At 38.1% G+C, this 110,647-nt stretch overlaps 1 protein-coding gene across 16 annotated transcripts; it reads left to right on the forward strand.

Moving 5' to 3' along the window:
- The first annotated feature begins 18,138 nt into the window (after nucleotides 1-18,138).
- Nucleotides 18,139-101,769, forward strand: LOC136845062 (longitudinals lacking protein, isoforms H/M/V-like). Of its 16 annotated transcripts, XM_067114880.1 has the most exons (7): nucleotides 18,431-18,797; nucleotides 20,819-21,110; nucleotides 22,490-22,599; nucleotides 23,352-24,035; nucleotides 29,502-29,750; nucleotides 30,028-30,111; nucleotides 78,010-78,687. In XM_067114880.1, the coding sequence occupies exons 3-7, from the start codon at nucleotides 22,519-22,521 to the stop codon at nucleotides 78,259-78,261; spliced, it is 1,350 nt and encodes a 449-aa protein (XP_066970981.1). In that variant the 5' UTR covers nucleotides 18,431-18,797; nucleotides 20,819-21,110; nucleotides 22,490-22,518; the 3' UTR covers nucleotides 78,262-78,687. The 16 variants fall into 16 exon arrangements, with proteins under 16 accessions (XP_066970975.1, XP_066970973.1, XP_066970970.1 ...); XM_067114874.1 differs by lacking the exons at nucleotides 20,819-21,110; nucleotides 78,010-78,687 and adding an exon at nucleotides 97,282-97,856 and having other exon boundaries at nucleotides 18,139-18,456; XM_067114872.1 differs by lacking the exons at nucleotides 20,819-21,110; nucleotides 78,010-78,687 and adding an exon at nucleotides 63,867-65,915 and having other exon boundaries at nucleotides 18,151-18,456.
- Nucleotides 101,770-110,647: the final 8,878 nt, after the last annotated feature.

Below are 110,647 nucleotides of genomic sequence, written 5' to 3' on the forward strand. Positions count from 1 at the left end.
ACTGGTTGGAGGCGACTGGGGATGCTCCTGTTTGCAACTTGCTAACCCATCAGTTGTGGATGGGTGCTGGCATCTGCTGGGGTCAGGACATGGTGGGTGTCTTGGCCCTGGGGGATGCTGGTGCCTGTTTGCAGCTGGGGTTACTGGTTGGAGGCGACTGGGGGATGCTCCCTGTTTGCAACTTGCTAACCCATCAGTTGTGGATGGGTGCTGGCATCTGCTGGGGTCAGGACATGGTGGGTGTCTTGGCCTGGGGATGCTGGTGCCTGTTTGCAGCTGGGGTTACTGGTTGGAGGCGACTGGGGGATGCTCCCTGTTTGCAACTTGCTAACCCATCAGTTGTGGATGGGTGCTGGCATCTGCTGGGGTCAGGACATGGTGGGTGTCTTGGCCCTGGGGGATGCTGGTGCCTGTTTGCAGCTGGGGTTACTGGTTGGAGGCGACTGGGGGTTGCTCCCTGTTTGCAACTTGCTGACCCATCAGTTGTGGATGGGTGCTGGCATCTACTGGGGTCAGGACATGGTGGGTGTCATGGCCCTGGGGGATGCTGGTGCCTGTTTGCAGCTGGGTTTACTGGTTGGTGTCATGGCGACTGGGGTTCCCTGACCCAATAGGCCAGCACCCTCCACAACCGATGGGTCTGTTTGCAACTTGCTGACCCATCAGTTGTGGATGGGTGCTGGCATCTACTGGGGTCAGGACATGGTGGGTGTCATGGCCCTGGGGATGCTGGTAAACCCAGCTGTGGATCCCCAGGGTGCATGACACCCACCTGTCCTGACCCCAGGATGCCAGCACATCCACAACTGGGTGTCAAGGCCCTGGGGATGACCCCAGTCGCCTGTTTGCAGCTCCCCAGACCATGACACCCGTTTACTGGTTGGAGGCGCCAGCATCCCCAGGGCCAAGACACCCACCATGTCTTGACCCTGCAAAGATGCCAGAACCCATCCACAAAACCGATGGGTCACCAAGGGCAAACAGCTGCAAACAGGCAACCCCCAGTCGCGCCTCCAACCAGTAAACCCAGCTGCAAACAGGCACCAGCATCCCCAGGACCATGACACCCACCATGTCCTGACCCCAGTAGATGCCAGCACCCATCCACAACTGATGGGTCAGGACATGGTGGGTGTCATGACCCAGGGGATGCTGGTGGCAAACAGGGCAAACCCCTGGGGATGCAGTCGCCTCCAACCAGTAAACCAGTTGTGGAGCTGGCAAACAGGCACCAGCATCCCTGTTTGCAGCTGGGTCTACCATGACACCCACCAAGACACCCACCATGTCCCGACCCCAGTAGATGCCAGCACCCATCCACAACTGATGGGTCAACAAGTGGCAAACAGCATCCCCAGGAGCATCCCCAGTCGCCCCAGGAGATGCCAACCAGTAAATAGGTCAACAAGTGGCAAACAGCAGCCCCAGTGCAAACAGGCACTGCAGCAGGCCCCAGGACCATGACACCCACCTGTCCTGACCCCAGTAGATGCCAGCACCCATCCACAACTGATGGGTCAACAAGTGACAAACAGGGATCGACCCCCAGTCGCCTCCAACCAGTAACCCCAGCTGCAAACAGGCACCAGCATCCCCCAGGACCATGACACCCACCATGTCCTGACCCCAGCAGATGCCAGCACCCATCCACAACTGATGGGTCAACAAGTGGCAAACAGGGAGCAACCCCCAGTCGCCTCCAACCAGTAAACCCAGCTGCAAACAGGCACCAGCATCCCCCAGGCTCCCAGTCGCCTCCAACCAGTAAACCCAGCTACAAACAGGCACCAGCATCCCCCAGGGAGTAAACCCAGCTGCAAACAGGCACCAGCATCCCCCAGGCCTGGTGCCTGTTTGCAGCTGGGTTTACCTGGTCAACAAGTGGCAAACAGGCAACTGGGGATGCTCCAACCAGTTTGCTACTTGTTGACCCATCAGTAAACCCAGCTGGATGGGTGCTGGCATCCCCTGGGGTCAGGACAGGTGGGTGTCATGGTCCTGGGGATGCTGCATCCCCAGCCTGGTTTTTGCAGCTGGGTTTACTGGTTGGAGGCGACTGGGGGTTGCTCCCTGTTTGCCACTTGTTGACCCATCAGTTGTGGATGGGTGCTGGCATCTACTGGGGTCAGGACATGGTGGGTGTCATGGTCCTGGGGGATGCTGGTGCCTGTTTGCAGCTGGGTTTACTGGTTGGAGGCGACTGGGGGTTGATCCCTGTTTGCCACTTGTTGACCCATCAGTTGTGGATGGGTGCTGGCATCTCCTGGGGTCAGGACATGGTGGGTGTCATGACCCGGGGGGATGCTGGTGCCTGTTTGCAGCTGGGTTTACTGGTTGGAGGCGACTGCATTGCCCTGTTTGCAAGACACCCACCATGACCCATCAGTTGTGGATGGGTGCTGGCATCTCCTGGGGTCAACATGGTGGCTGTCATGGCAACCCCAGGGATGCTGCCTGCCTGTTTGCAGCTGGGTCTACTGGTTGGAGGCACCAGCATCCCCCAGGGCCAAGACACCCACCATGTCCTGACCCCAGTAGATGCCAGCACCCATCCACAACTGATGGGTCAACAAGTGGCAAACAGGGATCAACCCCCAGTCGCCTCCAACCAGTAAACCCTTGCTAACCCATCAGTTGTGGATGGGTGCTGGCATCTACTGGGGTCAGGACATGGTGGGTGTCTTGGCCCTGGGGGATGCTGGTGCCTGTTTGCAGCTGGGTGCAAATGCCATTACCCACCCACAGCTGGCGGGTCAGCAAACGGGAAGCAATCCCCAGTCGCCTCCAACCAGTAAACCCAGCTGCAGACAGGCACCAACATCCCTTATGGCCAAACACTTAGTATTATCTGACTCCAGCAGACGCCAGCACCCACCCCATAAGCGTCAATGACATGGAGTGGCAATCCCCATGCCGAGAGTGTGAACTCTGGCGGCCATGTTGAAAGGTCTCGGCCCAGCTCATAGTACTATACTTCATTATTATTACTATTATTGCTTGACACAATTTCACAGAGAAAAAATAGCTTACAAAAACAAGTTGACCTAAGCACTCCAGCCATTGTGGTCAAGGCCTAAGCATCTGCTCTTGGATCTAAGCAATGTCTTGTGTAAATGATTCCTGTAAGTTACAGAACTTTCTTTAAGTGCTCATTATACACTAAACACTCACTAAACATTCACTAAGCATTCACTATACCCTAAACATTCACGAAGTGTTCACTATACACTAAAAACTCACAAGACATTCACTAAGTACTCACTGTACACTAAGCATTCACTAAAAATGCACTATTCACTAAACAATCCTTAAGCACTCACATTACACTAAACATTCACCAAGTACTCAGTATATACTAAATGCTAAACATTCACTAAGCACTCACTATACACTAAACACTATGTACTCACTATACACTAAACATTCACTAAGCACTCACCATACACTCACTCAATCCTAAACATTCATTAAACACTAAACACTCACTAAACATTCATTAAGCACTCACTATACACTAAACACTCACTAAACCCTAAAAACTCACCAAACATTCACAGAATATTTACCCACTAAACATTTTCTAAACCCTAAACATTCGATAATCACCCATAAAACATTCAGGATGGAAAAAGTTCACAATCGCGCCAAGCCCCTGTTCAATTTGCGCAGTTACCTAAGGTGAATTTAGCTTTTGTTTAAGAGGAATTTATTTCTGGTGATAAAAATTCATTTCTCGCTATAATGTGGTTCGGATTCCACAATAAGCTGCAGGTCCCGTTGCTAGGTAACCAATTGGTTCTTAGCCACGTAAAGCAAGTCTAATCCTTCGGGCCAGCCCTAGGAGAGCTGTTAATCAGCTCAGTGGTCTGGTTAAACTAAGATATACTTAACTTTACGTATTATCTTTGACGTGGATTAAGTAAGTCAATATGGTGACACTGCCCGAGAAAAAAGTATGAAGGCTGTGACTGAGGGTAGGAGAAAAGGCTACAGGCTTATGTCTTGATTGTATATAAGTAAATTACTGTGTTTTAACAATCATTACATTAACACGAATGTACGTAGGCTTGCAAGATGGGTTGCTGCTACTCGAGAACGTGGGAAAATCAAAAGTGCTTTTGCTAATCTGTGGTTATGTACAATTTACGTGCAAGGTTGATAAGGGCTACTGACTCCATTACTTAGCAAAATGAAGTGACCTCATCCTTTTCGTGTTTCGTAAGAATTCTGCCCTATTGATTTCAGTTACAGGGAATACTCCATAATTCGAATTCTAACTGGAATATTAAAACACAACGCTAGGTGCTGACGCCAGATGCCATTTGCTCATGCTAATTCTGAATGCGTAAACTCGTGTTTTGGGTATCATAAATGTGCCTCGCTGTCGAACTTCTCAGTTTCGGAGGTCCTTTGTTCCTCACACCATTGGACTGTGGAACAGTCTCCCTACTGAGGATGTCGTGCAGTTGGAACCTATTCAAAAGTTCAAAGGTACAATGCATTACTATCCTAAAGCAGTTCTCCTGTCATTTTAATAATTTACTGACATTTGTATCTATTTATTTTTATTAATTTGTTAAATTATTTTTATATTTCTTTTCTAGTAACAGACCCCTTCTTTCTGTATTTCCATTTACCTTCTGTTACTTCTTTCAAATGAACACCGTAATATTCTTTGGAAGCTTGAATTTCAAGCCAATGGCTCCTGTGGAGTTGTTCCGTATGAATAGGCTTTATCTTCTGGATAACAATAATTGTTTTTCTCATGGGAACTGGATTTAATGTACGTAACTTGGATGAAGTTATGTACGGGTGCACGAACCTGTATCACGTACCAATAGGCTTCACTGTACTGGTCAAAATCCCTTGTATATTGTGTTGCTTTTGTGGCATAGAATCCAGTGGGTATATTAGCCTTTGGATGGCTGCTTGTGCTGCCTTGGTTCTGCAATTGTTTGTGCACAGATAACCTGTCAATTTAATAATTTTCGATGCAGGCTCGATTTCTTGACAGTCAAAATTGGAAGTAATATACTGTACTGTATATGGGCCTCAATCGGAAGGTCAAAAATTTTATAGTGTGAGGTCAGTATATTTTTTATTGACGGAGTGGTCTGGAAACTTGTTGATATATTTATAAATAGATTATTATTATTATTATTATTATTATTATTATTATTATTATTATTATTAAAAAGTCCAGTGAATAAGACAGGAGTGGGATTTTGTCTTATGTGTGAAATTTTATTCACTGAATAACATTGGTTACTTGAAGGAGATTATATACACACACACAAAATGTCTGACAGCGGAGAATGTACCTTCTTCAACGGGAACATGTATGGAACTCTGCGGAGAACGCCCTCCACATTTCACTTACTAGCCCGCGTTCATTAACGCGCTGAGGCTTGGAGAGAACATGACCAGATTTAAAGTTAATTAATGTGAAAGCGATTGGCCATAAACAGCCAGTTCTAGTGGATTGGGTAAATTAAAAGTATATGAAAAAATCTACTCAAGAGAACAGTTAATACCAGAACTGAAGAACTAAAATAGAATAAAGGGGAAACGGTATTCGATTTGACAGCCTCCATTCATATGTATGACTTTACCTTCTGCAGATCGGAAGCTTCGTCGCCACTTACGAGGTTATTTTTTTATCCCACATTGTATTTAAACACTAAGAGCCATAAAGAGGTTGAATCCAAGGGGGCATGTTTAAAAATTTATTGACTTATTCCCTCATTAAGCGGGAAATTCCGAGGCTTTCATTTTCCGAGTCTCAAACGCATTGCCACAAAAACATTTATAAATACATACACTCAATGCATTTGTTCCCCACGGTAAGGCTGTTGCCCTGTTAATATTAATGCCATGTCTAATAATAATAATAATAATAATAATAATAATAATAATAATAATAATAAATACATAAATAAACTTTGGAAGGTGAAAGGGACACTTGATGATCCTAGGTCAACTTACAGAAGAAACTTTAATCTTCTCCTCTCAACTTCGACAGAGAGAGAGAGAGAGAGAATTACTCCACGAAAACATAGAGAGAAAGAATTTTGAATAAGAATTAGCATCTCAGCAAACGAGAGAGAGAGAGAGAGAGAGCAATGAAAACTTCGAATATGAAAGGCCTTTTCAATAATTCAAAACTTGGTCCTCTTCGAGAAGAGAGAGAGAGAGAGCAATGAAAATTTCGAATATGAATGGCCTTTTGAGTAATTAAAAACTTGGTCCTTTTTGAGAAGAGAGAGAGAGAGAGAGAACTTGACATGTAAACATCAACATTGCAAGACCCACGAGGAGAAACCCCGTGTGAGTAAGTGGCCTCATTGGATTTCCAACGTGGAGACTAAGCTCTCAAGGTTTTTGTTTGTGTGGGGGGCGGGGGGAGATGTAGAAAATATTTGAAAGAACTGATGGAATGAACTGGAATATAGAATCTAGGCCAATGATGAGGTCATTCGGCGCTGAAAGGGAAATTGAGAGAAGAGGAGGTTTGAAAGGTGTAACAGGAGGAAAACCTCTCAGCTGCACTTTGAAACGATTAATAGGAGAGGTTTGAGGGAACCTAAGACGGAAGAAAGAGAATATGAACGGAGGTTCAGTTAAAGGAATGGAAGGAATTGCAGCCAGGTGCCGAAGGTACACTACAAAGAACCTTAAATAATGCCTACAGTGCACCGCGTAAGGTGCACTGACGGCGCTACCCCCCTGCGGGTAATCGCTTTTTTTTTTTTTAACTACAACAACCAGGTAAATCGCAACTAGCCCTTTCGTTCATAAGATCTTCTCTCTCTCTCTCTCTCTCTCTCTCTCTCTCTCTCTCTCTCTCTCTCTCTCTCTCTCTCTAAGGCAGTACAAGCTGCAGCGGGTGGTTTTCTTTGTACTTTCTGTTGACCTGCCTGTTTCCGAGAAATAAAAAAAAAAAACAAGTAAAAAATGCGCCGAAATTTCTTCGGAGCAATCGAGTTTCCTGTACAGCGTATAATCAAGGTCATCGAAAATAGATCCATCTTTCGGTGGCCTCGGTATAGTGCTGTATGAGTCGCGGCCCTTGAAACTTCAGCCACGGCCCGGTGTTGGCCTGTCCCATATCGTTGCCAGGAGCACGAATATGGCTAATTTTAACCTTAAATAAAAATAAAAACTACTGGGGCTAGAGGGCTGCAATTTGGTATCTTTGATGACTGGAGGTGAATGATCAACATACCAATTTGCAGCCCTCTAGCCTCAGTAGTTTTTAAGATCTGAGGGCGAACAGAATAAAGTGCGGACGGACAGACAAAGCCTGCACAACAGTTTTCTTTCACAGAAAACTGAAAAATAATTTGGCTGAGTAAAATAATACATTTTGTAAAGACTGTCCCAAAAAAAAGGCTTTCCAACAGATATTTATGTCATATACTTTTTTTATTTATATCAAACCTGAAGGTCGGGGAAAACAAGTATTGAAATTGTCTGCAAAGTCAGGCAAAAATTTTTTAAAAATATCCTCTTAATAATAATAATAATAATAATAATAATAATAATAATAATAATAATAATAATAATAATAATAATAATAATAAATCTACAGAATGACGAGAAATCTATCAGGCTTCATTACAGTTTTCTAGAAGAAGAAGAAGAAGAAGAAGGCGGCTAGCAAGGCTTTACTAGGACCTCACGATTGAATGACCTGCTCGAAAATAATAGAGAGATAAAAAAAATACGAAATGCACAGTTAAAATATTTATTTAGTGAACCTGGAGCAACGTGATTAACACTAGCAGCAAGGTAAAATCCTATCTTGAACTAAGGCACATTCCCCGGAAGACAACGATGCCGCCCAGATGTTTGGTAACCTAGGCACTGACTACCAATCCCCTATTCGTCGAGTACCTCAAATCTTAAAAATAAAAGGAAACGAGACCAAGATATCGGTTAAATGATAGCTCTGTGGAATCAAGCTATAAAAGTTTTGACTGAGTGAATATCGCAGTTAATTAAAGGATCTCGCTGATGAAAGGGCACTAAAATAATAGGGCAACTTCAAAGTCTTGTTCGATGTGCCAAACAGAACGAGACTTGCCTCAAAGAATGCCTTGCGCTGGTTTGTTCAGCCGAGGGATCCATCAATGTTCAATAACGCATCACCATTGATACCAACTTGATCGGTAGTTTCCTTGGACGTAGCGAGGGATCCCATTTCCAGCCCATCAGTAATTACGACAAAAGGGACGATTAAACGTGAAATCTCACAGGAATCTCATGGTCAAAAAAATCAGTAGGCCTACTGTAACACAGCAGACTACATGGAGTACTGAAAGTAAGATTCACGTTAGAAAAATGAGGCCCAGTGTGTTGTGCTCGCCGTCAAGAGTAGTTTTAAGCGAAGGTGGCGATGAAACGCAACTAGCGCCGAGTTACCGTAGTTACGCTCAAAAACGTATACACAGGGAATCTCGAACTATTTAAGCACACAGCAAGGCATAATTAAGAGATTTAATAATAAGATCCTTTGATTTTTGTGTACGTAGAACAATCGAATAAACTGGAATTTTAAGATTAAAACTAAAATAGAAAAATGTATTATAAATACAGTTTTTCGTACATGACGCCATAAGAAGGGAATATGTTTTTCTGCCCAATTAATTCCCAGAGCAATTGGAGAAGAGTGGCCACGGAAAGAATATATAAATCTTCTCTCACTAAGAACTGGAAAGAACTTATTGGCGGGATAAAAAAAAAGTTGTTTGAAATTTTTAAAAAAGTCTTGGTAGATATAATTAAATTGATCCCCCCCAAAACAATGTTAAATTCACAATAAATATTTGGTAGTTGTAAAAAGTTGATCCCTCCAAAAATATTAAATTCACAATACAGTATCAATTAAAATACACAAACATATTTGGTAAATGTAATTAAATTGATCCCCAATTTTAAAATTCACAATAAATTTTTGGTAGTTGTAATTAAATTGACCCCCAAAAAATTTAAAATTCACAATAAACATTTGGTAGATATAACTAATTACTCCCCACCCCAAATTTTTTTAAATCACAATAAGTTTTTGGTAGATAGAATTAAATTTTGACCCCCCCTTTTTTTTTAAATTCACACTTAAACTTTGGTAGATATAATTTCTAAGTCCCTCTTGTAACTAAATTATTGTTTTATGGGGTATAGCAAAAAGCTGTGATCGAAACTGGACACCTTCCTTTAACAAGAAGGACTTAGAAATTCTGAAAAAACTTGGTAAACAGGAAAACCTTATTATTATTATTAGAAAGGACAAAAGAGAGGCGTTGTTTTACTCAGATGACTACGTAACAGCAAGTTGAAAATATCCTAAATGACGCGACTCATTTTCAGCGTTTGGGTAGTCCTGACTTGGCCACTATGTTTCTTTTTGAGGATAGAAAAATAGGTTTCTGAAACCTCTTTTGGATCAGGGAATTATTAACAACAGTAAGGAGGGCGTGCCTTCAAGACCGATTCTAATTACATTGTATGACGCCCCCGGTTACAAGTTGGTCAAATAGTACCTTTATTAAGAGATTTTTCTCAAAATAGTTACTATACCATTAAAAACGCTGAACAATTTAAAGAAAACGTATTGTCTCAAGATTTGGATCTTTTCATGATTAGCCTTGCTGTAGAAGAGGCTCTGCTCGCGAATGTACTCGTGGAAGAAACAATTCAAATGATTTGAAACAAGATTTCTACCTGTAATGATGTTCTGTTTCATGGTTTTAATTATGATAATTTTGAGAAGCTTTTAACATTGGCAGTGCAAGGACACTGCCTTTATCTTTGATGGAAAATTTTACGTACAACGTGATGGTATGGCTATGGGCAGTTCTTAGGCCCCGTCTTTGCCAATATTTTTATGTGTGAACTGGGAGAGCTGTTGCTGGACAATTGCCTTGTAGCTAATCATCCTCTTTTTTCACTGTCGTTACGTTGATAGTAAGTGTCTTCTTTTTAGAGACAGAGACAGGGCTGAGTCCTTCTTACAGTTTGCCAGTTCAGCCCACCCTTAAATCAAGTTTACAATCGATTGTGAAAAAGATAATAGGCTCTCTCTCTTAGATATAGAAGTGTCACGTAACATAGGTGGTTTTTACACATCAGTAAAACCCTTTACTGGATTAGGTACACAATTTTAAAGCTTTTGTAGTTTTAACTTTAGACTGAACGCTTTCTATATCCCTCTTCCACAGAGCCTGTTCTCTCTCCCCTGGCTGGTCCGAATTTCACCATGAGATTACTTTTTTACGACAATACTTCACGGAAAACTGCCACCCGGCTAAGGTTTTCTTTAAACACCTTTACAAGTTTCTAGATAATAAATTAAGAGGGGAAAATGACAGAGCAACTGTACCAAGAATACCATTCTTTGCTAGTCTCCCGTTTATCAGTGATACAACGTTTTATACGCAAGGTACACGGTTAATGCGTAAACATTGTCCATTGGGTCCTTATTCAGATATAAAGAAAAATCGAGCCCTCTTTTGACATCCACTGCGGTCTATTTATTTTCCTGACCCAGATGTAGTTTGGGAAATTATGTCGGGACCTCCCGTAAACTTATATTGATAGCCACAGGGGGGTGAATTATTTCCAGAATTCTCGAACATACAGAGAAATGCAAATTTAATATTGAATATAATCATTTTAAAATCATTACGCGAGCTTCTTCTCCTCAACAGCTTGCTGCCTCCGAGTCGCTTTTCATAGAAACAAGAGTTCCAAAACTAAACAAGCAAACTGCCGCTCCCCCTCTTTACCTGACGTAACCGTATTTACTTGGGACCTTTCGCTTCTTCTTCTTCTTCTTCTTCTTCTTCTTCTTCTTCTTCTTCTTCTTCTTCTTCTTCTTCTTCTTCTTCTTCTTCTTCTTCCCTTCAATTGAGATGGTAATTCTCATAGCACTTCGCGTTTGTTTTGTTGTGAATTTTATTATAAATGTATGTTGGTTATTAGGATGAGTCCTTTTATTATGCTTTATGTGTATTCGTCCCTTTGGAGCTGTGATGATTGGGGCTGGACCCGGAACGTCGCTTAATAATATATATATATATATATATATATATATATATATATATATATATATATATATATATATATATAATCTTGCCCATGTAACTAACAAACACTTAAGAGTATTACATCTTTTGTATTTTACAAAGATTAATTGAATATACTGTAGTAGGCTGATTTGGTTTTCTCTCTCTCTCTCTCTCTCTCTCTCTCTCTCTCTCTCTCTCTCTCTCTCTCTCTCTCTCTGTTTTGTAATGAAGGAGGAGATATTTGGTGAAAAAGGGGTATTGGCCAAGGAAGCTGAACAGATAATCTCTCTTAATTGCCTCTCAGAATTTCGATGAAGTCCTTCGACTATCTTACACAGAGCTATTTAAGTCGAATAACTCGTCCTCCCTTTACAGCACATACCTGTAGCCAAGTGTACCTGGAACAGGTAACTTCTACGTTTGGAGTACAGACCTGTAGCCAGGTGCCTGCAATCAAGTGTACCTGGTGCAGGTAACTTCTGCATTTGGAGTACAGACCTGTAGTCAGGTGCCTGCAATCAAGTGTACCTGGAACAGGTAACTTCTGCATTTGGAGTACAGACCTGTAGTCAGGTGCCTGCAATCAAGTGTACCTGGTGCAGGTAACATGTACCTTTGGAGTGCAGACCTGTAGCCAGGTGCCTGCAATCAAGTGTACCTGGTAGTTGTAACTTGTACGTTTGGAGTACAGACCTGTAGCCAGGCACCTGCAATCATGTGTACCTGGCACAGGTACTGCCTGCCATCAAGTGTACCTGGTGCAGGTAACTTGTCCGTTTGGAGTACAGACCTGTAGCCAGGTGCCTGCAATCAAGTGTACCTGGTACAGGTAACTTGTGCATTTGGAGAACAGACCTGTAGCCAGGTGCCTGCAATCAAGTGTACCTGGTACAGGTAACTTGTGCATTTGGAGAACAGACCTGTAGCCAGGTGCCTACAATCAAGTGTACCTGGTACAGGTACTGCCTGCAATCAAGTGTACCTGGTACAGGTACTGCCTGCAATCAAGTGTACCTGGTACAGGTACTGCCTGCAATCAAGTGTACCTGGTACAGGTACTGCCTGCAATCAAGTGTACCTGGTACAGGTACTGCCTACAATCAAGTGTACCTGGTACAGGTACTGCCTGCAATCAAGTGTACCTGGTACAGGTAACTTGTGCATTTGGAGAACAGACCTGTAGCTGGCTTGCAATCAAGTGTACCTGGTAAGGTAACTTGTGCGTTGGAGAACAGACCTGTAGCTAGGCGCTTGCAATCAAGTGTACCTGGTACAGGTACTGCCTGCAATCAAGTGTACCTGGTACAGGTAACTTGTGCGTTTGGAGAACAGACCTGTAGCTAGGCAGGTGCCTGGTACAATCAAGTGTACCTGGTACAGGTAACTTGTGCGTTTGGAGAACAGACCTGTAGCTAGGCGCTTGCAATCAAGTGTACCTGGTACAGGTACTGCCTACAATCAAGTGTACCTGGTACAGGTACTGCCTGCAATCAAGTGTACCTGGTACAGGTAACTTGTGCGTTTGGAGAACAGACCTGTAGCTAGGCGCTTGCAATCAAGTGTACCTGGTACAGGTAACTTATGCGTTTGGAGAACAGACCTGTAGCCAGGTGCCTGCAATCAAGTGTACCTGGTACAGGTACTGCCTACAATCAAGTGTACCTGGTACAGGTAACTTATGCGTTTGGAGAACAGACCTGTAGCTAGGCGCTTGCAATCAAGTGTACCTGGTACAGGTAACTTATGCGTTTGGAGAACAGACCTGTAGCCAGGTGCCTGCAATCAAGTGTACCTGGTACAGGTAACTTATGCGTTTGGAGAACAGACCTGTAGCTAGGCGCTTGCAATCAAGTCAGAACAGACCTGTAGCTAGGCTGCAATCAAGTGTACCTGGTACAGGTACTGCCTGCAATCAAGTGTACCTGGTACAGGTAACTTGTGCGTTGGGAGAACAGACCTGTAGCTGGCGCTTGCAATCAAGTGTACCTGGTAGGTACTGCCTGCAATCAAGTGTACCTGGTACAGGTAACTTGTGCGTTTGGAGAACAGACCTGTAGCTAGGCTTGCAATCAAGTGTACCTGGTACAGGTACTGCCTACAATCAAGTGTACCTGGTACAGGTACTGCCTGCAATCAAGTGTTGCCTGGTACAGGTAACTTGTGCGTTTGGAGAACAGACCTGTAACCTGGTACAGGTACTGCCTGCAATCAAGTGTACCTGGTACAGGTAACTTGTGCGTTTGGAGAACAGACCTGTAGCTAGGCTTGCAATCAAGTGTACCTGGTAATCAAGTGTACCTGGTACAGGTACTGCCTTGTACCTGGTACAGGTACTTTGGTACCTGGTACAGGTACTGCCTGCAATCAAGTGTACCTGGTACAGGTACTGCCTGCAATCAAGTGTACCTGGTACAGGTACTGCCTGCAATCAAGTGTACCTGGTACAGGTACTGCCTACAATCAAGTGTACCTGGTACAGGTACTGCCTACAATCAAGTGTACCTGGTAGAACAGGTACTGCCTAATCAATCAAGTGTACCTGGTACAGGTACAAGTGTTGCCTGGTACAGGTGCTGCAATCAAGTGTACCTGGTACAGGTACTGCCTGCAAATCAAGTGTACCTGGTACAGGTACTGCCTGCAATCAAGTGTACCTGGTACAGGTACTGCCTGCAATCAAGTGTAACAGGTACTGCCTGCAATCAAGTGTACCTGGTACAGGTACTGCCTTGTAGGTACAGGTACCTGCCTGCAATCAAGTGTACCTGGTACAGGTAACTTAGACCTGTAGCTGGCGCTTTCAAGTGTACCTGGTACAGGTAACTTATGCGTTTGGAGAACAGACCTGTAGCCAGGTGCCTGCAATCAAGTGTACCTGGTACAGGTACTGCCTACAATCAAGTGTACCTGGTACAGGTAACTTATGCGTTTGGAGAACAGACCTGTAGCTAGCTAGGCGCTTGCAATCAAGTGTACCTGGTACAGGTAACTTATGCGTTTGGAGAACAGACCTGTAGCTAGGCGCTTGCAATCAAGTGTACCTGGTACAGGTAACTTGTGCGTTTGGAGAACAGACCTGTAGCTAGGCGCTTGCAATCAAGTGTACCTGGTACAGGTACTGCCTGCAATCAAGTGTACCTGGTACAGGTAACTTGTGCGTTTGGAGAACAGACCTGTAGCTAGGCGCTTGCAATCAAGTGTACCTGGTACAGGTACTGCCTACAATCAAGTGTACCTGGTACAGGTACTGCCTGCAATCAAGTGTACCTGGTACAGGTAACTTGTGCGTTTGGAGAACAGACCTGTAGCTAGGCGCTTGCAATCAAGTGTACCTGGTACAGGTAACTTATCTTTGGAGAACAGACCTGCAAAGGTGCCTGCAATCAATGTACCTGGTGCAGGTAACTTGCGCTTGTAATCAAGTTTGGAGAACAGACCTGTAGCCAGGTACCTGCAATCAATGTACCTGGTACAGGTAACTTAGTAGAGACCTGTAGTGAGGTACCTGCAATCAAGTGTACCTGGTACAGGTAACTTGCACATTTGGAGTAGAGACCTGTAGTCAGGTGCCTGCAATCAAGTGTACCTGGTACAGGTAACTTGTGCATTTGGAGAACAGACCTGTAGCCAGGTACCTGCAATCAAGTGTACCTGGTACAGGTAACTTGCACATTTGGAGTAGAGACCTGTAGTCAGGTACCTGCAATCAAGTGTACCTGGTACAGGTAACTTGCACATTTGGAGTAGAGACCTGTAGTCAGGTGCCTGCAATCAAGTGTACCTGGTACAGGTAACTTGTACGTTTGGAAAACAGACCTGTAGTCAGGTGCCTGCAATCAAGTGTACCTGGTACAGGTAACTTGTACGTTTGGAGAACAGACCTATAGCAAGGTGCCTGCAATCAAGTGTACCTGGTACAGGCAACTTCTAGGAAACTGTTTGAACATCTTAAGGCACAAGCAGAGATCCACTTTTCAGTCCAAAGTTTAATTCCTTCCATCCGATTAATCCTAACACTTACGTGATGAGAACATGACTTGATATTTTTCCGTCTCAGGAAAATATTCTTGAATTTTCCCGTCTCAGGAAAATAATCATCTTTGAGCACGATTTGATTTATTCCCATTCTGTAAGCTTTGACCAGTGACCTTTCACTCACAGATTTCAAGGAACTACATCAGAAAGCTGTAGCAATTTCACTGTAACTACCAAATATTTATTGTGAATTTAACCATTTTTGGGGAGGAAGTATTTTAATTATATCTACCAATTTTTTATTTTTATTTTATAAAGCTCTTTTTATTCTATCTCACCAATAAGTTCTCTCATATTCATGCTGCAATCAAGCGTACCTGGTGCAGGTAACTTCTACATTTGGAGTACAGACCTGTAGTCAGGTGCCTGCAGTCAAGTGTACCTGGAACAGGTAACTATTCTATCCCCAAACCATTCTCTGTTCTCTTCAGCAAGTTCTTTCCAGTTCTTAGTGAGAGAAGATTTACAATATATATATATATATATATATATATATATATATATATATATATATATATATATATATATATATATATATATATATATATATATATATATATATATATATATATATATATATTCTTTTCGTTGTCACTCTTCTGTAATTGCCCTGGGAGTTAATTGGGCAAAAAATATATTTCCTTTTTTATGGCGTCATTCAATCGTGAGGTCCTAATGAAACCTTGATAGATTTATTATTATTATTATTATTATTATTATTATTATTATTATTATTATTATTATTATTATTATTAGCTCTTTCTTCTCTAGATCGAGAACGGGATATGCTGTATATCAGGTCCACAATAATATTCAATGGTATTCTTGTTGATTTTATAAAAAAGTTACAAAAAAGTTCCTTTCGAACCCTGTCCTGGGTTCATCTTCAGTCGAACTAAAAATTATAGACATAAAATAAGTAAATATGTTAGCTCCGGTTTCAAGTGTGGAACCAGTGGACGACCTCAACGATGTGTTTTTCCAACGGACGAGGCGACAAGCAGGAAGGTCAAATATCCAACTAGGTGATTGCTTCTCCTCTTCCTATATTCCGCGTGGCTATTCTTCTAGATCTCCTCGCCTGTTGTTGTTCTGCATGTAATTCCTTGTTAGCGGCGACATCCTCGGAATCCCGGCTGTTACAAGGTGTCTGCGGGGTGATGTCGGCGATAACGGCAGCATCAGACGAAGGAAAGTAGGAGCCTGTCCTAACATTAAAACCTTTAATAAATGTTTTGATTACATGAAAGTTGACTAGCGGGTCCTCGTTAACGAACGACTTGTTTCCCTTAAATGATTCTCCTATATTTATGGCGGCGCCCTCGACTAATCTTCTTATGTTGACGTTGATTTTGTGAATGATGTTGGCTCTATTCCAGTCCGGTAAATGATCGTTATTGAATGCGTGTGTAACTATTGCACTATTTTAAGGATGTAATGAGAAAGCCCGTCTATGTTCCACTAAACGTGTTTCTAACCCTCTTCCGCTTTCTCCGAAATATTGACCTTTGCAGTCTTCAGATCGTATTTCGTATACTTCTGCAGGTACTATGGGGTTATTATGGTTGTTGTTGATTTTTATTAGGTTATTTCTTATCGTGTTGGTATATTTGAAAACAATTCTAGTATTATCCTGGCTATTATTTACATATTTACTTATAATATCTATGTTAGGGTTAAAAGGTAAGGTTAAAAATCTATTCGTTTTTCTTCTAATGTTATTATCTCTATGGCAATAATAAGTCTTCCGAGCACGTGAGATAGCCTTTTCAATGAAGTGTGGGGGGAAGGGGGGTACCTAAGGCTTTTGAAAGTTGCCGTAATGTGATGTATTTCGTCATTAATATATTCTAGATCACAAATCTTGAAGGCTCGTAATGCAAAGTTCATTATTACATTACTTTTGATATTATTATTATTATGAGAAGAATAAAAATGTATATAACTTTCAGAGTTGGGTGTCTTCCCATATACTGTGAATTTAAACTTTTGTCTACTCGAATCTCTAAAGATTAATACGTCTAAGAAAGGCAACTTGGAGTCAGTTTCTATTTCCACGGTAAATTTTATTGATGGTAGTATGTCATTTGCTATTTCTACTAATTTAGTTAGGTTTCTTTCTGTCCCTCTGATGATTGCAAAAGGGAAATTGTAATGAAGCCTAGATAGCTTTCTCATCATTCTGTAGATTTATTATTATTATTATTATTATTATTATTATTATTATTATTATTATTATTATTATTATTGAGAGAAATCTTTTTTTAATTTCTTGCCTGACTTTGCAAAAATTTCAATGGCTGTGTTTTCCCCGACCTTCAGGTTTGATGTAAATAAAAAAAATTCGTATATGATAAAAAAATCTGTTGGGAAAGCCTCTTTGGAAAAATCTTTACAAAATCTATTAATCCCCTTAGCCAATTTTTTTTATTTTTATTTTTCTGTAAAAGAAAACTATTATGCCTCTGTCTGTCCGCCCTCAGAACTTAAAAACTGCTGAGGCTAGAGGGCTGCAAATTGATATGTTGATCATCCACCCTCCAATCATCAAAGATACCAAATTGCAGCCCTTAGCCTCCTCAGTAGTTTTGATTTTATTCAAGGTTACAGTTAACCATAATCGTGCTCCTGGCAACGATATAAGATAGGCCACCACCGGGCCGTGGTTCAGGTTTCAATGGGCGCGGCTCATGCAGCATTAGACCGAGACCACCGAAAGATAGATCTATTTTCAGTGGCCTTGATTAAATGCTGTAGCGGCTGTACAGAAAACCTGATTGCGTCGAAAAAACTTCGGCGCATTTTTTGCTTGTATTTTTTTATTTGAAAAAGACTTTAAGCGGCTGTTTAAAATCACGGCTTTCACTTTCCCGGATAAGAGTTCGTTTGTACGATTGAAGGAACTTCAATAATGCTTAAATAGCAATTTTTTGTGGAAATGATTGCAACGGCTGTTTAAAAGGACCATTTCCACCTTCCCGATTAGGAGTTAAAGCCCAGCCAGAGTCCATTTTCTAATTCTGGACGGTGGAATGTCCGGAGGCTTGAAGAGTATCGGAATCGATCGTTCGAAGAAGATGGCTGAATAACGAGAGATAAATACGCCATCCGTGAAATGTAACTCGCCTTCATGTGCAAGATAAAAATACTAATTGGAATTTTAGAGTGAATTATGTCAAATTTTATATAAACATTAATTGAAATGGAAAAAAAATGAACGTCAAAATCGAAGTCTAAGCCGATGTCAAGGATGCGTGTGGGTGAGTTTCGGACACAGCCGTTTAAACGGTGAACGGGTGAAGTCGGGACGAGAAGAAGAAGGCGTTAGGCCACTCATGAAGCCAATATTTAGGTACGTCCCCGCTCCGTATCGTCAATTTTTGGACGTGTCCGCGACGCCCTCCACAGCCCCGACATTTCAGAAGCGATTTGACGTTTACTGGAAGGGCTGAGCCGCTGAAAATTGCCTTTGCATGAGACCGAGCCATTGTTTACATTATTTACCTCGAAGTCGGCCCCCTGGAGAAAGGACCTTCTGGCCACCGTCTTCATTTGCTTCAATTTAATGACTTGTTGTTGTGTGACTTTGCGCAGTTTTTAGTCGTGGACTTTGGTTACGTTGTTTCCAGGTCGGTTTTCGGTTCGAGAATGTTTAGACGTCTCTTGAGGAGCCTGGCGGACGTAGCCTGGGGGGTAAGAAGGAGTCGTTTGGAGTGGAGCCGTTACCCGTTTCTGTATTTTATGTTTTTATGTTTTTTTCTGTTTGATTTTATGGATTTTTTGAATCTTTTATTGCAAACCTCTCGCTTTTAAAATTGCTAACTACTACCAATTTCCCCTAGCTTGGCCACTACCCTACTGGTTCATGTGCAAAATGGGTGATGTGTCGTGAATGCTAAAACAAATGATTGTAAATGTCATTAACATCAAAAAAGCATTAATAAAAGATAGGGTAGTTTTTAGTATGGTAGAACTATATAGTAGCTCCGTGTCGGCGGCTGCCTTCTAACTTAACTTTTTCTACAAATTTTTGATTGTTAATTATGAATTTACCTTTAATTTTTGGTGCTCGAGTGTAATTAACCTGTAATTAACCCGTGATGTCCATCCAACAAGGGGTTTCCATATGCGATCTTCACAAGACAGAGCACGGGTACGTCTCTTTCGAACGGTTAATATCCCGTCCAGCAAGTACAATTGTTAACGTATGGGTACTCCCCCCCCTCCTGGGCCAGTACTAAAGACGACGAAGGGACATTCCATTTGGCCGACAATAAACAGATGCACCGCCAGTATCAGAACCCCTAAAAGTGTAGAAAAAACGGTCAATGTCCAGAACAACTCCGCGGTGAGATATAAGAAAATAGGTCACACTATAATTTTCACAATATAAAATAATAAAACTTTGTCTCTGAACACTTTTGAGGAGATTCACCATATCCGAGATATTAATGATTATCTAATCGGCATCCTTGAAATCTTACTGGAGTTAGTTCGAAAATGAGGTTTTTACTGTAATGTTTCTCAGAAAGAGTTAATGTTTCTCAGAAAAACTAGTTCCCCATCGAATGATTTTCATTTTTGACTTATAAGGTTAGATTTGATACCTGTTCCCCAACCCCTCCATAGCTAATATGGCAAAATTGTGGGTGTTTCCTCATCATAAGAAGTGGTCTAAAATGCTTAAATATGAAAAATATTACATTTTACTTTTAATTTTGGTACTTTATGCATGCAGAGTTCTTCTGGACATTCACCGAAAAAACCAGTTGAAAAGGTAAAAACAGGTCCGGAGGTAATATATAGAATTACCCCAAGTTGTAGCTCTGCCGCTGTTTTTGTCTTGGAAACTGGTTTTTTCCACACTTTTAGGGCTTCTGATACTGGTGGTGCATTTGTTTGTTGTCGACCAAATGGAACGCCCCTTCGCGGTGTTTAGTACTGGCCCGGGGGTGGCAGTACCCATACGTTAACAAGTTATTGCACTTGCCAGACGGGATATGAAGCGTTTGAAACAGACGTGCCCATTCTCTGTCTTGTGAAGATCGCGTATGGAAACCCCTTGTTGGATGGACTTCAGGGGTTAATTACATTCTTGCAACAAAAATTGAAGGTAAATCCATAATTAGCAACCAAAAAACTGTAGAGAAAGTCAAGTTAGAAGGAAATTGCCTCCGCGGAGCTCCTACTTAGATCTGCCAAAGATAGCAAAGGGAAAATTGAAGACTACCACTGCAGCCTGGTTCCAGCCAGTCAGCAACCATAATATTTACTGCCATGTGCTTATTTTTTTTTATTATATTAATGCCTATTTATGTTTGTAATATTTACAGGGTTTTTTTTTTACATTAATCCTTATGGGGCTGGTATTAAACACGGTGCCTATTTTGCACATTAACTGATAGTTATTGAACCAGAGGGGCACGGTTGTAGTCTCCAGATGGTAAAACTTTACTGAAGGTGTGCGGCCTGATTCCCGCCAGTCACCGACTGGGACAGGTTCTTGCCTTTTTGGGGGGGTTCAGGGTTGGCAGAGCCCCCTCTGCCAGGTCAGGGCACGTTGCCCTAAGTTAGGTTAGGTAGGTAAGATTTGGTCAGGTCAGGACCTGGCAGTATAGGAAAGGTTATGTCTATTTATGTATGAGGAACTTGTCCCAGTTGACGACTGGCGGGAATCAGGCGCCGCGCAACTAAATTAAAGTTTTACCCTTCAGATTTACCATGGGAAATATCTAGGTTGGCAACTGGCTGGAGTCAAGCTACAGTAGTAGTCAACAGCTTTACCTGCACTCGATTTTGTTTTCGGCGCATCCAACAATTTTGGGGGACCTTTAGGTAAACCAGTTGAGGAGCTGCATAGGGCTCATTCATGAACATCAACAGTAGGTGTAGTGCATGAAAACATGCCATCCTAATCTTAATCAACCCTAACGTAGGGTGCTGAGCCATGACCTGGCCAGGGAGCCCTTCTGCCAACCTGACCTACAGTACCATAGAACATTGAAGGTAAATAATGAAATCCTTAGTATTATTTTTCTGTAATGCCATTCTTTGATATTGGAGTTACAAACATTTGTATCTTATTTTGATAGCTGTTAATTAGGATGTACACCATCTTTTGGTAATTCTAAGGAATACCTCTGCTCAGAGGTAGCCTACTGTTTTAAAAAAAAAAATTACCGAATAATATATAAAAAGTTGTACAGTATATAATCTAGTACAGGTCAAATAATCCAAGAAATATACCCAAATAATGAGATATTTGATGTCTTTTATTAATGTTTTTATTTTAATCTTTGAGGGGCTTGTACAAAACATGGTGGAAGTTTAGTGAAACACTGTGCTTAGTACCAGCCCCATGAGTATGAAAGTAAAATATTTACAAAAGATGTTAAATTTATCAATATCTCGTTAGATTTCTCAAATGACCCTTTTCTATATGTAGTAAAACTTCAACAGTGAACAATATCTTCATGCTTAGGTCTTCCTTAGAATTATTCATCTTTTAAAGCAGTATAGTTGTAACTTATTTTACATAACTGAAAAGACCTTTTGCTAAATATTGGAAGGACTCACTCATTTTACATTATTTACTAGCAGGACACTTGCCCGAAATTCATTTATTACTTTTACTAACACTGAAATGAAACATGATGTGTTCCTTGTTTAAATCTGCCTTTTATAACAACTCAGCCTGTAAACCCTTCATGAAATTCACATTATTCCAAACCAAAATCAAGAAATATTAAGTACAGTAACAGATTAATAGCAGTGAAATTTGTACTAGTGAAGTTCAAATTTGGTCTATATATACTGGTACATACTAAGGTGTTATACAGTATGTGTAAACATATCAAGATCAACACTCTAACAAAATGTAAAAATATGACTACCGTATGTCACAAAGAAAAAACTGGTATATACAGTACTTTTTTTTTTTTTTTTTTTTTTATCTTGTCAGCCTTACTCAGCAGATCAGAAACCAACAAATGAGTTGTAACTCCAGTGGTTTTTTGGAACACAGAATTATTTTTGACAGTTATCACTCATTTTCAGATTATGAATATAAATCACTCAGTGTTGTAAGTCTGTAGTTTTCTGTCAACTTGATCACATTTCATCTTGCAAAGTGTCACCCATATTTATTTGTTTTTGCTGTTATCAAGCTTATTTTATTTGTTTTTATTATTAAGATCATTTTCATGATGTTTTCATCATCGTGTGTTTGGTGGTCTATGGCATATATATGTTATCATTTGAAAAAATAATGTAGTTTATTCCATTTGTAATTTTTATAGAATATACATTTTTGCTGATGCAAATGTATATGTGTCCATAGTGTTATTCCGTGTGTATTCTTTTTGAAATGTAATATTCTTTCACAGATTGATGGCCTAAGTGTAATGATTTTGTCATGGAAGGTGGTCTTTTGTCTCTTAAATGGAACAATCACCGCTCAACGTTTTTCCATGTTCTCTCCACTGTTAGGAAAAAGGTAAGGCATTAGCTCATGCCTCTTTTGATTAAATAGAATAGAAGTGACCTGTTTATCTATGTGTTATTCATTTGAGTATCGAATAGTGCTTTATCAGGTTTTTCTTAGCCTGTCAGAGTTTGCATTGCAGAAAACCCAAGTTGTGTTTGGATCATATGGGGAATTTGTCTCATGTTGCCTCATTATCTAATTTCTTTGATGATTATTGCTGTTAGATTATGAAGAAATTATAGTATTTCATCCGGGTAGTTGGTAGTTGCAGCCCCCCCTGAAACATGTTGTATTAATTGCTTAAAATAAAAAACTTTATCATCTCCAAGATGAGAATTTTAATTTTTCCTTACCTGTAAGTGTTGAATATACATGATAGGCATTTAGGGCATTCTTTTTTTGTTTTATAAGGTTGTCTTTTTATTCTTGTTTAATTTTTATACATTTTCTTTTTATTCATGTTTAATTTTTATACATTTATGATCTTGAAGCTGTTTGTAATGTAGAAGGGTTGCAGTACTGAATTTAATTTTATGTGCAAACTGTTACAGTATTAAATAAATGGAAAGATCAGTGAAATGGGGAATGCCCTTATATTTATAGATCTTTTATGTGTTGTTCTTTGAAATGTTTTATATTGTAATTCTGTTTTGGCTTGTAAAGTTTTTTATTTATTCACTATGGCTGGTGTGCAAGATAAATAGTTTTTCTTTGTGTTGCTTCATCCCAGTTGTAAACTTAGTTAAAATTTTCCATTTCAGGAGTCATACTGTGACGTAACCCTTGCTTGTGATGGGAAATTTTACCCAGTACATAAGATAGTACTTGCCACATGTAGTGATTATTTTGAACAGATCTTTGAAAGGACAAGTCCTATGTGTAAAACTCCGGTGATTGTGTTGAAAGATATTAGACATGAGGACTTGGAAGCACTCTTGAATTACATGTATGTCGGAGAAGTGAACGTCCTCCAGACAGAACTGTCAGGCCTCATCAAAGCTGCCGAGTGTCTGAGAATCAAAGGTTTAGCCGTGCCAGATGAAGCTCCGAGCGAGCACGAAACATTTCACGACAACAAAAGAAACCTAGGCAGGTCGAGTGATGAACCTGAAACGAAACGTTTGAGACCTGAAGTTTTGTCAGTGCCCCAAAGAACATCCTATTTATTAAGTGATAAAAATGCGCGGGATAGGGAAATATCGAGACCTCACATAGGTTTCAGAGAGCCGTACAGAGAACCACCGAGAGCGCGAGACACTCTTAACTTGCCAAGTCCAAGCACCAGTCCCATTCCTCCAAGCCCTGATACTCGAACGCCCAACTCTGGAACTGTAGAACCAGCGTCTGAGGTGGCTAAACTTACAAACGAGTCCCCTGCTCAAGAGCTGAATACGGAGGGATCTGGACTCGCCACTGCACAAACATCGGAATCCTCAGACAGAGAGGTACGCAACATGAGTAAATATTGGATTTTGTTGAATTTCAGTGGTAGATTAAATTGTCATGGATTTTATTAGGTTTCTTGATAATGTTTAATCAATATCATTGTCTTTATCCTTTGTACAATAGCTTTTCCCTTAATATTTTAGAAATGAAACAATCCCTTCCATTCTCTGTTGTCTGTGTACGTCTTGATTAATTCCCAAATGGTCCTGGTGTTCGTCTGTCCCTTCATAATTTTCCGTGCTTTCCTGCTACATCATCAACTGCTTCAACCTGACTAATTTTCTTATTCTTTCTCCTCATTTGACCTAACCATCTAATTCTGTTGTCCTCCTAGGTACTACAACTTTTAGGCGACTAACTCCTTTATAAAACAGTCTTCCCACTTTCCTCTGATCATGATTCTTGGTACAGTATTTTGTAGTTACACATTTTCAGATCTCTTCCACTTGTCGGTATCCAGATGTTTAGGTTACTTCTGTACAAGCATTGTAAGTTTTTGCTGTGTTAATTATATGATATTTACGCGTAAGAGTAGTCCAGCAGTCTCTCTCCATGTCGTGTGAGTTGTGGCTGCTATTTTTTTTTTTATGGCAATGCCTCTTTCACAGTTCAGTACATTCTATAAGCAACAGAAATGTTCCACTTTTTCCAAGGCTTGCCCTTGCACCATGGTGATCCACCACCTCCTTTTCCCAAATTAGGCTAGTCGCCTTATAAATTTCAGTGTTTGTACTCTTTACTTTTCCTTTTGAGTCATATTAAGCATTGCTTGCTTAGGATTTCAGTCCTTTCCTCTCCATTCCCCAGATTTTGCTTTCAACGTTAAGCTGTCTGCACATAGCAGCTCTCAGGGGCCTCCTTTTTGGGTAAACAGCTGGAGAACTGATCCTCAGTATATGCCAGCATTTATCTCAGATCCCTCTGAAATTGCTTGCCATTGTCTCTACTCTAGATCTTGTGTTACGATACAGTAACATCCTAAGATTTATGAGATATTCAGGTGCTCTGTGTCTTGGTATTGCCCAGCAAATCGTTTGTCTTAGTGCTCTGCCAAGTATCATCTCGATACCCACAAATATATGGTATGAGCTCTTTCTCTTTTCTAGTTACTTTTCTAGTACTGTAGTTGCCTCATGAAAGACTGCTTCTGTTAATGACTTGTGACCAAGGTAGTCACAGTGCTAGATGACTTCTAATCATTCCTTCTAACATGAAGCCAACTTGACACTTTTGTAGGTTTTTTTTCCTGCCTTTTTTTTTTGTAGCATTTTTGCCAGTATTTTCATAGTCTGCTTGAGCAGTCTTATTCCTGTATAGTTTCCACATTTTACTGTGCCCCTTTTCCTTATTATGTTGTTACTAGTTGACGTACCCAGTGTTGCACGGTAAGAACTCAAAGCGCAGAACACACCCGGAATACACCGAATGCATAGTACACGCCCAAAACATAGAATACACCTGGATATTTATTTATCCCAACCTTCCATTAAACAGGAAAAGGAATCGAATCTATCTATAGTGAAATATCAGAGAATTTTTATGTATAGGTTTTAAATACAGTATACAAATTGTAAATTATAATCTTTCACAAATTAACTATAATATACACTACTTTAACTCAAAACTTGATTGTGAACAACATTTTTAGTTTCACTATCAGGAGGAAGAATAAATAAATTCTTGGGTGAAACCACCCTTGAGCAAGCAGCAGAAAGTTGTCCGTGGGAAAACGTGACGATCTCAGATCCACTCCATAGTACTTAATAGACTGTTCCTGTGCCTAGTTGATCATGATCGAGAACACAAGACTCGCTGGAAATTGCAGTCTCTTGATGTTAAAAGTGAGATCTGTCGGAATGAGTGGTATCTGGGGTAAGAACTGTTTTGCCCATTCTCTTTTCTGTTAAGATAGTTGCTTCAATTACATTGCCCAACATTTTTGACATTTTATATTTCACCCCTTATCTCCCATTCCTATTGGGGCTGAATTTGGACTTAAGGGCATCGAGAGTGTCGCTATTCATATTGTTTTGGTCTCCCTAGTGTTTTGACATCATCCAGTTTATGTTCATTCTCTTCATTCTGGTTATCAAAATATTATCTGTCACTCCAGTACTATGTTCCTGTCATATTTGATATCTGTTTTCATTCCTTTTATACTTTGTCCCTTTCACATATTTCCACCTTTCCTCTGGCCTCCCTTCATTAACCTGAATATTTTATGTTTCCTTCTGATGCGTTGTGATTCTTAGTCCATTTCTCCCAACTCCTCCTCTTAGCCCTTGCCACCTGCCTTGTAGCCTTCCTCCTCTACCCAGTATACAGCTCTATCCTCTTCCTTACTTCAGTTTTTATATGAATGTTATTACATTATATAGTTGTTTGGAATTTGTATATATATAATACTGTAATAGCAATGGTAGTGAATCATATTTGTCTTCTCCATATTCTAACAGGTACTGTCATAGTTCAAAACAACTTGGAATTGTTTTATTAGTCTTCCTGTATCACATACTGCTTTTCCTTATTCTTAAGTTCTTATAAAAATACAGACTATTTTCTTTTAAATATTCCAAGCTTGAGCTGGAAAACGTTGTTGAAGCTTGGTAGTCAAGTTCTTACTTGGTGGTAGGTCAGTAGGTGGGGGAATCCCCACTTACCAGTCATTACCCTATACAATACTTTTTCATTAGCTTACTGTCAAGAGTGGAAATCTTGCTGTGCTGGTCTTGGACTGTCATGTTGAAACAATTTGATAAGCATATGTTTATGACTGCAGTGACAAAAGGGTCATGGCACCCTGGTTAGTCTGTGTCCTCTAGGACAGGTTGCAGGTTACCTTTGAAAGACCACTACTATGCCTCCTGGTATACTAGTCATGTTTTTGGCCTGCATTCCAGGATCATCCAAAGCTCTGTCCCTGGTGGTGAAGGTGAGAGTGATGCTTAAGAATGCACTGCAGATTGTAGGTGACCAGTCCCATGGCTTGTACAGTGGACTTTTCCTGGTGGAGATGTCAGTGGGAGGTTGAAGGCCATTCATTGACTTTTCTCCATTGAATAAGTTTGTTTTTCAGACTCGGTTCAAGATAGAGGCAATATACACCCTGCAGGATTCTGGCAGAGATGGGGTGGGTGTTACTTCATGCTCACCACTTTGGATAATCCAGTGACTGGTTACCAATTCAAAGCATTCTGCTGCATACTAGGAACAGCCCCTCAGCTGCCCATTATGCTCACCTTGGTGTCAACTAAGGTTCATGTACACGGGATACCCCTGTGCTATTGGTAATTGGTGGCGGCGTTGAAAATCTTTCCTTTGGACTCTCGTGTTAGCAACCTTAATGAGGTTTTTGGGTAATTATGGTTGTGGGATGGACAAAAGGCTGGACTCTGGCAGGTTGTCCGTGGAGAAGCTCATGCTTCTTGGATGCCTCCACCATCACTCACTTCAGTGATGTTCTGAAGTAGCATTGCTTGGCCTTCAGTAGCCCTTCTCTCTTCCAGTAATCCCACCCAGGAAATAAGGGAAGACCTAGCCTGGTGATCTGATTCCAGGAACCTCTTATAGGCAGTTTTGCTCAATTCCCCACCTCTGAGATGCTTCTGTTTTTGGACCCAGTGCAAGATGAGTTAGATGCACACCAATAGGAGGTAATTACCTTTATGTGTACAGAAACACCCTTCATTTGCACAGTAACACCTTGGAGAAGTGAGCAGTGTTGCTGGTCCTGCAGTCACTCCAGGATCGATGTAGAGGCCACTTTATTTTTTTTATAAGTTATAACATAACCTTTGTGGCATACAGCAATAAATGGGAAGGGTCTCCTTCCACCTTTCAGTTGGTGAGGTAGATGCACTTCTGGGTGGGTCATCAGGCTGTCAGCCAGGTACATCCCTTGCAGGATGAATGTTATTACAGATCAGCTCAGTTGCTATGGATAAGTCGTAGAGATGGAGTGGTCCTCTTATCTTGCAAGACAGAGGAGCTTTACAATTTCCGGTAGAACACCAGTAATCATTTTGTTCGCTAGTCACCTAAACAGGAAGCCCGGAGTTCTCTTTCTGTTCCATTACCCCTAGGACCATTTGGATAGGTACACCTTTGTCCTTTGTACCATTCAGTCTGATTTTCCAGATGTTGGTGATCCCAGGTCTCAGAATGAGAATGTGCAAGTCAAGACGTCCTGATCTGTTTTCTTTTCTGGCTGAGGCACTTAAAGGGTTTCCCCCATGACCTCCTTCTCTTCACCAGCCCCACATGTTGAGTGCCACCGTTCCAATGAGACCCTCAACTTACATGTTTGGAGACTATCCAGCAGGTCCTCAGACTATCCAGCAGGTCCTCAGCGGCTGTACTCCTAGGTAAGTCAGAGCTGATTTTTAGCAGCTTGTGGACTTGCACTTCCACCTTCATAGAGACAAGCTCCTCTCAGTTCCTGCTGTGAAAGGCTATCGCTCTTGTTTTAGCCAGTTCTTCCAGCGGAAGGGCATGGAACGTTCTTCCTCGGTAGTGTTGACCATCTCGGGAGTTTAGGCCTTGGGTGTAGTGTTTGATTCATCTTCTGCAGCCTAAGTTGTTGGTTCCCAGAACTCATGGACTCCTATGCAGTTGTTTAGTATTTCACTCGATACCAGTCTCTGAAACTTGTGTGTCCAATTAGGAGCAAGTTTTCCCCCCTGCTCCAATTGCTACTCAGGCATTCATAAAGTGATGGATTTTTAGTGGTAAAACAAATTTTATAAATATGTAATTTTTTTTTTTTTTTTTTTGTGCAAACTCATCACTATATGACTTTAAGGTAGTGTGCTCTTTCGCGCTACCTTGGAGGACTTACGGAGCAGTCAGATATGCAGACAACAAGATTTCAAATTATTTATTTATTTAATTTTTTTTTTAGCTTCTCTGAAAGAGGAGTGGTGCACCTTAACGCAGCTGCAAAGAGATGGGTTTGTACCAAGTAAAGGCAGCTATTTATACAACTGAATTTTTAAAAGATGGAAATTGTGCTGTACACTAATGATGCACATTTTGGGAACAGGAACATTCTTACGTAATTTCCTGCCATATATAAAAATCCTTTGTGGCAGAGACAAACAAAACCATTGAATTGTAAATGTTTTTTCTAACAAAGAAAAACTTACTTGTATCTTTTTTAATGGCCCTCAAACAAAAAAAAAAAAGATGATTTGGTGAGATATTTCAGGTTGGCAATTCTCAGAAAAAGCAACGACAAAAAGATTTTTCATTATTAGAGGCCTTCTGAAGTATTTGTGTTTTCATGAGGGTGAAGTATTTCCTGCTGTTTCTCATGAAATTTTCAGTAAAATTAAAGCATGACTGAAAGTGTTTGTCTCCATATGTCAGAATTGATCTGCTTAATGTGGTATGCCCTGTTTTGTGAATCCTAAGCCTAGGTATGTCATGCTTTCTATTCTAATTGTTATTTAACTCTTATTTTCCAGTTGGTTGTGGATGATCGCGTTGTTAAGGAAGAACCACAAGATGATTATTCAGAAGCTGAAGAAACCAAAGAATCTATTAGATCTGTTGAATCTGACTCAGGTGTTACTTACCCTCTTCCAGCTGGGGATCACAGTAACAGCAATTTATCAGGGAAATCTGAAAACACGGGTTTTATAAGAACCAGCCAACCACAAACAATGGAGGATCTCGTTGCACACGTTCTTCCTGGCACATCGGGTCTTCAAGGGGTAAGTTTTGTATGCAGAGTTGAAAGTACAGTAGTTGTTTTGAATTTATATGAGTTAGTGTGTGTGTAAACGGTGATGATATTGTGCTCCTCCTTATTGGTTAATGGTGGTTTTCAGTAGAGTAAAGAAATTTGATTGTTATCTTTTGGTGTTCCATCTTAGAGAAACAGAGAATTATGGAGAGCTTTGTCTTTAATATATAGATTGAGCACAACTGCCTTCTCTTTGTCTAGTCTTAAATATATTAAAATATATTTTTTCTTGGTAACATTCTCAGAACTCTTGGGAGGGTAGTGATCGCAACCTCCTAGGAAGACCCTTTGAAGGTTACTCTGGCAGCCAAGTGAGAGGACCACAGATGGTGAGTGTGCAAATTTCCTTTTGAAAGACCTTCCATAAACTTGGTTGTTATTTTAAAAAAATGTTTATTATTAAAGTGGTTTTTGGTTTTGTGAATATTCAGAGATATCAAGCAGCGTAAGTTTGGGCAAAGAAAAGGGGGGAATCGTGATTTTGTACCAGCATGCAAGAAGTACCTTTTTCCCGAAAAGAAGGTCAAGGAAGCTCATTGTTTGTCTTGTAAAGTGAAAGAGTGTACTAGCGTAACCTATGATTATGAGCAACTGTTCAGAGATGGTTAACAAATCCCACCCTCACATGTAAATGCAAAGAACTGTGGCCTATTACGGCAAAGTTGGTTTCAACAGCTATAAAAGCCATGTGATGAAATATGTCGCGTCTCAATCTGGAACATCCTGTTTCCCACAGGATGGAAAACTATTACAGTACAATGAAATAAAAAAATCAATTCAAATGCAATAAATTCTGTCTCAGGAGAAAAGTTATTAACAGATTTTTATTTGTTTACAGAAGACACTCCTTGCTTTAAGGCTGATTTTTAGCCTTACAACTTGGACAGAGACAGTTACAATAAGTGCATAGTGCACATGTGTATATACACATTCGCAAACAGATATAGGCTTACGCAGATTTTATGTGACAATAGTTTATATAGCTTTTTTTTTTTTTATTAAACTTAATGAAAATCTTATCTTGCTAGAGCTTTTGCTTTGTTTTTATGTTTATGCTCTTTCTACATTTGATTAAAGGATATGTACAGGACTGCACTGTATTGCAGTGAAATACATCATCCACAAAGCAAAAGAATAGAAGAGATATGGCACAGAGAGGGAGAAACAACAGATGAGGTTTTGCATGCAGGCAGTCCCACGGTTACTTTGTTCCAGACGTACGGTGCTTGCCTCACGACACTGTTAAACCCAATTTTTTGGCGCCGTTACCCAGACTTTCGGCACTGTAAGTGCTGTTTATTCCCATTATAATCACGATGCTTCAGGTTACGGTGATTTTTGACTTACAGCGCACCACCAGGGACAGAACCCTCCCCGTAACCAGGGACTGCCTGTACGTTGAAGCCTGTAGCATACACACACCCTCCTTCATTTTTTTTTATTTTATGCTATTCTCATCAATATTTTTATTCTATTTTCTCATTTTTTAATATTTTTACAACCCTGAAGATAAATGCAAATGGCATCAGGCAGTTATAGCACAATATGTTGCCAACATCTACAGATTTGTATTTTGAATATTTTTAATTAGAGATGAAATATCAACAGTGATAGAATATTAGAGGTGAAATGTCTATGGTGACAAAATATTCTCTTGTATACTGTTGTATGTGTGATATTCATACTAAGAATCCAGTAAACTTGTAATGACATAGGCAGTCCCTGGTTTACTGTGGGGGTTCCATTCCAACAGCCTGCCATAAGTCAGAAATCGCTGTAACCTGGAATATCGTGAGAAAAATTTATAAAAATGTGAGAGAGGGGGGGAGAGAGAAATTTATGTAAGCCTGGGGAAAGAAACAGGTTTGCAAGCTTTGCACTGCTAATAAACCGGTTTTCTCTTCTTTCTTATAGGAGGGACCTCCTTTCAGTTAACCCCCCCCATAGGAGGGACCTCCTTATAGTGAACCCCCCATAGGAGGGACCTCCTTATAGTGAACCCTCCCATAGGAGGGACCTCCTTATAGTGAACCCTCCCATAGGAGGGACCTCCTTATAGTGAATCCTCCCATAGGAGGGACCTCCTTATAGTGAACCCTCCCATAGGAGGGACCTCCTTATAGTGAACCCTCCCATAGGAGGGACCTCCTTATAGTGAACCCTCCCATAGGAGGGACCTCCTTATAGTGAACCCTCCCATAGGAGGGACCTACTTATAGTGAACCCTTTATGGCTACAGCTCCCTAAACTGGTTTTCTCATCTTGTTATAGCACTGGTGAGTTACAGCGCTTACAGCCCCTAATTTGTTTTTTAATATACTTGGAAAAGCGCCATAAGTATGGAACGCTGTAGGTTGAGACCGCTGTAGCCCGGGGACTACCTGTACTGTGCAGTAAATCAAGCAAAGCAAAAAAGAAAAATGGCAACACGTGATACTGCACTAAGAAACATACAAAGCGAGAGAGGTATTTAGAGACAGTGACGTCAACATTGATGAGTTGCTACCTGTAGATGTAAACTCATGCACATACAAACACACACACACACACATGCAAGTAAAGCTTCTGTAACATGAGGTGAATTGAATATCATCTATTGCAGTAAAACAGAAAGCGATCAAGTACTTTTTAGTAGCATTCTGAAATTGAATTTGCTTTGGGCAGTCTGTATGGGAAATGCCATATGTACTAAATGATGTAAACATGGGGGCTTTACACAGTTTCCTTGATGGGGTAAAACGAGTAAAACAAATTAAATATGCCACATATACTCGTGTATTATTTGATCTTGTGTATCATGCAACCCATAAAATTTCATCTCCTGAACATGATTTCATTGTATATCTTTTGTATCATGTAAGAGTAGGCTAACCTCTTTTCCTCAGTAATCCCATCTTATTAAATAAATGAAAGTAAAAAATAAAAATAGTCTTAATTTCATTTTTGGTAGATTTGTATACTGTACTAGGCTATGCTCGTGGAGTGAAATTCATTTTTGGTAGATCATACTGCGCTAGGGTATGGTTGGAGAGCAAATTTCATTTTTGGAAGATTGTACTAGGCTAGGTTGCCAAACAAAATTACCAAACTTATGACTTATTTAGCATTTCATAACTGTGTTAGCTTGCCATTGTTTACAGGTATACAGGCAGTCCTGGTTATCGGCGTGACGATAAGCGAATATTGCCCGATAATTGAAAATTGTTGAATTTTGGCACTTACTGGCACTGATGAGCAGAGATCAGTGCCTCTGTTCAGTATGTACAGTAAATCCCTGTATTCGCGTTTTCACGATTCGTGGACTCGCATATTCGTGGATTTCTCTGTGGAACGTATCTACCCATTATTTGTGGAAAATTCACCCATTCGCAGTATTTTTCACTAAGAAATATTCACTGAATACTGTATTGTCATATTTTCATGACTAAATGCACTTTTTGTGATAAAACTATTAAAATACTCAGGTATAAGCATTTTTAGAGGGTTGTTCTTGTGTTTAAACTCAAAATAGGCAGTTCTAAGTGTTTTTAGAGGGGTTTTAAGTATTCGTGGATTCAGTAAGATATCAGTTTGATTACCATACTTTTATCTTAAATGTAGCTATAATAGTCTGTTTGACTTATGCAAGGATACTGTAAGTGTTAACACCCAGCCTAGGCCAATAGTTCACACATACACATTTTGTGTTGTGCGTATGGCAATACAATATGGTAACAACTGATAAGAAAGTTGCTGTATAAAAATACAGTGGTTATAAAACCGTGGTAAGCTGTGGGTAAACACAGGTATGCTACCTGCTTACCAATTTGCGTGTTATTTAAAGTATAGTTATGCAGTTTATTTTGCTACAAATATGTGGTAAAAATTAGACAATAGCCTCTTGCATAAAGTTTTCAGTTTAAAGTGTGATTGGTGTTGTTTATAAGCATATTTAGTGTTTACAGTTATGCAGTATAGGCAGTACCTGGTCATCGGCGGTCTGGTTTTACGGCACCTGTCTAGTGATGAAAATCTGCGATTTTTGATGCCGATTTCTGCTCATCGGCGCCGATACATACCTAACAGATGTGCTGATCTCCGGTTATCGGCGCCGAAAATGGGTGGTTTTTTTTTTTTTTGGTTATCAGCAATTTTTGCTTTTTTGGAACGCTGTCGGAAGGGAACCCCCGCAGATAACTTAGGACCGCTTGTATTGACAAGGTAAGGTGAGGAAGAAGCGCTTGGAGTTGCCCTTGAACACCCAGAGATTAATTTACTTGCCCTTATCCTCCAGGGCCTCGACTCTATTAATCCTGGTAATTGAGAGATTACCAGTAATCCCTTGATTATCTGGATCTTCAGTATCTGGAACTCGACATTATCTGACAGCACCAAACCAGGGGTCCAAGATATATAACATATTTAAATTCAAAACAAATTTTGAAAAAACCACTCTCCAATGGTTGGCAATGATGCACGACTTAAGGAAAATGCTTGTAACACTGCTACACTCGTGAAGAGGCTAAGAAAGGATTAGGGGGGTGGGGGAGGCCTGGAGAAGTTGCCGTGGGAGGGAGTCGGATGGCTGGGCACCACGGGAGAGGAAGGGCAGTAAGGCTGTGTAGAGGAACTCAATCAGAGAATGGTTGTTTTGGAGGGTGGGTGGAATAGGGAAGCAGTCTCCCTGGCTGGAAGTGGGTGGAAATGCAGTGTTATGGGTGGAGAGAGGTAGGGAGGTGTCTTGACTTTGTTAGAGCCTTTTTTTGTTTAATGATTTTACGCTTATGCTTTTTCCACATTTCTTTAAAGGATATGTGTAGTGCTGTACTGTAACAAAGCAAAAAAAAAAAAAAAAAATATGGGGATAAGAGAGAACAGTCAACTGAGGTATTGCTTATGTTGAAGCGTTTAATATGCACACACACCTGCTCTTTTTTTTTTTAAGTATATTTTATGCTACAGAATTTGCATTTATATTTTTACTATATTTTCTCATTTTTTATTTTTACAACCCATAGGATAACACTAATAGGATACATATGTGTGTATAGGATACATATGTATGCACACACACACCACTTTAGAGCTACATACAGTTATAAATTTTTTTTTGTTAGGTTGAAAACTTTTGTTTATACTATACTGCATAAGAAATACTGGGTCTATAATTTTGTTTTATTCTTTGCCTTATATAACCACTAATGATTATTATATATACATAAGTAATCCCTTGATTATCCTGATCTTCATTGTCCGGAACTCGACATTATCCAACATACCCAGCCCAGGTACCAAGGCCCAAAGATAGGTGTATGAGATACAAATTTGAAAAAATTGAAAAAAAAACCCTTTCACTTCTAAACAGACTGAGAAAGGGTTTTGGGGTTTGGAAGCCTGGAGTGGTTTTCAACATGGGGTGGGGGTCGGATGGCTGGGTGCCATGGGAGAGGAGGGCCAGTAAGGCTGTGTAGAGGAACTCACTCAGAGAAGGGGATGTTTTGGAAGATGGGTAGAGCTAGGGAGCAGTTTCCCTGACTTAGAGACGGATGGAAGTGCAGTGTTGGATGGGTGATGAGGGCTATGTAGACATGGGACTTGCTAGGAACTTTTGTTAATTGTTTTTATGCTTATGAAGTTTCCACATTTTACTAGAGGATATGTGCAGTACAGTACTGCAAAAGAGAGAGAGAGAGAGAGAATGTTAATGATTATCAACTTTTCCCAAATACAAGTGTCTTAGGAAACATGAAAATACAGCAAATACTGTATTCATACATTGAAGGGCAAAGAATTTCTTGGAGAGAGAGAGAGATGGTAGTAGGATAATTTATGTGAATCACAGCCTTGTGGGATGAATAACAAGCAATCTATAAACAGAGAAAAGAAAATGTAAATTTATTTAACATAAAGCGGTGAAGAAATTTTCTCCATAATTTGGGGAAAGTAAAGGGATAGCGAATATTAGTGACACTGGGTGAAACACATCCTTAATGTTCATTAAGGATGGATCAGAGAACACATTTATGATAAAAAAATTGATTCAGAAATATATAAATGTTATAAAAGTAAATAAAAATTCATTTTCAGAAAGTTGGCTTTTTAGCCCCTTTCTCCGTGAAAAAATATAACTTGTAATATAGTCGCTTGATACTACTGAAAGTTATCACAGTTATACAATAATGTACAGGCAGTCCCTGGTTATCGGCGATCCGGTTTTATGGCGCTTGTCTAGCGATGATGATAACCTGATTTTCGACACAGATTCCTGGTTATTGGCGCTGATCCTCAGTTATTGGCGGCGCTGACCCCTGGTTATCGGCGCCGATAACTGAGGATCGGCGCTATTATTGCCAATTTTCGGTTATCGCCGATTTTCGGTTATCATCACGCTGTTGGAAACGGGACCCCGCTGATAACTGGAGACTGCCTGTATAGAGAACAAGAAAACAGTGAGATATTGGTTCTTAATTCATGATTAGGAATGTAAGGATTGCCAAAGTCTGGTCAAGTGTGCTCACCACCGACAGCTGCTGTGGGGATAGAGACAACAGTTAGCATTTGTGAATGTAGTCAAACTTCAGCAGGTTATTAGGGCAACTAAATATACTTTTCGTCTGGTTAAAAATTTACTGGTGTGCTTTCATACAATGTACAAAGCCCTTTAGAATAAAGGAAATTCAAATTCTCAGAAAGCACAAGGTGGCAAAGAATTAAAATGTCATGTAACTTTAAGAGGGTCAGATTATTTTTGAGAGGGACGAATTTTTACAAATGTTGTAATATGAGAATTCATGAAAATTAACATATAACATTTATATAATGTACAGTAATGTTCATGAATATTCATAGAAAAACAGAAGTAAAAACTCGTGTCTTATCATAAAAAAAATGACCTACTGAAAGTTGCATTACATTTTGATCCTTTGTCATATATTTTTTCGAGAATTTGAAATTTTCATGCTAAAAGGCTTTGTACATTGTATGAAAATATGCATATGAATTATCAGCCAGTTAGAATATTTAGTCGCCCTAATAGCTGTTGAAGTTCGTCTATGTTCACGATTAAACTTTGACATGCCGTAAATTCCTAATCAGAAAGTAAGAACCAATATCTTATTGTTTTCTTGTTCCTTATATATCATTGTACGATTGTGGTAATTTTCAATATTTTGCAGTGAATATATTAGAAGTTATAGTGTTATTTCCTGGAGAAAACAGCTAAAAACTATATCCACTGAAAATAACCTGCAATTATTCACTCATAGCAACTATATACATACTATATATACTGTATTTCTGAATCAATTTTTTTTATTATAAGTGTGTTCTCAGCATATAAGAATATTCAGGATCATGGAATTTTACCTGTTATACAATGATAGCATTGTAATAGGGGTAGGTTCATGGAGGATGGACGTCAGGAGAGGGTCATTCAAGTCTTCGTCATAACCCCTCCAAAATTTCCAAGTCATTCGCAGCGGTTGACAGTGTGTGGCCTTCTGTAGGTCCAACTTTAGGATCAGCTGCAGAGGCCTTCCTGGTGGAAATGGATGGGATACCAGAAGTTGAGGGGGGCTGAGTAGAATCTTGACGTCTTGAAGTTTCTGGGCTTCACGTTGTCCTCATCAATTTCAGGATGGACGTCAGGGTTGTCTTCACCACACTCATCACTTCCTTTGTCCAAAGCCAGATATAGTTGTTGCCATCACCCTGAGAAACATTAGGAGAGCCATGAAAAATGTAAAAATGAACAACTGAAAATACCTAAAATGTAGCTTTGTCTTCTGAGGCTGGGAGCTCAGCCAGCAACTGAGGCCTCCTACATGTTCATGAATCATTCCTCAAAGGTTTATAAAAGTAATAACACAAATAAAAGTTCTGGAAATATTTCTCAGTATGTAAAATTTTCGCAATGAACAAGTGAGCAACCTACCAGGTACAGTGGGTCAGAAATGACTTGCGGACATGTTAGCACAGGCTTGAAGGTGGCTCAGATCAAAAAAGTGCATCAGCCATTTTTAAGAGCTTGTTAAGAACTAATGATTCATGAGTGTCTCTTCCAACTTGCCAAAAACCAACTAATGCAGAAAAAAATTTTTTGTGCAACACCTTTGCTCACATGTTACCAGTGGAAAGAGGAGGATATGGAAATGCTTATGATATAAAAAAGGAATCCAAAAGATTTGTTGTACCAACCATTGGAAATTGAAAGTGAATATTTCCATCCATGTGTGGGGCCTTTTTGCCAAGACCCTGTCAAGAATACCGGCTAATTTTATTGCTATAAATGTTCTTTATTTGTACTTGATATTGCAAAATTGCAGTTGAAGATCTGACAACATGAAAGATAAGAACCTCTTACCAACATTCCCAGACTTCATTTATGGACTAACGTTTGAGAGATGGACGGGGACTGGGAGACGTGGCACCTCCTGTCATGAAATCTTAAGAGTGACTTTTATTCCATCCCCACACAGAGCTGAGGTCTGATCATTGCTATAAGTGTTGCCACATTGTCATTTATGGCTCGTTCAAGCAATTGAATGTTTCCGTGCCAAATTTGTTTTAAGTAGCATGGCACAAAATAGTAATGATCAAATGATATACGCTGTAGGATTGGCAGTGCATTTATTGCATGTCATTAGATGTATACCATCAACAGAGGGGTTAACAATATGTAGACTTGGACTTTATATAGGCACTAGTTGAAAATTGATTTTTACACATGCATACAAACCTACAAACAAAAATACATTCATATAATGGTACCTTAGCACTCAAACATCTCAATCAGTATTTAAACACTTTTTATGAGTAAAAAGTTGCTTATCCCATAACTTACATCACTGGATCATATTCTTTGACATCTCTCCGTCTATTTAGAAACTGAACAGCCATGGAGACATAACACATCTTTATCTCAGGCCCACTTTACATTTTATCAGTTACCCTCCGGTCTACGTATTGTAACACTCGCTCTGCTTCAGTCATTAAAACTTCAAGTTACAATTAACCACACATCTGCTGTACCATATGTCCTCAGCGCCCTCCACATTGCCCCTCTATTGATTCTTGTGTAAGCATTTTCCAAGTCCAAATATACCTCATATATCTTCCCTTTACTTCCAAGCAGCTTTCAGAACTGTTCCATGACAAACACTTGATCCACACACTCGCACTTCTGCAGCAGAACCCACTTGTCATTAATCTTTCTTAATCAAAATCCTATTATACACCACCTTTGGTACACACAGTCATGTTACCCCTATAATTCCTCCAGTTTCTGTTACCTTTACCTTTTTAAACCGCTCTTTCTCATCCAGGCATGCTCATAAACCTATGTCAGCTACACTGTCACACTGTCAATACTATATTTGAGCATTTGTCTTGCAGTCCTATCAACTCCTTATGTCTTTCCATTCTTAAACCTCTTGATTGGTTCCTTACAGCCTCTAAAGTCACTTCCGCAGATACAGTATTCTCAAACAATCGCTATCCCTTTTCCTTTTGTGATATCAAACTTTGCCTCTCTTCTGTCCTCCACTTTAAAAAATCTTCAAAATATTCACTCCATCAACCCAGGAAACATTTACTCCAGACAGCATCTTTCCATTTGTATCTAATTCTGATGTCCAGTTATTTTTCAAATTAAGTCTCTGCTTTACTTCCTTGTAGAACCAGTTTGCATTTCCCACGATGGTTTTGCTAATTTTCTTTCCTTTGTTTATTATTACATGCTTTCTTTATCTCCCTCACATTTTTCTTGACTGCCCTGTCCCTATCCATCCATATAATTTATTGGTTTTTATGCTGCAGAGATGTTAATTGGAGGTTCAATTTTCAATCAAAAGGATATAAAAATGCACAAATATTCCCAGATAACAGTCATAGGAACCAAATAGTTCATATACAGGCAGTCCCCGGTTAATGGCGATCCGGTTTTATGGGGCTTGTCTAGTGACGAAAATTGGCAATTTTTGGCACCGAAAATGCCGATTTTTGCTTATCGGCACCAATAATTGTGTATTGGTGCTGATATATACCTAACAGAGGTGCCGATAACTGAAAATCGGCCCTTTTTGGCGCCGATAAGCCCCGAAAATCACCAAAAAAGTGCCGGAAATCGCCAATTTTCGGTTAGTGGCGATTTTCGGTTATCCTCACACCCCCAGAACGGAACCCCCACCAATAACCGAGGACTGCCTGTATAGCCATTGATTGGTATAGGAAAAGAATACTGAGAAATGTTAGAAGCTACTGAGGAGGTGTCAGCAATAATCATCAGTTTGTCATTGCCACACTGAAGCTGAAATTAAAAGTACCCAACAAGAAAGTTGACAGCGTATTTAGGATTGGAACAGTAAAGCTTTTTTGAAGAACAGCATCATGAGAAGTCTGCCACTTAATATTGAGATAATGAAATCTAAGAAGTAGACAGTTCAACTTTAAGAGTGTATACCAGATGCTAGAAATGTGGCACTGGAAAGAATATAAAGCAGGCAGGAAGTGGACAAAAGCAACCTGCTGCTGGGCAGAGAGGGAAACGGCACAACTTGCCATGAAGGCGGTCAAAGAGAAACTGATGCATTGTACCTGAGATGGGTTAAGGCAGGTCGGCTGTACCTTCCTCCTTTCCTCCATCTTGGCTAGCTCCTGTTGCCACCAAAATCCTTGTATCTTTCTCTCTTTTTTTTTATTTTTTAAAAACTGGACTCCAGCAGGCGCTAGAGAATTTTCCCTTATGTTAAGACCAAAGGTTGTTAGTTATGGAAAATAGAATTTCATTATAATGACTTACCAAAACACTGTTTTTATCTCTTAAAATTCGGAGATAAAAATTTCAAACTAGAATTTGATATAGTTTAAACGGATGCGGTGGGGTTGCCATATTGGTCTCAGTTTTCAATCTCGCTGGAAATCTCGGCATCCGTCTGTCTCAAAACTGTTTGGTTTCCTAGTTGCATTTCTTGTGGGTAATGAGACAGTTTAAATCTTGGGATCTGATAAAGCTATGAATAGAGAATAGACAAAAGCAAAAGTTACCTCCAGACAATTTCAGAGAGGAGATGGAGAATGCAAAGTAGAATGTGCAAAGTGTAGATAGTAAAGTTAAACGAAGATCAAGAAGAGCTGATAGAAAGTCTTTGGACAAACAGGCTGATGATGTTGATAATGCCATGTATTCAGGATGTGGCAGTGATGTTAGGGTAGACCACAAAATTATGAGAGTATCCATGGATGAAAGGTGAGGAGGGGAATACCTGTCAAAAGGAGGGATGGGACACTGATTACATCATCAGAAGAAAGACAGAACATTTTTAAGAGTTCATAAGTAGGAGATAAGAGGAGGTAAATTTGACTGATATATCAGAAGCTGACAAAGAATTGAAAGAGCTTATGGTTGGATTCACAGTTTTTAAAGTGAAATCAATAGTTAGGAAACTTGGGAGATGCAAAGATGATTTTAACTGAAGCCTACATGACACCACATACACTAATTGTGTTATGCAGAATATTTAATCAGGGAGCAAGCCTGTTGATAGGGAATTTGAATTCATAGCGGAGATATAAATGAACGGTGACCTGACAACTATTAGAGGGATTGCACATGAGTCATTTGTAGTGAAAAGGATCAGAATGGTTAGTGTCATTAGGCTGGAGAAATAAATTGATTAAAAGTTTAGAGGTGAACAAGCTTTTTTTTTATAGAAAATGCGAGAGTTACACAGATTAAATACTGTTTATGTGTTAAGACACTGTGCAGCAGCATTTGAATTAAAAGTCCTTGAGTGAAGATGGAAAAATGTTGATTGGGTCTTGTCCAGTGAATTGATGATAAAGGGTGGCGTGAGGCATGGCCATGTTATTTCACTTTTGCCATTTGCTCTTGTAGATTTCCAGTGAAACATGGTTGAAAAAGGAGGAGAAGAATTAAACTTGACAGACTTAGATTATACACATGCGACTGTTTTAGCAGTGAAACACTACAAGATTTTCAAAGTTTGCATTATAGAATGCATTACACATCTAGGGAGATGGGACTCAAAATAAATTGAAGAAAAGCAGGAGTGTTGAGGACAGAGTATATGCGAAGTGGTAAAATTGCATTAAATGAAAGGATTACTGAAGCTGAATCTTAAGAATATTTTGGAACAGTGATCTATCTAGTACAGGTTCTCTTGAGTTTAAGTATAGTAAAAGACTAAAAAAGGCTAGTCAAACAATGGGCAGGTTGAGTAATGATGAAAGGTAGATGGAGATGGTTTTAACATGTTCCTCATGTGAGATGTCAGTTGAGCTCTGGTGGCCGCTAAGAAGAATTGGAAGACCCAGGTCTACTTGGATAGGAACCATAAGAAAGAAGTTTGGAGGTGATTTGGGATATCCTGATGATAACACAGGAAAGAATTGAGTTGTGCAATTTTCCACAGACCCTTTGGGTCACGCTGTGTTGGATGCGTTGATGATGAGATGCAGTATATTAAATAATCAGAGATAGAAGAAAATATTATTGAGTTGCATCTTCTTGACAGAAAAGAGGATTGTATGTCACCCCAGCATACATATTGTAAATTTTTCCCACTGTGTTCTGTTGAAGGTTTTATAGAAAACTAAAGACAAAATCTGTTAAGATTTATACCCTGTTTGCTTTAAGGCATTCAGTAAAAAACCAAGATTACAAAGACTTGTAAATACAACCAACTACTGTACAGGCAGTCCCCGGTTAATGGCGGGGGTTCTGTTCCCGGCCGAGAGCCGCTAACCGAAAATTAGGCGATAATGGCGCCAACAAACCACTAAATGGTTTATCGGCGCTGATAAATCGCTCGCTAGCCGATCGATAACACTGAAGTCTAACTGATGCTGCTGGTAAGTGGGGACTGATAACAAAGTCCATTTACGAGTTATCGGGGGTTCCGTTTCTAATGTGATGATAATCGAAAATTGCCACTATCTGAAAATTGGCGATTTCAGCGCTTTTTCGGCAATTTTCGGGGGTTATTGGTGCCGATAAGTGGAAATCGGCAATTTTCGGAGCCAAAAATTGCAGATTTTCGCCGCTAGACAAGCCCCATAAAACTGAATCGCTGTTAACCGAGGCCCCCCCCCCCTCCCCGTTAACCAGGGACTGCCTGTAATTTATACAAAGGTCTTCCATTTGAGGTTGTTCCCCAGATTAGGAACAGCATCCCTGGTTTTAACCCAGGTACTGGATTAACCAACAAGACCCTAAAGACAATAAAAAGAATTGCTGATATCCTTTAGTTTCCTATTTAAATCTTCAAACATGTGGAGAATGAGGTGAATAGTATACATACATACCTAAAATACTTTAATAAATAATGTTTAATTTTGCAATCTGTATCAAAATCACAGAGAATGGATGATTCCATAGTATTATGGTGACAATGTGGAATAAATTAATCCCTAGAAACATCTTCAAATCTGCATTAATACATCAACGGTATAAAATTTTACACTATGGTAGTTCTTGGTACTTTTCTGTTGAATTATTCTCCTGTCGTGTGTTTTCAAATTAGTGCAAATGAATTCTGCATTAGGCAAGAATGGACTGTGTTTATATGAATGTTTTAAGTGCAAAGTACCTTAGGGAAAGAGGTAAATACTACAATTCTGGCCAGTGTCGGTTATTCAGAGATCATCTAGAGGACTGGTGTGTAGTTTCTGAAACTTACAATATACTGTACTGTACTATAAGCATGGTTGAAGTACAAGAAATTGACAGGCTTAATATGTCATTTGCCCCAGACAGACTGCACTGTTATATGCTAATTTTTAAAGTGTAATTTGTATTTTTCCTACAAACCTGAGGTCTTTACATATGGGAGTAACTCTCCCATATGTAAAGACCTCAGGTTTGTATGTTAGGAAAAATACAAATTACTTTAAAAATTTGTCATATTTTAGACATTTCTTGTTAAAGAAAAGTATCCCATCTGTACATTCCTAGGGTATTGTTTTTACTCTTAACCAAAATTCACCTATAAAACTAGACTCAACCAAAATGTGATTGTATTAGCACTTTTTTTTTATTCATTATTTTTGAACCCCATATTGACACTGACAGATGGGGGCACATCTTTTCAAGTTATTTATGTATATCGGTAAAAGTGAGACACTTCCTGATAAGTAACCACATAACTTGAAAACTGATTTATACCAAAAATAAATTAGGAATTAACAGTAATAAGATTCCTCTATAATGTTCTGTACTAGTTGAAGAAAAGGAGAATTTTTTTTTTTATGAAAATGAGTATCTTTCTGTTCATTGGGGCTGTGTGGAAACAAGGACTATACAGTACTTTACCTTTGTCTTGAGATCTCTGAGGTTTCACCAATCATTTTTAAAATTGTATTAATGTCATTATAGCTAAATTGTTGTGATATTTTTAAGAAATGTCAAGTAACTGTTTATGGAAGGTCTTCATTATCTTATTTCATTCACTAACTGAATAGGTATTATCCCTAGAACCCTGTTTTAAAGAAAATGTCATTTACTTTGCAGGTGAAGTACAGGTCTCCCTTGGATGATGACAGTGTTAGGGACTTAATAATTCAATCTTCACAATCCTGTTTTCTTTATGGATGGATCTTTTCATCATGATTTTTGGTGTAGTTTATTAGTTTGTTTAGTTACCAGGCTCATGTTTGTTCGTTACGGTAGCCAAAACATAAAAGCAGGATCCTCCCTCCTGGAGATCTTAAAGTATCTAATTTAAACTTGAAGAGTAGCGTGAAAGGTAGGAAAACGGGAGAATCAAAGAGGAGAGGAATGAAGGAAATGTCTTTCATGATTCATATCCCAATTGGTGTTTTTAAGTCTTCACATGTCAGTGTACAAAGGCAGTTTATTGAGTCTGCCTTAAGAGTGTTGAACAGAATCCCCACAGATGGCTCTTAATTTTTTCTTCTTTAATCACTTGCAGCTTTTTATCCAGCCTTTTTATGTCTGTTGATGCTCATGGCACAGCATGTAGTACTTTGTTCTCTATTTTGGCTCTTGACTTATTTTCTAAAGTCTTTAGAACCATCACCAATCTACATCTTTCTAAAAAAAATTGGACTTATTGAGTCAGTCATCCCTGTATCTTCATTCATCACCCCTTTATGTAGATGTCCTGTTTGTGGATTGGGGGTATCATTTGTCATACTGAAGTCAAACGCTTTCATGCCAGATGGTAAATGTTGGCTTTTCTTTCCATTTCTTCCAGTATGTTTGACAAAAAATATTTAAACCTTTCTCTTTCCTGTGAACATGAAGTTGAGTTCTTGTTACTTCAGATTTGCCTTGCTTGAAGGCAGTGTTTACCGTAGTCAAATTGCTGAATCTGCTGTAGAAAATTCAAGGTGTACTGCTTTCATTTCATATGTTCTTTGTTCTGTTGTCATATCTGTTGATTGACGTAGTCTATGTATGGAATGTATTTTTTCTTTTTCGTTAGATTTTATTTATTAGCAGTTTATCACCGATTCTGCACGAACACTCACTCCGCCCTGTGTGGGTCTGCCGTTCTCTTTACAGCATACACTGTCTTGAGCTCCATGCTCTTGGTTGGTCTTTTTACACCCATCAAGTCACCAGTGCATCAGATTGCCCAGTTGGAAGACTTTTGTCTTCTCATGTCCAGCCTTGCTTTGGAATCCTCGACCACATTTATTTCTTGTTATTGTTCCCAGGAGTTTTGGGATAGATACAAGTTAGGGGACTAGTTTTCTTGTCCATGGGAAAAAGTACCCATCATCTGGAGCAACACATCTTTGTACAGTTTAACTTTAAGCAGATTACAAGACTTTAGGTATTGGCTATGACTCTGTAGCATGTTACCTGAGTCTGGATATGAATTGTCCAGACAATACTAGATCCTAGGATACCAGTCACATTGACCCACTTTATACAGCACAAGGTAATATATACTGTGTACTCAAACGCTGAAAAATATGAATCATTTATAAATGCAGTATTGGCAGTGTTAACTGGACTAATCAGTGTTACTGGTGTACAATAAATTATGGTTGATATACTGTATACTGTCAGGTAATCAAGACGATCACAGGTTGAATAATTGCAGCTGCATTTGCATTGTGCACATTCTATGCTGTCTTCTTTGCTATTGTATTTTCAAGGTTGACACACCCTTATACTGTACCTGTAAGTGGCCAGATCTGAGAGGGTTAAGACTTTTAGCTTTGCAGTTTGGCCGTGCAGTTTTTTTTAATAAAAACTGTACCATAGTTGACATATAAACATACAGTATTTCATGTTACCTCAGTCTTCTGTTTGAAGCCATGAAGCAGCATTGAAATCTTGGAAATGCAGCTGACAGCACATTTTAAAAGTGATTTCAGTTCCAGTTTGTGGCTTTGTCTTCGTAGTGGTGTTGCTTTTTTTCTAGTAGTCACTAGGCCTGATGAAAATATCACACCTAGAAGGATTGCAGACAGATATAGGGAAGGCTTGCTTTGGACGTTCAAAATACTGTCCTGCTGAGCAGAGCAGTGACTGGCTGGCTAGTCACTGTCCCCAAAGGAGTCTGTGTTGTGCTTAGTTCTGAATTGTGTGGGTAGCATGTTGTACTAGCTCAGAATGCAGATTTAAACTGCAAGGGAAAGTTGCTGTGTATGAGCCAGACAAGTAGCTTGAAGTTATTATGTGTCATCTATGACAAGTCCTTGTTTTTTCTTTATGTTGGTCTTTGAATTACTTATGTTAATGCTAGAGTAATATCCTATATAATTTGGCCAGCACTAGCATAGATACTAGGAGATAAATATACATTACAGCACTCTGGAAAGGTATGAAGGCAGAATGAAAATACAGTAAGCTGAAGGATGATATTAGAGATTGACCAATAAAGATGACTTGTGAAGAGGTTATGAGAGCCCATTGGGGAGATGAAAAATGGAAGAGCTCCAAAACCTTGGGATTATGTTATGTGAAAACATAATAAGTGATAAAGAAAGTGCAAAAGTGTGTTACAGCTGTAATATACAAAAGCAAATAGAGTGGACTACTGTGCTCAGTATAAAGGAATCATTACGTTATCTATGAAACTCTTGGAGGAGAAGATGCTGGAAAAAAGACTTTAAAAGAAGATGGAAGCTGATACAGTAAGTATCTGTTTGGATTCATACCTTGGAAATCAGCAATGGAAACAGTCTTTGTGATGGGGTAACTACAAAAGCACACTCTGAAAAGGAAAAGGCTGTATATCTGTAGCTGTGGTCTTAGAGGAAAATATTGGCGGCATACCAAGACAAGCAATTAGATGGGTACTGAAACCAGAGGCTTAAGTACAGTAGAGACTCTGTAAACTGTTGATGGAACTATAACGTAACAAGATCTGGTTTGAAGACAGTGGCATGTGTATCAAAAAAATTTTGAAGTAAATGGTGTCTATCATAGGATCAGCACTATGTTGGCAGAGCTTTGTACAGAGACAGCACAATCAGAAGTAGACCTCTTGAGATATTTTGAGAAGATGGGGAAGAGGAAAGGGTTGAAAGTCATTTTAAGCTAAATTAAGGTTATGGTGAAACAAAAAGAAGCAAAGGAAAAATTCCTGTCAGTAAGGGACAGTATGACTGTGAGAGAATTGTAGAGATGAATACAGGCAGTCCTCGGTTATCGGTTGGGGTTCTGTTTCCGATGGCATGCTGATAACCGAAAATCGGCGATTACAGCGCCGAAATCCCTGCTTATGGGCGCCGATAACTGGATATGTGGCGATCGGCGCTGATAAGTGGAGATCAGTGCATATTGGCACCAAAAATCTATTGTCGCTAGACAATTGCCGTAAAACCGGATTGCCGATAACCAAGGCCGCAGATAACCAGGGACTTCCTGTATGATTAAATTCATTCTAATTGTTGTAATCCCAGTCGTGTGAACATATAGCCTGATAATATAGAAATGTTATTGTCAAGCCCCCAAATAGATCCTCCTCTCCATTCTTCCCAATAACCAAAAGAGAAGGATTATGCCTATGGTTAGACAACCATTTGATATGCCCAAGGATCCCCAAATTCCTGTTTGTTAGCCCTTTGGTAACTGCTTTACCCACAAACCTGCCTTTAAAGAAGGCCATAGTACTATGACCAAATTCAGTTGGAAGAAAATGCAGTTTGTCACCATCTTGTCAGAAAGGATTAGAAAAGGCAATAAATAATCTAGACCTGCTTGGTTTTGCATCTTTTGAAAAGACGCCATGAAAGCATTTTTGTATTTGCAGTGTCTGATTTTGGCCTGTCTCATAATGCTGCATCAGGTATATGTATGCCTCCTCTGATCTCACAAGAATTAAATAATTCTTATTGCCATTAAGGAGACGACAACTTCATTCAGTTTTCCAAAGCTTTTTCTTGCTTTGAGATGATGCACATACCTAAGGTTGTCTGGATTCTCAGAATTAATGAAGTTTCTTTTGCCTGGACAGGCATTCATCATTTTTTCTCGTACGTGTAATGGATTTCATGGGATTGCTGCCAGTCTGTAAAAGCTTTCCATCCTGTTAGAGGTTGATTGCAATCCAGATGGTCATTATCCCACAGCTTTATAAGACGGTATTCCCTTTGGCACAGTGGTAACAGCTGTAGTGTTTAGAGCAAATGTCTGCTAAGGTTAGCAGTCCACCCACAGAAAATCTCCTCTTCCCTGTGTATGTGCAACATGATGAAATCATACCAGTAAATGTGATCCAAAGACAATGTGCTGTCACTCATCCTGAGGAATAAAGCAGTATCCTCAGAAAGAATCCTGGATCCAGATCTGAATGTCTCCTAAATTTCAGTCACTTGTTGCCAGCCGTAAGGCTTTCCTATTGTCAAATTTTTACAAAAATCTGAACACTTGCATAATCCTGCTAAGTTAGTATGCTGTGTGAACCAAGCCAAGAACATAAACTTATGGGTATGGCTAATATTACTTTAGTAATAATAATAATAATAGTAGTAATAATAATAATAATAATAATAATAATAATAATAATAATAATAATAATAATAATAATACTTCATTTATCCAGCATCTTGGGTTTACATTAGGCAGTGGTTTGTACATAGGAATATAAAGAACGTAAATGAAAAATTAAGATTTTTGGGTTAAAGCCATTGATTAATTAAGAGAATTCACCCCTCTTCCCTGCTTGCAGGCTCATAGCTAAGGGTCTTAAGTGGTGAAAGAGCATTATAGTAAATGGTGTTGGATAACATCAGCCTGTGTATAGGGCAGGTTTAGAGTTTTCTTTCAAAAGCCATCATGAATTTTCATAACTGCTGAATTCAGGCTACAAAGATTAAGATGTGTCAAGTACAGGCAGTCCCTGGTTAATGGCGATCTGGTTTTATGGGGCTTGTCCAGTGGCGAAAATCGGCAATTTTCCCCTTCCGAAAATCGCCGATTTCCACTTATCGGCGCTGATAATTGGGTATTGGCACCAATACATACCTAACAGAGGTACCGATAACCGAAAAATCGCTGAAAAGGCTCCGAAAATAGCCGATTTTCGGTTAGCGCCGATATTTGGTTATCATCACACCCTGAGAAACGGAACCCTGCCGATAACCTGGGACTGCCTGTATTGGTTTTTATTTTGCAACAAAAATTGGCATCCCTGTCCCACCACTTTATCTTTGGGCATTGGGATTTCCTGGCTAGTAGCTTGGCAGTTCAATCTTTCTTTTTATCTGGATTTAGACATTTTGAACAGCCAACAGTGCTGATTGGTAAATGAGTTAACCCAACTGAGACTGCAGTTGAAGGCTGTCACTGAGATTAGGTGCTACTGTAACCAGTACAAGGCTTGGTGAATCTTGATGTGAGGTAATGTTGTGGAGTAAACTGATTAGGCATAATTGGATCTGTTTGTTAGACAAGAGAACCCTGTACTTCCCTCTGTGACCTTTTGATGTTTTGCATATTCAGTGAAGAAGTACTTCATATTCTTAATCATTGTTTTAAGATTGCTATCTAGTTGGTGAATGAAATATTGTAAGTATTGTAGAAACTTATGACAACTACAGGTATTATCTTTTATGCATTGTTTCTATTGAAAAGTAGGGAGATATAGTAATTTTATACATTTGTTGTCAGTGTGAAATTTAAAAAAATAAAATGCTTTTTCTTTTATGTGAATTGAACTAAGTTAACAAGAGCAAGACACTCAGGACCCCAGTAAATGTTAAGTAAGAGAATGAAGGAAATCAATTAGTGTAGTACACCTACTCTGAAGTATTCAAAGCCTGCAGTAGTTCCTCTTGACATTTTGGAGAGGGATGTAAATTTAGACTTGATGTTTTATTATGATACATGGAAATGTGTATAGTGGTTTCATATGCATCAAAGCTGTTCCCACCATTTTTTTTTTTTTTGTTACAATACCAGTATAAGAGATGAATTTCACTAGATTATAATGTTTAGGCTACCAGTAACTGGGTTCTTGAAGTAAATATTTGTTGTAGGACTTGAAGTGTAGGTTCTTTCTCAGTCATTTTGAATGTTGGGTGACTTAGCAGATTTGGAATGACTTCTTGGTCTGATCTGGTACCCCTCAGATTGCTTGGCAAGTTGAGAGGTATATCTTGTCGAATGCAGTAGTTTCATGTGGTGTTACAAAGAACAGAAGATTTGCAACCTTCTAGTGTATTTTTCATATATGACGTAAAGGTGATTTCTTGGTTTTCATGAAAACTCTGGAGAAATGTGCATAAATTGTGTTTGTTTATATTTTACATATTTACAACATTTTGGTGTCACAGCATTGAGTAGCATGTCGGTAACAAGTTTACGTTAATGTTCAGACATTCAGACAGGGCTAATGATTTGCAAAGATTGGCGTGTCATCATTGTAGTTGGTGTTATAGTTACAGGCAGTCCCCGGTTAACGGCGGGCTCGGTTAACAGCGATCCGGTTTTATGGGGCTTGTCCAGCGACAAAACTCAGCAATTTTCGGCGCCGAAAATCGCCGATTTGCGGTTATCGGCGCTGATAATTGGGTATTGGCGCCGACACATGCCTAACAGAGGCGCCGATAACCGAAAATCGGCGCTTTTCGGTGCCGATAACCCTCCCGGTTAGCGGCGATTTTCGGTTATCATCACACCCTCGGAAACGGAACCCCGCCGATAACCGGGGACTGCCTGTACTGCCAGTTTCTGAACTGTAGTGCTAACTTTTAGCTAATACAGGGGGCATTTGGAAAACAGGATTACCTTGTAGTACATAACGCATTATTGTATAACAGCATGTTGGTCATAGAGAAAAACTCAGTATTTAATACTACCTGAATAAATGCAAACATTAACATCTCTTGGGTAGACTCTGTTTATTTCTGTGTCATGTTGATTTCACCCTGGTGACAATTGGGACTGTGCCAGTCTTGATATATGGCAAATCTGTTCCAGTGCATGAAATAGTCCAGTTATGTTTTGTGAGATTGTAGAGGTGAAAAGTGCTCATTTTTGTCTTTTTGTCATCATAACATGAAAAGACCTTAACTGGAAAAATCTAGACTCAAAACTACATTTTGGTTATGTTGATTTGTGTAAATGTGGACACACTTTTTTTTTTTTTTGTGGATATGCAACTTTTAACTAGCAGAACAATGCTGTTGTTGATTTCAGCTGTTTTCTTAAAAACACACACACACACGCAGAATTTGTTTATTTGATCACTGAAGGTTGTATTACTTGTGAATATTGTAATTTTTAATTATGCACTCTTAAAAAATGTATGAGTTGAGTGATTTTATGCTAGATGTTTTTAAGTAAAAATATTATCCTCCATAATTCATTTAGTGGGGTTTGATTGTGTTCCAAGAAACTAGCTTTTCTAGGAAGTACTACGAAGACATTTATGGCATTATCCATTTTGGAAGATTTAAAGTTCGCAGGAAGGTGGAACCCATCCATGAATAAGGAAACCTTTAGAAATTATAAAAGGAAATCAAAAGCTTTCTGCTGTGTTTTTTTTATTTTAGTTTTAGCAGTGGAAGAAGGTTTGTCAAAGTTAATCTGGAGTATTTATCAACTTAAAAGGTTTTGAAAATTTTTTATTTTTACTAGTATCGGAAATGTTTTTCAAATGTTTTAAGGCAGTCCCCGGTTATCGGCGGGGGATCCGTTCCCGATGGCGTGACGATAACCGAAAATTGGTGATAACAGTGCTGATGCCTGGATATTGGCGCCGATACCCGGTTTTCAGCACCACTGTTAAGTGGGGATCAGCACCGATAACAGATTTGCGCTGATAACTAGGGATTGGTGCCAATAACCGGAGATCTGTGCATATCGGCACCAAAAATCCAGTTATCGTCGTCGCTAGACAAGTGCCGTAAAACCAGGTCACTGATAACCAAGGCCGCCGATAACCGGGGACTGCCTGTAATTACATGATGGCAGCATTAACTTTACAGGAGCCATTTGCCCAAGGATGTAACCCCCTGAAGGAGTCGTTTTTTAAAATAATCTACCTATGCAAAGGACAGAGTAGTTCGCTGGTTGGTTTAATTGCAAAACTTGTATGGCAGCAGTGCTGACGTAGCAAACATCCCCTCCCCCCTTTATAAAATGCAGCCCACCACAAATTGAATCATTTTGAGAAAACCAAACTTGTAACTTTTGCATTCAGAGGAATACTGTTAACCATGAAAAAAAAAAAGTCCATTAAAAATGCTTAGTGAATATTTATCCACACTGTGAGGCATTAGAAAGCTATTACTGCACTAAGTTATTCGTTGGCTTTTGGGTTACCTTGCTTTAAGCCAAAGGTATTGTCTCTTTCAATTTGACCAACATGTGTAAGTTTGGTTATAATGAAGTCTGTTCCTGCATCCAGAAATTTTTAGTGAAAATCTCTGAAGAAAGCTTCAGTAGAAGTTGTGAAAGTGTTAACACCGAGAGCAGATTAAAGATGTGTGTGATTATTTTTAAATTATTGTTAGCTAATATTAACTTTTAAGAAGTAAAAATTAGTGGAGAAAAGGTCTGCATTGGAGAGATGTGTTGAATGGTATACATATATGCTTAAAAAATTTTTTTTTATAGTTGGGGGTCCAAAGCATTTTGGGAACCACAGGACTTGATGTTAATATAGTGGTATGAATTCTTATTATGGCAACTTGAAAGTTGAGGAGTCTTGGAAGGGAGGGTGTTTCTGGTAGCACCGTTGCAACAAATTGCTGCAAATTGTGTTCTGTACTCTGTATGAAAATGCGCACTACGGGTATTGCCTTACTCTTATTATTGTTGCTCTATTCATAAATCCTCATTGAAGGAGCTGAAAGGCCATAAAGCTCTGTAATATTCCACAGAATAGGATGCCTGTTTAAAAGAAAAGGGACCAAAGAATAAGGCAGAGATTGGAACCAATCAATTGAATTGAATAACCACCAATTTGAGACAGCAACAAAACTATGCATGTAGTAACATGACTTTCCAAATGTATGGACAACTTGCTGATGGAATATTTCTTGAAAGGACATTTTATGGGTATTATGTTGACCAATCATGGTAATCGAAAATTGATTGCTGTTTCAACAACATTCAGTTTTTATGTAGTCATCTTGATTTTTCTTTTAGCATTTCATCAGTAAGTAGATGGTATAATTACATTCCAAAGGACTTGGCAAGATATACACTGCTGTTGTCATATATTTATCACCCCTCATGGTTTGATGTGAACACAGATGGTTATCTGCAGAGAGTAAGGAACAAATAAAATTACTGTAAAAGGAGTACAAGAATAAGTTTAAGTTAGTGGGAAAACAGGTGTCAAATTTTCTTTGTTTGGTTGTGAGGCCAGGTGTTCTTGCTTTGTGGCTCGTATTCTAAGATGTTTAGACCTCTTCTGTTGCGTTGATGCTTGGAAAAATTATTCTAGACAAAAGGTTAAGGGACAGGGAGTGAAACTTGCTGGTAAGTTTTTATCAGACTCCATATGCTAGAATAGTAATTGTTTTATGCAACCTCATTAGTCGTAATGCTTTATTTCTGTCATGAGGAGAGCCCAGTCTCATTGGACTCATATCAGTCAAAATACTTAAGATTCACAATATACATCTGTTCTTCTTACTGGCCAGCCCTGGGAGAGCTGTTAATCAAATCAGTGGTCTGATTAAACTATTTTTTATTAATAATATAATAATAATAATGTTGTTCTTACTGATGCTATCTTCACTTTTTGTAAGACTTCATAGAGTCTGGGTCTTGTTTATAGGACCACATTGTCAGTTGGAGTGTTTACTAATCAGGCATTCACCTCATTTTCAGCCCTACCATTTGATTCCCCTTTACTCTACATGATGTTGTTTACTTATATTCCTTGTTTCAAGTTGTGTCTTTAGAGTTGGGTTGTCATCCTGGATGCCTTTCTGTTGTCTTACTAGAAGTAATGTTCTCCATCCCAGTTTTCTACTTAAGGGGATTTTCGCCATTGAAATTCTTTAGTCTATTTTATGATTTTGATTATTATGTTATTTGCCCTGTACACTTTTATTCATGTTGAATGCTCAATTAGAGTTTTTTGTTTGTGATATTTTATGGTATACTGTCCTGTTTGTAGTGTTTGTGTATACTGTTTACCTCAGGTGTCATTTTCAACATGCCTCGGCTTATTTGCCAAGTACCTCTTTGCAGTTTGTTCTTGTCTGCCTTGTACCATGATCCATATTTGTGTCCTTTGTGTTTAGATTAGACATAGTTCCTGTAGCTGACATACAAGACATGCTTGCGATGGTCTACTGAGCACTAGTATCTATTTGGCCGGAAATGAATGTATGAGAGGCAGTCACTGAGACTGGAGGAGGCACTAGAGAAGACTCCGCTGGCAGAGTACTAAAGGTTAGGCAGACCATAGCCAGGTGGGTTACAAAGGCAAGGCAAGAACCAAGCCAGATGTGATAGTCAGTGCTCGTCCAAGAGCAGTCTTGGGAGGTGAGGCAGTCAGAGAAACCAAAGTGAATAAAGCACCCCAGGTGTGAGAAAGGGCTGAGGTTAAGAGTCATAGGTGCTGGATAAGTATGAGCAAGATACAGCAGTTTGGGATACAAATGAAGAGGTCAAGAATGCTGTGGCACTCAAGGGCACAGGATCAGACGCTTTGGCAGGGATGGCCAAATACACAGGAGCAATTGAAGAACCAGGAGTGTCTTGGTACAGAGGCTTTCATTTGCATGGGCACATTAGCATAAGCCAAAAAGCAGACAGCCACACACCAGCATCGGAAAGTACTGTACAGCCAGTCCCCGGTTATTGGCGGGGTTCCGTTCCTGACAGCGTGACGATAACTGAAAATCGCCACTAACTGAAAATCGGCGATAATAGGACTGATTCCTGGTTATCGGCGCCGATAATCGGTTATTGGCGCCAATAACCGGTGACCAGCGCCGGTAACCAGTTATCAGTGATGATAACCGGGAATCGGTGTCGAAAATCCAGTTAACGTCATTGCTAGACAAGCGCCGTAAAACCGGATCGCCGATAACCGGGGACTGCCTGTATCAGGTTCCTAGGATTGATGAAGTATTCAGAGGTAGAAAGATGTGAATGCTGTAAGACAAACAAAGATGTTGAAGAAGTGTGAGAGGCAACGTTATGAGGCAAGACAGCAGGAGATCTCGGGGGAGGGAGACCTCCTTGGAGGCAGTACAATCTCCTCTGGAGAGTAGACGATAGGTGTGGAGGCAGGGAAAGGGCTACTTCTTGGCATGAAGCCCTGACGATGATGGGAGGTGGTATGGAGGATGGCAGTACATCCTGTTCAATGCAGGTGCACAGCAGAATGAGAAGAGTCCCGTCATGGTCTTGGGAGTAGGCTGGTCATGTTTAATGGGATCTTTTTTGAAAATTTTTACTTTGTATGTCTGTGTATGTCTAGATGCATTCTGCATAGTTGAAGAGTATTTATGATTACTGTTATGAGTTGCTATAACAAGTTAACCATTAACTTCCGAGAAATCTGCGATGAACCATAACCAACAAACTTAGCTTCACTCTCCATAACTTTTCAAGCTTTTTTAGTATAGCATGTTCTCATCATTGCGTTGAAATCGGATATTATATTAACCATCTTAAGCAAGTGTAAAGTTCATTAAAGTGCTTGTCAAAGTTCCAGAAAAAATACTGCATAGGTGTTAAATGAAATCAAAATCTTTTTCTCCTGTATAATTAAGATACAGTATAATTAAATCTTATTTAGCATTACAGTATTGTAGTACAGGTATCATATATTAAAAAATATTACGATACATAATCAGAACTTCTTTTAATACAGTACAGAGATTTTTTTTTTTTTATTTGTGGGCCTCAAACTGGCTGCTAAGCATTGCTTGTACGTAATTGTTAGTTTTTGGACAAAATTTTTACGGTCAGCCTCCAATTGAGGGGGAGTGGAGTATTGTTCAATTGTGTAGTATTGTACAGTAAATGACAATTTAATGTTCAGGTTTTATAGTTTATTGTACAATATTGCATTGCATTATCATAAATTGAGGTAAATTATTATTATTATGAATGATTATGCGGTACACAATACAGTACAGGCAGTCCCTAGTTAACGGCGGGCTTGGTTAACGGCGATCCGGTTTTATGGCGCTTGTCTAGCGACGAAAATCGGCGATATTTGGTGCCGAAAATCACCGATTTTTGCTTGCCGGCACCGATAATTGGGTATTGGCGCTGATACATACCTAACAGAGGCGCCGATAACCGAAAATCGCCGCTTTCCGGTGCTGATTAGCCCCAAAAAGTGGCGATTTTCGGTTAGCAGCGATTTTCGGTTATCATCACACTCAGAAACGGAACCCTGCTGATAACCGGCGACTGCCTGTACATGTTTGGCACATTTAATGTTAAGTAATTGCTGTTTCTACGCAGGCTAGAGTCTGGCAAAGTCTGTTCATACAGCTTTGGGATTATAGTATTGTACAGTATATATGCTGTTTATTTCTTTTAACTGTTTGTTTCACTCTTAAGAAAAGTTGTGTACAACTTTTCATATTTATCCTGGAAGCTGAGGTTGATCTTATTTTCATCTCTGGGGCTGGTTTGAAGTTTGTTCATACCCAAATTTATTTTTATAGCAATTTTCAAGACTGCATATATTGTGATAACCAGAAGGCTAGCATAGTGTAATATCTGTTTGTATTATTGTCAGTGGCTTTAATAAATTTATATTATCTTTTGTCTTTTCTTTCTCCTTTAGTATTGGGTTTCATTTCTCCTCCTTCCTCCATATTGGTTGCATGGTGATGTTATGTATCTGCAGTATAAGCACTTTGTAATACTGTAGTTTATATTATTGTTTTAATCAATGTGTATCCTTGACATAGCACTGTTAACCTATTTACTTTTTGTCTTAAAACTCTGGGATGTCTGTAGCTGTTACAACTTACGGTAACAGAAACAGTCATCCTTTTGAATCCTGGGTGGTGAATAGATTTTTTTTTTTTTTTTTCTTTTTTTTGGACAGAAGCTTTTATTTATAATTTATGCATCTGAACATTTGTACAGTTTCAGTTACAGGCAGTCCTCGGTTATCGGCAGGCTTGGTTATCAGTTTGTCAGCTATCTGGTTTTATGGCGCTTGTCTAGCGACAAAGATTGGCAATTTTCGGTGATTTTCAGCGCTGAAAATCACTGACTTTTGCCTGTCAGCACCGATGATCTGGTTTTGGCGCCGATACTTGGTTATCAATGCCGAAAATCGCCAATTTTCAGTTATCAGTGATTTTCGCTTTGTCACAGTGTCGGAACGGAACCCCCACCGATAACCGGGGACTGCCTGTATTTTCTTTTCATAGGTTAGCTGAATTCCAGACATGGAGTTACTGACATGTAAATGTTTTTGGAAGACTTCACATAGCAAAAGATTACTTATATCATATTTTTTGTCAGGTCCATGGCATTCTCAAGGACCCCATACAGTTTAAAGATGGTGAAAACTGTTAGTTACTGGCTGAGACTTAAAGGTTAAGGATTTATAAAGCATTACATGTCCTTGTTATGAATTCCTGTATGAGGGGGGTCCTTTCTGTGTAATGGAGGAAGAGTAATGAAATCTCATAAGTTTCAAGGATTTATGGAGATCTTAACTAGTGTCTATAGTAGGGGTGTGCTAAAAATAGTAATTATTGCTGTGGACTTTTCTGTATGGCCAAGTGCAATGAGAAATTTAGTTTCCTACCCATCTCCAGAGATTATGCTGCCATGGAGAGAGAGTCTTGTAGGTTTCATTCTCAAACTGTGGCCTGTCTTGATAATAGAATTTATTTTGGATGTCTCGAGTGTGAGAGCAAATGGCCGTGTCAGTTTCATATTCATGGTTGTTGCCACTGGTGGGTCTTTGTTGCCAAGGGTTAGGTTATAGAGATCTTGTCTCAGCAGGTGAAACATTGACTGACCATCACCTATTGAAGGAGCCTTGCCTTTGATGTTACTCATCAGTCGCTGAACTCATTTTGTCTTCTTTTGTTCTGCTGGAGGACCATTGATATCAGATCCCGTCATGTGCTTCACAGTATGACTAATGTATGAGTCAGGTTTCCAGTTTGTACGCTTGGAATCCAGAGAAAGTGTAGGTGCAACTTTTGATGTCTAGGTTTTGACCAGTGGTGCTAGTGGAAAGATATGAAAGTATCCAGATAGGCTTTTTCCCTGGGGTAAATTTCCTGTTTTTCACAGTCCATCCATCATGTTCAAGTAGAAACAGAAACCCAATGTGGCAACTCACAGAAGTGTCATTTTTAGGTACTTGATTGGTATTACAGTACAAAGAATCTGGTTGAAGAGGTTGTCATTCAGTTTTTATAGAACATGCTGAATTTAGCTATACAGATGTAAATCCGTTTTTGGTGTTTAATGTGGATTATGTAGTGAAGAGTTTCGTTGCAAAGACGTACAGGCACTACCCTACCAACGATCATTCACGTTACGAACATTCAGAGATACGAACAAATGTGATCATAAATTAAAATTGTGTTCAGTAAGAAACAACTGTATTACCATCACAATTTATTTAGGTTTTATTTATCATTCATATTAATAAAGTATTGCACTCTATGAAATGCAGTACTGTATGTTCATTGTACAGTACTGTACTGTGTTGCGTTTTAGGATGAAAAAACGTACAGTACTGTATTGATTATATCTTTCTGTACTTGAATATGCATGAAGACCAACTTACGAACAATTCAAGACGTGTACGAATGTCCATTTGGAACAGAACTCAGTTGTATGTAGAGTAGTGTCTGTTCAGTACCTTGCTGTACCACCTCTTTTGTTCCTGCAGAATTATTTGGAGTTTAGCACCTATTGATAAAACAGCCACTGTTAAGAAGGGTAGTTTTTCTAATTTTTATAATGCAGAAATCATTTTACTGAATGGAAATTGTTGGTTTCTGTACATTGTTTAATGTTCAGGAATACAAAGCAAATTTTGTGGGGTTCCAGTGCAAGTAGGTGTGCATGAAAGTGAAGCAGCATAGTTAGCAAAGCGAATAGCAACTGAAGTACAGTACTTCCAAGGAGGTACAGGCAGTCCCCGGTTATCGCCGGGCTTGGTTATCGGCGATCTGGTTTTATGGGGCTTGTCTAGTGACAAAAAATGGCAATTTTCAGTGCCAAAAATTGTCGATTTCCGCTTATCGGCGCTGATAGATACCTAACAGAGGTGCCGATAACTGGAAATCTGTGCTTTTCGGTGCTGATAAGCACCAAAAATCACCAATTTTTGGTTTTCGGCGATATTCAGTTATCACCACTCCGTCAGAACCCAACCCACGCCGATAACTGGGGACTGCCTGTATCCTTAAATGCGCAGTGTTTTCTGGCCTGATACCTTGAAGTTAGTTTGTAATCTAGCATATATCAGTACAGTACGTAGTACATATTGTTGGAAGTCTTCATTCAAAAATAAATTGGAGGTGACAAGTGTTAGTGTCTTGGAAGTATGAAAGTACTGTGCACCCGTAAGAACGGAGATGGTGTCAAGAAAATTACAAATAGGGCACTCTGTTTTACATACACATGCATGATAGGAAGTGGATATTGGAGCCCTTTAACTGTGCTGCATTTTTTGGCTGAATGCCATAGTCTAGGTGATTTTAGAATTCAGTGCCTTTCCTAAGGCTAGTGGTGAGGACGTCAGATATGTCCTTGCCAACCTTCTTTGAGAGGATTTTGCATATAGTACCATTGGTGGTGTTAGATTTATTTCAGAGGCTGGTCATCTGTTGAAGGTATATCTTGAATTTTTATTTTGTTGTTGTTAGTACAGCTGATTTAGTTGCTTTTAACAAACACCAGAGTCAGTGACCTCTGGTGTTACAACACCCAGAGAACCATAAATCAGGCAGTCCATTTTGAATAGATGTTCAGTTGTCCATTGTCCATGACTGACTGTAGGTGAAATCCAATGTTTTCTTAAAACCTTTTTAAGGGGAATAATCATGGCTGTTGTGTTCATTGGAGACAGCAGCCAAGATATTTTCATTCCTTCTTCGTATGCATGGGCAGCCTTAGTCAATATTTTGATTCATTGAGAGGAAGAAGCACCACCATCTGACACCATTTTCCTTATGTTTTTGATCTGGCATCGGATAAAAGGTCTTGAACCTGAGATCAAGCAGCAGTTTTCTCCCCGTCTCATCATCAGGCAATAATCTGTGGCTGAGGACTGTAACCAGGACTGACCATAGCATCCCTATGAAGTAGAACAATCATACAGGCAAGATTTACAAACATTTTTCTGAAACTAGGCTGTTGACTACAACATTACAGTGTTAGACTTTAAGACATCTTAAACAGCATATTGCAAGAATCTTCCTCAGATCATGAGGACCACCTAGAAGAGAAGATTTAAGCTCCTAGAAGTGTTACTATAGCCATCTTTTTCATAGGCTAAACAATCGGAGTTAACATAAGGAGTGAATGTGCAAGAGTCAGCTCTACCAGTGTGGATACAATTGGTACCAAGTTTGCGAAGCATGAATGGTGTCTGTGTACGGGGCAGTACTTGTGATGGTGAGAGCCGAAGGAAAGGAACCTCATTTTTTTTGTTTATCTTGCATGGCTTGACAACAGTTTCAGAACAACATCTGTGAAATGTTTTAGTGATTTGAGTGACTGGTAGCTTACAGGAAAGACAAATACATCACATTCATTGTTTTATCATAGTACAAGGGTAATAAAGGGATTACTTACCCACATATACTTTCCTCTCATGCTTATTGTGAATCATTGAGTTATATACCATTGACACATACCTTGATTCATATACACATTGGGGTTTACACTCTTACAAAAAATTAGCGAGAGATTCCTTTCCCTTTACTGTATGGATATGGAATTCTCTCTCTCTCTCTCTCTCTCTCTCTCTCTCTCTCTCTCTCTCTCTCTCTCTCTCTCTCTCTCTCTCTCTCTCTCTCTCTCTCTCTCTCTCTCTCTCTCTCTCTCTCTCTCTCTCTCTCTCTCTCTCTCTCTCTCTCTCTCTCTCTCTCTCTCTCTCTCTCTCTCTCTCTCTCTCTCTCTCCAGTGGGTCAGATGTAATGGAATGCAGAAATTGTAGGGGATTAAAGCTTATGGAACACAGTGGAAAGAGGGAAAAGTAATAAACTGTGTGCAAAATTGTTGAGATCCACAAAATGCAGTTTGGATTTGTGCTTGGGAAAAGCACAGTAGATGCTGTTTAAATTGCAAGACAGGCACGGGAAAAATTTTTCGGAGAGTAGTAGGAAGCTATACTGTGTTTTGTAGGTTTGGGAAAGGCTTTTGACAGAGCACCCAGGGAAGTGGTTTACAGGGGTTTGAGAAAGAAAGGAGTTCTGAGAGGCTTATAGTATGGAAAAGGGAATATATAAGGTAGCAAGAACAGTAGCAAGGACAAAATACAGGAAGACAGATGCCGTTGATGTTAAGATTGGATTGCATCAAAGATCAGCTCGAAGCCCATTCCTCTTAGTAGTCGTAATGAAATGTTCTGAGTAAACGTGATAGGAAACATGTTCCAAGATCTGCTGTTTTGCAGATGACCTGGTTTTAAAGCAGAAACAGAACGAAAAGTGGACGGGAGGTACAGAGCATGGCAGGAGGGCATAGAAAGAGTAGGACCTTGTGCTTCCAAAACTCAAGTACTTCTAAGCCGTGGAAGGGAAGAAGGAACTAACATCAAGAGCTGGTGAGGAACTAAAGCAAGATTTCAAGTACTTGGGTTCTGTCATGACTGATGAGGATGGAGGCGAGAGGGATGTATGGCAGAGAATTAAAGTAGCCTGACTAAATAGAGACAGGTGTGAGGGGTGATTTCCTGACAAGAAGAATAATTTGAGGCTAAAAATTAAATTCTGCAAAACAGTGATCAGACCAGTGCTGCTGTACGATACATAGACGTGGGCAGTATGCAAAAAAGAGGGGGGAACCTTGGAAAGGACAGAGTTAAGGATGTTGAGATGGATCCTTGGAGCGTCATTACTGGAAAGAATTGAAAGCGAGCAAATAAGAATGAGGGTGGGTGTATGTCAAACAACAGATAAAGCCAGGGAAAGTAGGTTGAGGTGGTGTAGTTCATATGGTTCGCAGGGATTTTAGGTGGCGTGACGTAGAGAGATGAAATCACTAGGCATAGAATATGCAAATGCCCTAGATAGAATTCTGTAAAGAAGGAAGACCTGAGCCACTTAATCCATAGGAATATGGGATTAAGGTCATATGAAGAAGAAGGTAGTGGGTCAGATATGCAAGTTTATAGTGAGAATTAGTGTTCAAGTTAAACTAAGGATGATATCTGCAAATTAACCACCTAAATTATAGTTTGGGATGTGAAGAACTTGATTTTTTTTTTATAGAGGGACTATTCTTATTGGGATGTGAAGGCTTTGAGAATGGAGAAATCTGTTGGGCGAAGCATCTGTGATAGTGGCTACCACTCGCCCCTTAGTGCATACCGACACCATTGTGGTGATCGATCCAGGGGTAGTAACCCTGGCATTATGGATAGCTTTTTCTCTGGTATATTTAGCAATATTTATACCTAGAAATGTGTGCTATTGGAACCATTTCACTGGGTGACACAGGTCGAGCCCAGAAATAGATTTTTCCGTTGTCAAAATCCTTTTTTATTTTTTATAGAGGGACTATTCTTATTCCAAGTTGTTTCTAAGGTTGGTAAGGGAATTCCAAGTTGTTTCTAAGGTTGGTAAGGGAAGTGGAGAAAGGTATTAAATTCATGATAGAAGCAGCCTTAATGTTAAACAGGAAAATAAAAAACTTTGTGCCAAAGCATATGGAATTCATAGGAGCACTGATGATTTCAGGACCCTTGCCATATTGTTACGCATTTCAGATTCAGTGGCTAATGTGTTAGGAGTCGTAGCTATCCATTAAATCTCTTTTGACCCATTATAGTTTGTATTTTGTTTGAAATTGGATTTTTCAAAAGTTTGTTTTAATGTGTATTTAAGGAGATTTGTTTGTGTCCTTTCGTTTAAAACCTCACGACTTCGTAACCAAGTACTACCAGAGGGTATTGATGTGGAAATTTAGTGCATGGTTTATTATAGATATTCTGTGATGGATAATGTGTACGGTTTTAGGGCTTGTTCATAGATGGCTTGGGTTACAAAGAGGACATACACTGAGCATGCTTTGGATGCATATTCGTTGTAAAAGGAGCACTTGGATGTCGGCTTTTCTATTTGTCCCATTTAGTTGATCTTAGAGTTTTATTTTCAGTGATTTCTAAACTTCATTCAAAATTTACAGTACTGTTCTTGTATGTACTAACCTTTCCTTTGGTGTCAGTTTACGATTTCACCCTTATTCTGTAATTCTCAGAGTTTTTTTTTCAGTTTGGTTATTTTTATACTGTATTTAAGGTGAAATATAAAGAGAGTTGGTGGTGGGACTTTCTGCTTAAGGTTTTTAAAAGTTTTTATCACCCAGCAGCATGTTTTGATTACAGTAGTTCATTTGTGTAGGGAACAGGATACTTTTCAATTTTTATTTGTACAATTGTTGTCTTTGTTATTCAAATTCAGTATTTAATAAGAAAACTGAGACGTGGCCCAGGACTGAACTGTCCATTTTTTCTTATAGGGCCCTCGGGGAAGAAGCAGCACCACAGTTCAGAGGGACTTGCTTAACCAAACAGAGTTGCTGAGCCAAGCGGTAACACAGACCCTTCAAAACGCCCATGTGTGTCCTATATGCGGACACCTGGCACGACAGAGGAAAGATTTGAAGAAGCATTTACGAATTCATACAGGAGAAAAGCCTTATGTATGTTTGTGGTGTCCGTACCGTTCAACTCAAAACAGCAATTTACGAACTCACATTCGGAGAGTCCATTCGCGGCCTCACCGTTCCACAGAGAAGTCACAAGCAGTGCCTACTCAGCGGGAACCAGACGAAACATTTCGCAGGTCTTCGTTTGTAGACTGATTCATTTAAAATCATGGAGGACATTTGTACAGTGTGCTGTTATTTAGTTTATGTTGACGTTCAAGAAATTGTTTATCTTGAGAATTTCTGTACTCATTGCCTATAAAGATGATGTGTTTGTTGAAAGGAAGTCCGATGTCAACCCAAAAGGTTTAGTGTATGTGACGCTTCAGTAACATGAAGGACAAAAACAGTGTTTGCTATGTATATAATGGAAGGCCATTGAACCGCTTGTTGAAAATTCAGTTACGCTCTTATCGACACTTAATGCCCTTAATGATGAGCTTGCCATGTTTCTCTTCCATAGGGCTCCTGGAATATCTCCAGTGTCGGGCAGGCAGCAGATCAGTATGGCATGGTTGATAATTCATTACAACAGAAGCAGCTGTTCTGTGGTCAGTGCAGTTACAAAGCTCGGGATAGGGCTAACCTTCGGCGTCATAAAAGGATTCATACTGGAGAGAAGCCTTACGGTTGTAATTACTGTTCTTATCAGTCTAATCAGAGTAACAATGTGAAGGCCCACATCAAACGTTTGCACAGAGAGAGAACTGCACATCAGTCTGAAGTGCATGAAGAGGATGTGATGCAGATGTGAATTATGAATTCAGGCACCATCTGCAGGCCAATATGGTTGTGTGTGATAGGGTCTTTTTTTTTCCCTCGTTAAAGTATAGTATATGGAAATTAATTTTTTTAGTGTTTTAATGATGACAGATGATAAGTAGAACATTTTTTTGTGAGGTTCATGAAAATTCCAAGGGTGTAATTGTGTGTATATGCTCTGTAAATACAAAAGAACAAAACAAACTTTAAATACATTGTAAAGAGAATAAAATTAAAATTAAAGTACTTTGTACTGCACTGTTTGCATTTTCTCTTACTGGTATGCTGTAGACAACTCATATTTGCGGCATATTTAAGCATTGATATTAATAGCATCTGATTGACAGTTTTCCTATGTTCAATAGAGCCAAACCTGATATTTTAATATTTCAAAAAAAATAGCATCATGTAATTTGAAAGTAAAGGATAATTTTTCAGTGACGTCAGCGGGGCTTCAGATATGTCAGAATATAATTTTTTAATACTATGCTTACCACAGTTGTCTAGCAGTTAGCTGTGACAGCAGTCATTATCATCATCTGGGTTATTTTTTTGGAGGTCCTAATTGTTCTATCAAGCATTCATAAACAAGAAGCTGTTACATAAGGAAATTACAGACCAACATGTTAAAAAAAAAAAAAAAAGACTACAGTATTTGCAGGATATAAGTAAACTGTTTAGCTAATTCTTGTTTCATCACTCAGTCAGACAGCTTGTACACACAATCACATGAGAGAAGTGTAAAAATTGGTACAGTATTTATTTCCAGGGGAGTGACTGACACCTTCAAAAGAGCCATTGGTTGCAGTGAGGGTTCTAGTTGAAAGGTTTTTTTTATATTTCTTTACGATAAGTAAGTTCATTTGCATTTGACAGTTTTTTATGTATAATTTTTGAAGAACTGTTGATATGGCTATTCTGCAAGTGATAAGTCTGTCTGCGTGCATGTCTGCATATGACTTTGTGAAGCTAGATGTACTATAAGCAGGTATGTCTGTTTTATAATCCTAGTTTAATCCTTAGATTTCTGTTAAAATGTATTATACCAGATGTTTCGCAAATTGTATGGTTATTCAATTGAATTAAACTAGTCATGAAGGTGTGGTTTTCATTCTGTCACATTTTTACACTCCAGATTTTTTAATTGCTTCAATTTACAATATTTGCATATAATTAGTCAGAGATAAGGGTCTTTTTGTAAAAATATATAATAGATTTGACACAAAGATTTGTGGTTAACTTCAGATGGTATTATCTTTGATGGTCATTTATGATTTATCTGCACTTTCCACTGAAAAATTCTCAGCCGCTTAGAAATTGAATTGTGACCCCCCCCATACGTCATGTGAAGCATGAAGGAAGCTTAAATTTTTTAATGAGAAGAAATGGCATGGTAAAAAAATTACAAAGAAAATAATACAATAGAAATGAAAGCAATAATTGCACAAGTATGGAGCAACCCCCCACACACACACACACACACACACACACACACACACACACACACACACACACACACACACACACACACACACACACACACAACTAACTCCAGACCGCTGACATGTCATTGGCAATTGCACCTATGTGTGTACTATAGCATAACTAACTTAAAATTATTTAAAGAAGCTTTTTTTTTTTATTATAAAAAGAAATTTGAAGAAATCAAAATGAAAAAAAGGGAAAGTTATCATGCACATACGGTGGGAGGAAGAGATTGGCTGTGAATAATCATACCTAAAATGTGAGGTGACGCTAAAGAAAAGAACATTACGAAATAGAGAAATTTAAAACTGAAATGAGAAAATAGATTACTGATGGACATTCGCAGAGAAGTATCGGTTGTCAGTGCTGTACACTGCTTGCGTGTACTGTACATAATTTATAATTAAAAAAAGCCTAAAATAATTTAAACAATGAAGTTGTATAAAGAAACGGGAGTGAGGTGAAAAGGATGGAATGTAGGAACAAGGAAGTTATTTCACACCTGGAGAGAGAGAGAGAATAATTAGCTAGCAGTCATTCCTCGGAGCTGAGCTTGGTAGCCAGAGTATGGGAATGGATATGTTGCTTTTAAAGTATTTAAATGTCGAATATTTTGCAGGTGGGAATTTGAAAAATTTAATGTTCTTAAGTTTATCACGTGCTTAAAGAAGTATCTTCTTACTGAATTTTTTTTAGCTGAAGAAATAAGAGTTTGAAAGTTGATAAAATGCTGAATAATTTATTAGCCTTTGTAGCTGCCAACATTGTTGCAGATTTTGATATTAAAACAAAGTTCCCTAGTTATATAATGGACCCAAGAACAAACTGCCCAACTCTGCCTGCCAATTTTTTTTTTATGTAAAGTATTTAAAGGTAAATTTTCCCAATTCTTGTAAGCTTAAGTCTCAGTAGTTTACAACTGTAATATATAGTTTTGTTATATTTTATTGAGGTCATTAAGAGAATGAAATATATAGGTCGGATGAAAAACAATTTTCCATTCTGGATACCTGGACATTTTACAGAAAATCTCATGGAGCTAAAAGTAATTGTCTTTCCATTTCAAAACCTCTTCTTTAATGACAGTTAGTACAAATTTATAGGTAGACTGGATACGTTGAATTATATCATTCTGAGAAATGTTTTGATTGTGTTGCTTTCCTTGTCTCTTTTTATAATCATTTGTAATGTGTGTGTGCTGGAGAGTGCAATTAAAATATGCAATATAATTTTCTCTCTCTCTCTCTCTCTCTCTCTCTCTCTCTCTCTCTCTCTCTCTCTCTCTCTCTCTCTCTCTCTCTCTCTCTCTCACAGAATTATATAAATAAGTACTTTTTCACATGCCAGTTGGGAGAGTATACCTTAAGATGTTAATAAAAAAAAAAAAAAGAGTACAGTACATTTAAGCCTTGATGAAAGGTAACATATGTACTACTATGCTGTGGTTCGGTCTGGTTAAAGAAATCATTTATAACTAACTAACTGTGCTGTGGTAAGCCAGGCAGTGTAATAGCTTAAACAAATGAACATACCCACGCCAAGGAGCAGGTCATGCATACAGGAGCCTAAGTTACTTATATGAAATGTAATGAAGCTTTCATTTCTCTTTTTTATTTTAGCGTTACATGCCTATACAAGATCAGAAGACAGAACACACAAGTACAACAACATACCACTTACACACAAATTTGCAGCAGGTTTTTCTTGGCACAAATTTATGGGTGTTTTTTTATTTGAAATATAGTTTTATTTGCCTTATTTTTAAACTTCAGTGTTTAATTTTTCATATTGATAGTGATTCCAAAGGTATTATTGGCTTAGGGTTTGTTAGTATAGGGTAGGCTAGGAATGACAGGTTAGCTAGGGGTTTTGGGGGGATAATCTATTCTATAGGCTAAGCAGGATTTATTCCCATACTTGTTCTGCACAGTTGTTCACCCCCCCATTCTTGGACCCATTGATAAAGATACAAGGGAAGTTAGTGTAATAATTTTGCATGTGAAATTGTTTTACGCTTGTAAATTATGTAACTTCCAGTCAGATTTTACTGGAAGTAATCTATATGGCAGGGTATAACAAGGATTTTGAGTGTTGCTACTTATCAAAGCTGTGTGAGCCATCCTCATCCAGGAACTTTGAATATTCAAAGACAAAATGAAATGGCTGCTGCTTGGAATACTTAATAGCTGTCATTTCCCATCACAAGTTAACGGTTTTGGTTTACTTGTTATTGGGTGTTCAGATATGTTTTTTTTTTTCTCTGCATTGTAGAGGTTGAGAAGAACTTTAGAAGTATATTCTCTATGTGTGTACAGTATATAAATTTTCAAGAACAATATACAGACCACTGATAAAATCTGTCAGGTTTATACAGTATTGGAACTTATTTTTTGAGGATGTCAGCCATGTTTCTAGTTTTAACCTGGAAGAGAGTGCTTGAATGAGTTTTAACCTAGAAGAAAGTGCTTGAGTGATGTTTTAGCAAAGCTGAAAATAATAACGGTTATAACAGAAAGTACAGGATTTAATCAAGTAGCTACTTCAGAATGGAAGAGGTCCTCTCCAGTTACCAGTTAGCAAGACACAAGAATATGTTCTTACAAACCCAGTAATCATAAAGTAGCCTTACTTTGTGTAAAATGGCTCCAATGACACCAGCTGAAAGATCTTGCAAAGATCATCCACACTTGCTCAGCTTGTGCTCCTTGTGCCTCCCACCTAGGCTATTTCTTTTTTCCTGTTTTTGTGATGTGCTCATTTAAAATTCTCCTTTGCATTCATTTGTTAATGCTTTTTTTTTTTGCTTTGATTTCCTGTGCTAAGTGTTGTGTTGTCCTTCTGGTGCTTTGGTTGGGGTTGATACCAGTGTAAGTTGCCTGTGTTGATGAGGTTCTTTCGTCCCTTCATGTTAGCACTCCTCCTTTCAGGGCATGCCTTGAAGGGCTTTGAAGGTTTGGGGGTCCATTGGTGCAAAACCTTTGGGTCTGCAGTGGCTACTGCCTTCCATTTCTGAACGTAGCTCCTATCCCATTGTTATTGACTTGATAGTCTTTAAGTCCTTTCCATCTTGTCCAGTGAAATTGTATGTCCTTGATGACTATAGGACTAAATGGCCTCCATTTCAAAAGTGCCATCAAGTAGGTTCACCTGGAGGAACTGGGATTCCACTGTTGGCTCTTCCTTTATGTGAATTCTAGATGAGGTTGAAGGTGGGTTATAGATCTTAGCTTTGTCAATAGGTTCCTTTGTCTTCTTTATTTTTTGATGTAAACTGTGGAGTTTGTCCATAGATCAATTTGTAGAGGGCACTCCCTTGCCTTATTAGACCGGAAGGATCTAATTTATCACTTTTCCAGAAGCTTTTTGCCTTTGTTTGACTATGTTGTGCTTTCCAGTTTCAGGTCCTTCAGTCTTTGTATATCCCCTAAGGTCTTCGTAAAAAATGTGGCTCCCTTGGCTCATTGCAGGTGTTTGGATGACTGGTTGGTCTTGGTTCTTGTAGGAAGGAGTAAGGAAGCACATGTGCAGCTTGTTCTGAACTTGAGCTGTTCATTGGGTCTGCAGATAAACCTGGCCCCTTCCTTACCATATAGTGGATATTGAGATTGACCCCACCACTGAATTAGTCGGATTTTCCAATGAAAACCTTCCATTATTGACTACTGTGTGACGCTAATTCAACGTAAGGCTATAGACATCTGAGATTGTTTCCCTGCTGCGTGACCTTGTCAGTCATATGGTTCTCTTATTAAGCCTTTTGTATCACATGATATAACTGTGGAATGGAGTTTTTCAGAGAAAGATTAAAAGTGCAACTTGCTTAACAGATGTTGCTATCATTTAGATTGGAATCTTGCTGTCGTAAAAGTTACGGTACTTTACTGATTGTAAGTTCAGATCTCGGACGTGCATTTATGCTGTTTTGGCCAATTGGGTGACCACATTGCATTTAAGACAACCTTAGATCTGCTGGCCACATCTGGTTCCCCCAGACAGACGTGGCATCTTGAATCTGTGGGATCAACATATTTGGAAAATCAGTTGTAGACTTTAAAATGAAACAATTAAATACAGCTCATTCCAAGTACTTTGAACAGAAAGCATTGAAATGTAGGTCACTCTGAGTTTTTAAATCCTGTGAACAACAGCTTTTTGTAACATTTGGCCATAGTTTGATTTTTACTTGAGCAATGGTTTTCCCACCTTATTTGTTCATGGTTAAAGAATTTTACATTACCTATGATTTTCTCCAATAAGTAAACACAGAAAGCAAAGGAGGCTATAGGTATTCATGGTCGTTATCTGTCTCTGTTGTCTCAAATAGTCTGTAAATACGTGAACCCTGCTTGGCCAAATTTATGTAGAGCCCAAGTTTTTCACATAGAGGTTCTAATTTTTTTTTTTTTTTTTTTTGCATTTTTCCCTTTTTATATAAGAATTCTGGGATATCCTGATTTGGGATTTAATTATTGGAATGCCCACTTCCTACAAAGTACTAGGTATTGAGGGCCACTGATTTGATCATCTTCCCTTGCATTTGTGGATTCTAGTGAAGTGGAACTGTTTACTTCACTGCTTTTTCACACCAGAGGTGTTCCCAGGTCAACTACAGTCACTTCATTCGTGTTGGCAAGGCATCCTAGACAGCAGAAACTTTTATGGGAGTCATGGTGCATGCCATCTGCTAATCCACTTTGCAACCCTGAAGTTTTGGTGAGGGGTTAGGCGTGCAATGAGCAGAAGCGTCATATGAAGAGAAATATTCGTAAGCTCTCCTCCACTCCTCGTGTACATTACTTGTCCTCTGCAGAGTGCTGACCCCTGCAAGTCAGTCATAGAAGATGCAGGCTGGGCCAGGAAACAGTGATCCTACTCTGATGCATAGCCAAAAGATCAAACATAGCTGGAAACAGTAGCCTCGGTATTGGAACACAACACGAACACACTACTGGCATAATCTTTATAAAATGCAGTCTGCAGATGTGCAAATAACACAATGCATGCAGACCAGTATGTTGTCAAAAGTCATAGTAAAACAATTACTGTAGTATTGTTCTCCAGTGCAAAGTAAACAAAGATTATTGTGATCTATTCCTTAACTAACACTATGTGTACTGTATAACCATGGTATACATTATACAATAATTGTGGTGAGTGTCAGTATCTCTTATTTGGAAAATGTAGCAGTTCATTGTGAATGATTTTCTAAAGGTAAAGTTTAAGGCTGGATTTGTTTTCTTTCTTTTGCTATTTGTTGTGTTGCAGATATGCGAAAAAATGTCTTGACCACCATTTGCAATTGAGCTGTGTGAATCTCTCTTGGGGTATCCAGCATATTCCTGGCAATTTTTTGCACCATGTGAAGTTTCTGTGTGTTTCAAAATACAGGGCAACCATCCCTTCTGGATACCAGTTTATCTGTAACAGTTAAACATCTCTGTGTAATTTACTTGCAGCAAATTTACCTCGTTAAATTAGACTTATATTTCTTATATTAAGAAGTGAGGAAGCATTTTCTGAAGTCCTAACATGCAGTCTTCAAATTTAAACTTGGTTTGTAAATTTTTAGTGCTATTAGCTCTCTGGGAATTAATTTCAATTTCAACTTTATTTTGTCAGTGATTTTGAGAAGTTTATTATACACCGTTTGATATGAAATGATTTGTGGTTAAAGAGAGTCCATTGGTGTTCATTCTTAATAGTGCTTGAGTTATATTTCGTAAGTAAAAATTGTGGTGTGTGATAAAAGTTCATTACACAATGTTGATGGTAGCAAGAAATTTTTTAAGATATAGCAGACACAATTATCAAGAAAATTAAAAATTAAGTGGCATCTTTCACATCCTTCCCAATCAATCTGATGTTTTTGAAAGGTGGTGTAAATAATGTTCAAATGTGGCCTAACATCATCTTAAGAGTGACTGTAAGTTCATAAGTAGGTGTCAAGCAAGGGTTGGAAAGTACAGGAGAAGAACTTTGGATAACACATTGGATATGTAAGCTTTCTTTTATATTTCTTGTGAGCTCAGATTTGTAAATTGAAAGTTTTTCATTTTGAATCTTGACTTTTGCTTCTTCTGCTGTTCATATTTTATATTTCTCCGTGCATTGATTTTAGGCAACAGAGGGACTGATAAAGTAAGCAGGAATGAGATTGCTAAATGTTTAATTATAACACTTTACGTGCCAAGTTAGTTCGATATGGTAAAGGTTTCCCTTCTCTCTTCTCCTTAGGGCTCGGAGGTTGTGGAAGCTCAAGGGTTGTCTGTGAAGTTGAACCACAACATTTGCAATCAGTGCGGCTATGTGGCTCGGGACAAGACTAATCTGCGGAAGCATTACTATACTCATACAGGAGAGAAACCATATGCTTGCATGTACTGCTTCTATAAAACCACACAGAATAGTAATTTGAGAACCCACATAAGACGACATCACGCACAATACATTCCCCCTGACGCTTCTTAAATGTTTTGTTCGACATTATGATTTCAATTCAACATTAACTTTACCTTTGTGATATTTAGTTTAATGAGATTACAATTGCATTAGTTGTTGATGTGCAATACTGAAATACACTTTACTCCTTACCAATCTTTTATTATTCATCCACTATTCCAAGATCTGTTGTCCCAAACCACTTTTATAGATTATCAAAGATATGGCTCAGGTAGCAGAAGTCAAGGTATACAGTACTGTAGTACAATGTAGTAACCTTTGCAAAGGATTTAACTTTTTTCATTCATGTTTTCCTAACAAATTACACATGACTTAAGTCTGTTGTGTTCCTAAAATATTTGAAAAAAATTTTGATAGGTTACTTGAGAGAAAACATTTTTATCAGGATTGTAACAAAACAGGTAGGTTTGAAACAAGAAGAATTGATTTTTCAGTTTAGGAAACTAGCTTTTATTTGGTAGGTGTTGATTTAAGGCAACTTTCTGGTAAAGGAAAAACTGAAATTAAAAAAAATATAAATTTAAAATTTTTCTCAACTAGGCAGGATATGTGATACTGTGAATATGAAGTATTTCTTCAGATTTAGTCATAGTTCTGTATTGCATGACTCATATTAGGTCAGTACAACACACTTTTTGTTACAATAAATTACAAAAATATTTCCTGAAAAAAATACGACTGGAATTGGCAAATATCTTGTTTTGCCAATTGGTGCAAGATGACAGCACCAAAAATGAGCTCATTTACATAATTTTTCAGCTAATTTCCTCAAACGTTTATACATTTTTATACACAATAGACTAGGCCTATGGTATTCATTGTTTGAAACCTTTTTCTTTTAGAGCAAACTTACCTCTTTGTTATGTTAAATAAATTCCCCATGCCAACATGGGAATTCAGCTGTCTTTATAGAGAGGTAGTAGTTCAAAGAATAAATACATATTTTCAGACTTTGTTTTCTAATAAATTATCTAAAAGAATTTAATTGGTCAAATTTTTTCTTAATGAGGAAAAAGTAAGTTATTTGTATTTGTGAAGTATTCTTAAAACTTAATGGAAATTCACATAGCAAGATATAAAAACTGAGGTATAAACAGCACATTACAAAGGTTGATATTTAACTGTTACATATAGATTTCTTAGTTCATTAGTTTTAGGTATGAAGTTTTTTGACATTTTATCAGGTTTCAGTGAAACTAGCACTGTATTCAGTTTTAGAACTTCATCCATATTCTACTGTACAGTATTCTGTTTCTCTAGCATTTCATTAAATATATACTGTACAGTACATTAATTTGGAATTCAGGTAATTTTGATGAATAATTGCTCAAATTTATTACCCCTTCTAATATTGTTTGTGCTCATCTGAGTGACTGGTGTGGGTGATTCTTGATTTGTTGCTGTTTATGGATAAGGGTTGGTCGTTAAGAGGAGGGTATAGAAAAGGCAATAAATATTGAGTAGAAAGTTTTGAGAAATAGCATTGATACAGTAAACTCCCGGATTTGCATTCTCATAATTCGCGGACTCAGCAACTCGCGGGATTTTCTGTGGAATGTGTATACAGTACACATTATTTGCCGAAAATTTTCCTATTTGCAGAATTTTTCATAGGGAAATACTCACAGATTACTGTATTTTCATATAGTTTTCATGACTAAATGCACTTTTTGTGATAAAACTATTAAAATTTTCAGATATAAGCATTTCTAGAGGTTTTTTGGTGTTTTGAACTATGAAAATAGGCAGTTACAGTAAACCCCCGTATTCGCGTTCTCATGGTTCATGGACTCATGCATTCGTGGGTTTCTCTGTGGAACATATCTAGCCATCATTCATGAAAATTTGCCCATTCATGGTATTTTTCACTGAGAAATATTCACTAATTACTGTATTTTCATATAATTTTCATGAATAAATGCACTTTTTGTGATAAAACAATTAAAATACTCAGGCATAAGCATTTTTACAGGGTTTTTCTTGGTTTAAGCTATCAAAATGGGCAGTTATAAGCATTTTTAGAGGGGTTTTAAGTTTTTGTGAATTTGAGCTATTTTGGGGGGATAGTGGTACGCATCCCCCGTGAATCTAGGGGGTTGGGGGTTTACTGTATATATGAATAAGACTGTGGTTAGAGACACTGACATTGTCATATCATTGTGGAAATTAAGTGAATTAGAAAGTCACATTGACGTAAAAGTATACACTACTGTAAATCTTGAAAAAAAGCAGTAATAGGGTGGTTATTGTCTTGTCAATTGCAAAAATTATATATAAAATAAGGCAGTCTTCAGCCTCTTTCCTTCATTTCTGGTCCAGGCCCATGCACACAACCCATCTGTGCAACTTGCTCTCGAAGGAAACATTCTGCTTGGTTTCCGTCACTAAATCACTGTTTCATGGACCACTGTTCAGAGGTTATAACTTGTTACAAACCCTGATTTTTCACGCGCTTCATAGCTCGCCTGTTTATGGCTTTTTATGAGTGCTGCATCATGAGTGAATGAGGAAGTTTACTGGAGAAAATAATTGAGGTTGTGTATAAAACCTCTTGTTTTTTCTTTCAAAACATTAGGCCACTGTATTGTTCTAAGGCTTACAGGTGTAGATGGCAGCATGAGCTCCTGTGTGATCATGTGTGCATCTATTGATTGAAAGCTCATCTTTTATCTGAAAAATATTCTTGATTTACCAGCGTGTGTGGATGTCGTATTCCGCATAGTCAGTTTTTTCCTACCATTTTTTGCCTTGAACATCTTTATTTCAATGTTACCTGTAGATGTTTATGAGTGTTTCAAGAAGACGTTTTCAGTGGTGTCCTGATGATTTTTACTGATTGCGAGAGCTCAAAAGTAGCTTAATCAAGAATGGACATACCCTGAATATTTGTTGGTTAAAGTTTCTTTGGATATCCTCACTGTTGTTCATAAGTCTTTTAGAGGGATCTACTTCCTACAGTGTTCCTTGCATGGTACACCGTAGATCAAAGGAAAAGGGTTTAGCAGCGTTCCCCCCTGCCCCAAGATATAATTGGTTTGCCTTTTACCCAACATATGTTCTTCTGCCCTGTCCTTCCGCTATGTCCAACTACATCTGTTTTCAGCTAAAAACTCAAACCTTTATTAAAGAAAGAACTCCTCAGGGCAGTCCTGGAAGTTTGGTTTTTTTGGTTAGTTGAGTAATTACTGCACCAGCTGATATCGTCAAATCATTAAAAGGCATAAGCATCCATCTTTGGTATTTTTGTTGCTTGTGTTTAGGTATTCTAGGCTCAGATTGAAGGCAAGGTGATCTACAATATGCAAGACAGAACGACTGCCCTTGTAAATTTCACAGTCAGTGGGTTAAAGAGTCAAAGATCTTTTTATGTTACTAATGAAGGATATTGTTTTGGTGGGAAGGCTTCTTCTAAGCTGCAGAGAGATGCATTACTGTTGATGGAAATGGTTTGATGAATGACACCAGTTATTCGGTATTTAATACTACCAATATTTTGCTTGGAGGTTTGCTTCTGTACCCTGAAGCTTTGGGGTTACAGGTTGTAGTTTTCTCATTATTTGGGATCAACTTACCCTCACTTGATAATTATAGCTGATGCCCTTTAAGCAGTCTGCACAGTTTTCTAGTTATTACTTCCTTAACTTAGGTAAGTTAAAACACACAGTATTCAAGATTGTTTTAAGAAGCATAGAAATTCTTCCCAGAGTTTTAAATGTTTGATTTTTTATATATATATATATATATATATAACAGTGTATTTTTCTATGAAAAATAACTTTGCAAATGGCTTAATTCATAATTAGGAGCTTCTTGCTATGAACTGATTTTTCATGGCAAACGGAAAAAACAAATGTTGGCAACCTGTGGTTAGTAAGAACAAGAATGGATAAGTACCAAGGATATACCTTTTTAACCATCATCATCCAGTACTCTATTATGCCAAGGAGATGAGAAACGGCACAGCTGCACTAGGGTTTAATGTGTTTTTGTGCTTGTCGCCCTACATGTTTTGTGAAAATTGAGGTCTATTGGACGAAGACCTGTGATAGTGGAGTCCACTCACCCCTAGTGCATACCGACACCGTTATGGTGAGCGATCCGGGGGTAGTAACCCCGGCATTATGGATAGCTTTTTTCTCTGGTATATTTAACAATAGTTATACCTATAGAAATGAGTGCTATTGGAACCATTTCACTGGGTGACACAGGTCTTCCCCCAGAAATAGATTTTTCCTTTGTCAAAATCCCTTTATTCTTCCAAATTTATGGGACTTGGATGATAGCCTTCCCTTTATTCTTCCAAATTTATGGGACTTGGATGATAGCCTTGCAGCTCTGTCATTGCTATGATGGAGAATTTTCTCTTTAAACATAGATGCATTATTTATTTTTCCCTGAAATTTAGATAATTTTTTTTGTGCTTGAAATGTGTTATTTTTTTATTTGTACAGGCAGTCCCTGGTTATTGGCGGGCTCGGTTATTGGCGATCCAGTTTTGTGGGGCTTGTCTGGTGATGAAAATCAGTGATTTTCGGTGGTGATATACGCCGATTTCTGCTTATCGCTGCTGATAATCAGGTATTGGTGCCGATACATACCTAACAGAGCGCCGATAAGCCCCGAAAATCGTTGATTTTTGGTTATCGGAGATTTTCGCTTATTTGTCACATTGTTGGAACAGAACCCCCACCGATAACCAGAGACTGCCTGAACTCAAGTGTGATTTGCTTGTGAAATGACCTTTCAGTATTGATGTGTATGGAGAAGTTAACAAATATGATCAGGCCTGTTTCTTAGATAAAAAGTTTTGCAATATTGAGGTTATATTTTTCATCAGTACATGGTCCGAATTGGAATGAGATTAGTCCATTCACATAGAAGTGGGTCTGCTATTGTTTCATAGTTATCACATATATATATGAGCGTAAGTATATTCACCCAAATCAAGGCAAGTTATTCCACCAGATGCGTGATTCATCGTATGATGATAAACTTTATGTGAGAAGTGGCGTTTTGTGTTACATAAGGAACTGTTGTAGTTCCCAGTGTTGCCTATCACATTTCTTGTTTCAGTAATAAAACGAATGATTTAATAAAAGCAGTCATGAATATTTAAAGTGTAGAAAAACACAAGGAATATAAGACAGTATTGGGTGTTTTTTGGTAGCTGATATATCTTGACTTGAATGTGAAAGATGATTTTGAAAACAATAACACTGAAAGGTAGTACCTCTTGTTGTTGTTTTAGGTTGGGTCACTGGTTTGGCAGCAGCATGCAATTCGTCCTCAAGGCCAAGGAGTTGCTTGTCCTGTGTGTGGACATATCTTTCATCACAAGAATAACTTCGTCAAGCATTACAGCACACACACTGGAGAAAAGAAATTCAGCTGCAGCTTCTGCTCTTTCCGCACCATTCAGAAAGGCAACCTGAAAACCCATATGAGGAACGTTCATAAATTGGAAATGAATGAGGTGGATTTCACCCTGACACTTTCCTAAAACTTTGGAGACATTTGTTAAACGGACTTCCGGCGTGAATTAGTATCAGACTGTTAGTTGGCATTGAATTCTACTTTTCATGTACAAAGTATACTAATCTCCTTCATTATTGAGAACAGTTCCTTTAAAAAATTTTTGTGTGTGGTAGCATGCACATACAATCTGCAGAAAACAAAGTTTTTCATCAGTGTTTGAAAAAAGTTTTGCTGAATTATGTATGCTACAAGTAGGTGTACTTTGGTAGGAAAAAATGTAGTTTTTCATTTGAGAGGTGACTTTACTGATACTGTAGTTCATTTCACACTGGAGTGTAGTCCTCAATGATGGTCTTTTGTTGAAATTATGAAAATTAAACTCTTCAATAGCCATGTTATATTTAATGTATTTATCTCAGTAACAAAACAGAAATAAATTCTTCCATCAACATGCTGGCTTTTATACCTTGGTAAATTATGAAAATGGTTTATTAAAAAATAAAATTCACTCTTGAATAAAAAACAAATCAAAGTGTTCAGTCAACTGCAGTATTCTTCATATTCTGAAAATCATGTTGTTTACTCTGTAAAGGGAGAATAGAATACAAGATTATTAGAGATCACTTTTTGTTCTTGATTTGATATGATTTTGTAGCGACCCAGGAATGTGCACTATATCCCTTTTTATATATTTTTGATTAGATGGGAAATACCAGTAATTTCTGTTATCAGTTGTTTGACACATGAAAATACTTATCAAATATAGTACTTTATCCATTCTGTTGAGTCATTGAAGCCATTGCATCCTCTAAACAGGATATGTGGTATCAAGGAAAAATAATCTTTGATTGGTAGGCTTATGTACACACCATCTTGCTGCATTCTTTTAATAAGAGAATAATAATTAGAGTGGTTTCATTAAAAAAGGAAACAGTAAGACCTGTGATTTTGAAGAGAAAGTTTAAGATTGGTGGCAGGATGACTGACTAGACAAATCTCCTTTGATTGCTGTTAAAAAAAGGAAACTGATGCTCTGAATGTTAATTTTCTCAACAAGGACAAGTGTGTGGGTATCTGAAAGGAAATAAGGATGACAGTAAGCCATCAGCACTCACAAGTGTTATGTGTCTGTACAAGAAACAAAACTTGTGTTCCTTTACTGTTACACCCGTCCCCGTCATTTTTTCTCTGTGCTTAATCAGATTTGCTTTTCTCACTTCATCCAAGTTGTATCTTTAATCAATATTGCAATTTAGTTATCCTTTTGAACCATTCACTTATCACTTCGCAAAAACAGTTTATCATTCTGAATGATCAGATTTGATAATTTTTCATGTTAATTTGGTGTCATCCCAGTTCTTGAAGTGCTGCTTTCTACATTATTGCCTCCATATTTAGGTAAATATAAAGTGTTCTTGTCTTGTATAGACAGGTGTGCTTGATGTACTGAAGTAATTTCTTCCATAAAATTCAACCATTGATTTGCACAGAGGCTGCCCTTCACTCAGTTTCAGATGAATTAAGCTTTGTCTTCCCTTGAGAGCAAAACATAAAATGAATTGTACTCTTGCAGAATGTCCTTTATTAACCAAAAATTGCAAGTGATTTTTTCCAGTGTAAATTGAAAAAGTAACTGGTCAGTTGAGGTAGTGGTTTATATTCTACAGTTTTCATGCCATATAACTTTTTAATCAATTAATTAATCAAGCTCAAGTGTATATCAGGCAATCACGACACTCTGAACAGTGGTTACTTACATTGCAATCATGTGCTCTGCATCTGCTACAAGTCAATTGAGGATCAGAATAGAGAGAGGCTAGATAACAAAAACAAGGGTTATTACCTACCCCAGGACATTTCCTCTGAGGCAAGGCCTTCTTAGATGATTCATGGGTTTGCATCTCGAATGCAGATACGCACTGATAATCACAAATATATCACAGAAACACACAAACAAAAACAGAATGAAAAAACCAGAACGCCAAGGCAAAGAATGAACAAGATGTATGTAAAAAAAACTGGCTTCTATGCTAGATAGGGCAGCGCACGTCTTGCTTGAAGACGATTTGAGAGATAACTGATGCATCACAGCGTATGCGAAGGGGAAGAGAGGTCAGGCTATCTGTTTCTAAACCGGATCCTGCTAGGCACTTTGAGATTCTCCCCATACGCAAAAGACCTCAGGTTTGTAAGTTATGAAAAATACAAATTGATTAAAAATTTTTGATCTTATCATTTATGGGTGCTTCTGGCATATAAAAGTAAAAATATTCTCAGAAGTGTGTGGTTGGTAGTAACCAGAAATGAAGGAAGTTTCTAAATTAACTTTCTCAGTGGTATAGTGGTATGTTACGGAGATGGAAATTGTCTTTTGTGTTATTTAGGAAGCTTGTTTCTGTCTAAATATTCACTTATCTAAGAGCTGTTTGAATTATTGTGATTTCTGAAGAGTTTGTATGGTAACTGAAAGGTCCAAGGATGGGAGCATCTTTAATGGTGTGACTAGATATATTTTACAAAACTTCTTGCAGTGATTTGTATTAATTGATTGAAAGATACAGTATATTTCTCTAGACTGCCATCACAGCTAATGCCATTGTTGTTTGAAAATTCTGTTTAAATATTTTCACAAAACGTGCATTCAGTGCATGCATACTTTATAAATACAGTACTGTAGTGTACTTCTAAAACACATATCCAGTGAGTTGTATATAAACACTTGTGAAAACTAGTAAAAGCCAGCAGTAAATTATGTCATTTTGTAAATGTTATGGTACTCACCTACAACCTAACATTGTCAGTATATCTTGAACAGGTTGGGCTTTGCTAGATTCCAGTCTTGAGCAACAGCTGTAACTGCTAAAGGACAGAATGATAACCTTCCAGATTCAGTGATTAAAGAATGTGCTCTAACATTCATTAGAGTATTATTCTTGGGACAGTTGCAGAAAAGCCAGTTTTAACAAGTTCAGTAAATTAAAATGAATTGTTACAATATGGAAGCAAGTTATTAATGCATGCATCCCTCTCCTAGGCTGTGATAATGAAGCATCTGGTACGTTCCCTAAAGAAGAAATGATTTCTATAATAATTTTCCAGCTGAAAAGTTACTGAAGATTAAACGATAAGAGGACATTTATATGGACTGATGACCACTACATCCATGGTTTCTAGCTTTTCACGGATGGTTGAAAGTTTTATATAATGTGGGCTCAGAGACTGACTGCATCCCGGAGTCATAAATGGAGAAAGTAATTTGATATCTCTTTGGTTCATCTTCACCTACAGTGCAGAGCATTCAGATCGAGGTTCTTTCAGCTATGTTTAACCAGGAATTTTCTTCAGATTTGATCAGTTCTTCAGCCTTTAAAGACAGTTGAATGATATTTTGCAAAGTTCCACATCAGTTTTTTTTTTTTTTTTTTTTTAATCTATTGAGCTAAGGAATCTTTCACGTTGTCAGGTGTCTGTCTAGTGAGATCTAACTGATTATCTTTCTTGATAATATCCTTCAAGTACACAGATTTTATTTCATAGCAGTTGTCGTTCTGGGTAGAAAAATACAGCTCATTGCGGTGTGCAATGTACTGTACAGATTTTTGAATCTGTGAACTCAAATTGTGAAACAGTACCATTATGGATATGTACTCTAAGCTTGAAAAAAATTAAATTAATATATTTCTTCAGAGGGACAAACATGCCATTTCAGACTGACTTCCTTTTTGCTACTTTAATAGTGGATAGAATATGCCGTACATAGCATTACCAAGAATTTTTTTGTTTAATACCTTGTTTGAGAAGTTATGATTGATCTTCTTGAGAACCATCATGCATCAAAAAAGTCTTGACCTGTTGCTAATAATAATAATAATAATAATCAGGAGACAGAATCATATATGTGACTATAGTCACATTAATGATTGGTGACCTTTGTCCATATGTTGAATCCAGGAGTTACTTATCTTTTTGTACTAACTAAACTTACGGAAAACTTTTTTTTGTTCCAAATACTCTAATAGTTCCTCATAAAGTGATGCATAACGTGAGTGTATATTGTAGGTTCCAAGTTTTTATGGAGTCTTTTGAATATGGTAGGATAGTGACTGATAAAGCTACTTTTTCGTCTTGAAAACATTGATTATTTGGAACATAGACCAGGTACATTCCAGCTGCTTCCCCAGGACTTCCTGGTATATGTTGGGAATACGATGTTTCAAAGATTTTGTGTTTTAAAAATCCCTTTCACTCATGTTTGTAGAAAGGGAAGCATTCGGATGATTTTGGTGATTAATTGTAATTCATTCACCACGTAACTCATTAACCTTTTTGTTTACTGCAATGACTAGATTCATGATAAGTACGGGATATTTTTTTCCACCATTTCGGTCTTTATTTAGAAGTCTTACTTTATTTATAATCTTTTGTCAAACTTTTGAAGAAAATGTCAAAGCAAATTTAGCTGGTTGAGAGAATGTTCTGTGGCCAAGGATTTTCTTTCCAGTAAATATTTTGCTTTAAAAAGATTGTGCTTACTGTTGTGTTTACTGTTACCATGAAAACCAAATACTTTGTACTATGCTTTTGTGGGAAGCAATGGCACTGCTGATATAAATTACATTGCTGTTATATGCGATTTTGTTGTACACTGTAGAAATTGAACTTGATTGAAATGCAATTGAAGATAATAGCTATCTAGCTAGCTTGGTTTTGCCAAACTGTTGTGAAAAATAAATTACTTGAATTTAACAAATGCTGAATGGTGGAGTTCACAAGATTTGTGCTGGGATCGTTGGTCTTTTGGCATGTGATATAATGTTAAGTTATTGTGAAACTTAAGATTTAATACATGAAAAAGATTTAATACATGAAAATGTTAATGGCATTTATTGATAAAATTTTTAATGATGAGGTTTTCCATTGTGTAGTTTAAATCAGATTTTTAAGATAAGAGCTGCATTTATAGAAGTAGAGTCGTATATGTGAATATTCTGCAGTCCTGTATGGTACCTGTCTAGTTATTTTCTTGCAAAGTACTTCTAGAACGGAAGTAGAGGAATATTTTTTTAAGGTATATCTATCGTTATAGGATGGATCCTTGCTGTGGCAGCTGCAATCGGCCCGTCTGGGAAGTCAAGGCGTCCCTTGTCCTATCTGTGGCCACGTATTTGATCACAAACATAACTTCCTGAACCACTTCAAAATCCACACGGGAGAAAAACCGTACGCTTGTAACTTCTGCTCCTATCGCACAATTCAAAAAGGAAACCTCAAGACGCACATACGCAAAGTGCATAAGGTGGACGTCTCGAATCCTGATAAGCGCTCGCCAGACTTTGTGGATAAACCTACTTGATAAGTGCAGATTGCAGTACCGTCTGTCTTTTACAGTAGCTTGTATTGTACCTTGGAGGTATATTTTTTATTAACAATTTGGGTGTGCTGCTGCTGCTGGCATGAACTGGGAAACCTAGCATGCCCCACAAAACTCGAACTGGTACTTGGATAGTTATTAATCTCTCTCATAACTAATCTCGAGCACCAGTCTTACAGTGTATCGCCAGTGTAAATGTGCATTAGAAAACAATTATTGTGCTAAAAAGCAGTTTTACATGCTACTACTGTAAGTGACACAGCAAGTGGAAGTTCAATTTACAGGTATTGTCTATTTCTGTTGAGATTACTAATGGTTACATTCTCGTAACGAGTAGATTTCAGGTATCGTTTGTAATGTTAATTAAGTATTGTGATGCATTAGAAATTTCTCAATGAAATTCTTTAGACAATGTAAAATAATGTATTCAGACATGTTTTTTGTACAGTAATGTAATTTCCAATAAATTTTTCTTTGGCGTAAAATATTTTTATTCATCACTAGTAAAATATTTTATTTATCACTTCTCAGGCTGTATTGTAAGTTTTGTTTTGGTCCGTTAGAGAGATTTAGGATCTTAACTAAGGTTGCCTTAGAATACAAGTAGCTATTAATTCATGGTTATTTTTAAGTGTAAAAAAAAAACATTATCTGTCTCAGCTACAATTCATGAGAAAGATGTTATGTAATGCACATTCTGAAGAACAGCCAGTGTTCTTGACTCTAGTCTGGCTATACTATTTAATGGTAATTAGGTGAGGTTAAGAAAAAATGTTTAACCTATATTCTGCAGTATTGTGAAACATCTTGGTAGTAACTGGTACAGTACTTGTTTTTAGTTTTCTTTAGTGAGAAAATTTTGCACACAATTGTGATTATTTTATTTCAGTAAAACCTGCCAATGAAACTTGTGAAATGTACCTGTAATCCAGTGTATATTGATGAATAATAGCAAAGATGAAAAACTAAAATAGTTCTTTATTGAAAGATATAATATTATAATGCATCTGCCAGTGTTAGAAGTACTATTAGCCTAGGAAAAACTCATTGTAGGACTGTGAGAAAATGTCCATTTTGAGTCATGTTACAATTCATTATCTGTTCTGTGATGGCTGTGGTACCATATCATCACTTTCCTTGTGTGTGTGTGTGTGTGTGTAATTATTAAGAGGAGTGAATGAACCCATAAGAAAAGTGGTGCTTAGAATACTATTCTTAGAATAAGAATAGTAAATTACTTATGTTGTGTTCCTTAAGCCTTCATAGTTGAACGAACTCTATAGGATGACAAAGATTGTGTAGAGTGGAGTGAAATGAATCTTTCTAGACACTGATTCCTTTTTATATGGGGCTTGTATATAACTATAATTATTTATGCTCATTTGTCCCATATTTAAAGGCTAGAAATGCTTAGACTGTGTGTTTATTAGCAAGTTTTTTTTTACTGTATTTTAAATATTCAGTTTACTGTGTATTGCTATTCAGAGTTCAGAAAGCTTTTCAGTCTTACTTAATAAGTTTATTATATTCAATTTTTACTACATTTGTGTCACTTCTGAAGTTGGTGTATGGTGTGCATGTTTTATCTTGGGATACATTTTGTTAGCTAAGTAGTAATTTTTTCTTGTGTGGAGGACAACCATTACTTTATTGAGTGTAGCCATTGGTTACAACAGTAGAACCTGACAGTGATGACAGAATTTATGAGGGAGTTGAATGGTTTGCCATCTTCTTTTTCCAAACCCACCCTAATGGCCTTAGGAGTGAATGGGTGGACAATAATGCAACATGAGGCGCTGTACTTCAGGACTGCTAGATTCGTTATTCTGTTTTGGATATATTGTGCTTATTATTCTTTTAGAGTTCTCCACTTTTTGAGAGCCTCCAAGCCTGTCAAATATCAAAAATCCTCTTAGACTCTTATAAACCAACATTAGTTTTACCAAGAGTCAGTGCTGAACTAACAAGTTATCTGCACCATTGAGAGCAAGCTTTAGTTCCTGGCCATCTGCATGAGTTGAAGAAGAATTCCAAGAGATTTCAAGTTACATCTACTTGGCTGGGATTAACTATCATTTACTTAATAAAGTTTACTCTGTTGGCTGTTATATCAAGTTAGATCTGCTATGGAACAAACAAAGAGGATAGTTTTCTCTAGGGACTAGGCAGCCTTGCAGTTTTGTTAATCTTTCCACTACCATCACTTACGACACCTTTGAAAAGGAGAGGGAGGTCTTAGTTGAATGACAACTAGGCGAGTTTGTGAATCTGACCTCAGATTTGACCCTGCTCCTCTGGGATGAAGCACTTGTTTACCACAAGGTAGGTGCCAAAACTACTTCCTCTCGTGACTTGCAATTTGGATGGTGTTTTAGGTCTCCTTGAGAATGCTGTATGTCAAATCCAGAGGGAGGAAAGGATGATCACAAAGACCTGTGAACCAAACCTAGAGGAATGGTTATTACCTCTCATCTTGTGGATAGGTTGTTTTCACAAGAGTTGGGTGTAGAGAGGAGTGTGGTTGGTAGGTGTGTGATTGTCAAGGTGTTGTTACTCCATTACAGATTGACCAAGAGGACCCTTTTCAACTTGAGTGCTTTCAGAGATACTGTGTACTGAGAATTGAACCATCTTATCCCAGGTTTTATAGTTGATGCATTTTTGGAAAAATGGACAGTAGAAAGAATCTTTTTGAGGTGAATAAGTCATTTGGAATAGAAACCCAACATAGGCATAAGTCTGTTCAGCCACTTTATTCAGCAGACTCCTTTTTGAATGGAAACACTGCCTCCTGTCTACAGATAATGATATGGAAGACTTCACAGCGCCTTCAGACTGAAAGATTTGTCTTAACACACATGCATCCATCGTTTCCTGAAGATGAAGCTGAGAAGAAAAGTTCGTCAGTTCTGGTCCCTTGATTTCTGATTCTCATGTTATGGTTCTAGCGGTGGTTGTAAGTTCTCTCCCAGGCAAGCTTTACAGTAATTACTATGGTTCTCAATGACTCAGATGAGGGAGACTACTGTAACAGTTAAGATGGAGCCTTTTTGTACACGTGAATTTAGTTACCCGTATCTCATTATCTCTTAGGACAAGTCAGACCTTAAACTTTATCTTAGGCCCCATATGGTGCATAAGGGAAGAGTTCTATCCATATCCAGTCTGATAGTCAATGGGGTGGACAGGAAGAGAGATTTAAAAAGTATACATCTCTTCAGAACAGGGAATACTGCTTCATAGGAGGTGATATGAAAGATCGTTATTCATTTCATCTCGATTGATCTTAGATTTCAATATCCATCAGAGTTATAGCTGATGGCTCTAGACCACCACCACATCATAGAAGTTACCTTAATGGTAGTGGAAAATCCCATGTCCCCCATTCTGACAGCAATGTACAACTGGATTTTGGATAAAATATCCTCTTATTGACAATCATCTAGAGTCAGAACTTCCCAGGATCAGATTTGCAGTGAATATTAGCAATGTGTTGAACAACAGAATAGCAGTAACACACCTGGAGGATCAAGGAGATATTTGTTACAGACTGCAAAAATACTTTTCAGATTCTGTGGATTCCAGAAACATTATCCTTATCTCTGCCTTATCTTCAAGGAAACAATGTAAGTTTCTCTTATAAGGCATGGAGCCTTAGAAGTGAACTTTAACATGAGCTGGAAACAGTATGTCTTTTTTTTTTCATGTTATGACTTTGAATAGGATATGACCTCTGTCCTTATAGTAATGTTCATATCAAATGGCTCACTGTGACTGGTATACAACATACTCTACCTCTGATTAGTATTATGCAACAACCTTTCATTAAGCAGGTTTCACTAAAGCATTAAAGCAATTTGTCCATATGCCTGAAAGCTATTTAGTCTGCAAGCTAAAAGAAAGATATTTTTGTTGAAGGCTCTTATAATGCTTGCCACTTCTAGGTGTCTGACACACTAATTTCACCAGGCCAAACAGACGTGTTTGGAATTGATGCAAAGAAAAGTTGTACTCTTTTCACTTTGTCTTACTGGCAAACTTATACTACCTCAGAGAAGATGAGATGATGTTGTCTCTCATTTATCAAAGGTGAGAGGGTTTTAAAATAGGTCTCAATTCTTGTCGTATAAAGCTTAGGAGCAGCTCCTAACGAGACAGGCATGCATCTTCAAAGAACTTGACACTCAGGACAATCTTTCTGTTAGCATTTGTCTTTGAGGTGCTCAGAGGTATTCTTGGGTAATGTGCATGTAAGGATAAAACTCTGTAGCCTTTAACTATTGCCATTGCTCAGACCCAACTACCTGGCTATCTTAACTTGGTTGAGGCATAAGCAATTCTCTTCTTAGCTTAGTCTTTTGAAAATAATGAGGGTGAGTGTTTGCTTGCACGTGGTTCAGGACACGCAGAAGTAGCACGGTCATTAACTAAATGGTACATAAGTGACAAAAGGTATTGGCAGTTATCTCCCACCCTTGAAGACAGAAACAAATATGGTCATGGGATGGGTGAAGAAGGTTCCCTTTCTTTTGAGTAGTTGTCACCCATCCGGAATCAAAAGAATTTTTTCATAAATAACACGTATGTCAGTAATAGGGTGTGGCGAGTACTGTACTAATTTTGTTAACATAAATATAGCACATTTCACTACACCAAAGTTCCTCTTTGCTCCCCTTCAGTTTGCTTAAAGATCATTTTCATGTAACAGTGAAGAACAAAGAGGTTGTGGGTGAGGAAAATGGTGACTTCAGCTCCAGTTTGTGGTAGTCCTTACTTGCCAAGGATAAGCTGCTCTCTAATTCATGATATAAATTTTTCCTGACACTAGAACAAAGGCCAAAGTGAAAACAATTTTATTTTTGTACAGTGTAAAAGAAGCTGCAAATTGGTTGTAAAGACTTTGTAGAATTGCATTTTCATTTGACCTATATAATATATTGTATTGTCTTAGTATTAAAAGCATTTTTGTAAATTTGTATTGTATATTTTATGGGTAAAGCAAATAGACCAACAAATTATGGTAGCCAAAGCTTTTAGCGTAGTTGCTTTTGCTATTTTTATTACAGATTAAGAATTCGATTTCTTTTAAGTAGAATACTCGAGCCCAGTACAGTGAACCCCAGATTCGCGGGGATCGTCCCACACCCCCATAAATAGCTAAAATCCGCGAATACTTAAAACCCCTCTAAAAACACTTAGAACTGCCCATTTTGATAGTTTAAACAAAGAAAAACCCTGTAAAAATGCATATACCTGAGTATTTTAATAGTTTTATCACAAAAAGTGCATTTATTCATGAAAATTTCATGAAAATACAGTAATTAGTGAATATTTCTCAGTGAAAAATACCGCGAATGGGCGAATTTTCCGTGAATAATGGCTAGATATGTTCCGCAGAGAAACCTGGGAATGCGTGAGTCCGCGAATCATGAGAACGCGAATACGGGGGGTTTACTGTACATGTAATAGCCCAAGAGAATAAATGGTTTATGAGTCATGTGTGCCATTACAATTTAATCCTAAAGTTAATTGCTATTTTAAGTACCATGCTGTTTTAGTATTGTGCCAAGAAAGGAAGAACATGTACAGTATTATAATTAATATATAATAAAACTGACACAGTAGTTTGTATATCCTGTTGAGGATGGTTTGAGCATGTTTTGTTCGATTTCATCTTGTGAGTCTTCTTTCATATGATTACGTATTTTTGAGAGAGAGATAACCTTTTGGTTGATTAGATGAGAGTAAAGCCAATTATTTTTTTTATTTGCCAGAATGAAGAATGGTAGCAAATTATTATTCCTAGGTCTAGAAACAATAGCTGTAGAGGCTGTTTAGAATTATACAATGGAAGGAAATGTTTTATAGATTTTTAAAAATTATACTAGAAAGTGTATAAAACTTTATTTAAAGATTTTTTAAAGTTATGCGATAGATTATATAAAATTATATACAGCAGCATCTAGGTAAACCATCAACCTCTCTCTGGGAAACACTATTCAGATAGTAATGGTCTGACTGTATTTACTTATTATTTTTATCCCCAGAAGTGTGAGAGCTTGAATATGTATTGTACTCTTTTGTCTGTGCTTCTTGTGTGAAAATTTTGAGATAGTATTCGTGAAGTAAAGCAATTTACAACAGTAACTTTTAATGTTAGTGGTGCATTTTTCTAAGTTATGCAGACCTGTTCAAATACATTTCTTGGGAGCCGCTTCAACCATCATTAATCGCTTCAGAATTATGTTCACTTAAATGAACTATGTCAAAACCGTGACGGGGAAAACTTGGAATTTCTCCATTTTTAAAGGTTTTGTCATATGACCACTGGATTTATCTAGATTCTTCTGTTACGAAGGAAGATGCTGTTAAAAAGACAACTCTCAGAGCTTGTGGAGTTATTTAAAATGATACTATTTTGATACCAAGTCAGTATTATCAGTGATATCATTTAGGTCTAGATAGAAACCCACCCACAGTTGTGTACCATAGATATGAAAGACATCCCAGACTGCAAGTATGAGGGATTTTCTAAAGGCTGCTGGGTATCTTGAACTACCTGTAGTAACTGACTGGCTGATGTCATGTGTACTGTCTCTGTGAAGATGACCCATAACTCAATTGATCACTAATATTATGACAATACTATGCTTCTTTTGTTGTGTCAGAAAATAACAGCTTTTTCATCAGCTCTTCACATTTACATTTTAAAATCTTTGTCAGATTTCTTTCTCACTCTTTTGGTTGATCTTACTGGCTTGTGTTAATTATTTTTTCCACTGGCATCAGGAGCACTGGTTTAGAGGTGTTCTTTTTGCTTACCAGGGGTGGTATAATGTACATTTTTACCTTCCAGTTCAAGTCAAATAATTGCATGTTGGAGTTTAGGTTGTATGCATGTCATTACTGTATTATGTTTCACTGACCTTGCCTGCTTCCATTATCTTATAGCTAGCTGTAACTGTAAGTAAGCGCTAGGAAAATTTAAATCCTATTCATTGCATCTTTACTTTATACATTAAGGCTGTCTCCTGTTTTCCATTTTGTTTGACATTCACTTATGTGGGGTTCTAGCTATACCTGTATGTATTTTGGGTGACTTTTGTTGGAGAAACTGTTTATTCATTTGCAGTAGATTATCATATATATTTTGTTGTGTTTTTGGCCACGTTTGCTACCTTTGACTAAGTTACTTTTTGTGGGTCACACAAAGGACATTTATCAGAGAGCCACCTGATTCTTTCATCTGATTCCACAAGAGCACAGAACTGCTTCTCCCATGGTGAAGAGAACAAACAAAGTTGATTCATGCCACTTCCTTTTTTTTCATGTTACTGGAGATATTTTTATTTCTTTGAGCCGTATTTACTGTATTTGTATTGAAGCCATATATTTAGCTTCCTCAATGAAAATACTGAGTCACATAAGACCCATAGTCCTGCGCCATCCTTGGAGCTCTAAAACGTATGTTCACAAGCAGCATTTTGTGTCTAAAGAATTGGAGCCTGAGTGGGCCAGACTCCCCCAAGGATATTGTCAGGGGAGAATATGACTGTGGGGTTACATGTGTCAAATGAGTGAGGAGGTGTTAAAAAGAGAGGAACATTAGATGGCACTTCATGACCACACACCAGGAACAGTAATGCTTGATGGACCTGCAGCAGTAATAGTACCACAGTATTGTTCATTCCAGCACTGATCTCATCACTGCTTGTGGAGGGAGGTGCATATACTCACAATGTCAGCTCATCATGACACATTGCCTTCTAATTTAGCATATGCCACTTTGTACCTTCCTTTCCTTCCTAAGGCTCTTCTGAAACTTTTCTGTCCCAAGTTCAATGGCAAATCATGTCCCTTTTAGGGTTGTTACTTTCTTATGCTGTGAATAGCTGTCATTTACATTTAGTTTTTCACTTTGCTAAGGCCCACTGTCACAGGTCTCTTGGATTCCAGGCATTTAGGTGTTTCCTCATTCTTGCAGACATTAGGGACTTCAAACCTCATCCTCCGTAAGAAGTTGCTTTGTATGGCGCAGTAGTGCAGCTTCAGATTATCTTTTTTCCAAGGCCCTCCACCAGCATGACCTGACAACAGGAATGGGTCCCACTCACTTAGCATGGAGGTTATTTTATTTTTTGGTTTGGGTTTTTGTCCCTTTGTACACATATTTGTGTTTGCTATCAGGATTATGCAAGAGTATGTGTATTTTTTTAAACAAATTTAACAAAGAGATTGACCTTGTGACTGGCAATAAGTAATTCAATTTTGGGAGAGATAGAAGCTTAGCTTTCTGGGAAGACGGGACATCTTGATGTGTTCTTTCTGTACTCTCAGCTCCAAACAGCAATTATGACCCACAGCCACAGGAGTATCAGAGCCAGCCCAGGCCTATACCTCATATTCAAGTTAGTTTTGATGGACGTTGGCGATCTCTAAACACTCTTGTTAGATTTTGCAGTATCATCAGAGATCACTCTGGGTGGTGTTAAATGTCTCTTTGATAGCATCAGTCTTTGAGAAGATTTACTAGGCCAGGATTACTATTTGAAAATAATAATAATAATAAATTCTGTGTAAAATTCAGGATTTAAGACAGGATTATTGAAGGAATCTTGCTGAAGCTGAGGGAGAGGATGGAAAAAATATTGGAAAAAATTTATATTTAAAAATGAATACTGTATTGGGTATTAGTGTCCCAAGGGGTAAATACACTGAAACCTTGCAAGACTGTCCATTTCCCTTAGGCATTTTGTAATCCATAAGTTGGTTGAGATTTACTAAGGTCTTGGTAAACTACCTAATAATGATAACAATAATAAATAGTCACTACTGTTACTACAACATGCAATTGTCAATATTTTCTCCCCATTGCGGTGAGCAAATGGGATGTTAATTACAGTAATGACATAAATATCTTTTTGTTATAATGACTGCATACTGTACTGGATAATCAGTGTGTAAAGTTTTAAGTAAGGACTTACTCAAAATCACTATAATTCAAAATAATGTTTTAGGGTGTACATTTCTCTGTAGATTTTACAATCCTCCTTTTTGAATGAGATGACCTTTCGGCATATTTTAGGACTATTTCCTCTGTCTTCATCCACTTTTTCTTTATGCATGGAAGTCATAACTGCAAAACTCTTTGGCATGTCCTCTGTTAATTTATAGTAATATATATAGAAAATTAGAAAGGCTAACAACTGTACTGTATTTTGGTTGCATAGTGGTTTTTTCTTCAGTAAATGATCTCTAACTGTCTGTATATGTTCTTCCTTTTAGGATGATTGCAGACTGGGGCTGGTGGGAGCATCTTTGCCTTTTGATCGCTTTATATGTGAATACTGCCAGAAGACATTCAACCACAAGAATAACTTCCGGAAGCATGTTCGAACGCACACTGGCGAGAAACCATACACCTGCCCATACTGTTCATATTGCTCAGGACGATCAGACCTTCTTAGACTTCATATTTATAAAAAGCATAGCTCATTTTAAATAGAACATAGTTAGTTCTTTCTGATTTTATCTTTGGGTTTGATATTGCACGTTTATGTTGATATTTTGTTACAATGGTCCATAACTTTAAAATGTCTTGAAGCCAGAGTTGGCCTAATTATATTTAGTGACGCAAAACAATCCTGTGCAGATACTGTAGTCCCTACTAACTGTAAAGATTTTACTCCTGAACACTTTATGATTTTACAGATTTTCTTTCAACTCTATAGAATTTTAAAGTGAGTTTTTTGCTCAAGCAAACAAGTTAGATCTGAAAAAATTTTCTTAAATATTTAAAGTGTCATTTTTAATGAAATTTTCTATTATCTTTTGGAGTTTTTTATTTTCTCAACATGGGTTTAGCAGTACAGTATTTTGATACATATACAATATAGGCATACAGTTTGTAGGGACTGCCTCATACACACACACAAACGTACATGCATACATGAAGCTAAATATAATGTTGTAATGATAACCCCTGCTGTTAGGACATATGATTTTTGTGTATTGCCTACTACTTAACAGAGGTTTTGTTAGGTTTCCATTAATTATGTACAGAAAATCATTTTATCCCAGTGTATGTTGTTTTGAAGTTTATGAAGGTGATAATAGTGAAATTATCTGTATAATACCTGTAGTTCAGTTCTGTATTTACGATTCATAATACTGATGACCTTGCAGTCAAACAAGTTCTGGTTTTCTCATACTGCCATCTTGTACTGATGAAATGTGTTTAGAATACAGTGATCTCGTCATTGAAACCCTTTGGGTACTGGAGTCCTCTCGGTGACATGGATTTGACTTATTGCGTATTAAAAGTTAACTGTCTTTTGTATGCTGTCCTGTTTTATGAAACTGAAGAAGTTAACTGTTTCAGTGTTCTCCAGAAAGTATACCAGCAATATACTTCCTCTTCCTGGTAATTAATTTGTTGCTAAAGGGATCCACAGTAACCGAGTTCTAAGTATCAATAAATTTTTGTTGCAATATTAATGAAACCTAAGAGAGCCCAGGAATGTGCCACTAGTCTATTTGCACTACCTTATGATACTTAATTGCTCCAACACGAGTATGAACCTACACTTTCATAGATGAGTGCTCGCTCTAAGTGCGCTTACTCCATCTGTGAAAGCATAGGTTCTTATGTTAGGAAAAATACAGATCACTTAAGAATTTGGTATATTGCTGACCTGTTGCATTGTATCGTAACACAACTGTATACCTTCCCTTGGAGGGCTGCTGAAAAAGGAAATATGTTATTTCATATGAATTGATAAGCTGTAAAAGATTAAAGAAAACTTGAGTTTACCCTTGTCATGCTTTTTATATTAATGTTTACTTTGTTGAAAGGCAGTACTTAAGTTTTAGTCACGCTTTTTTTATTACTCTGTATGTTGAGGTTCATTGGCTAGATACTACTGTGGGCTTTTGAATGAAGTCATCATCACATCTTGAAACTTTTGATAAAGCATAGGAAGATAATTTGAGATAGTTTCTGATCTTTGTATGGCTGAAAGTTGCCTTTTTTATTAATGCCCCCCTTTCCCTGTATGTTGCCTTAATATTGGCAGAAGTTCTATTTTTGTCCTGCTGGTTTGCCAATGTATTTATTGCTCCAAACCCTCAAAATATGAATAATATAATTACTCATTGTTTAACAAACCCATATCATTTAGAATTTCTGCATTTATGAAACGAAAGTCTCCCTTTGAGTTTAGTTAGAGCTCAGTTATGCATAGTATATTGAATAATGTTTTTCACAAGTTGCCTTGGGAAATTCATAAGTAGCCACTTTGATAAAAAAAAAATTACTGAGTACTGTAGTAAAAAATTGCGACTGATATGTTATAATGTAAATATACATTAGTTGCAACTTGTAGTTGTTCACTGGGGTGAATCATCTTAGCTGGCAAGTGGAATTACCAGGGACTGGATACTAGGCTGAGTCCATTTTAGTGCAGCAAGTGAATACAGAAGGAAGGGTTGCTGGAAAATGCTCATGAGAGCCATACATTTTATTGATTTATCGTTCACTCTTTCACTCTGTTCTGTACAAACCTCAGCATAAACAATAACTGTTTCTGCAACTTAGTTATGAATATGACATACAGTTGTTTATTCTTGAAGTGTGTTGAAGACCACAAGTATAGAAATCTGAAATTCTCAGTCATCATGTTGGATGACCACCACAGAAAGGCAGACATTGTTGTCACAAAAGCTCTTGCGATCATCTGGTGTGTTATGGGAATCGGACTGGCAATGTCATTCCACACCAGTGCTTCAGAAACATGTAACAGTCCAATTAGTCACAAGGAGACCCTAGGAGCCAACAAGATCATTGAGTGAAAAAACTCAGATTGCTGTATCCATGACATTCGATACCTGTTCGATTTATGGAATTACATTTCCCCATCTTCATTAACGCATTACAAATGACAGGTTATATGACATTTAATGTTGCCAGTTTTCTGTATTTATTTCTGTACTGTATCGTTGATTTTTAGGCTGAAAATATAAGATTTGTCTTTGAGGAGGATTAATTTAATGAGGCATTTTTGTATATACTTTGTTATATAATGTTATGTAAATAAAATTGCTGTCCCTTAGAACTGTGTCCTTGCATTTCATCATTTTATATCCCAATACATAATCGCTTGGTTTCAATACAGGGTCTTGCAATTTATGATTTATCATAAATTCATTCAGTTATGACTTTCTCAAAAATATCCTTCTGTTTAGTGTTGTAGGAGAGAAAATACGAGATGTTAAAACACACCCATTTGTGCATTATACACGAAGAGATCACCACGCAGAACCAGTTACATTGAGGAAATGCACATCATACGAGGATTCCATATGGAAGTTCAGTGGTCATGAACCACTTCCCAACTCAAGAGGTCCATCTGTTAAACTTTTATTTTCTTAGATACAAGCTGTTGCTTTACACAAGTTCCCTTTATTCCCCTTCCCCCCGTGCTAGTTGACAACAGGTAACTATAATGTTCAAACAGAAGGCAAGGTGTTGTTATTGGGCAGTAGGTGATGGGACAGTCCATAGTGGACTTCCTGGTTCATCACTTTTAATAAGGTAATAAGTAGTTAAAGCCTTGTTCTAACTCCTTGAGACAGGGGAGAAAGGCTAATTAATCATTTTGGTGTATTATTTAGTAACCCTCTTGGTAATATACCTTGAAGCATGTTGGTGTCACAAGTATGTTTTACAATTTACTACAGTTCTGGTGATTGTTGTGTGAAATTCATTTACTCTTTTGTAGAACTTTCATGGAGTAATTAAAATTGAAGTGATATTAATCCAAAGTTATACTGTAGTGAATTTATTGTTACCGAGTAATTTTTAAAGCATATATGAAGGCTTGGTTTTAGATTTAACCCCTATATATGCAAAGTAATTTGTACAATTAGCTATTTAATTATTTTTTCTCTCTGTTGTCACTGGAATTCTTTTCCTCTGCCTCACTTTTTTATGGATGCTGCCATGAACATGGAAACATATTATAGATGTTGTATGAAAGGAAGAGTTTTGAACTAAATTAACATAGTAACTTCCCAGTTCAGAAACCCTTCTCTCGGTTGATTTTTGTGTTTTGCTCTTCAGAGCAATGATAGTCCTAGCAGTCTCTCATAATTTAATATATACCCTAGGCTCTTTAGCCCACTGGCAGTTATTAGTTTGCACTGGATGTTGTTTCCCTAAGGGGAAAGGTATTAGGATTTTGCGATCAAATGAGACTGCAGAGCAGTCACACTTGCATGGAAAGCATTTAAGAATCTCTATCTTTAAGTTGGAATAACTCAGTCAGAGTTATTCCATTTTTTCTCACGCATAACCTTGCTTTTCTCACTAAGTTATCTTATTTTTATAACTGTTTGTATATATAAATGTTCAAGAATCTCATTTGTATATTCATCAGAAGCTCTTTCCAAATCATTGTACGTTTGCCACATGCCCTGTACTTTTAAGCTTCTTGGAATACCTCATTACATCATATTTCACAAAGACTTTGTACTGTTACTGGTGAATACATGTGAAATGACTCATCTGTCTAGGGATAAAGTTAACGTATATCATTTATTATCTTGGTTCAAAATTTTAAATGCATTTGTGGTTCTGAAATTATGTCCCTGCTCAACAGCTGCTTTCTCTTTTAGGTGGGGATGATGGCTGTAGCAGCAACTGTTGGAGGTGACCATAATGTCGGAAGTGGGTCAGGTGGCGCCTTTGGTCACAACAGTAGCGGCCCTCTTGTGTGTCAGTACTGCAACAAGTCTTCGTTTTACTCTCCACGAGATCTGGAACGTCACATAAGAGTTCACACTGGGGAAAAGCCTTACAAATGTCCCCATTGCAATTACTATGCTCGATTGAAGGCTCACTTGAAGTCCCATTTGCTAAGGAGACATGAAACCATTTTGAATGTTGCCCCAAGTTATCATAACTCTTGAGAAATGTCACCTGCGGTCTGTAGAGTTTATACAAAGAATGGAAAACTTATGTCTCACATTTAGTAAGGGTTAAGTTAAATTTTATTAACTGAAAGGAAACTAGTGTAGAGGTTAATGTGTTTGTAGACCATATTTTATCATACTGTACCTTGTTTGCAGCAAGTGCAAAAATTTGTGACATCATTAGTTTAGATATACTACTAATACCACTAATTTTACACTACCGTAAGGGAATGTATCTAGATGTATGGAGCTATATCCAATTAAAATGATCTAATTAATGTGGTATTTTATTTATTTTTATGACTTCAATAACCAGCATTATTTAGTTGAAGATGAAGGGATAAATTAGATAACTGATATTAACGGCCTCTGTACTTGCCCAAAGGAAGTGACTAGGGTAGTAGATTCTCCGTACGTTATTTTGCTTCTCAAGCCAGATGTAAAATGACAAATCCTCTTAGTTTATAATGGTTTAAGTATCAAGATGGCTCTCTTTTATTTAATTTTCAAAATATGTAATTACTGAGGAAGGAAAAAGACAGACATTTACTGACCAATATGTTATGGTTTGTGGTTATTTTCATGTTGTAGTACAAGCATACTTACAGTAATGGATCTTTCCCTGCCAACTGTGAGTGTTGGGCTATAAATGGTCACGGTTGTGTTGTGCATCTGAGAAGAATGTAGTGAATGTAAAGCTAAAATGAAGCATTGTCCGTTTTTTGTACACATTTGAAATAAGTTTCTGTTGAAATCCTGTTGCTGCATTTTTAAAGTTCAGATTGATATACGTATTCCATATAGGTTAGGTCATCAGAAATTCACAACCTTTCTCCTACATATGATGCTTTTAATAAGATTTCTACAATCATTCTTGCATTGATTTATATAGTTGCCTATTCCCATTATTCTTGGTATATTCTTGGTGCTATATGATTGAATTGAGACGAACCAGATAAGCAAAATGTTCACAATACTGTACAGTATGCATCCAACTTACACATGTCAAATATATCACATATGGTAAGTCTTTGCAGTCAGGAACAAAATTTCTTGGTTTTGCTTGAATAGAGAAGCAGGCTGCTTTAGAGTGAAGTGTTTGGCACAATATCAATCACCCTTCTACAGACATATGTCCACAACAATAGGTGGAACTATCTGCCAGGTAGCCCACTGATGCACCTTGGAGGTGAAGTGGGTGCTACCTACACTGATGCTTCACAAGTCATTGATCCAGTTATCAACCCGGTCCTTTTTTGTAGTTGTTACCACCTCAGGGTCAGATTTTATATAGTTTAAATTTCACTGGGTGTCAAAGGTAAATGATCTTCAAGGATTATTTAACTATTTTTAAGTTTTGCTCTGTGTTTCAGAGTGCTTTGCTCGGGCACTATGGTGGTGATGGTTATCTGTTTTTGGTAGGATAGGTTTCATCCCTTGAATTATGATTTGTGTAGGGCCCCTGTCTTTGAATTAGTCGCATTTGTCCAGCCTATGGGCATATGACAAATAACCTATATTTCCCAATCCCTGAATGCAACCAACCACACATAAAAAGTATTGGAAACAAATCCTTGAAAGAAATGTCAATTTATCTGCAACATTTCCAGTTTAACCAATTACTGTGTTAAAATTCTAAGTAATTACAATATTTTAATGAAGATCTGATATATTCATAAAGTACAAACCATTCAGCACATATCCATTACAAGTTACTCTCAGGATCTGTAGAACCACTGTTATTCAGTATCTGAAAGTTCGGTTATTGTTTAGCGCTTTTTGGCCTTTTTCACAACTTGGACACCAAGCCTGTTAAAGCCACTTGACTGGATGCTGTGCTTCTTCAGTGTGCATCAGGATTTAGCTGGAATACCAAGAGTAAAGATCCTTCCCTGAAAGGTACTTAAGTGTTTCTTGTGAAATAGAGTTGTCAGAAATTTTTTAGTAGTAGGGCAGTGGGTTCTAATACTAATATTATCATATGCCTTATGATAGATTTCTTCACAGATGGCATTAGGAGTGGGACTATTCTTTCAGTTTCTTGTAAAGGACAGATTACAAAATATTCCATGTTGTTTTAAGCAAATCTGGTGTATACCAAGTTTTTATTTAGTGTGGAAAGCAGCATTCCAGTTAGTAAGCATTTATTTATATATCAGTAACAAGATATGTTTAAAAAATGGTGGGTTCAGTTTCAGTGAGTGAACAAAATGTGAAATACTCTACTTTGCATTTCAGCCCAAATTTTGGAAGTACAAAGGTATACATTCAAACAGAGAAGAGAAAAGTAGATCAGCAGGTCGGAGGAAAGAAACACGTCTCAATGAGACGGTGGTCAAAAGTAAACTGCATAGAATTGAATACTCACCAACTTAATAGGCGGTGCTTCTGCCCTTACCATCAGTAGCTATTATCATAACCACCTTGCAAAAGTTTGACGGCTGCTTTTCCAGCTCTCTGAAAAGTTAATCCCATGTGTAAAGACCTCAAGTTTGTGTGTTAGGAAAAATACAAATTACTTTAAAATTTGTCATTTTTCTCTTTTCAGATAAGTGGCAGTGACCAAGGAAGTAGTTTTCCCACCAAACAGCCATCTCATCAGTATGCACAAGGACAAAAAACAAACATAATTGATGCTTCAAAGTCTTATCCTTGTAATTATTGTTCGAAAATCTTCACCTGCCGACAGAAACTCGAAGCTCACTTGCGCACCCATACCGGGGAAAAGCCATTTGCATGTCACTACTGTCCTTATCGCAGCACTCAGAAGGGAAACCTGCAATTGCATATAAGAACACACACAGGAGAAGAGCCATTTGCTTGTACGCATTGTCCCTATAAGACCAAAAATCAAAGTAACCTCACAACTCACATCCGCTCTAAACATCAGAATGTAGCGAAGAATGCTTATGCCAAAAACTGGGAATCAGATTTTGTAATGTAGACCACAGATCCGAAAATATAAATGGATATTTGTATTTTTTCAACACAGACCCATGACTTTAACTTGGCCTTACCTGTGCTTTGCCCAAATTTCCTGACAACATTGTAGAAGAAAAAAAACAACAGCTGACTCCAATAGGTTAGCACATGCATGCAAGATCCCTCAAGCTGTCAATTAATAGAATTCTTTCTGTTGTCTGTGCAACATCTCATATAGAATCCCAGACTGTAGAAATAGTTCAGGATTACTGTGAGTTTTTCCAGGGTGCATTTTTCCTGTTATTTCTTCTTATATCTTCTTCCTTGCACTGAGTAATGATATTCACTAAAAAGATTTCATTGAAAAATCAAATTGTGTTTTTGAACAGTATTTGATTTCAGGTTAGTGACCAATCATTTTGTAATTTACTGAGTTTCTTTATGTGTACACTTAGTGTTTTTCCGATAATGATGAAAGAAGGTTTTGTTTATGAAGGGTTGAATGTTAACATCTTGCCCTTTCTCAATATCCATGGTTATTCTTTTTCATAGGGTTTTAGAAACTGATTAGGTTCTTATTTTTACCAATAAATGATTTCTGTTTATATTTTGTTCAGTCGTTAGTGGATGCAGTCTTTAGGATTGAGTACGTCAGTTGCTGTGTCTCATTTTTATGTGATTTTCTTGCTCTACCTTGTCATTTTTTGTTTGTTTATAACTTTCATCTTCCAGTTACCCCCAGACTTAGGTCCCAGCACTTGGCTTTTGGCCTAAATTTGATATTTCATTCCATCCACAAAGGAAGAAGAGTATTTTCATGGCAATAGCTCCAACTGGATTTTCGGGCAGCCATCCACCAGTCTCCTTATGTATCATGAGTTTGCCTAGCTGGCATCAGCTCTCTACAGTGTTCCTTAGCTTGTTTTCTTCAGCAAGATTCATTGATTTTCTTTTGTCTAATCATATTTTAGTTTAATGTTAATCTGCTCAAGCCTTTTTCACTCCTTATTTTAACTGAAAAATGTAGAAGAGTGTTTCAGAATTTGAATACCATTCTTCATATGAGATTTCTGGTTTACCAGCAACTCTTTGTAAGTACTTTACAGTAATCACACATCTCTGTTTTTGTAAATTTTGCTGTTATGCAAATGTGTAGCAAATATTTAAGGAGTTTTCAAATTATTTAGGTTTTTTATAGTATTTTTCTGTTTTTATTGTTTGCCATTAACCACTCTACAATTGTTTTGTTGTCAATAAAATAGAGGCAGATTTTTGTTTGCCAACCACCCCAGGGTTTACTTATGGTACCAAACCAATTGAGGGGCACACCTGTGGCCTTACCTGCCTTGTTGCCCCTGGAGTCATCAGTCCCCTAGTCAGCAAAAGAATTGTGTTCTCTCTGATGTACCATCATGCATGTTTGGCACAAGGGGGTACCCTCTCACCTTACTGGCCTCATCTACCCAACAGTTTGCTACCAGCCACACTCACTCCACACTTGAATTGTCCATGGACATGGTAACCCATTTTCCTGTTTTGTGGCATGTCTTTTGATTGCCAGCTCACTTTCTCTTGCTTTACTACATACATGCTCAGTGACTTCTGTGCAGGCAGACCATCCTGCATGTTTGTCTCCTAACATATGTGTGTCATCTGTCCACAGGATATGATAAAGTAAAATAACTCCATGCTTTACCTCTAGAATGAGTCTTCATATCAGTGTTAAAACACATTTGGCAGGTTATTTAAGCACCTTTCTTGTTTTCTAGCTCTGTTTTGAATGTGTTTGAAGCTTAAATTATTCACTGACACACCACCTGATTTTGACCATTGCTGTTGAGATAGTTGTGCCTACCCTGGCATTGTGTTGATGCTGTAAATTAAGAATATCTGTCTGCCTTCATGGTTGTTGTCAATGTAAAGGATGGAGTCCACCCTCCACTTTTCTGCGGAATTCTGAAGAGAATTGATGTGCTTCACCTAAATCATTTTTGTCCAAGGTTTTACTTCCATGCAGAATTGCTAGCAATTACATCTGTTCCATAACCATCACCATTCTAATTGAAGCCAAGACAGTGATATCATATACAGTAACTAAACATGTCCCAGTGACGATTTATGTTATAGTGCCTGCTGTGATAGTTGTGATTAAACCTCTGGTGCTGGTGACCATTTCTGCTACTGTGACTGAACCTGATTAAGCAATATTTCCTGCTATGATAGTTGCTCCTGTAGTTGTTGTCGAGCCTTTAAAGGGCTGCTCTGTCATCTGTGATCATCTGCTAAGTACCAGTCTGTGACCATTATCACTATAGTGACTGAACCAGCCATGGTGACAGTTCCTGTTACATTGCCTACATTTTGGTCTAGGTTTAGCCTCTAGAAGGCTACTATGCATACTTTGGTTTTTTTATCCTGATGACCACTCTAGGACTAGAATGTTCATGCTACACTAATAACTCACACTATATTTACCACTTATGCACCAATGACATCTGCAGTCCTTGTTCAAGAACTTCCTTCTTTAAGGCTGCATGGACCTTTGTCCATCCATGATGTGGATCCTCTGACAATAGGGGCATACACCAGAGTCTTCTTCATCTACAGTTATTAACATTAGTTCTGGTATAGAGGGCAGGAACTTTTTAGACTAAGATTGACATTTTTCTCCCACTAAAATTGCTACCTAGACAGTTTTAAAAGTAATGGAGTTTGGGTAAAACAAGTTTATGTTTTGAAAGACAGCTTGATCAGACTAAACAAAAAGTAAATCAGTTAGCCACTGGAGACCTAGGAGGCCTTATGCTCATGTTCTAACTTATTGGAGTCAGCTGATTATTTCTTTTCTGTTACAGAGGCATGAATGGGAAGAGATTTTGCAACACAGAATAGCTGTGTGAAAAGTAATGGGTTTATGTTAAATTATTTATTCTTACAAAATGAACAAACCATTGTCTTATACAGGAGTGTCTTTGAGGGCAAGCTAGTTCAGTTTTTGATACTATAAAGAGGGTAGTTTAAAGTAAGTTTGGTTAATATAGGGCAAGTCCCTACCACTCACCTGACAGACCCATCACTTTTCTTTGGCCACTGTGATGTAAATACGTTGCTGTCCTGCAGTACTCTCTTCAGATTTCTGAGATTTACATTTATTTTGGTGATGTATTTTTGTATTGTCTGCATTCTTAGATGTAGACTTTTATGGATGTTTAGACTTGTGTCTGTTTTTGTGACCAAGTCTAGATCAGACTGTGAGAAGTTGTTTTGGGTATGAGTGAATGTGTAACATATTTTATGTCCACCTGTTATATTAGATTCCTGTGTATTTTGTGTCTTTTTTTTTATGGGCCATGATTTTCTTAAGGAACTTCTTGAAAGGAGTGCAGATATTGATTATCTGCTCAATGCCTTAAGTTTGGTTCCAAGTGGTACCAGCACTGATTTTACTGCTCTCCCTGTTACAGATATGCATGTTTTGGGGAGGGATGAGATGTCCTCATATGCTGCTCCTGTTGCAACTCCAGAAGCATGCCTTGATCATGTCCTCTACCACAAAAAGAGACTTGGGAAGTAGGAAGGAGGCTGAAAATGTCATCATGCTTCTCCCTCCCTTTCTTCTTCCTCCAGCTTGTCTTCTTCCTCTTCTGCCTCTTCACCCTCTTCTGACTCTTCTTGATCTACGAATTGCGGGAGAAGTAGGAGGAGGAATGGTAGTTTTCTACCTGAGAAGGTCACATAGGGCTGCCACCACTCTTCCTAGAGGAGGGGCTACAAAAATTGTTCCCTTTTCTGAGACCAGTCCTTTGGAAGGTGGACTGACAATGCAAGTTACGAGCAAGTTCACAACTGGTTGCCTGTTAGGGCCTCTTGAGGCGAGAGTCCAACCTGTCTCTTGGTGTCCCATCCCATTTACATCTGATGCTTTTACCAATTTGTCAGTATTGATTAGTGTCCACCATGGTGTCCATCATTTTGGTGACCAGTCACTCATGTGAGGTAGCCTGGTTTTAGTCTGAATGTCCACCCCCACATCAGTGTGTAGTACTGTACCCCTGTGCCTTATACTGGACAGTGCATATCCTCAGCTATTGGCTAAGTGGGTTTGGTTTGGATGGATAGAGGGTTGGTTCTCTTTACATTTAGTACTAGTTCTGGTTAGGCTAGTTCAGTAAATGGCTTCTTGGCAGCAGACAAGGATATCAGCCTTTCTCTATCTTTCTTATTCTTGGATTGGGGGACCTAGCCTTCCTCCTTGGGGTTATTGTGATACCCTTTCATTCCTGTAAGCCTTCCTCAGGTTGGTCTGGTGCTTGTACCCATTCTGCTTTGGTGAAAGGGCTGACTTTTTTTGGGAGAGGAGCCTTCATGTCCTGAGGACTTAACAATTTCAGAACCACACAAGATAGAGTTAGCTATCTTGTGCTAATTTGTGAGTGCAATGGCCTTGGGGAGTCTTCAAAGGTGACTCCAAAGCACAACGTCTCTTTGATTGAGCAGACTCTTGTATTTGCTCAGGAGACTTTGCCATCATTTTGGCTGCCTAGGTCCACACTTGCTTGTAGAGTGTCGGAGGAGGTAGATCCTGTGGTCTCTTGACTGAGCATTCTGTTTCCTCCAACAGATCCCCAAAGCCCCTTTGCATGCCAGAGGAAGTATTACATGCTGGAGGACTGAAAGACCTGTCCCCTACAGATGAACAGTCTCTTGCTGGAGCATCATTACTTAGACTGGATCACTTTCTCTTCTTAAAACAGTCTATGTCAAGCTCCATATGAACCCCCTTAGTAAAGCTATAGACAGCTACCTTACCCTCAAGACAGTCTTCTTGTTAGCTCTACCTTTGGCAAAGAGGATAGGAAAGCTACACATTCTTTCATGTTGTGTCTGGTATTCAGAAGATGTAAGGTACTTTCATTCTTGTTCATTCCCTGACTTTGTAGCAGAAACTTAGAACCTAATCCAGTACAGTACTTGAAAGCTTTACCATTCCATCTCTCTGGGACTTTGTGACATTGATCAAGGTGAGATGCTGCTGTGTCTGATGCAAGCTGTGGTGTTACATAAGAAGGGCTTAACACTGGCCTGGAAACTAAATCCTCTCATGTCTAATGGCTGGTAAAAAAAGGTGTTGAAGAATGCCATCTCCTGGTTTCTGGCAGTAATAAAGCAGGAATATCAATCATCTGAATAGGACTGTATAGCATTTGAGGGATGTTTTACATAAGTCTTTAGGGGAACCCTTTGGAACATTTTGTGGTTGCTGAGTGCATTGTGCAGCTACCCAAGCTCCATTTTGACAGTTAAACATCTCATTTATGTTTCATCGTGGGCATGATTTTGAAGTGCCCTCAGCGTGCACGAGCCTCTCACTGCCTCTCTCCCATACTTTGAACAGCCTATGGCCATGATTCTCACTGGTCTGGCTGGATGCATGTTTTTCCATAACGCAGCTGCCTTTCACGAACGCTTAAAGCCTTCAGGGTCAGACATGAATCTGTTGTCAGGGAGATTTTTTCTTATGATGTTAACAGGTCTGTCTAGCTCTTTTTTCCAGTTTATTGTTCATACAAAAACTACTAAACTTTGGCACCACAGATCCCTATCAACCTGTAAATCAGGAAGTGCCAGGCTGTATAGGAGCTTCCAAGAATTATCCTGTCCCTGCTCACATTAGTGACTGGGAAACTGATATTTATTGTTGATGACTGCCTTTGCTTATGTTATGAAGGTTTGTATATTTTGTAGGAACAAACTGCAATTTTTCTTGTAAAGTAAATTGAATTTTTCCAGATATACAAACCTTTCTCTTATAGCAAATGTCCCACTGCTGACACACCCAACTCTTTCCTCCTAAGCCAAAGGAAGAAGTGATGGAGGTATCAGATGAGTGGTGGAAATAACCCCCAGCCCGTGTTCACCCCGTGCATTTCCCATAACTACCCTGTTAACAGTCTCTGCAACTGAACTAGCTTGTGCTTGACGAGATACTCCTATAAATGATGAAGGTTTGTATGCCTAGGAAAATTGCAATTCACAAGAAAAGTTGCATCTTAAGAAGTACATATTTTAGTCACTGTTGTGTCAAGTAGGTGGCATGAGTTCCTTTTCATTCAGTTGACCCTGCAGTACTTGCCAGAACACCATCTTTGGAGATAAGCAGTCCTCACTTTATTTGGGGATGCAATTTAAATTAAGTTTAAAAAAACATTTGGTAAAATTGAAAAAGGATCACTCAAACTGGTAATGCACTTAAACATTTTCTATACAAGAGTTTTGATATAAGAAAGATTCCTGGTCTCATCTCACTAGAGGGCATCAAAGCAAGACATGGAGTGAGTCCTCAGTTTGTTGAAAATTATGGCAGACTAAAGAAGTGTAATGTACCAAGCATACTGTAAACAATCTTTTCATATGCAAAGAATGCAGGTGTTCATGTTTGTGAGACAAATAAGGTCTTGCATTGAGCGAGGTGATTGTTATTAGCCAGTCTTTATTTTGAGAAAGACACCTATAAATGTTTTCGCCGTTTTTTGTTTTTGCCAATACAAATAAGATTGTTCTAAGTCAATTCTTCTTTAAGGGCATTAATTATTTATCTTATTGTCATCATCATTAAAATATTAATGTTGGATTTCCCCTTTTCGAGGTTAACATGAAATGAGTTCTCTCCATTCTCCTCTGTCATTTGCACTTCCTCCTTGAACTCCTGTCTTTTCCTAATCCTTTTATCTGTGATTATCTGGGCCTTCAGCCCTTTGTTTTGTAGCATCCTTCTCTACTACAGTAATTTCTGCCTACTTGCTCATCTTTCTCTCTCATCATGTCACCTTGATCAACTTGTTTAATATCAGTTGTTTTCATCACATAGGTTTAAGACTGGATGGGCCATTACTGTTATATGTGTGATAGCGCATGTTTATCTTCCTTGTAGCTAAAGTATGGTGTGTTATTAACATTTATATATTTCATCACAATTCCATCATGGTCTTCAGATGGCCTATAGACACATCTCTTGTACTTATCAGTCACCTGCCTCACTGTTAACAGTAGAGCAGATTTCCTAAATTGTTCTCTATTGCAGGATTTCCAAAATCTCTGATTTCATTGTTTTTCACCATTTCATGTTTTCCATACTATTTATTTAATCTTTTTCGACATAATTTTCCTTTCATCTTTAATGTAAAACGATTTTCTAGATGTCTCCTCTGTAACAGGTAGTGTCAGTGTTTGGAGTTGCTGGCTTTTGGTGTTCAAGTGCCATTTTTTAAATAGTTATTTTTAGGTTTTTAAGAACAGTGCTTTTTTTTTGTGCTTTCTTAAGAATTTTTGTTGTGTATTTGATGTATTAACAGTTTTGGATATCAGTAGGTTGGATTTAAAGCTTAATTTTGATGAGATAACGCACAGCTAGTTCTGAAGTTTATTCTTGTTTGCCATCCAGCTTTGTGTTTTTTTGGGTGGAGAAATAATCATTTGGATTCGTTTTGCCTGTAACTTTCATCATGTATTTTTGTATGTATATTTACTGGATTACCCAGATTTTTTGTTGCAACTTCATAACTGGAGGCTATCTAGCAGTCTCAGAGACAGGTATTTTTTTGTAGAAGTGAAGTTAGGTTTGTAACTGGTGCATCGGAGGGGGCATTGACCTTGTCTACTCCATTCTGTCGCACTGCACTTTCTTCTTTTCCTTTGAAAAAGTAAGAATTAATTATCTTTTGCTATCAAGTGCTATAGTGCAACTTTCTTGAAAGATTTGAGTTCTGTAGGCTAGATGTGGAACTGAAGTGTTCATCCAGACCAAGTTTTACAATTTAGGGGAGGACTTTAAGGAATCATCTTCCTCATCTTCCTTAAAATCTCTTTTCATAGCCATTTACGTATGACACTGTAAAGACACAGACCTCTAGGGTTGTGAGTATCTATGTCTATGTCTGTGGTATGCATCCTCTTTTGTATAGCAATGCCTGTATATATACATACATGCACCTTAATTTTATACATCACAGGGTTCATCTTTACACATAATGACCACTGAGTTACCAGAACCTTGTTTTCCTTTCCTATCTACTAGAGGGATCAGTCATCATTCTGAGCTCTTCAATAGCTATGACCTCTGACCTAAATCGCGATTCTGTTATGCATGAGTGTTGTGGTTGTGGTAAAATAAACCAAATATATATTTTTTTTTTATAAAACCAGATCAGGCTTTATGCATGAACCCATCACTCACATAAGAATTTCCTGCCTCACAGCCTTATTTCCAGACTGCACAAGAATTTAGGCAGATTACTGCTGAGCACCTGAGGCTCCAAATAGTGTTTGTTAGACAAAAGACAGCAGCTTTTGGGACATTCAAAACCACAGATATAGGTGTACACTATTTGAGTGATGTATTTGTAAGACATAACTGTATTGTTTTACAATAAAAATTTTCCTTTTTTTTTTTTTTTTGCAATCCCCTTGTGAAGTGTGCTTGTATAAAAGGTAGGAAGTCTCTCTCTCTCTATTGCTTACATTGGGCTGTGTGAGCCGTGCATGCTTGTACAGCGTCTACCTCATGTTCGAGTTGTCGTTAGGTAGGATTTTTTGCATACGCACGTATGAGATAAAAAGTTAATGATATACCGTACATGGAACTTATTACTGTAGGGTTATTGTGGTTTTTTGTTCAAAGGCTAACAGCCATTTTACCGTATAGTCCTTACAGCAATGGTGTAGTTTTGTTTCAGAACTGTCTTGTGAATAATCTAAAATTATCTGAGTTGCACAACTAAGGCTAATGTACTGCTATACGGTGTGTCTTTATTGTAAGTAATTCTGAGGTTCTGTTGATGTTAATTTTTTTCTGAGTGCAGTGTGAAAATTTTATAGGGTTCACAGTAGTCTCATTACAACATATGTTTTCTGATCAATATGTCTTTTTAGGAAAGTTTGATAATGATAAAATAGTTTTATTAACCTGAACTGCTATTAAAACAAAATCATAGTAATTATAGTGGTACAGTATTGATAATCAACATCACCATAGGAGTAATTTATTTATATCCAGTGAAAAGAGGAAAGGTGTAATAATGATGGAGACCATTGTAACTACAGTATTCTGAAAAATAATTAAAACAATGGTACCATGATGTAGAAAGTAAAAAGAGGATGAAAACTGTTAGTGATGAAGGAGAAAAGAAAAGTTAGTATAGTATTGATGGGGATCTGACCATCAGTACTGTATTAAGATCTGTGTATGTTCAGCACAGCACATATCCACAACTTTAGTTACAGGATTTAAATGGTAATAAGAAATTTTAGTTTTTGATAACCACTGAGGACTGGTCATGTAGGAAACGTGAAAGTAATAGGACAAAGACCAGTGAGACTAGCAAAGTTTAAGCAAATCGTAGAGCAATGGCAAAGATGAAGATCTTGACCAGATGGAGATTGCGGCAAAAAGTGCACCAGTTGTAATAAAGTGAAGAAAACTCATCACGTCCAACCCCATTAAAGGAAATGTACACAAGAATTCTCACGAGGTGTCATCAACCTGTTTTTGTTAACTACATTTGCAATTTTCGATAACTGCAATAGCAAAGATGTTGTCATATGAGTGGCTTCAGGCTACTTTCTGTGAATGTAGCCATGTGTTAAGCTGAATAAATGGAAAACTAAAAAAGAAAGCCATTTTATTTGATATCACAAGGCAGGTTTCATGGAAGAGGAGAGGGCTTTATCTTAGAATGGATTTGTACCTATAAGGGATGCCACCCTTTGAAGGGTGAAAACAGAGGAGTGTATCAAATAAAACAAGAAGCCAGACTCTGCAATTTTGCTGGATAAATATGAGGAGCGCCCAAAGGCTGACCTAGGCAATATAAAATAAGAAAGCTTAATTGGCTAAGGTCAAATTATTGAAATGAGATGGAGATAAGGCATTCAAGAAATCAGATAGAGGCTCTAATGAAGTTTGACTCGACAACACGGTACTTTTAGGAAATATCAATTTTTCCAAACCAGAAAACTTGAAAATTCGATTAGTAACATAAATGCTAGTGAGGATTCTGATTTCACGAATGAATCAACTTTGGTGAGTATCTATCGGATTTATTCATCACGAGTTAATCATACAGAACAAAAATATATAATAATACTATTA

The sequence above is a fragment of the Macrobrachium rosenbergii genome, chromosome 13, assembly GCF_040412425.1.
Source record: "Macrobrachium rosenbergii isolate ZJJX-2024 chromosome 13, ASM4041242v1, whole genome shotgun sequence".
Classification (NCBI taxonomy): Eukaryota; Metazoa; Arthropoda; class Malacostraca; order Decapoda; family Palaemonidae; genus Macrobrachium; species Macrobrachium rosenbergii.

Excerpts from the sequence above, each read along its gene's own strand:
- LOC136845062 (XM_067114869.1), top strand. The coding sequence starts at position 22,519 with ATGGAAGGTGGTCTTTTGTCTCTTAAATGGAACAATCACCGCTCAACG. Across the intron at positions 24,036-29,501 it reads CGGAATCCTCAGACAGAGAG|TTGGTTGTGGATGATCGCGT; the intron begins GTACGCAACATG and ends CTTATTTTCCAG. Across the intron at positions 30,112-100,126 it reads AAGTGAGAGGACCACAGATG|ATAAGTGGCAGTGACCAAGG; the intron begins GTGAGTGTGCAA and ends TTCTCTTTTCAG.